The 144179-nt window shown below is 35.7% G+C and overlaps 2 protein-coding genes, 1 long non-coding RNA gene and 4 pseudogenes across 6 annotated transcripts; 1 reads left to right on the top strand and 6 right to left on the bottom strand.

Annotated features, from left to right (window-relative positions):
* Positions 1-21708: 21708 nt before the first annotated feature.
* Positions 21709-22479, bottom strand: LOC143552651 (secreted RxLR effector protein 161 pseudogene; annotated as a pseudogene).
* A 1624-nt stretch (positions 22480-24103) lies between these two features.
* LOC143552660 (7-deoxyloganetin glucosyltransferase-like) lies at positions 24104-27183 on the bottom strand (annotated as a pseudogene). Its single transcript, XR_013138690.1, has 2 exons — positions 26528-27183; positions 24104-25931 (listed from the first exon to the last, which is right to left on the bottom strand). The product of XR_013138690.1 is annotated as a 7-deoxyloganetin glucosyltransferase-like (transcript).
* A 35448-nt stretch (positions 27184-62631) lies between these two features.
* On the top strand, positions 62632-64742 carry LOC143552650 (L-type lectin-domain containing receptor kinase S.6 pseudogene; annotated as a pseudogene).
* Positions 64743-65879: 1137 nt separating this feature from the next.
* LOC143552642 (uncharacterized) lies at positions 65880-68838 on the bottom strand. The gene is made up of 2 exons (XM_077042806.1): positions 68513-68838; positions 65880-66562 (listed from the first exon to the last, which is right to left on the bottom strand). The coding sequence occupies exons 1-2, from the start codon at positions 68824-68826 to the stop codon at positions 65908-65910; spliced, it is 969 nt and encodes a 322-aa protein (XP_076898921.1). The 5' UTR covers positions 68827-68838; the 3' UTR covers positions 65880-65907.
* Positions 68839-78877: 10039 nt separating this feature from the next.
* On the bottom strand, positions 78878-80641 carry LOC143552641 (U-box domain-containing protein 28-like; annotated as a pseudogene). The gene is made up of 2 exons (XR_013138688.1): positions 80454-80641; positions 78878-80245 (listed from the first exon to the last, which is right to left on the bottom strand). The product of XR_013138688.1 is annotated as a U-box domain-containing protein 28-like (transcript).
* A 27250-nt stretch (positions 80642-107891) lies between these two features.
* Positions 107892-121136, bottom strand: LOC143552659 (PH, RCC1 and FYVE domains-containing protein 1-like). Its single transcript, XM_077042818.1, has 9 exons — positions 120807-121136; positions 119051-119137; positions 118749-118838; positions 118574-118660; positions 118361-118480; positions 116183-118288; positions 115487-115633; positions 108792-109282; positions 107892-108152 (listed from the first exon to the last, which is right to left on the bottom strand). The coding sequence occupies exons 1-9, from the start codon at positions 120852-120854 to the stop codon at positions 107993-107995; spliced, it is 3336 nt and encodes a 1111-aa protein (XP_076898933.1). The 5' UTR covers positions 120855-121136; the 3' UTR covers positions 107892-107992.
* A 17248-nt stretch (positions 121137-138384) lies between these two features.
* On the bottom strand, positions 138385-140646 carry LOC143552640 (uncharacterized). 2 transcript variants are annotated; one of them, XR_013138687.1, is made up of 5 exons: positions 140413-140646; positions 139491-139581; positions 139379-139419; positions 139150-139257; positions 138385-138664 (listed from the first exon to the last, which is right to left on the bottom strand). It is a non-coding gene; the product is annotated as an uncharacterized LOC143552640 (long non-coding RNA). The 2 variants fall into 2 exon arrangements; XR_013138686.1 differs by lacking the exon at positions 140413-140646 and having other exon boundaries at positions 139491-140076.
* Between the last annotated feature and the right edge of the window lie 3533 nt (positions 140647-144179).

The raw sequence follows: 144179 nt of genomic DNA, 5'->3' as shown, positions 1-144179 counted from the left end.
AACGTACCACCCCAACCCCCCTCCCCCCACCCATATCTTCTCTACTTGTCATACCCCATCCCTTTAACTTTCATTTCGTTTAAGAATTTTATTTGACATATTGCTCTCCTGTAACACTTTATTGCATTTTATGGTGTCCATTGAAAATAATAAATTAAAAGTCTATAAAGTTATTTTATTTTATTTTTTTATCTCATCTGCAACTTTTACTTCGTTTTAAGAATTTATTTTACATATTACTCCCCGGCCTATAACATTTTAGTGCATTTTATGGTATCCATTGAAAATAATAAATTAAAAATCTATAAATTTTTTTTATCTCCTCCGAAACATTCACTTCCTTTCAAGAATTTATTTTACATATTACTTTCATGTAACATAGTTTTGTATATTATCGTCTCTCTTTAAATATTAAATTAAAAACTGAAGTTTTTTTTATGTTTTTCTTCACTTTTTTTTGTTTATTGTCCTTGATCATAATAATAATATTTATAATTTTCATTATCGATGCATTATTATATTTATAAAATAACATACATACATACATACATACATACATAAATACATACATACATACATAGGGTGAGATTATAATAAAAAGTGGAGTGTGTCTAAGAAGTGTAAGAAGTAATTCGGTGTGTTATATATGTTGGAGACGGTGGATATGGAAAGTGTGTTTATTATGCGGTGTGTTTTATTTTAGTTGCGGTGTTAATTATGTGATGTGTTTTATTAGATCTAATGGTGAAAACACAATTCCTACACTTCTTAGGAAAAATATACTTCTTATTATAACTTTGCTATATATATAAATATATATATATATGGATGGTTCGATCATGAGAGAAATGATATTAATGTGAGAAGTGCGAGAAATGAATCCTAACCATTTATTGGGTCTAATTAATGGCTTACAATCATAGTGGCAATTTTGTAATAAAATGGAAAAAATATGAAATGTTTTAATGATAAAGGGTATGATGGTCATCACCTATTTAAATTAAGTTTCCAAAACTTAAATAACTTAATTATTTTCCTAATCTTAATTCACGTTAATAATTTTTCTACAATTTTATAGATTTATCAACTTTATTTTTGTTCAGTTGCATAAATAACAATAAAAAATTATAGTTTATATATAAAAAAAATGCACAACATATGTAGGATTAATTGTATTTGGGTTGATTGTAAGAGTGTGTATGTATATTCTTCATTCTTTTTACAATGATCGTGATTTGTGTATATGATGATAACCAAAAAGATTTTAATTGTGTAGGCTATTAAAAGTATGTGTATGTATATGTTAATATGGTTCACCAAATACATATTGACTATGTAGGCTGTTAAAAGTTTATGTATGGTGTATTGTTTGTTATATAACAATTTGTGTAGGATTCATAAATTGTTGTGTAGGAATGAAAGACAATTTTTGTTTGTGTAGTATACATAATTGGTGTGTGTAATAAATGATAATATTTTATTTATGATATATAGAGGTTGTGTAGGATGCCATGTACGTTGTTTGCGATATAACAATATATGTAGGATCCATGAACTTTTTTGTAGAAATAAAAGTGATTTGAATTTACGAACTAATAAAACAATCATAATGTTAGGATAAAATAAAAAGTAAATTAACTGATATATTGAAGAGTAACTTATTATTAATTAGAAATAGTTATCAAAATAAGAAAATCAATAATTTTACTAATATGTCCTTCTAATTAAATAATCACAAATTGAAAGGAAAATGATGTGATTGGTCAGAATTATTTCTCGTAATAACTTGACTTCTTTTCTGAACTTAACCATATATATATATATATATATAATACTATTAAACTTTAAAAAAAGATATAATATTTACAATATTAATACTAAAAGTGTAAATTAATCATAATAGCTTAATAGTTTTTAATTTGATATATGGCGTAGTTGAGACTATTACATGAAAAAAATGTTGTAAAGACTAATATGTATATAAATAATGTTAAGAACTAATAGTAATTGATCTAGTAAGTTCAAGGGGTGTACATTCAGTAAAAATAGTCTAGAGGGGTACGTTTATCAACACCTTTTTTTAATAGTTTAGTTAGATTAAATTAGTGATGTAATTCTTGTGTTAGACTTATGGCCACGTATGGGAGAAAAACAAATGTGAGTATTATTTTTATTCAATTCTTTGGGCAACGTGAAGGAGAAGTTATAATCAGGATTTATTTTATATTTTTTCTTTGATCATTCTTGGTTGTTTTGTTTTGGACAGGATTGTGATCAAGATAAGGTACCAATTAAAACTCGATAAAGCCATCGATTAGGTTTTGACTAAAAACGTTTGGATTTGTTAGATTAAAAGCAATGATGTAAAAGTATATTTACATGGCCGAGTACCCGCTACAAGATATGACGCTGAGACGAGTTTCTTTAACTCCGCCTAGTTACTAAGAATAAAGTGTGGTCAAACTCAGCCAGAATCACATATAGTCGCTCAACTTGGATTGATTTTGACTTAAAACTTAAAATATAATTCGTATATCTAATATTAAAGACGAATATCATTATTTTTTAGTTACAGATTTGCAATTTATAGAATAACTTAGTATTTAAATATGTGTTTCTTTTATTTATATTGATATTCACTAATTTTGTTATAAATATTATTAAACTTATTATATTTGACGTATATAAAATATCCAAAATATGTTATTCTTTATGATTACCATGTCTACTCTACGAGTACTCCCCAAGTACTCCGAGTACACCCAACTCCTCAGCTGGCCGCCTAAGGTCCGTCTAGCGAATTTTACAACATTGGTTAAAAGTTAATGCTGGTTTTTATGAGTTCGGGTTTTGACTATTATTTATCAATCGTGAGTAGGAATCGTGTTTTGTGAAGAACAACTGTTTTGAGTCAGATTTTCTTGTAGGAGATCAGTTAGAGTTAATTGTTTACGGTTTATTTACAGTTTATGAGTTATCGATTATTGTTAGGTTTGTGAAGGCTTAGATATCTTGGGTCTGGTTTTGGCCCATGTTAGGTTTCTTGGGGCCTAAGCTGAAAACCCTAATTTGTTCCCTTAGTGTCTGGCCTTTTAATTAAATAACTTAGTTGCAGCCCGTAGATGTAGGTCCTTCATTGAGGCCGAATCATGTTATAAATTCATATATCGTTTATTATTTTCAGTACCCCGTGTTTATATCGTTTGTGTGTTGACTCGCTTCTACAATGCTGCTTTGTTCCGAATGCAAATTTCTTTCGTACGAATGTTTTTCTAGATAATCAATTTCACCTATTACTTTTTGCATTTTATTTAAAAATTTTAATTTATAGTTTTTGTATTCATACCAACAACCATATTTTAATATTACTCTGAACATGAAATTGGGCGTTTCTAGAACTCTAGAATTACATCTGGATATGAGTATTCAAAACGATCTAAAAGGACATGAATATTCAAACACAAAAGCTGAGATGTTAAAGAAAAGCTATAAAAGTAGTTTTGGTTAAGATAGGATGAAATAAGCAAATTGTGAGATTTAGTTTTACATATTTAGGGGTTTTAATCAAAACGATGTAATTTTGAAGGGTTTTGCGTGTAAGCTTAGACGTGTGACAACATCATATTCACTTTCCCCTTTAGTAAAAGACGTTCTAGGCATTAGCTTTATGTTCTCATTGGTTGGGAACCAAAAGCCAACTATGCATGATTTGTAGCCTTATGATGTCCATATTTGACTTTCACGTGAAAAAAATCTAAGTCGTTTTTAATTGTATCAAACTATGTAACAAAACACGTCGTGGTTGTAGCAGTGTAGCGACGCGAATTAGGTAACAAAGCGCGTCGTATCGGTTAAGTTCGTAATGGTAATGACAATAAACCCAAAACGTAAACTCAAATAACAGTATTGGCACTCGTATAACTTATGATAAAAAAACATATTAAAACGACTTGTAGTCAGTTGGTAAAACCCCTAAGGTGCGGTTGCGAGTGGACGCAAATTCGCTCGTGGTATTAAGTTATGGCACCAACACTAAAGCAAAAAAGAAACTTCGTCAGTGTCAAATACAAATAAAATTAACATATTTAAAAAGAAAACAAAACACGCACATTTATGCTGCTAACCTGACGCGAATTAGGTCGGTATCATATTGCGGCACCAAAACTAAACCAAAAAATAAATTCGTTAACGCCCAAATACAACAAATTAACATATTTTTTTTTAAAAACATCAAAATCTGTGGCAAACCAAAAAAAATAAAAACCCGCACATTGCAACGACGAATCAACACGAATTCAATCAGTATCAATTTTGGTTACCGTTGTTTATTTTTAAAGATAGGATCAAAAGGTGAGGTCAAGGTTTAGTGGTCAGTTCCAAGGATTGGAATAAAAGAACCATTTCTCGCTTACCCACCTCTTTATTGTAATTGGATCATTTTGTTCAATATAAAATTAAGGGTTCTCCTTCATTAAAAAAAATGTTATTATTTTAATAAGACAAGAAGTTAACTATGGTGTTAGTCATCAATGTCCCACACAGCAAGGATCCCCATTGCGGGAAATTGGCCTCGATAAGAAGGTGGGCGAGGAGTGGTAGCTGTCGAATATTGGGCAAGGAGGATATGCACATGGCTAGTTCGGTGTGGGACATTGAGGACCTCGTGAGGTTAGGTGTAGGGAAGGATGAGGGGAGCGTAATGTAGCGGAAGAGTACTATTATGAATGGAAAGACGGATAATGTAGGCTTTGATACCATGAAAGTTGTCGAAACGTGCCTCTATGTTTAATACATGTAACCTAAACTATGTAGGTAAAAGATTGCAACAATAGATGATAATATTAGGTAAATAATTTGTTGTTAATGCATATCCTCTATTAGTCACGACAATCTTGGATCATGGCCCATAGTTTAATAAAAAAAAGGTGTGAAATCTAGGTTGGGATACTTAACAAGCGAGTCGTGCTGAACCAACTTTAGAATGAGAGTGAGTTTTGGAACAATTTTCTATATATCTCCCAACGAGAACACATAAACCACAGTGATGAACATGGAAACCTGGGCATCCCACAATCTCCTTTGTTTTAGCACAATCCTAACTTACTAAGAAAATGAGAAACAAAGTAAAATAATAAAATAATAAACATAACTTGCAGCCTACTTCTCGTTGGTTTACTCATGTACGGGCTGCATGGGCTTGAGTTCCTTCTCTTGCATGGGCTTGGTCACATAACATTCCACCCTACTTACACTCGGCTTATCCTCAAGACGAAAGTTAGGATATGATTGAGCAAACCGCCATTTCGTTTCCCAAGTGGCATCTTCACGCGGGCGTAGTGGCGGAGTCAGGAATTTTCTCTTATGGGTTCGGAATTTTTCGGTGTTCGATCGTTTTCCGGTGTCAAAGTTTCTAGACCCAGATGGGTAGGGTCGGTCACTGGGCCAAATAAGTAAAGCGCAATATCACTATCATAACAGATGTATATCATCGTTGTTTTCGGCCCGAGTTGGTGAAGGAGGCTATAGCCTAGACCTAGTTGATAGAAAAGAAATTGATCGGTCGTTGTCTTTGGCTATTTTTCTAATTTATTTTTATTTGGGTTATGTTTAATGTTAATTGGGTTAGACTTATTAACCCATATTATTAAGGAAAATTGGATTTAAATAATCTCACCTTTAATGGATTGGCCAATAATAATCCCACCTCCGGTATTTCCCGCTGGCAGTCCCACCTTTTCAATGTTTTTTGTTTTATAAACTAGCTTTAAAAAAACTTAACGGGGTTAAGTTTTTGATGATGTGGCAAGTGACTTGGCTTATTTAAATCCTACATGGCTTTTTCTTTTTTTTCCCTTTTTTTTTCATGAGGGCAAACTAGTCATTTTAATCTATTTAGTTAAAAACATTTAAATAATTAAATTAAATTTTCTTAAAAGAATAAAAACAAATACATTTGATTTTTAAATCAAATGTAATTAAAATATTTCTAGATATAACCCACCGTCTCCAACCTCCCGTCACCGTCTTCCCCACTCCATCGCTGCCACCGTCTCCCAGCTCCACCTACGCCACCATATCTCACCTCCACTGCAGCAAAAAACCCGTTAAAAACTCATCAAAACCCAAACTCATCTTCCTGCGTTCGTTCGTTAGGGTTTACTTTATTCGAATCTGCACTGCACCAACACCAATGAAGCTCGCATGGCTCTGATCTCTGGAAACCGCACACACCGGCTGCGTCTGGACCTGCACGTGGCTCCCGTCCACCAACCTCCTACTCACTGGATCTCTCGATGAGTCCGTTAAGCTCTAGAATTCGGACGACCTATCACTCGTCCGTACCACTGCATCTACCGTCTCCCACCACCACCGACGACCACAACGAACCCTTACGATGGCTATTAAGAAATCCATCTACTGATTCAGGCAAACACAAATCGTCAAACTCTCGCCTAATTCCTAAATTAGCCCTAATTAGGGATAAGCTTGATTCATGGATCGATCGATATTAAAAAAAAATTGAAGCAAAAAATTGAACCCTAGGCATAGTTCTGACTTAACCCCGTTAAAAAAAGGGAAAAGCCATGTAGGATTTAAATAAGCCAAGTCATCCGCCACATAAGCAAAAACTTAACCCTGTTAAGTTTTTTTTAACGTTGGTTTATAAAACAAAAAACATTGAAAAGGAGGGACTGCCAGCGGGAAATACCGAAGGTGAGATTATTATTGGCCAATTCATTAAAGGTGGGATTATTTAAATCCAATTTTCCTATTATTAATAACTTTGGGCTTTCAATAATATATATAACTAGTTTTTATCCCCCGTATTACGGGGGTTGTTTTATATTGTTTGTTCTAATATATATTTATTTTTTGAATTTATACTTTTTTTTATTGTATGAAAGTTAATAATATACTAATGGTTTGATGATAAATTGTTTCACAAATAAATGAGATGTTATAACTCGGTTTAAAAGCTATATGGTTTTGATGAGACCCAATACCCGTTTATTTTTTTTACTATAAAATTGATTTTTTTAATTATAAATAATATTTATGAAAGTTAATAATATACTTATGGTTTGATGAGACCCAAGACCCGTTTATTTTTTTACTATAAAATTGGTTTTTTAATTTAAATAATACATACATATATATATATATATTAAAATAAATAAGATATTAATTTTTAGTATATCCTATTTTATAGGATTTTTACATCAATAATTTGGTGATAATAATTTTTTATTTAATGAGATGTTATAACCCGTTTAAGGAATATCTGAGTTTGGTAAGACCCATACCCATGAATTCGGGTCAAATGCATGAGAAGCCTCCATTTAAAAATCAAGCAAATCTGGTGACTCCAAAAAAAGGGGGAGCGACCACATCGCGACACGTAGGATTTTTATGTTTTCGTTTATATATATTATAGATATATTGCCCCATTTATAATGTTTTTACTATTTTTATGTTTTTTTTAAGTTTATATATTTTATAGAAATATTACTAATTACTAAAAACTTTTTAACTAAATTTTTCATAATCAATGGTTTCGAATGTGTTTTTAAATGTTGTTGGGTTCGCCCGTCACACAAGAATGGGTTCGCTCGTTAAATCATACCTATAGGTTATATATGAAACCGAAAATTAACCGAGTTCGGCCGAACCCGGTGAAGTACATGTTGCTCTAGAGGTGGACAACAAAACCGGTTTCTGGAACCGGTTCGGTGGAACCGAACCGGAACCGAACCGGTTCCTACCCGTTTTTCGTAGGAACCGGTTCGGTTCCGTTTCAACCCGACGATCCGGGACCGGTTTGACATTTTTGGAGGTGGACCGGGTAGGAACCGGAACCGAACCGGAACCGGTTCTGGAACCGGTTCGACCGGAACCGGTTCTAGCCGTTGGAGTAGTTCTAGTCGTTGGGAAACGGTTTTATGGCCGTTTTTTGACCGTTGGGGTCAAAAATGGCCGTTTTTTGGCTCCCCAAACACCCCACTACTAGTATAAATAGGTATTTGGTGTAATGGGTTCATCACAACACTCAAAACGCAAACCCGAACGCAAAAAAATACAAAAAAACGCTATTACAACGTTCTGAGTTCTCTAATCTCTTGTTTTCTCTTCTTCTATATTCATATTTGTTGTTATGGCTGCCTCACAATCATCGGTTGGTCAAGGTTCCACCGCCGGACCAAGTTTCGTTCGTATTGTACCTCATAATCGTAATCAAGAGATTTGGTGCAATTGGGATTTGGTTGAATTGAGTGACCATTCATTGAAGGCTCGGTGCAAGTTTTGTAGGATTTATTTAAACCCACTTTCGAATTCAAATTTGAAGAAACACATCGAAAGACCGTATTGCAGGGCGTTGAAACAGAACGTCGAGTCGCAACAAACGCAAATGGATAGTGAAGGCCGAATATTTACATACCAAATTGATCGAGTTCAAGATCGTATGGCGAAGTTTGTGATTCAAGAAGCTTTGCCGTTTAGCCACTTCGACAATCCTCGCTTAACCGCCATGATTCGAGATACGCTTCAACCACAATACACTCACGTAAGTCGTCATACTCTTAAACGTTATTGTTTAAAATTGTGGAAGAAGGCCAAAGAGGTACTAATTGCATATTTTGAAAATATAAATACAGGAATAAACTTAACTAGTGATGTTTGGTCGGCTCCACATGGTCTACCCGAATCTTATCTTTGTGTCACCGCTCATTGGGTAGACCCGTCATCGTGGGAAATGATGAAACGCACCATTGCTTTCGAACTCTTTGAGTATCCACATACGGGAGATAATTTGTTTGAAATTTTAGATTATGTTATAAAAACTTATAAACTAGAAAATAAAATATTTTCAATTGCATTTGATAACGCGTCGAATAATACATCGGCGGTTGATAAATTAAAATTAAAATATACGCCGATTTGCAATGGTGTATTTTTTCACTCAAGGTGTGTTGCACATATCATTAATTTAATCGTGCAAGACGGACTTGCTTCGGATGAGGTTACATCGGTTATAAACGATTTTAGAGTAATGCTACATGAAGTTTTTAAGAAAAGTAAAAAAAGACAAATGGATTATAGAAAATTTTGTAAAGATACGGGAAGAAAAGCTTTGGGAGCTAATTGGGATATACCTCATCGATGGAATTCCACTTGTATAATGTTTCAAAGTGCTTTGAAACAAAGAGAAACTTTACAAATGTTTCATTCTAGTCTTGCCGAGAATGATTTGGCAATCCCCTTTTCAAATGAGAAATGGGAAATTATCAATGACTTATCGACTTTTCTTGAAGTTTTTAAAACATCAACTACGAAACTATCGGGAACGTATTATCCGACAAGTCCCTTGGTTCTTTCGGAGTTATTTTTAATCGTTAACAATCTTAAAGAATTTGAAAATAAAAGTCCAATGTTTTCAAACATCATATTACCAATGAAGTTTAAATTAAAAAAATACTTTCTTGAATTGCCACCGATTTTTACTTGCGCCGCCGCTTTAAACCCAATGTTAAATGTTACGGGGGTTGAATGTGTGATAGACGAAATTTTTTCAGCCTTAGATATGCATGAAGTTGACCCAAACTTTTCAACAGAGGCACAAAATGATTTTAACTTGAATTTTAAATTTATGTATGACTTTTATATAAATAAATATGGGTCAAACATACACATGCCTACGCCGGGGGGGTCTTCATCAAGTTCAAGTGCTACTAGAGTACGAGACCCCATGATTAGCCTTATGAACACCGGTCGCAACGTAACGGCTAAAAAACAAAGGGGTAACACCCCTTCAAGCGAACTAGGAAGGTATAGTGCATATGATTTCTCTACCGGTTTATCCGAAGAGGAATATGGCACTTTTGATGTTTTGGCTTGGTGGAAGGTAAAGGAAACCGAGTTTCCGATTCTTGCCACCATGGCCCGTGATTTACTAACCGCCCAAGCTTCTACGGTAGCTTCGGAATCTGCTTTTTCTCTTAGTGGCAGGGTAATATCGGTGAGAAGAACAAGACTGAATTCGGAGTCGGTGGAGATGTGCATTTGCTTGAAGGATCACTTGGACTCAATCGATCGTGTTCAACACGTAACCACTCTGGAAGACGAAACACCACTTGATGTTCGAGTGCACGACGAACAAGAAGGCGTTTCTACAAGTAATTCTGATGAATAAGTCGCCACTCAATAATTACGACGAACAAGAAGGCTTTTCTAGAAATAATATGTCACAACTTTATATTTATAAGTTTAATGTTTTGTTAGTTTGTTTTTGAATATTTTAAAACATGTAACCTTTTTTTTTGAACTTCTTAAAGTAAATAAAATGAATTTTATGTTAATTGTTTTTTTTATTTAACATGTTATACAAATACGAATCGTATAACACCGCTCTTGATTATAATTCAGCATTTGACTTGCGTAAGCCAAAAGACTATAATACATAGCAAACTCAACAAATGTAACACGATACAGATTTAAGTTCACCATTACACGATACACGATACAGACTAATCAATTCAAACACGCTGACACTCATAGCATTAAGTTCAATATGTTGTTTACCATTGCACTGTGGGTGAACAAAAAAAGTAGCATGAGCCTCTTCAGAAATCAGAAGAACACAAATCATCACCTACACAAGCAGCGGAAACGAAAAACGAAAAAAAAAATAATATTTTACACTGTAACCGGTTGGAACCGGTTACAGTGTAAGAACCGGTTTAGGAACCGGTCAGAACCGGTTCCACCGGTTCCGGGTCCGAGGGTTGGGGAACCGGTTCGGTTCCCTAACCGGTTCGACCATGGAACCGGTTTAAACAGTGATGTTGACTAATGGAACCGGTTCTGAACCGGTTCCGGTTCCTTTGACCAACCCGATTTGATCACCTATATGTTGCTCCGCCACTGCGCGGGCGTCCCATCCACTGGACAGTAGTTCTGTTTTAGGCAGATACTTCCCCTTTTGAACCACCCTTTCATCCAAAATACATTCTGGTTGAGGTTGAGCCACCGAGGGTAGAACCGAGTTATCCATGGTTACTGGTGTTGGTTCGGTAGGCTTCCCAACACATCTTCTTAGCAGACTAACATGAAACACATCATGTATATATGAGTGACCTGTGTGGCAACTTGACCCGATACGCCACCTGCCCCACCTTGTTCAGAATACGATAGGGTCCGAAAAATCGAGGGCTGAGCTTATTGGAACCCCGAGTCACCACACTTGATTGATGATAGGGTTGTAGCTTTACAAAGTTCAGGTCACCCTCTTCAAATTCCAATTCCCTCCTATGATGGTCTGCATGAATCTTCATTCGATGTTGGGCCGCCATTAAATTTATACGAAATTCCCGAATAAGTTCATCTCGATCACGAAGATACTCATCAACAACTTGCACATTTTTCGTGCCAGGAACATAAGGCACTAGTTTGGGCGTAGCTCGCCCATACACGACCTCAAAGGGCATCATTTTAGTGGAGGTATATGCAGGGGAGGCTCGGAGGGTGTGCGAGCCACACCATCGGCCGGGGCACAAATTTATATATATATATATTACATATATATGTTTTTTGGTGATAAAAATAAGGTTATTTGTTATGGTTTATGAGATAAATACATGCTCAGAATGGTTTCTGCTTATAATAAATCGGTCGATAAAAGTTTTATCCATGTACGTTGGGCGAATAAAAAAATTTCGTTAACGCATATGGGCCTTTTTATTTTTGCTCGGCCGAGGTATTTAAATTCTCGGAGACGGCCCTGGGTATATGCACCAGGTATTATAATTGTATTCCGCCCAAGGCAACCACTCGACCCATTTCTTTGGCTTATCCCCCACAAAGCACCGCAAGTACTGTTCCAGCGTGCGATTTACCACCTCTGTTTGGCCATCGGATTGAGGGTGATAACTAGAACTCATACATAAAACTGTTTCTTGCAACTTGAAAAGAGCCTCCAAAATGAACTAATAAAAACTTTGTCTCGATCACTCACCACTGTAGACGGAATACCATGGAGCTTAACGATATTGACAACAAATTCTTGAGCAACTTTTAGAGCTTGTCCACTACCACCATGACGGCAGTGAACCCATTCGAGTTAGGTAAAACTTCGACAAAATCCATGCTTACATTTTCCCAAACCCGCTCTAGAACGGGTAAGGGTTGCAACAAGCCAGCAAGTTTCATACTATCTGTTCTAAAACGCTGGCAAACCTGACATTCGTGGAGGTACCGTTTTAGCTTTTCTTTTAATCCTACCCACCAGAAATTGTGTTTCACCTTAGCCAATGTTTTGTGGAACCCAAAATGCCCTCCTTCAGGAGATGCATGACACACTTCTAGCACAGTTGATAATAGATGAGAAGTTGGACTTAGCAAAATGGCACCATCTTGAAACTATATTTCATCTCGAACAACCACCCCTTGCTGCAAATTATTAGGTAACGCTAATGGCAAATTAGAATAATAAGGATCGGTTCTAACCCCCTGTTACGTTTTAAACAAGTGAAATAGTAAACAAATCCAAGACCCAATACATGATCGAACAATATTTGCTCAAACACACGAGCGTTTTCTTATTATGTGAAAACAAGAAAAGAGATATAAGACAAACTTATATTTAATACAAGACTGATTAGAATTCTATTTTAAAAAAATAGATATTACATCAACATAGCAGGTAGGCGGGCAACAAGCTGCGCCGCCACCCCTTTCTGAATTGCAAACCCTAACCTGCTAAAGACATACCCCTGCCCCTTTGGAGTCGACACATTGCTATGCACAACCCGTTGGACCCTGGTTAGGAAACAGATAGATTCCGGTGCCAAGGAGCCAAAGGTATCAAAAGCCAGAGGGACAAAAACATGTTGGTTCTCTTCGCAGGCTTTAGCATGTTTCTCCACCTTCTTCGTTTCAGCCATTTTCATTGCTCGCCCAGCTACAAACCCATTATCCCTCAAACCAGCTAAAGGAGATACCCCTGTGAGGTCAACACAAGCGTGTTTTCCACCGGCCCAATCAAAGACGAGCAAATCTGCCGGTCGTAGAGTGGATCTCCCTTCCATGGTAAGGAAGTTTACGGGGGCTTCCTTTTTAGCTGATATCCCAGCTCGCCTTAAGATGTCCCAAAGAACGTCCCGCACCCAATCATGTCGGTATTTGAACCCAGGCATCTCCTTGCAATGAACCGCATGCTCTCCAAATTTATCCAGGCAAGCCTTACGGCAGATCGGACATGTTTTGTCTTCAGGATACATTGGGACCATCAAACGGTACTTAAGAATGGCCCTATACTCGACCGCAGGCATGCTTTGGCCCAAGCCATCAATCGAGATAACGGTCATGTCACACCCCGACCAAAGGCGGCGGAACATGCCAAGGTGTAGCGATTGCCCATAAGCGCATGACACTATTTAAAGCGATAATATTTAACAAACTCATTTCATTTCACAACATCGAAAATGTCACATAACCAAATATTCATAAGTCAAATACAACAAAATATAGCAAATCAAATATTGTTCATTTTTGCTAATATCCTAACGGTATTTGTGTCATTTTCTTCACCGAACTCCATAATCAACCTAGATGCAAACCTATGACATATCATAAAATAAAGTTGTCAACACAAAGGTTGGTGAGCAATTCATAAGTTTGAACAATAGATATATAGTAAGAAAAGCCACAAAACTAGTATACAAAACCATAAATAATAGCTATAAACTTGGATAAATTGACAATTGATAATAGAATTACGTTAGCGCCACCTAGCTACAAGGGATTGCCAAGTAGTATAGGATTTAATAGAATATCGTTAATTGCATTACGTTAACGACACCTTGCTACAAGGGGATGCCAAGTAGTCTAGGATTTATAGATTCCCCCAACCGAAAGCGATATACACATAGGCATATAAGCATAGAACACCAAATCGAGCAATTATTCAAGTAAAGTATACAACAACGTTTGTGGTTTAAGACTCAAGTATAAAGCATTTGATTTGAATAAGTATGAAATGTCACCCCAAAACAAAATATAGAAAACGGGGTATGGAGTTACTCACGTTCAAGTATAAAACTTGATCGGTAAAAGATGAATAACCGGATGGATGAAGTTTAACGAGCAAGGCCTAAATGGAAATAAAATCTTGGATTTAGAATGGTTGTCTTGAAGATCTTTAAATAAAATAATTGTTGCAAAAAGTAAACAATTAAAGTTCAAGGTTTAAAAGGTAACTATTCAAGAATTTATAATAACAATCCTTTAAAAATGTAAGTTTGCTCGAAACCGGGTTAAAGTATCTAAACTTAATATTTACTTAACCAATGTTAAGTAATAAGGTTGGAAAAATGCTAAAATGCAAGTTCCTTTGGGACAAAGATACTAAAACGGGTTTTTAACGAGTGTTCGGGTTGTCGATTCGGGTCTTGACAAATGGTCAAACCCAAAGTCAACTTTCCAACATATTAATTGTTATGAGATAACTCATTAAAATATACTAACACTTAACCAAGTATGTAGATCTATTGTTTAGAACTAACAACGCACATTAAGCGAGAGTTCGGTTTTGTCGGTCCAAACTATGTGATGAGATCAAGTTGGATCCAACAATTCCAAGTACTTAAGAAAATAATTAAAATCAATTTGTAAACTATTTTTAAAGAAATATACAAGTCTTAATAGCTAAAAATACACTTGTGTGTCTTAAGCGAGTAAAAGTCGGTATAGTTTCGGTTTGGTTCGGTCTCCATCTCACAAATAATTCATAGATGGTTTCTACATGCCCAAATATCATAGAACTTGTATATTGGTTTATAAAGGAAGAAAACTTAAATTTTACAACTAAAAAGTTAACTACAAGTCTTTTAAGCAAAAGTTTCGGTTTAGTTCGGTTTCTATCTCCCAACGAGTTCATAGATGGGTTCCATATGCTTAATATCCAAGAACTTGTAAAAATGATTTTTGAAACTCAAATCTAGCAATAAACATGTTTAAACAACTATTTTAACAAAACTAGTAAACAAAAGTTCGGTTTCCGGTTTGGACTAGTTTCGGTTAAACCGAGGTTATTCTTATACAAACCCACACCATGGAACTTGTAAATAAGATGAACAAACTAAAAGGGTTAGAAGTTAGTCACAAGTGATATGTATAATAATTTATGTGTGTGTATATATATATCAAGAACACGAAGTCCTCCGTGAAGCCTTGCCTTATGACATTCGAAACTTAACCAACCGGAGTCGGTGAAGTAACAAATAAAGGAAACAAGGGGTGTGTATTATATATATGTTGTAACACCATATTCAAGTGTTAGTAATATTAGATGAACAAGTTAAAATGAAAGACTATAGTTAGTTGACCTTAAGAAATCAAAATAACAAAATGTTTAAGATGAATACTTGGATTTGAGAGAGATTTCGGAGAAGATGAACAACCAAAATGGTGTATGGAGCCTTGATTTTATAACGGTAAGAGTATGGTTCATACAAATAGGGTAAAGATGCATGTGATGGTTGAAATGGTCAAACAAGTTTTTGGTAAATGGCAATAATAGTCCCCAAAGTTTGGTTTAAGTCATTTTAAGGACCAAAAAGAATGTTTTCAAGACCCAACAAGTGTAAAACAATATTGTAACATAAAATACATCATTTTGATTATATCATAAGCTTTGGTTTACAAAATGGGTCGGTTTACATGATAAAAAAATACAAAAACGAATACAAACGAGACCCGAAATTGACGAATGTCACATGTCAGAAAATCTTGGGCATGAGGACCTTGTAAGCATTCAATAACCGCATTTTGTCGGGGGGACAATCCAAAAACTTCTCCCAGGCTCTTAGCGATTTTGCCAAAAAGGATATTCGCCAAAGTTTTTTGAGGCTTTGGTGGGGCGGTGTCCTTATTAGAGAAACCGGCAATGTCAAAGTCTGGGAGAGCGCCATTTAGGCGTTCCAAGGCCTGCACGTAGTCTGAGTCCAGGTCGACAACGTCGCTATTCCTTAAGATGTGATTCTGTAGCTTCCAAGACTGAGCCCTCGACGCTACAAAAGCGTAAACCCCAACATCATGAGCCGAAAGAAGGCATAAACCCTCTAAGCGCATCGGTAAAGATGCAAGTCGCCACTGAAGATCACCAAAGAACGGGCCTCCACATACAACTATGTCTTTGATGGCTTCTCGAAGCCCCTTATCAAAACAGGATATCGCATCATCCATCATATGGGGGTGGCATGTTCGTAACCCAAAAAGAAACTTAGCAATCCCCATGCAAGACCTAAGCAGGAGGAGTTCGCTCTGGGGATCCCTAAGGCAAGGTAAGATTTTCATAAGATCAACCGCACGAGATGCTCTCCGCCTCGCCAACTCCTTAATAAAGTAGGGATCTCGACTAACAGTCCGTCCAAGGAGCTTTACCCCTCTCTCTGGTCTACCAATCCCACTAGGGAAAAGCTCATCTTTAACTTTCACTTCATTACACGTTGGCCAAAAAACATCGGTTTTCTTAATATTAAGTTGAAGCCCCAATGATGGCCCTTCCGAGCTGATAATGTCTAGGGCTTTAGCGACTTCGTTGGCACCACCAATAATAGTACCATCATCCAAGTACCAAGCATGAAATGGGAGGTTACAGCCATTTTGTACCCGGAGAACAAGAGGGTGTAAGTCTAAGGCAAAGAGGAGGGGCCCAAGGGGTATCCCTGCTGAACCCCAGTAGTAGCCCCTATACAGTCATCACCAACGTACAACCTAGCCAGTTGGGCATAAAGGAACTTGACTCATAGATAGATAGACGGGCAATGATGATGAACCTACCGGAGAAGGGCTGTGCGGTCGTGTGTGAAAGGAGGTAAGAAACCGGTTCGCGCTGTGAAGCACCGACTCTGCCCCATTAGGGGTCCCAACCCCAAACTAAAAGTCCCCTAAATACTGAGTCATTTCCTTCCCAACCATCTTCATAGCCACTTTAGAAACCAACCTACGCCAAATAGCCCCCACAGTCATCACCAACGTACAACCTAGCCAGTTGGGCATAAAGGAACTGGACCCATAGATAGATAGACGGGCAATGATGATGAACCTACCGGAGAAGGGCTGTGCGGTCGTGTGTGAAAGGAGGTAAGAAACCGGTTCGCGCTGTGAAGCACCGACTCTGCCCCATTAGGGGTCCCAACCCCAAACTAAAAGTCCCCTAAATAATAAGTCATTTCCTTCCCAACCATCTTCATAGCCATTTTAGAAACCAACCTACGCCAAATAGCCCCCACAGCAATGGGCCGAATTCCATTATCCGGCTTTAATAAAGGGGTAAGGGGGCGAAGCAATAAACTCAGCAAGAAACTTGGGGCACAGACCCCCTAGCCATAAGTTGACGACTTCAGTGATGGCTGAGAGCAGACCCATGGAAGTCACTGATCCCTCACCACTAAGAGCGTCCAACAAGTGTTGCGCCCGCATCCTGTCTCTCCCGCATGAGGTCCCTTTAGGAAATGATCGGATGCATCTAAGCACACAGTCCCCATCCACCGAGAGAGTAGGCAGGGCGACAGAGCTAGAAGGCAAGGACGGAGGCGGCACCACTGGGTGTTTATCAATGAGGGCTTTCATGGTTGAATCTCCGAGAGGGGCAGCCCCACTTGAGCATAATACCTTGACGGCAGCTGTGAAATGACCATCCCTGACTTTCCTGAGATATTGTTTAATATTGAGGCTTTTTTCAGAACCCTCCTCCCCTCCTACCTCTCTTTTAGAAAAAGTGCTTCCCCCCCCCCCCCCCGCGTTATCAAAGAGAGAAAGAACCAAGTCAGCAAAACCAGATCCATTTTTCCTCACCGCAAGTGCTTGCTGAATGCTACTACATTGCAAAGACTTTCGATTCCCTGACCTGCGTTCCTGCCTAGTGGAAGGTTTCACCACCCTTAAAGTACAACGCGGCAACAATAGTAATTTGACCCAATTCTCAATCGAGCCTAATGAATCCACTACTTTTCGTAAAGCACATGCCAAAGTCTGAGCAAACGCCAAACGACAAATTGGGGGGATGCTTTTAACCGTTTGAATGGGAAGGGAGAAAGCCCGTTCCAAAAGGGATACATCCCCAACCACTCCTACAGATGGACCTGGGTCCCTATCCACAGACACACGATTAGGTTTCTGGATCCCAACGATGAATTCTCCAACATCTCCAGAATCCATAGAAAAAGAATAGACACCACCAACATGCGTGCACCCCCTGCTAAGGGCATGCAACGTCATGCACCTCCCACATAACCATTTATCCCCCGCCCGAAGGGCTTCCCCAACATCTATAAAAAGGTCCAAATCCTTGGAGATAGCATCTTTTAAAAGGTTCTTCCGAGTATCCGTTTTGAAATGGGTACTTTGCATGTGCTCAAGTAGGCGGAAAAACCCCGAGGACCCAGGTCTACCATCCTTACACTCGTGGAAATGCTTAAAGGGGCATGGCCTTAAACAATTAGTGGAGCTAGGACCAAGCCCTCCTGTATTAACGTTTCAAATTCTTTTTATGGTAGCCATGTACACACGAGAACAGAAAACAAACAAATCACAAAAGACAACGGACCCATAATGACCCCGGCTCGAGATGAGTTAGAGCAAGAATCAAATACCAAACCCCTCACACTCGAAGGAGGGGAGCAACCACGGGTTGCTCACCCCCCATACAAGACACACTTGATATATTTCTACAACTAAACCATACAAGCCTTATATAGGCAATCAAAAACTTAAGGAATAAGGAAACACATCTAGTAGGACTTTGAAACTTACACAAATTCTTATCCTTATCATATTGAAATAAGAAAACTTATCCACTAGATAGACTTATCCATTAAAAGATTTATACATTCATTATGGATAATAGCAAGACTTATCCATACTAAAAAGTCTTATCCATTATGGATACTAAAAAAGACTTATTCATTAAAGAAACTTAGCCACCAAGTATGAGTTAGTTTTCTTTCAAGTCCTTTTAGTTATGATCTCTTCCAAACCACCCCTTTGAGATCAAACCGAACCACCCTTTAGCCCACAAGTGTTGCTCATTTAACACCTCCTTCTAAACTTTAGCCCAAATAAACGAACATGGGTGGGACACAGTTAAAGAAAAACACTCGGGCCGACGGGAAATCGCATCTGCTCCTTTGTTTGTAACCCCCTTTTTGTATTCAATCTTGTAATCATAACCCCAAAAGTTTTGTTAGCCATCTGGCTTGAGCCGGAGTTGTGAGACGTTGTTCCAAAAGATATTTTAAGCTTATATGATCCGTTTTAACCACGAAGGTTCGCCCCAATAAATAATGCATTCACTTACAAACTGCCTTAACCACCGCCAACATCTCCTTCTCATAAGTCAACCATGAAAACATGGTACCCTTTAACGGGGCACTAAATTAGTAAGCAATCGGTATCCCATTTTGGGTGAGATTGGCACCAATGCCCACCCCACTTGCGTCACACTCAAGGGTAAATGGAAGGGACCAGTTTGGTAACCCTAAGGTAGGGGCTGTCATGAGAGCCGTCTTCAAGTTTTGAAAGGCCTGATTGGCAGATGAAAGGGTGTCTTCCCAACTAACCGATGCAGGGGTGCTGCAATACCACCTAACCCCTTAATAAACATGTGATAATACCCGGACAGCCCTAAGAACCCCCGAACTCCCTTCGTGTTAGTAGGCGTCGGCAAAGATAACATGGATTGGATTTTATCCGACTCAACCGCCACTACGTCGGATGAGATTACATTACCCAAATAATTAAATTATTAACTTGGGTGACACCCAAACAACATTTGCTAGCCTTAGCATAAAGCTGGTTAGCTTCCAGAATCCCCAAAACAATTTGTAAATGATCCACATGCTCCCCAATAGACTTTGAATAAATTAAAATGTCGTCAAAAAAATACCAAGACGGACTTACGAAGGCACGGCCGGGACAAATCATTCATTAAGCACTGGAAGGTGGCGGGTGCATTACTGAGAGTCGGAGACCAAATGGCATCTCAACAAACTTGTAGTGTCCCTCATGAGTTTTAAATGCGGTCTTGTGAATATCTTCGTCAGCTCTCGTACCAGTCCAGCGCAAGAGACGTGTTCCCTGTTAGCTACTACCACCTTAAACGGAACATCAACTTCAACCACTAGGCCAAGTCGGTCGACTAAGGCCTGGTCAATGAAGTTATGGGTGCTCCCACCATCTACCAACACAACCACTTCTTTATTTTTTATCTTTCATGGTAACCGTAGAGACTGAGAGTTGACGGTGCCGAAGATTGCATGGAATGAAATCTCGGCGTGGGACTTACCGTTGGCCTGTTCTTGAGCTTCGACCTGGGTAAACCCTCCCTCAGCCTCTTGTATGTCACATATCATGAATAGCTGCGGTTTGCTACACTTATGACCCGGTGTATATTTTTCGTCACAGTAATAACAACCCTTGAGTTTAACCTCCAACCTGATTTCTTCTTTCAATCCCCCAACAAAACATCCTACTAGATATTTTTCTGGTAATCCATCCACTTGATGCGATATCTTTTCAAATGCTTCTTGATAAACGGCCACCGTACTTACCTGTTTGAGCCTAGATAAGGCTTCTGCCAGGTCTTCATACTCTGTTGGACCAAACCTTCCCAACACCGCATATGAGAATTCAGCCCACGTCATGGGACCACGGATCTTAGTGATCCAACGATGCTACCTCAAGGCAATTCCGTCGAGGTGAAAGGAAGCCAACTGAACTTGATCCTCTGATTCTACTCGTTGGAATTCGAAAAACGGCTCAGCCTGATAGAGACACCCCTAAGGATCCTCCCCACTGAACCGTGGGAAGTGCAACTTTAGGTAGGGTTTCGGGTTGTTGCTGCCGCTCGCTAACGATCCTCCAGAACATTGATCACTTCTTGCCAATAAACTTTGCAAATCAGTCATACTTCTTTCGAACATCGCATCATGCTTAGCGAAAGGTTCGCCGATCTTCATTTGAAAGTCAGGTTGAGATTTCTTATGAGTTTCCATAGATCAAGACCGCTCTGATACCACTGTTATGGTTCGATCGTGTAATAAATGGCTAGAAAGTAGAAAGGAATAGTTAGAATGACAAAACATCAAGTTAGAATGACAGTGAGAAATTTGGAACAATTTTCTATATATCTCCCAACATATAAGTCTCTTTTTAAAGAGAAACATGAACACAAAAACCACTATTTCCTAAACTGATGAATATGGAAACCTGGGCATCCCCACAATCTCCTTTATTTTAGCACAATCCTAACTTACTAAGAAAATGAGAAACAAAGTAAAACAATAAAATAAATAAATAACTCCAACATAACGTGCAGCCTACTTCTCGTTGGTTTACTCATGTATGGGTTGCATGGGCTTTGTTGGTATATGAGCAGATCAAAGTAAACAATGCAAAGAATTGCAGCAAAGGATTTCACGATTGATTGAATTGATAATTGTTTGTGCATACAACTTGAGAAGAAAAGGCCTCGTTAAATAGGGAAAATAGAATAACGGGTATAAGGGAGCAACGGCTCATTCCTTAAGACTCGGTTTACATAACAACCAGCCCGTTGGGCTGTATTCTAATATTAAATAACATAAAGTAATGTAAATACGACAGCTGCATGACATAGTCGTGAACCTTTATTCTGAACAAGATTTTGGATCATCATTTAACACCCTCACTTGATCCGAACTCCATATCTCTTAATAGGTGCCTGAAGTACACAATTTTTTTCCTTGATAGAGCTTTGGTTAGTATGTCTGCAAGCTTATGATTTGTGTTGCAATAGTCCAAAGCAACAACTTCATGTGCAACCATGTCTCTGATAAAGTGGTGTTTAAGCTTAATGTGTTTTGACCTATTGTACAAGATAGGATTTTTGCTTAGATTTATTGCTGACATATTGTCACAATAAATTGTTGTAGAACCTTCTTGAGGCAAACCCAAATCTTCAAGCATCCTGCGCAACCATATAGCTTGGCATGTAGCTGCAGTGGCTGAGATATACTCAGCTTTAGTGCTGGATAATGCTACAGTGGTTTGTTTCTTTGAGCACCAACTGATAACGCCACTCCCAACTGAAAAAGCATAAGCGGACACACTTTTTCTAAAATAAACACAACTTGCCCAATCACTATCAAAGAAGCCACGTAGCTGAACATTTTCTCCTTTATCATACCATATACCGAAGTGTGCAGTACCTAATATATACCTTAAAATTCTTTTGGCTTCTCCAAGGTGGAGTTTTGAGGGTACTTGCATGAATCTAGATACCAGCCACACTGCATGACTTAGATCTGGTCTGGTATGGGTCGGGTATATCAAACCACATACTAAGCTTCTATACATTATCTCGTTAGCCTTGTCTGCCTCATCATCTATCATGACCTTTTCACTAGCATTCATTGGAGTACTTTCTACATTACATTCTTCCATTCCGAATTTGCTCAAGAGATTTTTAGCATATCTTTCTTGTGAGATAAACACCCCTTGCTTGGTTTGTTTTACTTCCAAGCCTAAAAAATATTTGAGCAGCCCCAAGTCGGTCATCTCAAATGCTTGTTTCATACCTTTCTTAAATTCATATATAAGTTGTGGACACTGACTAGTGCATATGATGTCATCCACATACAGGCATACATACATCAGTCTGTTACCCTCATCATTTTTCACATAGAGAGTAGGCTCATTTTGGCTCCTAATATACCCAGTCTTGATGAAGTAGCTATCAATCTTTGAGTACCAAGCTCTAGGAGCCTGTTTTAAACCGTAAAGAGCCTTTTTTTTAACTTGTAAACTTTTCCCTCTTTCCAAGTGACTTCAAATCCAATGGGTTGCTGGACATATAGTTAAGTCTCCATTGAGAAATGCTGACTTAACATCAAACTGATGAATGAGCCATCCCATTTGAGCAGCAACGAATAGTACCACTCTGATTGTTTCAAACCTTGCAACTGGATCAAACGTCTCCTTATAATCTATCCCTTGCTGCTGAGAGTAACCCTTAGCTACCAACCGTGCTTTATGTTTTAATACTTCACCTTTTGGCCCTGTCTTTGTTTTGTATAACCACTTTAACCCTGCAAGATTCTTCTTTCCATGAGGTAGTTGAACAAGTTCCCATGTATGATTCCTTTCTATTGCATTAACTTCTTCCTTCATGGCAGTTTGCCACTCTTTTTTAGTGGTAGCTTCTTTATAGCATGATGGGTCTGTTATAGTGAGACCAAACTGACAACTTGAGAATTCATGAAGGTCATCATATACAGGGACTTCAACTTCAGGAGCTCGATTATAAACTTTGTTTAGGGAATGATTCTTAGGTCTTAGATGTTCTGATGATGTGATTGGAGAGTTTGAACCAGATGTTTGTGATTGAATGGTTGGTGTTGAGGCTTGCATGGTTGATGATGAGGGTAAAGGTGAGTTTTGGGCATTATTGAAGGTAGTTATTGGAGAAGGTGGAGGTGAGTTATGGTCATTGTTGGTTGATATTTGTTGAGTAGAGGGTTCATTTGTAACATCTGTTTTAGGTTCTAGTGGAAAAGGATCTATATAATTGACATCATATAGTTTGTTTGCTGAAGTTTTAGAGAATTCCCATCTAAAATTTTCATGGAACACAACATCACGGCTGGTTAGTGTAAGGCCAAAAAGTGTGACTTGCGATATCAAATTACGAAACCCGTTATATATTTAATGGTCAAGTTAATAATTAATGTCGACGAGAAATCCGGACACGAGACGAGAGCTTCGGTGCACGCATTTATCTTCAACGGGAAATCTTTTAGTTTATTTGTATTGTTTAGCTATAAATAGGAAAGTTGTTTTCTATCTTAGTGTGTGTTTCAAGTGTGTAAATCACCCACCCAAGGGGAGCTCACCTTGGGTGGGGTCGGTTCTTACTCAATATTTTCAATCTTTGGCCGACAACGAGATCGTTCCTTTATTTTATCTTTATATTATTTATGTTCGGTCGTTTTGATTTACCACACCCGTCTTGACACGTTTATCGAGATAAAAACCATTCGTCGTGGTCGTTTCGGGACCTACAGTTAGGAATTTCTTGGTTGCAGGATTGTATAGTCTATAACCATTTGACCGGGCTGAGTATCCAATGAAGATACACTTTTCAGATCTGTTGTCTAGCTTCTTTCTGTGTTGTGAGGGTATGAGGCAATGTGCAATACATCCAAAAATCCTTAAATGTCGAACTGAGGGTTTGGCATTAGTCTAAGCTCCCCATGGTGTTCGATCAGTTAAGGCTTTTGTAGGTGCTATGTTGATGAGGTAAACAGCAGCAGCAATACGAGAGAACAATTGCTCATGGACGGCTTGTTGAATAATAGCCATGGCATATGCATCTCTCTTCTGAGCATTCTTTTGGGTTTGTGCATCACCCTTTCCATCGATTCCGGATTCAACCAGATCCCATAAGTCTCTTGACCGTAATATAGTTTTGATTCTAATACTCCAGTGTTCACAGCCTTCACCTTTGAACACTGGAATTGGAATGGAAGAGTTAGGGTTAACATGGTAGGTCATAGCAGTTAGGGTTTCGATGTATTGTGATAGAATTCTGATAATGGGCACTTTAACCAGGCTCTAATACCAAATCTGTTGGTATATGAGCAGATCAAAGTAAACAAAGCAGAGAATTGCAGCAAAGGATTTCACGATTGATTGACTTGATAATTGTTTTTGCATACAACTTGAGAACCAAAGGCCTCATTAAATAGGGAAAATAGAAGAACGAGTATAAGGGAGCAACGGCTCATTCCTTAAGACTCGGTTTACATAACAACCAGCCCGTTGGGCATTATTCAAATATTAAATAACATAAAAATAATGTAAATAAGACAGCTGCATGACAACGTCGTGAATCTTTATTCTGAAAAAGATTTTGGATCATCATTTAACAGGCTTGAGTTCCTTCTCTTGCATGGGCTTGTTCACATAAGATGTTTGTAGTAGTTGAATCACTTTCTCCAAATTAACCACAGATGAACCAGAGGGAAAAGTGCACGCCTCCTCGGCCTTGTTCTTAAAATCAATGGCATTCTTTCTCATCTCTTTTCCCTTTTCTCCATTCATCAATTCAATCACTAGCTTCGAAACTTCATCCCTCTTAACATCGTTGTTGATCTCCATCGCAATCTTCCACTTATTGCAACTCCACCAGCAATTCGTTTGTTGATCAGCAAAAAACGGCCAAGAAATCATTGGGACTCCATAAGAAATACTTTCAATTGTCGAATTCCATCCGATATGCGTTAAAAACCCTCCTATTGACAGGTGACTTAAAACTTGCTCTTGTGGACACCAACTAGCCAACATTCCTCTATTGCTAGTATGTTCCAAAAACTCCGGAGGAAGAACAGCAGAGTCACCAATCACCAGGTCGGATCGTATTATCCACAAGAATGAATAATTGCTCTTAGCAAGTCCCCAACAAAATTCAACTAGTTGTTGAGGTGTCATTACAAGGACGCTACCAAAATTTACATAAATGACTGATAACGGCTCTTTGTCGTCTAACCATTTTAAACATTCAGGTTCTTCAACCCAAAGATTTGATTTGATGGAATCTAGTGACTTATCAGCAATTTTGCTCTGGAGGAGATGCAAGGGGCCTATACCATAGCCCGATGGGTAGATTTTAGATAGCGTGTCTAGAATTTCGCCTTCTAGCTCATCGAAAGTGTTAAAAATAATGGCTGATGCTTTCATCGCCCTCTGTGATGCCAAATCCGAATATCCAACCATAAACTCGTTACCAGGATGGACCATTCTAACAAAGGGTGGAAAATCTTTTAGACGTATACCGGGCATGATAGGGATAAAATCTACAACTTTATCCAAATACCCATTTACTAAATAACTCTTATCTGCATGCACAAAACAATTTGTTTTCAAGTTAGCCCCGTAATTAGTTATGGCCTTGTTTCCGGCCTTCGTAAGCTCCGCGAAGGACATTGGTGTAGTATTATTAATAGTAGATGAAATTGTTTTCTGTTTTTTTTTTCTTAGTCGCGCAACATCATTTTTCACATTAAATTCTCTAGTTATAAATTTGAACAAAAGCTTAAAGAAAAGAATTAAACAACTTGAAACTGGTATATCCAAGTGCAGCTCACATGCTTATTCTTTTCTTACGTGTTCATATATTTTTTTATCCCAAAACTTTTAAAAATCATTTGAATATATTATTTCTTGTTGAAATGACGGATCACACCAAAATGTACCAAATCCGCCATTGCAGATGACGAAACACAAGCTAGTTTGTCTAATTCACCCAACAGAAACTGACACGCCCTAGATATAATTATACATCCGCTGTTTCAAATGACGGATCAACTAGAAATCATTATCACTGTTTCTCTCTCCTAGAAATCATTTCTACCGCCTAAAATATCCTGTTTTGAAACAAAAATCGGGAAAAGATAATAGAGTTTTATGAGAAATAAAGTGGAAAATAATTTACCTTTAAGAGGCATCAAACCCTTTTGTATAAGATTGGGGTACTCCAAATAACATATGATGGAACCAGCCCCAGCGGTCCAGAAAAAAAATGCGGGAATACCTAATTCCTCGCCGCAGAAAGGGTGAAAGACATAAGGTAGTCGGTCAATATGCATGTCACTGGGGAATAAAGAGCACTCACTTTGGCGAGGACACTTTTAAATGGATCCAAACCATTTTCTTCGAGGGATTTGATTATAGTGGCAGTATGTTGTGAAGCATTAAGGTTTTCAGGTGGGGGAAGGCCGTCAGGGATAGTTTCGAAGTGGAAGGAAGGTAAGCTGTTAAGAGCGTCAGAGCCTAGAGATGTAAGAAGGCGTTGGTGGCTGAACTCAGTGTTGACAAAGGTGATAAAGCAGCCTTTGGAATGGAGGGTTTTAGCAAGGTTTATCATTGGGTTAATATGACCTTGTGCCGGGAGTGGTATGCATAACACATGTGGCTTGTACTCTTGTGTTGAATCCATGGAACCAGGACGCACACACAAAACCAAGGACACCAAATTTCAAAACACTGTATTAGTATTTTTATAAGCCTATAACTCAAGTATGAGTGAAGAGTGTAGCCTTCCAACATAAATATAATGAAGAGATAAAATATGTGAAAGTTTGAACGACTAAGATTCAACATTAATACTTTTGGAATTGTCCCGCCTATAGAAACCCCTTATAACTTTTAAAGTGAGCAAATTTATTACATATTATTCACTTATCTTTGATAACAACCTAATACTACTATTCATTTCAATTATGCTTTAAATTATTGTACTCTATGTTTTATTCATTAGCCTTTGTGTTGATAGTTCATATGCTTCCACGCAATCAGAGGCTTTCATATTTTTTTTTTTTTTTGGTTTCCTTATGTTCAATCTCTCTCTTTTCAACAATGAAAACCCAGGCCATTAGGGTAAAAAGATATAACATATTAGTATCAGAAAATATTTAAACCCCCTTGCAATTTTTTTTGTGTTTTCTCATGAACCTTTGAAATCCCATTTAAGATGAGCAAATTAGCAAAATTTAAGAACCTTGTAACTCTTATAAGAATTTATGGAATTCAAGGACATGTTAAGAGTGAGAGAGAGAAAAGTAGAGGTTAGTGAAAGCACTAAGGTGGGTTAAAGAAAATAGTAAATTCAAGACCAAGTTTGATATTAACACATTTGTGTTCAATAGAAATACAGAATTTACCTTTTAGTTATATTTGATTTTCAAACAACCCTTTATTTTAATATTTCATATTAAACATTAGCAAAATCTAACTAAACTTAATTGCCAAATAATAGGTTTTGTTGTCTAATTAGTCGATTTATCTATAAGGCAGTGTTTGTTATAACGGAATGGAGGTTGGAATGAAATGGATCATTCCAAATGAATAAAATTAAGCATGTTTGGTTATCATGTGTTAATGAAATGGATCATTCCAAATTAATGTAATTCCTTACATTAATAAATTTTTTCATTCCTTGAGAGAAAGTGTTTTTTTTTTTCATTCCTTCAAGGAATGAAATGAAAAAAAGTTTAGCTAACACACAACAACAACATCAATAATAATAATAATTAATTTTAATTTTATTATATTATTATATTATTGTTATGTTATTTCCTTTATTAATCGATGAAAATAGTATGTGTGCGTAGTTTACTATTTAAATAAAATAAATAAAGTGATGATTAATTTCATTTCTGTGTGGCTTTAAAATGATAATCAAACTAGACAATGGAATGGTAATGTTTCATTTTATTCATTTGTCTATTCCATTACTCTGTTATTGCATTCCCTTATTCATTTCATTACCTCTACTAAGCAGACCCTAAGTGTTTCGTTTGTTATTTGTTTATTTATTTTTAACAATATCCATTTGTTTTCTAATTTTGTTAGATATTGTGTTTATACGTCATTTTATTTATATAACTATATAAATTTCAAAAGCGTTATCTTTATATGTTTGAGTTGATCAAAGATATTAACTATATTATCATATCATAAATACTTAATAGGTAAATAAATATCGTTAAACAAATTCATGAGTAGAAAATATATTGACTCGGCCCGTTTAAACCGACTTATTTTAACCATACCTATTTTTCCCCACTCATAAAAAGTCCCGGATTTATCACTGTTGGGAAGCCATGGTTTCCTTTTTATTCCAGTCTTAATGGTACCAAAAGAACACTTTACCCTTAAATACTATTTATATGAAAACGCACACACAATTTACAGACTTGCAATTCTTTTAGTCTGGGCCATTAACTTATTTAATCCAATGGCTATAAAGTTTTCTAAGTCTTTTTGGACACAATCGCTTTTAACTTAACTCCACCATATGTATGTATGCATGCATGCATGTATGCGTGCGTGCGTGCGTGCATGCATGTATGTATGCATGTATATAAGAAAAATGTGTTTGTTGTAGGAATCAAGTAGTGTAATTATATATATAAGTGTTGTATCTATGTAATTACATTGAAGTGTAATTACACTATGTTTTAATTTACACTACACTATGTTGTATATATATTTGAGATGGTAAAGTAGAAAGATAATATCTATCATACACTTACCACTTAAGGTAAGTGTATTAACTAATCATAATGAGTATACACACAGCCCCGAAAACATAACAAGGATATGGGGCTAGAAACTCACATGTGTCATGTTCTTTCTGAGTTTATGGTCATACCTCTTCTCAGCTGGGCACAACTAACTGTGTAGCAATTAACAAGCATCACTTAACTATTTATAACTATATTATATTCCTAGGTTAATGAAACCCCTAGCTAACGGGGTCCGGGACAGGCCTGTAACCGAGGTTCTAGGGGCGGCAGCCCCTAGCAGGGTCCAAGGGGCAGATCCCCTGGCTGGGTTTAATCTATTTTATGTTTTCATTACATATACGTCGTATATGTCAAGTGACATATACGCCATATATGTCAAGCAACGCACACGCCGTAAATGTATACATATGCGTTGTATGTGTCAAGCAAATTATGCGTCGTATATGTCAAGCAACATATGTGCCGCATATGTACACTTATACATATACGCTGTATATTTATACTTGTACATGTACGCCCGTATATATATTTTAATGTAGTAAACAAAATTAAAATGTGTATGAAAAAATGAAGACATGTAAGAAAAAATTAAAGAGGTGTAAAAATAAACTGAACATGTATGGAAAGAAATTGAAAATATGTTGGAAAATTTGAAGAGGTGTAAGAAGTTGAAAAAAGAACAGTAATAATAAAATTGAAAGCTTAAAAAATAATATAATTTTCCATGCATGGGACAAATCCAAAACTCATATTGTTAGCATCTCTGCTATGAAAAAAGAACATGTAATGAATAACAAAAAAACATGTTATATCTTCTAGTCTTGGTCCTATTATCTTTTAGAGAGGACCATAATTCAAATCATGGTATAATGTAAACTAGATTAGTGACCCATGTGTTACACAGGCTGAAAAATGATATAATGTCAATATAAAATTATATATTCGATACAAGTTATATGTGAAATCTAACATGAAGTATATGGCATAGTATATGAAACAACTATAATTATTTATAAAATCCATAATGCTAAACAATTTATTATAAATGAAATTATATATTGCACTAAATATAATAATGATGAAGGATTAGATAATAAATTGTTCATAAAGGAAATAATTCAATGGAAAAATATTTCATCGGGTTTGAAAATACCAGTTGCTTTAACAAACTTGTTTTGAACCAAATATAAACCCTAAGCGCTCGTTCAAATTAATATAAAACTAAAAATACATGAATGTTTTCTTAACTTTGGTTGCTCTTGGATCATTGATTGGCATGGTGTAGAGAGTGTTTGGTTTAAGTGTGTGTTTTTGTTTGTGTAGGCTAAGTTGTAGAATGATGGAGATGGAAAGGATTTACGGTTTAAGGGGTATTTATACTTCCTTAAGCCCATGAACCTTAGGCCCATTTTTATCTTAAGTCCATGATTAATTCAATCTATTTTAGCCTACCATCGTTTTATCATTATTATTATTTTTCTACTAACTCAAATTTTTTGTTCCAACATACATAATATTTTAATATTATTCATAGAAATTTCAGGATGTTACAAAAATGATACAACTAGTTCAAAATATATTCGAAGGTTCAACTAGGTTGAATAATTTACTCTGTAATTCCATATAAATAAAACTTTAACTCAAAGAATAACCTAAAAGTATATTAATAAATAATCGAGTCAAATAGGAAGTTTGTACTTTTTATACAAAATTAATTAATTGCAAGACATGCAAAGAAACAAACCGTGGACTTTCATGATACAAAACTGGTTGATTAATGAATCGACGTTTACCGTGTTATTGGTTTCAATTTATCAGCTAGGTTAATAGTCATTTTGAAAAAAAAATAAGGGCGGCAAAAAAACTATCAAAAAATCGCTTGGCTATAAAACCAGTTTGCTAGTTTAAACATATATTTTTTTTAAATCGGCATAATAATGTTCTAGCAAACCATCCAAAAATATCATGCTCTAAATACCAGTTGTTTTACCAAAATCCGGTAAAACTGGTTCAACCAGCCGTATGCCCCGGATTTTAAAAAATTTACACTACTTAATTCGCAAAGTTAACACGTTAATTTACTTTGTATTTGATCCAAACAATATATATATATATATATATATATATATATATAGGATTAAGTTAATTTCAGAAATGATTCTTATAGCGAGAAGTGATGTCACCCATTAGATTATTAATCGATGGTTGAAAAAGTATTGCATTTATTGTAATTAATAAAATTTGAGAGAAATTAAAATAATTAATAAATGAGTAATCTAGGTAGATTACAATAATTCATCATTTAATTTTTTTTCATCTATTTTTAAATAAAAGTCCAAAGCATAAATATTCAGACTTTATGATATGTAAGTTATAAGTTATTTATTCTAGATGTCCTTTTCTTATTGTGAGATTCATTTTTGTTTCTTTTATCACCAATAAAAGGTTCTTAAATTTATAGTACTGCAAAAAAATAAATAGCATCTTCATTATCGATGTTATTTTCTTTCCCCAAAAAACCATATTTTAAATTTATGGTATTTTTGGGTTAGTATATAGCAATTTCATCACCAAAAATTTCTTTTGCGCATGGCTATTTCTTTTGTGTTGGCCATTTTCGTGTTGAGTCTTTCTTATTTGTAACTTGTTTAGTTAATGTTGTTAGTTTGTCTGATAAACTCTTGATGTAATGTTTGTGGCCTTTGAGCCCGTGTACAATGAGCCCATTGGGTCGTGTTTAATAGAAAGTGTGTATGAGAACTCACACTATATAATGTGTGAGTCTCTCATACATACACAACCTTTTGCAAAACATATTATCTTACACACCTACAAACTCTCTTCTCCCTCTCCATTCTCGACAGAAATAAGCATACAACAAGATTCGAGATCTCGGTCCTAGCTAGTTGTTTCCACCAACAAGTTGAGATGTTGATCCAAGACAACTAGTAATAGTTTGTTTGTTGTTAGATCCGGTCAAGAGACCTACATTTTTTTATGCGTAAGATGAATTAGAAGATGTGTAGTTAGAAGCTGAAGACGTCTAAGAAAAAACTGAAAATGTATAGGAAAAAAAATTAAAATTTGTATGAAAAGTTAAAGAAGTGAAGGAAGAAATGAAGATATGTTGGAAGAATTTGAAAGGGTGTAGGAAAATATTTTAATATGCATAGGACGAAATTGATGATGTGTACAAAGATACTCGAATGTGTAGGAAACAGAATTATGTGAATGGAAACTTAAAAACCGTGTAGAAAAATTTGAAGAAGTGTAGGAAGAAATTGAATTTGTATAGGAAGAAACTGAAGATAAGTTGAAATAATTTGAAGATGTGTACGAAAAAATCGAAGATGCGTATGAAGATAATGAAGTTATGTACTAAGTAACTAAAAATGTGTAGGAAACAAAACTCATATTGTTAGCATCTCTGCTATGAAAAAAGGACATGTTATGAATAACAAAAAAAACATGTTATATCTTCTAGTCTTGGTCCTATTATCTTTTATAGAGGACCATATTTCAAATCATGGTATAATGTATACTAATTACTAACCCATGTATTACACAGGCTGAAAAATGATATAATGTCAATAAAAAAATTATATATTCGATACAAGTTATGAAATCAAACATGAAGTATATGGCATAGCATATGGAACAGTTATAATTATTTACAAAATCCATAATGCTAAACATTTTAGTAAGGTATAACAATTTCTTATAAATGAAATTATATTTTGCACTAAATATAATAGTGATGAAGGATTAAAACATAAATTGTTCATAAAGAAAATAATTCAATGGTAAAATATTTCATCGGGTTTAAAAATAACGATTGTTTCAACAAATTTCTTTTGAACCAACTATGAACCCTAAGTGCTCGTTCAAATTAACATAAAACTAAAATACATGAATAACGAATTTGACTTTTAAGTTAAAAAATATATCCATTAATATAACCCGTTTCAACTCAAACACATGTTTCACCTGTTTTGACCCGAACTAATTTGATACTCTTTTAAAACAACTTGTTTTAATCCGAAGTTATTTTACTTAAAAGCACATTAACCTAAACTAGTTTTGAACCAAACACGAACATGACCCGCCTATTTAAATTACTATAAAACTAAGAACACATGAATAATGAATTTTATTTTTACGTTAGAAAATACTATGATCTAAAACAACACGATTCCTGAATTTATTCGAATCATAACCATTGTTGACACACATGTTTTGACCGACCCAATTTGATATTCTTTTAAAACAACTCGTTTCGACCCGAACACTTTACGTTCATAAGCTTTTTCAAGTCGAACTAATTTTTCTAAAATACTGTTGACCTGAACTTAATATGAGCCTGATCTGCACGTTAAAATTAACATTAAAACTAAGAATACATGAATAGTAAATTTATCTTTATTTCTATATATATATATATATGTGTGTGTGTGTGTGTGTGCGCGTAATTTAATGTAAAATTGTAGCTTATGTGTTTGTTTTTTAGAGTCATGCAAAGCAAGAGATTGAATCTTACACACACGCATATAAATGTAAAGCCCCGGTCCCGGTGTCCTACATTATCATTGGATTTACTCATAAACACAGCTCTAAATATCATAGTGAATTAAAACTTTCGCAGAAACATTAAATTCAACCATATATTACATAACCATTCAAATATGTTTGTATCAAACAAACTCTTGTCTTAAAACATAATATAAAAAGTCATTTCAAAACATCATTACATTCTTCTCAACATGCGAGCCTCTTCAGTCTAATGTCATGTGTCTTCACTCAAGCTAGCTGTCTTAGCCTAATCACCTGCGTGCATACTAAAAGTCAGCTACGCTGAGTGAGTTCTAGTTAATTAGGCAACATACTTTACATTTACATATATATACATGCCCGAAGGTATATATTACATACTTAACCTATTTATCATTCTTCCATACATAAATACATTCATTATTTCATACTTACTTGCTTTAACATACGTAGTACGTGCATAAATATCTTTACGTTATAAAGAGCATTTCACCCTACATACCTCGGATATTATTAGGGTCCGGTGCACATCATCTTCGGATATTATTAGGGCACGGTGGTGATGGTCGGTGATGTACATAGAAATATACATCTTTTCAGCATCAAATAATCCCTAAAAACTGCAATTTCTATCTAATAACATAGCATAAAAGGCTACTTATAATAATAAAACGTAATTTCAGGTGAAACCAAACCTCAAACGAAGAAACAAGCAAAAAGACGAAGAAAACACAAGAAAACAAAGAAACACGCCCCCATGTCTCAAGAAACACGCCCCCATGCTTATGGAACAAGAAAGACAAAATCTGAGAACAAAAGCACGGGGCCGTGCTCAGCATGCACGGGGCCGTGGACGGGAATGCAGAAAAGACAAAGAGGAATTGAGCACATGTCACTAAAAAGCACGGGACCGTGCTTGCTAACCACGGGGCCGTTGCCAGCTCACACAAAAGACAAAATAAATCTGGCACATGTTATAAAAATACACGGGGCCGTGCTCATCAAGCACGGGGCCGTGCCTCACCATCCAGATTGCCTATAAATAGTGGCTCATGTTGCATTCATCAAGTGTGCCTAGAAAAGATTTCTATCCGATTCTCTCTTATAAAAACACACACTAACACTCACCTTGAATATCTAGTGAAGAGTTTGAAGGTTTGGAGGTCATCACCACTAATCATCATCATCAACCATCATCCCCATAATTAAGAAGAAGGATTCATCTACATTTGGTTAGATTGTTCCAAGTTTAATCATGTATTTGTTATTATCAATCATCTTAATGTTCATCAAAATGCTCATTATGAGCTAAACTCCTTTTACCATCTAAAATCTATGAAGAAGCTTTGTTTTACTTGATAATTAATCAAGACATGTGATGTAGTCTAGTTAAGTACATGGTTATATTACAATTATCTTTTGATGAGAAATGTTTCACCATCTTAAATCACTAATTCAAAGTTGGTGGTTGTCAATCTCTTTGGCAATCGTTCATGATCGATTCATGTTCTTGAAAGATAGAAATACTTTGATACATTATCGAAACATGGATCCTTATATTGTACTTAGAAATGATGAGATATAAGTTATGGTGTATTTTTCTAAACCTTGGTAATCCGAAAATGGCTTTGCTTAGGATATCAAATTAGCTAAAGAAACCATATGTTAATGGAATGTGTAATAATAACCTACTTAAATCAACCAAGGGGAGGTTGTGTGATGAACTACAATCACTCGAAGTTGTTAGAATTGGTATTCGAGAAATTGAAGTCAATCCTAATCTTTCTACTTAACGAAACTACTTGCCAACTTAAATTGACATCATTGAGATGGTATGACATTAGGAAAGGGTGGACTTTAAAATGCGCATATCATCTCCTTAGTGTCAAAGATGCTCACTATGGGTTAAGGAGTTATCTATCATATATTGCTACGGTAAGTTTATCACATGTCTACATATTAATTATCAATGCTAAAATGGAGTGGATTCTTGATCATAGATGGTAACCTACGTATAATTGAACAACTCGTTTAAAATTTCTTATCTTGGTCACCTATATATTATATATATATAATTATTTATATTTTATAAAAAGTTCAAAAATTAACCTCAAGATGATTAAAACCTCCGATTGAAGTAAAACAACGATTTATTATTAGAAACCTTTGTGTCCACGGATCGATACTTGGTTCTTACCAATACTATTCTACATATACGATAGGTACACTTGCCTATTTTGTGTGTGTTTAGTCTTTGTAGAAATCACTTTTATAAATTTAAAACACGATCTTGTGCAAAAGCTAAATATCCAATCTATCATATTTTATACAAGCTACACAGCACGCATCAATTTTTTGGCGCCGTTGCCGGGGACACGGTACGTTTCTAAGAACGATCCAAGTTTTAATTTAATCATTGTTTATAGTTGTACAAATTTTTAACTTCTATTTCACTTTATTTTTAATTTTTACTAAATACTGAAATATAATTTTACGGCTAGCCTACTTTTTACCTTTATTTACCTTAACTTTACTCTAGCTTAATTAAGACCTTAGTTTAGTTTAGTTAAAAATAGCGTAGCATAACTCGTAGTTTAATACTAGACTAACCTTTTAGACTAACTTTAGCTAACTTTTGCTTTAGTGTTTAATTTTGATTTAGTCCCATGTATGTCCTCTACTTTTGAGCCTGAGCTTGTTTCTCCAATTTCTGAACCGGAACGACTCTTTCGTCGACGAACTCGTTAACGGACTACAGAAACCGCAGAAGCAATCAAAAACGAATCAGTAGACGCCACCACATCAGGAGAAAATCAAACCGAATAAATGATGGCGGCTCAGAACAATGAGCCGAACATGAGCCAGTATGCCAAGCCAACTCTTGAAGGCTACGACAATGGAGTGGCTCTACCCGAAATCACCGAAAATTTCGAAATCAAATCAAGCACCATTCATATGGTGGGAAATTCAGTTCAATTTCATGGTCTCCTCGACGAAGACCCCCTTTCTCACATATCTCGATTCTTACGAATCTGCGGAACCTTTAAAATCCAAAACTGTTCAGAAGATCAAATCAAGCTTAAACTCTTTCCGTTCTCTCTAAGGGGCCAAGCCCTAGAATGGATAGAATCTCTTTCCTCTGGTTCCATTACCACTTGGGACCAGATGATTGAACAGTTTCTCCTCAAATATTTTTCGCCCGACAAAACTGCCAAATACCGAGCCAGCATTACCGGATTCCGGACCGATGATGATGAATCGTTACACGCAGCATGGGAAAGATACAAAAGTATTTTAAGAAGATGCCCACATAATGGACTGAGCGTATGGTTACAAGTTCAAACTTTCTTTGATTCACAATCCAGTCAAAACAAACAGGCCATCGACCAGATCACTGGTGGAGACCTGGGATCCAAATCACCTAACGAAGCATTTGAAGTCCTGGAGAAGGCCGCAAAGAAGAGTTTCGCTTACAACCCACCAAGATCTACACCTACCCATAAAGGAATACACTACGTTGATTCCAACACCCTTGTCACAGCACAGCGTGAAGCTCTTTCTAAAAAATTCGAACAACTTCAAGCCGAGCTATCAAAAAACAGACTCACTTGTGACACTTGTGGAGGAAATCATAAGACGAGTGACTGTAAACAAGTCATTATTGCCATGGAAGAAGTCGATTTTATTGCTCTACAGAACAACGCTTTCAGGAATAACTACAACCCAGGTTGGAGAAACCATCCAAACTTCAGCTGGAAAGACGGAGGTAACACTCAACCCCTACCAGGATTCGAAAAGAGACCGATAAATCAATCCTTCCAACCTAAAACTCAATACCAAGACCAAAGCTCGAGTAACCATCAAAACCCGAGCTACTCAAAGATCGAAGAAATGTTAATCCAATTAATGACCAAAACAAATGAAGCAAAAAAGAAAGCCGACTCAAGAGCTGTTGATATCAGCGGAGTATTATTAAAACATGAAGCCGATCTCAAAAGTCAACAAGCATCACTTCAGAACTTAGAAACCCAAATCGGACAAATTGCCCGACAATTATCCGAAAGACCACCTGGCGCCCTTCCAAGCAACACAATCACCAACCCGAATGCAACAGCTAACGCCGTTACATTACGAAGCGGTACGACCACTGTTATCTCACCAACCTCAGATCCAGTTATGGAGAAGAAGTCTCCTGATGAAACGCAGGAAAGGCTGACCCCAATAAGCATAATCCAACCTAAGGAGCCAGTCCGAACTTATGTTCCACCTATTCCATACCCTGGAAGACTGAAGCAGGAGCGATTGGAAGCCCAGTATGAGAAGTTTCTATAACTCTTTAAACAACTCCATATCAACATCCCTTTTGTCGAAGCTATTGCTCAGATGCCAAAATATGCCAAGTTTCTCAAAGAAGTGCTGACAAACAAAAGAAAGCTGGAGGAACTCTCGCATGTCACCCTAAGTAAAGAATGTTCAGCTGTCCTCCAAAGCAAGCTACCAATAAAGATGACCGATCCAGGGAGCTTTACTATCCCTTGTTTCATAGGAAATTTATCTGTTAGCAATGCCCTGGCTGACTTAGGAGCTAGTATTAATTTAATGCCTTATGCGGTTTTTGCAAAACTAGGGATAGGAGAACCAAAGCCCACCCGCATGAGCATTCAGTTAGCTGACCGATCCGTTAAATATCCTAGGGGCATTGTTGAAAACATGCTTGTCAAAATTGACAAATTTGTTTTCCCAGTAGATTTTGTGATTCTAGACATGGAGGAAGACAAAAGTGTACCTCTAATTTTATGTAGACCCTTTTTAGCCACCGCAAAGGCTGTCATTGATGTTTGCACCGGTAAACTCACTCTCAGGGTCAATGACGAGGCAATCACTTTTGACATAGGAAAATCTATGCAATATCCGCAACAACACGATGACACTTTATATTGTGTTGACATCATAGACTCCATCGTAAGTTGCTATATGCAAGATTCCTCCATTAATACTCCCATAGAAACACAATTATTAGACAAAACACTCAACAAACCCATTTTAGAAAACGAAAATCTCAACAACAATTACCAAGAAGAATCAGAAATAATATGCGAAATCAGTGAAAATAATGAAAAATCAAAACCATCAGTTGAAGAACCACCAGCCTTAGAGTTAAAAGAACTACCAAACCATCTCGAATACACCTTTCTAGAAAAAGACTCTCAACTCCCAGTAATTATTTCATCTCACCTTTCCAAAGAAGAGAAAGACGAACTTCTTAAGGTTCTCAAAAACCATAAGAAGGCTATCGCATGGAAGATCATGGATATCAAGGGCATCAGTCCCTCCTTTTGTACTCACAAAATCCTCATGGAAGAAGAATAAAAACCCGTGGTCCAACATCAAAGACGTCTCAATCCTAACATGCAAGATATGGTGAAGAAGGAAGTAATCAAACTGCTTGATGCCGGATTAATCTACCCAATCTCAGACTCACCTTGGGTAAGTCCCGTTCAGGTAGTACCCAAGAAGGGAGGAATGACGGTCGTAATGAACGAGAAGGACGAACTAATACCCATGAAAACCATCACAGGCTGGCGAGTTTGCATTGATTACCGGAAGCTTAATGATGCCACAAGAAAAGATCATTTTCCACTTCCTTTCATAGACCAAATGCTCGAACGATTATCTGGAAAAATGTTCTACTGTTTTCTTGATGGATTTTCCGGATACTTTCAGATTCCCATTTCTCCTGAAGATCAGGATAAAACTACTTTTACATGTCCATACGGAACCTTCGCCTACCGAAGAATGCCATTTGGACTATGTAATGCTCTAGCCACCTTCCAGCGTTTCATGGTGGCCATCTTTCATGAAATGATCGAAAATTCTATGGAGGTTTTCTTGGACGACTTCTCAGTCTTTGGAGACTCTTTCGATCATTGCCTGAAAAACCTAGACAAAATGTTAGCTAGGTGTGAAGAAGTAAATCTAGTGCTCAACTGGGAAAAATGCCACTTTATGGTAAAGGAAGGCATCGTTTTAGGACACAGGATTTCTCAAAACGGACTAGAAGTTGATAGGGCCAAAATAGAAACCATATCCAAACTTCCGCCGCCAACTTCAGTCAAAGCCATTAGAAGTTTTCTAGGTCACACAGGTTTCTACCGCCGCTTCATAAAAGACTTCTCAAAAATCTCAAGACCTATGACCAAACTTCTAGAAAAAGATGCACCATTCGTCTTCTCTGAGGAATGTGTTGAGTCATTCAATACACTGAAGGACAAACTTGTCAACGCACCAATCATGACCACACCCGATTGGACCCTTCCATTCGAAATCATGTGCGATGCAAGCGACTTTGGATGCTGGAGCCGTACTCGGACAACGCAAAGAAAAACACTTTCACCCAATTTACTATGCCATTAAAACTCTTAACGATGCACAAGAAAATTATACCACAACAGAAAAAGAGTTACTAGCGGTAGTATTTGCCTTTGAAAAATTTAGATCATACCTAGTTCTTTCCAAAACCATAGTTTACACCGATCATGCCACAATACGATACCTATTCAACAAACAAGATGCCAAACCTAGACTCATCCGGTGGATCCTACTACTCCAAGAATTCGATATCGAAGTTAAAGATAAGAAAGGAGCAGAAAATGTAGCCGCAGACCATCTTTCACGTTTAGAATGTCCAACCCCCGAAGAACTTCACAAGGAAATTATCAATGATAATTTCCCACATGAAGTCCTCATGCACATTCAAGACGTAATAAAGGAAAAAAGACGAAAGTCCTTGGTATGCCGACTTCCCAAATTACTTAGCTTGTATGATTCTCAGAAAAGGACTTACTCATCAACAACGAAAGAAATTCTTCTCCGATCTTAAGTTTTACTTCTGGGAAGATCCATACGTATTTAGGATAGGTGCGGATCAAGTCATTCGTAGGTGCGTAGCAGGCAAGGAGGCCTTAGACATTCTCAAACACTATCATGAAGGACCAACAGGCGGACACCAAGGTACCGCCACCACGGTCAGAAAAGTGTTTGATGCAGGATTTTTCTGGCCCACTATATACAAAGATACACAAACTTTGATCCAAGCATGCGATGCTTGTCAAAGAGCCGGGAACATCTCATCGAAAAATGAGATGGCTTAAAAGGGCATTCAAATTTGTGAAATCTTTGATGTATGGGGAATAGATTTCATGGGGCCGTTTCCTAACTCATTCGGAAACAAATACATTCTTGTAGCAGTCGATTACGTATCTAAATGGGTAGAAGCACAAGCTCTTCCCACTAACGATGCTCGAGTAGTTGTACGATTTCTGAAAAAGTTGTTTCAAGATTCGGAACACCAAAAACCCTCATCAGCGACAGAGGTACTCACTTCTGTAACACCCTGATGGACAAGGTCTTAGCACGATATGGGGTTCACCACCGCCTGGCAACACCATATCAGCCGCAGACCAGTGGACAGGTGGAAGTCTCGAATCGAGGAATTAAGAGAATTCTGGAAAGAAGTGTGGGGATGAATCGCAAAAATTAGGCAGAAAAATTAGATGACGCATTGTGGGCCCTTAGGACGGCCTACAAAACTCCCATAGGAACGACACCCTTCAAGATCGTTTACGGGAAGGCATGTCATCTACCAGTAGAATTGAAACAAAAAGCCTACTGGTCCCTTAGAGTAGTGAACTTTGATCTAACGTCCGCCGGAGCAAACCAGGAAGATCAAATTCGTGAGCTCGAGGAACTAAGAACAATGGCCTATGAAAATTCCTGGTCCTACAAAGAAAAGACTAAACGCATACACGACACTCATTTAAAAGGAAATAAAATTTAAAATCGGCGATCGTGTACTGCTATACAACGCTCGTTTACGTCTTTTCCCAGGAAAACTGAAATCCCGATGGTCAGGTCCATACGTAGTGGAAACAATTTTTGACTATGGAACCATCGAAATTTCAAATTCAAATGGCCAGAAGTTCAAAGTAAATGGACATCGATTAAAACCATATATCGACGGTCCACTCGAAGAAGTGTTGGAGGTATTAACCCTCCAAACTTCTTGATTAAGAACGTGAGGAAATAAGGTCTGGCCAAGACCTTCTCAAAACTAGGCCTTGTAAATAACTAAAAAAATATTTATTTTTAGAAAACAAAAAATCCACGGGGGCGTGCTCTCAAAAGCACGGTCCCGTGCCGAAAAATACGGGCCGGCATCTACGCTGCAAAAATCTCAGTTAGACTGGTTTGTAACTGAATTGTCAGACTAAAAACACGGGGGCGTGCTTCCATAAGCACGGTGTCGTGCTTGGTTTCCTGTTTGGTTATAAAAGGCACATTGTGTCATTGCATTCCTTGCACAAACCAAAAACCTCTGAAAATTCAGCATACCAACTGAGATGAATGAAGCAATTCCCGTTTCCCGACATCCGAGAAATGATGCCCGCCATGTTTCCAAAACCGAGCTCCTTTTGAAACTTCAAGAACTCGTGAAAGAACTCACCGAAATGAATCTCCTTGCGGAGATGCGTCTCGTACAACTCACCGAATCTGTGGAAAACATGAAAATGGAACTCCGAGACATCAACGAGCAACTCCAGTTTCAAGTTCTCGGTTTCACGTATTTTCCACCACCAGGACCATTCGGAGGAGGAGAGCCTTTCGGGGAACTCTAGGAAACTTAATTTTATGCTTTTATGTGTAATCAAGTGCATTAAGCACAATGTGTTAGGACTTCGGGCTTAACCCGACTATTTTCTTAGGAAACCCGGGCTTATCCCAAAATTGTTCTACGATCTTTATTTAATGAAAAGTAATTTTTAGATGACCAAACTTCCAAATTACAATAAACGTCATTCTAAAAATTCCGGATAGTAAATCATGTTGAAAAATTAAAATGAAAAACACTAGGACAAAAAGCACGGGGCCGTGCTTTCCTAAACACGGCGTCGTGGTCACCCTAGAATCTTCAGCATGATACGCGCTGACTCCGTACAATTCTCTGACTCAGGAACATTTATTCTTCTAGCAGCACGGGGCCGTGTTTCCTAATGCACGGTGCCGTGTTTAACTTTCCAGTCTCTATATAATGCATGTATAATTTCACTATTCCATTCACACCAAACAAAAATTACCTAAATGGAAGGAAAACGGGTTGAATGGAAGCCAGTGAAAAAATGGAAACAACATGAATCTTCCTTCCTCGAGGAACAAGTCATGCGACTCCAATGCATCGTAAGAGATCAAGTTGAAATCAATATGCAAACCGAAGCTCGAGTAGTTGAGTTGATTAACAAAGTCGACCTGCTTAGGTTCGAAAACTTCCATGTTGTGGATGGCCACCACAAGGATGTGACTTCCAAACTTAACTTTCTCAACCGAGAAATCGTCACGCTCAACAAAAAGCTTGACGAACTTTTGGAAGCCAAACGAGCACCACCACACATCCAGGACTTATTCGGAAGTTGTGGCCGTTGAAGTTTCTGCCTTTGTTTCTCGTTTAAGTTGTTTCCGTTAGAACTATGTTTTAGGACCCGAGAATTGTTGTTGTACTTTTCATTTCATCTATCTTTAATTATGTCTTTACTTTTATGTTCTTAATGAAATTTAGGATGTTTTTACCAAGTTTAAAATAACCAGAAAATAAAAACCCAGTTAAAAACAAACCAGCTTGACAAATAAACAAAACAGTACGGTCTGCACTATGCAGCACCGTACCGTGCTTCCTAAAGCACGGGCCGTGTTTTTTGTGTCAGGGCAGTTAAGAGTTTTTAACTTAATAAAATAACTTTCTATCACTTCAAACCCTATTTTTCACTACGGGTTGGTAGTATTTCATGAACTTTTTATGTGTTTTAAACAATTTACTTTTCATCATACTTGTTTGTTTATTTTTATGTTGATTTGGATATTTTATGGCCGTTGGTGCCAAAGACATTATGATAGGTTCTAACTTAGCCCAATAGGGCTAGGGATGGATGATTGCATACCCAATTTTCAGCAGTTTATGCTTGGTTGTTTGTGGTTGTTTGCAGTTTTATATTATACAGGTACAAAAACAGGAAAACGGACGAAAAACAGGGGACGCTCTGTCGAAATTTTGTTAACCCGTAGGGAAGTAACTCTCCATTTTAACCCATAATACTCAACTAGAATTTTTATATTTTCATGAATCTTATCACATTGAGGACAATGTGAGATTCAAGTGTGGGGAGGGGAATTACTTGACCAAATTGTTTGTCCAACTAATTTTAAAAATCTCTAAAACAAATATATTTTGCAGCAAACAAGTATTATTCTAAACCTAAAAAGAAAACCAAGAAATATTTTTGCAAATAACCAATCATTACATAAAAGTGAAAAAGTAAGAAGAAGTTTTGTAATATTGAGAATAAGTTTATGCAAAATATGGCGTTAATACCCAATTCCTCCATTACTGTGAGATAAACCTCATGCCATATAAATATTTTCTCGGAAGCTTTGAGTGAGTCATATGTTTCGTGTGATTTAGAACTTGTCGCAATTATTCATTTCAAGACCGCACGAAGCGTTGTATAAAGAAGAAGGTAATATTTACACAAACCCATTACCAAAATTACAAAACCCAAAAATCCGATCACCTTATCCATTTTGAACCAGTAAAATACAACACTGGTCTTTTACCGGCAGACCCTAAAGAACTGGAAATGCATTCTTTCGATTTCAATTTCCTTTGCTGCATACACTTCACAAAACCTAGGTTGCCTCCAGAACTTAGGGAGAGAATCTTTCTCTTTAGCAATGAGGTGAGGAAAAAGTGGCGCCAAAACGAACAAAGGCCACCATTATGTGGAATTTCCAAAAACGCAATGAAGAGAAAAGCAAAAAGATATGAACGATGCTTAGGTTGCGGAAACTGGTCCCACGAAGAAAGATGTAGAAAAAGTCAAACTCAGTCTCAGCATGAATATACCGAACTAATGAGGATGGGGCTATTAGGCTCAAAGCCGAACGATCCATTAGAGTTGGAAGTTATATTCATAACAGGATTGAGGAAGAATTAATCCACATCCTTGATAAAACTGGTCTTGACGATCTGACCTTAAAAGAGTCATTAGGTATATAGTATTTACAAAAAAAAAATCGAAGAAAATGAGCTAACCATTGAAGACATCTCAAGACTCTCGACAAACAGCGGAAGTTGTATTTACCATTAAACCTTGAACCACCACAAAATACCAATCCCTACTCACACTAAACCGGAACCCCTTTTTACTTTCTGATCTATGAAACCCTTCAAAAGGTGGAGATTTGAATTTGTTACAAGCTTATTTATCACATGTTGCATTTTGGCTAAGAGTGTTCACATACCTACATCCCATACATGATCAGATATAAAAAACGAGTGTGAGTGAACATTGCGAGAACGTGACGTTTTGCATAAACAGAAGCTCATAAAAATAAAAGTTCTCTCTTATTTATCACTAACATAAAGATTGGTTATTTTGTTTCATCTTCTTGGAGCTCACTTAAGAAATAGCTATAATCTAAATTTGCTGTTTTTAGAGAACATTTATAAGACGATTGCTTGAGGACAAGAAATATTCAAGTGTGGGGATGTTTGATGTACATAGAAATATACATCTTTTCAGCATCAAATAATCTCTAAAAACTGCAATTTCCATCTAATAACATAGCATAAAAGGCTATTTATCATAATAAAATGTAATTTCAGGTGAAACCTCAAACGAAGAAACAAGCAAAAAGACGAAGAAAAACAGAAGAAAACACAAGAAAACAAAGAAACACGCCCCCATGTCTCAAGAAACACGCCCCCATGCTTATGGAACAAGAAAAGACAAAATCTGAGAACAAAAGCACGGGGTCGTGGTCATCATGCACGGGGCCGTGGACGAGAATGCAGAAAAGACAAAGAAGAATTGAGCACATGTCACTAAAAAGCACGGGACCGTGCCTGCTAACCACGGGGCCGTTGCCAGCTCACACAAAAGACAAAACAAATCTGGCACATGTCATAAAAATACACGGGGCCGTGCCTCACCATCCAGATTGCCTATAAATAGTGGCTCATGTTGCATTCATCAAGTGTGCCTAGAAAAGATTTTTATTCGATTTTCTCTTATAAAAACACACACTAACACTCACCTTGAAGATCTAGTGAAGAGTTTGAAGGTTTGGAGGTCATCACCACTAATCATCATCATCAACCATCATCCCCATCATTAAGAAGAAGGATTCATCTACATTTGGTTAGATTGTTCCAAGTTTAATCATGTATTTGTTATTATCAATCATCTTAATGTTCATCATAATGCTCATTATGAGCTAAACTCCTTTTACCATCTAAAATCTATGAAGAAGCTTTGTTTTACTTGATAATTAATCAAGACATGTGATGTAGTCTAGTTAAGTACATGGTTATATTACAATTATCTTTTGATGAGAAATGTTTCACCATCTTAAATCACTAATTCAAAGTTGGTGGTTGTCAATCTCTTTGGCAATCGTTCATGATCGATTCATGTTCTTGAAAGATAGAAATACTTTGATACATTATCGAAACATGGATCCTTATATTGTACTTAGAAATGATGAGATATAAGTTATGGTGTATTTTTCTAAACCTTGGTAATCCGAAAATGGCTTTGCTTAGGATATCAAATTAGCTAAAGAAACCATATGTTAATGGAATGTGTAATAATAACCTACTTAAATCAACCAAGGGGAGGTTGTGTGATGAACTACAATCACTCGAAGTTGTTAGAATTGGTATTCGAGAAATTGAAGTCAATCCTAATCTTTCTACTTAACGAAACTACTTGCCAACTTAAATTGACATCATTGAGATGGTATGACATTAGGAAAGGGTGGACTTTAAAATGCGCATATCATCTCCTTAGTGTCAAAGATGCTCACTATGGGTTAAGGAGTTATCTATCATATATTGCTATGGTAAGTTTATCACATGTCTACATATTAATTATCAATGCTAAAATGGAGTGGATTCTTGATCTTAGATGGTAACCTACGTATAATTGAACAACTCGTTTAAAATTTCTTATCTTGGTCACCTATATATTATATATATATATATAATTATTTATATTTTATAAAAAGTTCAAAAATTAACCTCAAGATGATTAAAACCTCCGATTGAAGTAAAACAACGATTTATTATTAGAAACCTTTGTGTCCACGGATCGATACTTGGTTCTTACCAATACTATTCTACATATACGATAGGTACACTTGCCTATTTTGTGTGTGTTTAGTCTTTGTAGAAATCACTTTTATAAATTTAAAACACGATCTTGTGCAAAAGCTAAATATCCAATCTATCATATTTTATACAAGCTACACAGCACGCATCAGTCGGTTAATTTGTATATGTTTTAGTTCGTTTATTATTTAGTTTTAACTGTTTATTCTAGAACTATCGATACTTCATACGTGTATTATTGGATTTCAGGTCATAGGCGTTAAAGTACTCATTATGGACCTGTTATGACACGGAATGAAGACCCGGGATGTCCAGCACGCGAAACGATAACATTTGTTGAAGATTGGCTGTAGCAGAACCCATCGCGTACTGCGATGGGTGTGTTGAGGGTCCCATCGCGTACCGCGATGGGACTTAAATGAAAACGTTGACTTATGGTCAATCGTGGTACGCGATGGGCCATAGAAGACCCCGTCGCGTACCGCGACGGGAGTGTAGACGGGATTTTGAGTTTATATCTTTATTTTCATCAACAAACCCTAACTTTGTTTTTGACGACCAAGAGGCGATTCTAGCAGTTCCTATAGACGATTTCCACTATCCTAGCTCGTGTCAAGATCCTACATATGATTCCTATCATCCGTATCGAAGATTCAATGATGTCTAGGCTCGGCTAATCTCCTAGAGTCGCACCCGGGATGTATAGTTTGTAACTCTTTACAGTTTTTCTCATGTGATTAAGAATACTTATGTTTTGATTATTGAAGATTGATATATGATTATTGATGTTTAGTATTTCTGTGTGTTCGGTCGGTTTAGGTTTACGTTGGTCTGAACGGTCTGTTACCAGTTGCTAGATAATTAGTTATATAACTGTTTGGTTAGATTGAATACGGTAAAACGTGCAATTACCCTTCACTGAGTCACACTGGCAAGGATTATTTGATAACCAGTGCCATGTGTAAATTAATTGTTGGCGTCTAAGGTTTTTTCTGGTTGATCAGTTTTCAGTTATTCGTTGATAATCAATCTGTTAAGTTGCATGAGATACTGTTTGGTTGCTTACTTGAATTCCCGGGTGTGATTTGCTTTGTTAATTGTTTACAACTTGCTTTTTCGTTCGTTGCTTAGTTCTTTTAATTCAAACTATTTCTTGTGTGATCAGTACTAAAACCAGTTACTTCATAATTATAAATCTGTTACACGAATTGCATTGACCACATACTCCTTGTGATACGATACCCTACTTGCTCTATCTATTTAAAATAATTAGGTTTTTGATTGACTCAAATGACGGTAATCAGGTGGCCGTCATCCTCGGATATTATTAAGGTCTGGTGTCCTTTATCCTCGGATATTATTAGGGTCTGGTTCCCTTCTCTCCACACAACCATACAATCATACATTCATTTCATTACTTTTAAATCTATATACTTTCATACATACTCTTAGCATTTTCTATATCATTCATCAAACATTCACATAATACACACTTACCACTTAAGGTAAGTGAATCAACTAATCACATAGAGTATGCACACAGCCCCGAAAACATGACAAGGAAATAGGGCTAACAACTTCATTTTCTCACTCTAACACGGTCCAAATGTCACTCGTTTGTCCGGCTTCATTCCAAACATCTTGTTTATGTTCAAGTTTACATTTTTCTTACATAATAAGGCCCGATTTGCCTTATTATCAAATCCTAGGGCAAACCGACGCCAAAAACCAAACCTTCACATCTAAAACGTATCTTTTAGGGTTTCGGTTTGGTTCGTATATGGACCAACACGTGATCCTAGACGGATTTATTGTTGTTAGATGATGCTCGAACATGAAATCGCACCTTTTCCTCAGCTCAGATCTAGGTTCGAAATGATTAAAGTGTTTGTGTGTGTTTTTGAGTTTGTGGAGGAAGTTGGATGAATGAAATGAGGGTTTTAGGGTTTTAAGGAGGTTTATATACCCTTAAGCCCATGGACCTAACCATCCCTTATTCCATCTTTTATTGTCCGAGCTCACACTCTATTATTTTTATTTAACTTAACTAAATAATAACACTTCATTAAGTAAATGAAATTCTTTTATTTATTATTATTAAAAGCAATGTTGGAAAAGTCGCCAGGCGGGTACCTAGGCAGCCGACCCCCTTGGAGGGAGTACTCGGAGTCTCGGGGAGTACTCGGAGAGTACTCGGACATGATAAATATAAAGAAAATTAGATTTTGGTAATATATATATTTCAAATATCATAAGTTTACTAATATTTATAATAAAATAAATGAATATCAATATAAATAAGAGAAATACATTTTTAAACTAAATTATTCTAAAACATGTTAATCATTAATTAAAAATAATGATATTAGTTCTTTAATATTATAGAAATATGAATTATGTTGTATTTTTTAAGTCAAAATAGACCCAAGTTAACCGACTAGATGTGGCTAATGTTGACCACCTTTGACCAATTTTTAGTAACTAGGCAGAGTTAAAGAAACTCCCCTCGGCACCATACCTTGTAGCGAGTACTCGGAGAGTACTCGGCCTTGTAGACCTACTTTTACAACATTGATTAAAAGTAGGATGCTACAATAAAATAACTATGACCGTATTTTAGTTAAAATTGGTCAAGCTTACTCACTCACATATAGAGAAACGACCTTAGTCACAACACCATTGGTTATGTTGTTTACCGGCTATGAGCGGATTGATTTTGTCCATTACGGGATATTACAACTGTATCAAACAAGTCAATAAGAATTTTGAGATAAACATAAAAAATAGTATAAGAGCAAATTATTTGTGAAATATTATGAAATGTTTGATAACAAAACGTATCCTTTAACCTAAAATATATGAAACCGTTATAATTCTTTTCAACTATGCTCTAATTTTTATGCCCAAATGTAGTAAGCTTGTCTCAGACACTTTTAACACGTAATCCATAATACATTTGTTAAAAAAATCAGCCAATTGATCAAGCTATTGAAACCATTTATTTTTTCTTAGGTAATAACTTAATTGAGGTAATTAAAAACTATCAATAATATTATTTTTAGAAGCTCATAATTGGTTTAATTGAGGTCATTAATAAATATTAAGTAGTAATAAATGCATTAAATATTATATCATTTAACATTAAAAATATATTAAATTAAAGGAATAAATTAATCCAGGTAATTAAAAACTTTCAATAATATAATTTTAAGAAACTCATAACTTGTTTAATTAAGATCATTAATATATATTAAGTAGTAATAAATACATTAACTATTATATCATTTAACATAAAATTTTACTATATTAAAGGAATGGTAATTAAAAATTTTAGTTAATTATATAGAATATGTATAAATGAAAATTGATTAGTTAGCATCCCATATGAATAGCATATTTGAGGCAATGTGAAAAACATGTTTTACTTTAATATATTAGTTAGATTAAATTACTAATGTAATTCTTGTGTTAGACTCTTGGCCACATAAAGGAGAAAAAAATGTGAGTTATTTTATTTCTTTGGGCAACGTGAAGGACAAATTATAATCAGCTTTTTTTTCTTTGATCTTTTTTGATTATTTTGTTTTGGACGGGGTTGTGATCAAGAAAAGGTACCAATTAAAACTCGATAAAGCCATCGATTAGGTTTTGGTTAAAAACTTTTGCATTCGTTGGGTTAAAAGCAATGCTGTAAAAGTAGATTTACATAGTCGAGTACTTGCTATAATGTATGGCGTCGAGACGAGTATTTTTAACTCCGCCTAGTTACTAAAAATTAAATGTGGTCAACTTCAACCAGAATTACATCTATTCGTACAACTTGGATCGATTTTGACTTAAAAATTGAAATATAATTCTTATATCTATAATATTAAAGAAAGAATATCATTTTTTTTAAATACTGATTTGCAATTTATAGAATAACTTAGTATTTAAATATGTATTTCTTTTCTTTATATTAATATTCACCTATTTTGTTATAAATATTAGTAAACTTATGATATCTGACATATATAAAATATCCAAAAATTGTTATTCTTTATGATTACCATGTCCAAATACTCTACGAGTACTCCGCAAATACTCCGAGTACACCCAACTCTTCAGTTGGCCGCCTAGAGTCCGTCTAGCGAATTTTACAGCCTTAGTTAAAAGTTGGTGTTGGTTTTCGGAGTTCGGGTTTTGACTATTATTTATCAACCATGAGCAGGAATCGTGTTTTGTGAAGAACAACTATTTTGAGTCAATTTGTCAGCAGGAGATCAGTTAGAGGTAATTGTTTACAGTTTATGAGTTATCTATTATTGTTAGGTTTGTGAAGTGTAAGGCCCATGTCCCAGTGCCCAACATTGGCGTTGGATTTACTTATAAACACAGTTTGAAATATTAGAGTTAATTAAAACTTCCGCGGAATACTTAAAACATCTAACATTCATACATAAAAACTCAAACATGTCTTTAAAGTTCAAACACCATAAAACATATAACTTCAAATCCTCATATGCCAGCTGCTTTATTCCTCAACCATGTGTGCTCCTCAAGCCAGTGTCTCATCCTATTAGCATATGTGGATACTAAAAGTCAGCTACGCTGAGTGAGTTCTAGTTAATCAGGCAACATACAATTCATTCCCATACTTACATATACATACGTATCCGAACATATTACATACTTAACATATTTATCTTTCTTTCATGCATTCATCCATACATCATTCTTTATTTCATACTTTCTTGCTTTAACGTAGGTAGTACATTCAAAACTATCCTTACATTATAAAAGCATCGTGCGCTACTTGCCTCGGATATTATTAGGGTTTGGTGCCCATCATCCTCGGATACTATTAGGGTCCGATGCCCTTCATCCTTGGATACTATTAGGGTCCGGTGCCCTTCATCCTCGGATATTATTAGGGTCTGATGCCCTTCTTCCCATACAAATCATGCATTCAATTCAGTACTTTTATATTTATATATATGCTTTCATACCTACTCTTAACATTTTCTATATTATGCATAAATCATTCATATATTATTCATAACACGTTCGCATAACTTACCACTTAAGGTAAGTGTATTAACTACACATCGAGTATGCACACAGCCCCGAAAACATAACAAGGAAATGGGGCTAGAAACTCACTTGCGTCCTGTTCCTTTATGAGTTTATGGTCACAACTCTTCTAAGTTGGGCACGACTAACTGTGTAGCAATTAATAAGCATCACTTAACTATTCCTAATTATATCATATTTCTAGGTTAATAAGACACCTCGCTAACGGGGATCCGAGTGCAGCGCCCCTGGCAGAGGGGTCTAGGGGCGGCAGCCCCTAGCATATTCCAAGGGGCAGAGCCTCTAGCTGGGGTTAAGCTAAAGTTCAATCCCCCGTATATGTTTCCATTAGATATACATTGTGTATGTCAAGCAACATATGCGTTGTATATGTACACTTGTACATATATGCCCATAATTATACGATGGGCACATAGGTCAGCTCATCTTTAACGCGTTTTTAGGGTTTTTCAGCTATTCCGACATCGCCAGCCGTCGTTAACCACCACGTTTGGCCAGATTTTGATTGTTTATGATCCACGTAGCTTTAGGTGATCCAGATCAGCTAAGGTGACCCTTAAGCTTGTTTTTTTTTATTAAACACCCGATAAAAGATAGATCTAGATACAAGCGGCTCATTCGGCATCTCGGGGTTGCGGTGTCGGGTTCTATAATATTGGGCCAGCTGTGATAAATTATTTCTAACCTTTGGTTGCTCTTGGATCGTTAATTAGAATGGTGTAAAGAGTGTTTGGCTTAAGTATGTGTTTTTGATGGTGTAGCCTAAGGTGTAGAATGATGGAGATGGAAAGGATTTAGGGTTTAAGGAGTATTTATACTTTCTTAAGCCCTTGGACCTTAAGCACGTCTTCATCTTAAGTCCATGATTTATTCCATCTATTTTAGCCTAACATCCTTTTATCATTATTATTATTATATTATTTTTTTTCTACTAACTCAAATTAATTCTTCCAACGTAAATAATATTTTAATATTATTTATAGAAATTTCAAGATGTTACATGAAGGCTTAGAGATCTTGGGTCCGGTTTTGGCCCATGCTAGGTTTCTTGGGGCCAAGCTGAAAACCTAAGTTGTTCCCTATATATATATATACCATTGTCATGTAATTGTTATCTCTTTGTATGAGCTTTTAATAAAATAACTTAGTTGCAACCCGTGGATGTAGGTCCTCCACTGAGGCCGAATCACGTTATAAATTCTTATATCGTTTATTATTTTCGATACCATTGTTTATATCATTTGTGTACAAACTCGCTTCTACAACGCTGCTTTGTTCCTAACGCCAATTTCTTTCGTATGAATGTTTTCTAGATAATCAATTTCACCTTTTACCTTTTGCATGCTATTTAAAAATTTTAATGTATAGTTTTTGAATTCATACCTACAACCATATCTTAATATACTCTGAACATGAACCTTGACGTTTCTAGAATTCTAGAATTACATCTGGATATGAGTACTCAAAACACTCTAGAAGGACTTGAATATTTAAACACAAAAGCAAAGATGTTAAAGAAAAGCCATAAAACTAGTATTTGGCTAAGATCAGATGAAAGAAACAAATTGTGAGATTTAGTTTTACTTTTCCAGGGTTTTAATCAAAACGACGTAGTTTTGAAGGGTTTTGCGTGTAAGCTTAAAGCGTGATAGTAAGGCTGGCAATTTATACACGATACATGAATACATGACACGTACCTACACTAGTTTAACAGGTAACAGGTAAGGCCTTAATAGGTTTTGTGTACTAAACAGGTGGATCTCTTATCGTGTTTTATCGTGTATACCAGGTAGTAACAGGTTCGTGTTCTTGTTTGAGATACAGATACACGATAAGTTTTCGTGTTGTGTACAAGTATACACATTTCGTGTTTGTGTCTTATCTTGTTCGTGTCTTATCGTGTACGGGTATACACGATATGCCAGCCCTACGTGACAACACATATTCACTTTTCCCGTGAGTAAAAGACGTTTTAGGATTTAGCTTTATGTTCCTTCATTTTCACTATGCATGATTTGTAGCCATGATTTGTAGCCTTATGATGTCCATATTTGACTTTCACGTGAAAAAAAATCTAAGACGTTTTCAATTGTATCAAACTCTGTAACAAAACACATCATGGTTGCGGGCAGTGTAGCGACGCGAATTAGGTAACAAAACGCGTCGTATCGGTTAAGTTCGTAATGGTAACGACAATAAACCAAAAATTTAAACTCAAATAATAGTATTGGCGCTCGTATAACTTATGATATAAAAAAACATATTAAAACAACTTGTAGTAAGTTGGTTAAACCCGCAAGGTGCGGTTGCGAGTCAAAGCAAATTCGCTCGTGGTATTAAGTTATGGCACCAAAACTAAAGCAAAAAAAGAAAGTTCATCAATGCCAAATACAAATAAAATTAACATATTTAAAAAGAAAACAAAACACACACATTTATGCAGCTAACCTAACGCAAATTAGGCAGGTATCATATTACGGCACCGAAACTAAACCAAAAACTAAATTCGTTAACGCCCAAATACAAAAAATTAACATATTTTTTTAGAAAACATCAAAATCCGTGGCAAACCAAAAAAAATCAAAACCCGCACATTGCAACGACGAACCAACACGAATTCAGTCAATATCGATTTTGGTTGCCATTGCTTAGTTTTAAAGGTAGGATCAAAGGGTGTGGTTAAGGTTTAGTGGTCAGTTCCAAGGATTGAAATAAAAGAACTATTTCCCACTTACTCACTTCTCTATTATAGTTAGATCTTTTTGTTCAGTATATGATTAAGGGTTCGCCTTCATTAAAAAAATAATGTTATTATTTTAATGAGGCAAGAAGTTAACTATAGTGTTAGTCCTCAATGTCTCACACAGCAAGGATCCCCATTGTGGGAAATTGGCCTCGATAAGCAGGTGAGCGAGGAGTGGTAGTTGTCGAATATGGGCAAGGAGGATATGCATATGGCTAGTTCGGTGTGGGACATTGAGGACGTTGTAATCGAGGTTAGGTGTAGGGAGGGATGAAGGGAGCATAATGTAGCGGAAGAGTACTATTATGAATGGAAAGACGGATACTGTGGGCTTTGATACCAAGAAAGTTGTCGAAGCGTGCATCTATGTATAATACATGTAACCCTAAACTATGTAGGTAAAAGATTGCAACAATAAATGATAATATTAGGTAAACAATCTGCTGTTAATGCATATCCTCTATTAGTCACGACAATCTTGGATCATGGCCCATAGTTTAATAAAAAAAAGTGTGAAATCTAGGTTAATATACTTAACAAGAGTCGTGCCAAACCAATTTTAACTCGATTGAAGTTAATTGATCGATTTCGGCTAGTTTAATTTAAAACAAATATTTGATATTTAAGTTAATACAAGATTTATACCCCGCGCGTTGCAACGTGCGGGTTTGTTTTTGTTTTTATAACCGATATACATTAGAGAAATGACAAAAGATATATATACTCTAATTAATATTGAAGTGAAATTATAATTTATGTCGGAGAGATGTTATAAATATACTCTAGATATAATATTGAACTGAAATAATAATCACTTCACTTAAATGAGTAGGGGCAACAAGTGATATACAAATTAAAGTTCACTTAAATGTTTATATCAATTGAAAGAAATGTGGGTTTAATAATACATTATCCAAATTTCACCATTTGATAAAATATAGTAAATTTAGTGTCCATTTGATGAATAATAGATTTCGTATGAGAAGCAAAAACATGTATTTTGATATATATAATATGGACCATCACAATATCTTTATCATTTGAATGAAAAGAAAGTCAATAAATATTGTTGGTGAAGTGGTTAGGTACGATGAATAGCTATAGTTAACTCACGAGTTCAACACACACAACTGCCCTTCTGTTCACCACCACACACAATCTTGTTTTGGCTATCCGCTATAGGGCGCGGATGGTGGGTTTTTTGGGGCGTGGTGGGCGGCAAACACCACAGAGGGGCGCCGTTGAAGGCTGGGCGGCGAGGGTGGGTTCGTTTGAACGGCCGGCGTGGTTGAAGCCCCACTCTCACACACACACATACATACATATGCATATATATATATATATATGGGCGTCTTTGGGCATTGAACCATAGTGGGGCGCCTTTGGTTGGGGCTTCGATGCCCCCCGGTGCTTACGTGGCGCTGATATGTCACGGTGGAGGGGCTTTGAAGCCCCTCACCATAGAGGATAGCCTTATAGCTTTGTTTTTTTTATTTATTTATTAAGGAAAGCTAAAGTTTTATTAAAAACTATTGCACGGGTTTATATTATGATTTGTTTCAACTACCAAAAAAAACTTTTTCATGATTTTTAATATACATTCACCACGTTATTTTTAATCGTGCCAATACAAAACTTTAAAGTTATTATTCCGGTAGTCCATTATGGTCTCATACTCTCATGATCCATATTATGTGTTATTATTATTATTATTATTATTATTATTATTATTACTGCTACTACTGTTATTGTTGAACCTTACAAATGACTGATGGCTCAAACATCAATTGTTTTCCACTATGATAAAAAATAAATTATTACTTTTAAGTTGCTGAAGACTCTCATCAATTGTTACAGATCAGTTAATTAACTTATGATTCTTTTTGTATCAATTGTTTAATTTAGTTCATCAGAATTTGTTAATGTTATTTTCACCTCTAGCTCATCAACACTTTCACACTCGTATAAAATGAAGAGAGTCTCTTCTTCATTAACATTTTTTCACGATACTCACTTGATTACAATACCTTATGTACTAAGAAATTATATGAGACTTTTGGTTATAAGCTAATTTCCGCTGCATTGCTTTTATGATGCTAGTTGATTCATAATTCAAATATAAATTGAATAATGTGCTTCTAATCTACTCAATGAATTATTAGATTAGTTTGTATTCAAACTAGATCCCAACAACTATATAGAGTAAAAGTGGCATGTCGCATCTAGGCTCCATTTAGCGAACACCAACTTAGAGAGAGAGAGATGCATTTTTGATTATTTTATTGTTTTTTTATCTTTAAAATATGTTTGTTTTTTAGATTTTATTTATACGATAACGAACATAAACGATATTGACCGAATTCGACTATGTCGGCTTGCCTTTGTGACGCTCGGAATTGGTTAGTGTAGCAAGAATAAACCGAAACTATTATTTTCAAAATTTATAAAACTAGATTTTCATCCCGGCGCGTTTTGCCGGGGCAGTTGGCAAAACCCGACAGTTGATACCCGGCGTTGGTAAAACCCGAACATTACGACGATGAGTCGACACGAATTCGGTCAGTACCGGCTGCGTTCATAACAATTTAGACACCATTGGTAAAATTTGAGGGTTAAAACCCAAAATATTAATTCGTCAAATTAACATATAAAAACATTAACATATAAAAAAACAAAAATTAAAGACGATATTTAGTTGGTTGGCAAACCCAGGCGGTGGTAAAACCAAAGCATTGTCGGTCCCGAGCATTGATGCGGTAACTTGACACGAATTTGGTCGGGTTTGATTACGTACCTTACGGTAACGGAATTAAAAAACGAAAAAAGTAAAAAACTTGAGGTGGACCAACGGCCAATTTGGGGAGGGGGGTCGGTCGGTAGCGTTGTCGGTCATGGGCTTTAAATAAAGTCGCGAGTTTGCGCGAACTCGACTGGTTTCTTTCAAATTTGTTATGGTACCAGAACTAAAAATAATTGAAGTTTGATCAGTTTCCATTACGTTTATTGTGGTAACCAAACTAAAAAAAATACAAAATTCGCCGACTAATCCGGTGCCGCCAAGTGGCCCAATAAACCACTTGCGGCACCAAACTTGTAAATTATATATAGTTATAATTATTTTACTTTATGTTATTTATTTATCTATCTATCATTTTCATATTAATATATGTTTTAAAATAGGTATATTGGTTTAATAATTCCAACTATCATCTTTTGGTCGTTATCGGTCCTAACTAACAAATTACGGTCTCATCTTCTAACATAATTGTTCCCAATTGTTCGCGACTAACGGAATCCAAACGTTATTAGTTACATGTAGCCAGGAAAACGTTTTTGACCCGGAAAAGTCACATTTTTTTGCCGGAAAACTCAACATAAACACCACCGCCGCCGCCACCAACTGATTCGCCACCAACCAACCAACCACCACCACTTGAGCACCACTAACCAATTCCGAGATTGTTCTAGGGTTCCAACGATGTCACTAATTAGGGCTTTTACTATAAAAAGTTCCTAAAGGTCTGATCCTATGCTACAAAAATGTCTGGGACGAAAATATTGAGTTTTCCAGGAAAATAAAAATGTGAGTTTCCGGGCAAAAACGTTTTTCCAGCGACCTGCAACTAACGACGTTAGAATTTTGTTAGTCGCGGAACGTTGAGAACAAATATGATAAAAGGCGAGATTGTTATCAGCAAATTCATTAGTTGAGACCAAGAGTGACCAAAAGATGATAGGTAAGATTAATTAAAACCAATACACCTCTAAAATAAATGAACTTTATTAACTTGCGCTACGCCAGAGGTCTAGCATAATAAAGAAAAGTTACCACACAACATTAAAAAGTAAAAACCACACCTATCATGCCAAGCTAAAGAACTAAAATTAGCTTAATTATTTACCCAAGTAAAAGAGTTGGCTTTGATATCTCCTAAGATTATTATCATGTTTAAATAGTGTAACCATTAACACATTTCTTAAACTGCCAACCTATATGAGACCAAATCACCAATTGTCATGTTTATATTGCACACCATAATGTCACTGAGTTCCAAACCTTCATAGCAAGTTTAAACGAAATTAAAAGATGATCCACCGATTCAAGGGCCTCACAACAAGAATAACAATCCGTAGATAAAATTGCAACATTTCTTTTTAGCAGTTCCACCTTGATCAGGATTCTATCAAAACCCGCCCTTCAAGCAAAGAAGTTTAATTTTTTTGAACCCATTTCACCCATTCAAATAACAAATTATCGGTGGGAAATAAGGCTAATTCAACCATCCGTTTAACTAAGCCGACTGAGAAAGAACCCATGGAGTCACTAGACATGTACAGTTTAAATTAGCCTTGTATATTAATTCATTAACACAGTTTAACTTATAACTTAAAAAGAAAATTGGATTTTAATAATCCAAATTATCACTTATTTATTCACTCATTAAAGGCCCAACATTGATTATTGGGCTGATAGTGTGCATAGGTTAGTTGTGGTTTTGTTTTTGGCTAAAACTTAAATATCGAATTTTGAGTTTTTGAAAATCATTCGGTTTTGATTCTTACGTATTTTGGTTTTGGTTCAGTTTCGGTCTTTTCAGTTTTCCTATCTAGGCTTGAAAATTTTGAATGAAAAGAACTGTTTGTCCGAATTCGGGCCTAATTTTTTTGTTAGTTAACAAGTAATTGAGTGTTATACATTTAGCTAAATTATTCGGACTAAAGTATTCATGAAACTATTATAAATTTGTCAAACTTAAATTCAAAAAAAAAATCTATACTTTTAGTTTGGTTTTTTAGGTTTTAGTTACACGCAAAACCAAAATCGAGCCAAAAGTTCAATTTTTATGAAAACATATACCAACCCATCATTTTTCTTTTCGGCTTGGTTTTTTCTGATCGGGTTTTCCCGAGTTGGGGCCATCGCCTAACGAGCTCGTACAACATTTGGCCAAGTTATAGATGAAGAATGTTACTGGTTACCCAAAAGTAGGGTTGTAAATGAACCAAACGTCCGAAAAGCCATTCGTGAATCGTTTGGCGGAAAGCTTGTTTACTTTCGTCCACTTAAGAAATGAACGAACATGAACAAAAAAATTTTTTCTGTAAGTTTAACGAACGAACACGAAAAAAGGTCGCGTTCATTCAATTGTGTTCGTTTAGGTTCGTTCGTTAACGCTCGTTAATGTATGTTACATTCGTTCATATGCATACATATGTCCAATTATTATAATTTTATAATATTAATATTTTTTTTATCTATTTATCTTTTATTATTTCGGTACATTTATGTTTATGATTATTAGACTATGTTAGAACTTTTTGTGCATTACGTACTTCTTGATTTTTAGGTAAATTTATGTTACTTTAGTGATTATTTATTATTTATTATTCTCAGATTAATATATATTTATTTATGTTTATTTGTGTCATTTAGTGCCCGTTACTTTCCGATTTGAGTCCATTCACAAAGTTAACAAACGGACTTGAACAAACACAAACCAACTCAATTCCTTAACGAACAAACATGAACTCGAAGTTTCGTTCGGTAAACACGTTTAATTTGAAAACAAATTCCCAAAATAACCAATTTCGACCAACATTTTCCAATTTTATCCATGGTTTTGGAAAAAAAAACACCCAAAACAGCCAGTTTTTCACGGAAAAATCCAACGAAATTTCAACATCTTCCGACAGATGTCGTTAACCTGTAAAATCACGCCACACGTGTCAACCTTAGATCCGACGTTACTCGTTAAACCAACGTCGGACATAAATACTTATTATTACCTCAGCTACCTCACGAATCCGCCGGAACCCTTCATAATCAGTCGCATCTACCCAAAATATCAATATGTGTCAACATCTCCTACTTAATGATGGTAAAAAACAAACCATTAACTAACAAAACAAATCTTAGGTTACATTCGTCCGTTCACAAAATTAACAAACTGATACGGACAAACACAAACCAGAACCAGCTTAATTCCTTAACGAACAAACACGAACACGTTTCTAACGTAACTCGTTGAACCACCACCAGACACAACTGTTTATTATTACATCACCCACCTCACGAATCCATCAATAACCTTCATAATCAGTCACATCCTCTCAAAAATTTCAATCCGTGTCAACATCTAATAAGCAAGGGCGGAGCTACTGTGGTTGCACGGGGTCGGGCGTCCCCTGTGAGAAAATTTTTTTTAGTGTTATATATTGGTTAAAACCTTGACCGACCCTTGTGAAATTTTGACACCGACCCCTGTGAAACTATTGAGAATGTAAGATGAAAGAAAAGATTGAACTTGGATGCCGGAGATTTCTGATGATGGTGTAGGTTAAGAGAAAGAAGAAGACCACTAAAGATGGGAAATATATGTATTTGACCTATAAAAAAGTATGGATAGTCTAGTGTAAAAGTAATTATTTACTTGTTTTATTAACTAAATAGACACCCATGCATATTGATTCATAACAAACTTTTCCATTTTTCTTTGTGAGTTTAATTTATTAGCATATGCTTTTTAATCTTTAGTTTAATATATATATATATATATATATATATATATATATATATATATATATATATATAACGTATGCCCTGCTGGCGGTGCACGCATATAATGTATATATGTGTGAACTCTCGGGTGGGCAAAATTAAAATTGCACTAATTTTGACGTTATTTTACTAATCTCGTGAAAATAACGTTAAAAGTGGGGGAAGGTTAATCAGGCATCATGTGGTGGCGTTGATAGCCGAAAGACAAGGGCACATGCACCAATCAGCCGGTGTCCCGATGATTGAGTGCTATGTGCCTTATGTCCAAGGCTTGATGCAAAACTACTATCGAGCCGGGGGTCTCATCGGAAGCAGCCTCTCTATCCCTATGGGGTAGAGGTAAGGTTGTCTACATCTTACCCTCCTCAGACCCTACCATAGCATTGCTATTGGTGGGATATACTGAGTACGATGATGATGATGATGATGATGATGATGATGATATATATAACGTGTTTTTTTTCTATAAAACAAAACGCTAGATGATAGATAAGTATGTGACCAGCCATGAATCGAATATCTTATTGAACATCAATGGCGGTAAAAATTTTAACATAATGAGAAAGGAATTTAGGCCATAAAATTTAAGAAAATAAAGGAAAAAAGATAGTCGCATTTGTCTAATATTTAGCCATAGACATCTAACTCTAATATTATTTGGGGGATGAAGTACGTGAGATCTAATTTACGTAATTAGATAGGTGATGAGAATTTACACGATAGTTGTATTGTTTAATAGAGAAAAACTTATTTATAAATGCCAAACTAAATGATTTTATGGTTAGAGATTTCAAAAAAAAAAATTCGTAGACAACTTTATATACATATTGTATTTTAGTTATGCGTTTTCAATGGCGTTTCACGTACTTTTTTTTTCTTGGTTATATGATTATTGTTTTCTTTGATAACCGAACCCGATTTAACTCGAGCGGAATGACCGAATCGGACTGGAAAAATTTTTATATACCGATTTAACCTGACCCGAACGACCGAACCGGACCGAAAATTTTTTTGAATACCAATAGTTGACTGAGTTCCGACACAAAAAATTCTGACCCCTGTGAGAAAAGTTTCTAGATCTGCCACTGCTAATAAGCCATACTAATCTGTTTAATTTCATCATCTCCTACTTAATGACGGTGAACTAACTTACATTACAACTCCGTCCTTTAGTGTCAGGTTACATTCGTCTGTGTCGACTATGCCCGTTTAAGTCCATTCACAAAATTAACAAACGGACATAAACAAACACAGACCAAACCAGAACCAGCTTAATTCCTTAACAAACAAACACAAACACGTTTCATTTCATAATAATAATCCATCTTCAACAATACATTTCCTGCAACAACTCTCTTATCTCTCCATGGATACCAACATAATAATAATCTTGATCTTCTTCATCTTCACATTAACATCTTCATCAAACTTCACTTTATATGGCTCATCACACATTAACCAAACCACCATAACTCTCACTCAACCCCTCACAAACTGCACTTCAAACACTGGCAGAATCTTCCACAAAACCCCAATTCAGTTCCAAGAATTCGACTCGTTCGCAACCCGGTTCACCTTCTTAATCACCCCCCCCCCACCCCCCAATTGCCTCTCAGGTGAAGGCATTACATTCTTGATCACACCCCACATTAATTCTTTACCTTCATCATCACCCGGGTCCATCGGGTTACCAATTACCCGATCACCCGGGTCAAACCCAAACCCGTTCTTGGCCGTCGAATTTGATTCGAGTTTGGATCAGTCGTTTAACGATATAAACGATAACCATGTCGGGGTGGACGCGGGTTCACTCGTGTCGGTTGCTTCGGTGGATTTGAATACCGTTGGGGTTGTTTTAAAGAGCGGGAAACCGATAAGTTTGTGGATAGAATATAATAATTCGAATAAAGTTATCGGGGTTTGGGTCGGGTATGAAAAAGTCAAATCGGGTGGCGGGCCCGTTCTGACGGCACCCGTAGATCTTGGGGCCCACCGGTTTTTTTATGTTGGGTTTACCGGTTCGAACGGGAAAGGGTCGGCGTCGGTTTATTCGGTTACAAGTTGGGAGTTTAAGACTTTCGGGTCGGGTCCCGGGTTGGGTTACCCGGGTGTCGATGTCGAGGAAATCGGGTCGGAAAACTGCTTGATTTGTTTTCCGGAGATTTTGGGTAACGATCGTCCGGGTCGGGTCGGGCCCGGGTCGGAAACCGAAGCGGGTTTGGTGAAAAATCGAAAAACGGGTCGAACCGGGCTCAAATTAGCTATCTGGCTATTAGCTGTTAATTTGATTTTGGTTGTTTTGACAGTGTGTTGTGTAGTGTTGTATGTGTGTTTTTACAAAAAAAGTCAAAGTCAAGGTCAAAGTCAAGGTCAAGGTCAAACCCGGACGTGTAAGTTTGAACTTACGAACACGTTACCTAGGCGAATGAAACTGTCGGAAATTCGATCGGCGACGAAAGGGTTTAACCGGAACATGGTAATCGGGGACGGGGTGTCGTCGGTTGTGTACAAAACCGATCGAAATATGGCGGTGAAGAGGTTCAAAACCGCGTTGTTTGGTAGTCAAGTCGCTACGGAGTTTGTAACGACGGTGGGTTCGTTACAACACAAGAATTTAATGAAGATTCGGGGGTGGTGTTGCGAGCGGAGCGAGCTGATAATCGTTTGCGATTACATGCCAAACGGATCACTCGATAAAGCGGTTCATGGTTTAAGCTTCGAGACGAGATTAAACGTTTTGATTGGTGTTTCGTCGGCTTTGGTTTACTTACACGAAGAATGTGACCGGTTGATTATTCATAGGAATGTTAAAAGTAGTAATGTAATGTTGGATTCGGATTTTACCGCGAAATTGGGAGATTTCGAAATGGGGGAGTTTTACGTGCGTGGCGATTTGACACGTGACGTGACAATGCCCGCACGAGCGATGGGGTATTTGGCACCCGAATATGTGTATTCTCGGGTTCCCACAATAAAAACCGACGTTTATAGCTTTGGGGTTGTGGTTTTAGAAGTGGCTTCGGGTCGGCCTGCGGTGGATGATAATGGGGTGGTGGTTACCGACTGGGTGTGGGATTTATGGGAAGAGAAAAATTTAGTGGATGCTGGTGACGGGAATTTGTTCGGTAAGTTTGATCGGGTCGAAATGGAGTTGATGTTAATGGTGGGGTTGGTATGTGTTCATCCGAATTATCGAATGAGGCCGACAATGAAGGAGGTTTTGCGGATGTTGAAAGGCGAGATGGTTCCGGATTTGCCGGATGTGAAGCCGACGGTGATGATTCAGTCGGTTTCGTCGGAGCGGTTGGCGGAAGTGGTGGTGAAGTGTGGTGGTGATGAGGTTGGGACATCATGGGGCACCCCAACTTCTCATTTTGACTAGATGTTTTGTACTCAGTTTGTTCATCATATGTAATAGTCAAACATAGAAACTAGAAGTGATTGATTTTATCTTCTGTTTTGTGCTGTGTGTGTTAATTGTTTCTTAATCTGATCTGCAGGTTAGTTTGACTTTAGTTTGATCTTTTACCGACCACGCGTTTTTCATAAATACGATACCCTACTTACAAAACTACACGAGGTTATTAAGAAACGTTTTGCATGACTCGACGACGTTAACAAGCGACATAGGTTCAAATCTTTAAATCAAATGTGCAACTTCAAATAGTTTATGAGAAACTGTGGTTTTCGTTGTGGTTTGACCAAATTTGTAGTTTTTGTTCAAAAGTTTTGTTTTCACTTGTAATTAAATCCAAACCTACTAACCCCATTAACTCTAGTCGTTAAACCCATCAGTGTGCCCCTCACATGAGGGGCAATTTTGTCGTCAATTGGTTGTTTAATCATATAGCCCGCTTGTCTACCAAATGTGTCATAGTCGAAGTTAGAGGTGTAAAATCGGTTAACCATTAACCGGTTAATATGCTAACCGTTTTTTTTTTTTTTTGCGGGAATTAACCGGTTAGGCCGGTTTTTCGGGTAGGGTAGTAACCGGTTTTGACCGGTTAGACCGGACCGGTTAATAACCGGAAAAAACCCGATTTTTAGTAAAATAATAATTAAAAAATCGGTAGACCAGCTTGATTAAACGATTAATAACCGGTTTTGAAATCAATAATATAAACCGGTTACTAACCGGCGATTAGGATCAGTTAGTAACCGGTTATGAAATCGAGTACAAACAGGTTAGAAATCAGTTTCTGGGTGCTCCTCTAGTCGAAGCCACCATAGATTAATCGTAATCCCCGTTTGTTCATGTAGGGTTTGTGGAAGATGAATGAAGAACAACGAAGATGAAAACGGGAATTGGGAATTAGGGCTCGGATTTATCATTTGGGAAGAAAAAGAACAAAATTACCCTTCACAAATAGTTTAAAGACCATAGTTAATGGGTTTAGTTGGGCTTGGATTTAGCTGCAAATGAAAACAAAACTATTTGACAAAAACCGTAAATCTGAAACTATTGGATTAAAACCGCAGATTTGATCAAACCACAAAAACAAAAAACCGCAATTCTCCCAATATTTTATAGACAAAATTCAGATAAATAATTAGTAAGTAATACAATAAGTATACATCATTACATGAAGAATCTCCCAATGTCTACAAAAAAAAACTACATTTTAACAAAAGAAGTTACACTTTATTTAAACCTTCTAAACTCAAACCATATCTCATAATGATTAAAAAGCAAACTATCATGTGTATGATTTCCAATATATTCAAGTCCTAAGCTTTTAAGCCTCTTACTACACTCATCACCACCTAATCTTGAACAAAACTTAACATTATGTGACACAAATATTCTTCCATTTACCGGTTTCAATCTACCGACCAATCGTTCTAACCCGACCCACACGAGTTTATCCGGCATATGAAGAAACACGGCACTCGCATATATCAAATCATACTCAAAACCCGACCCGAACCTCTCAAAATCCATATCTTCGCCTTTTACGATCAACGGGCGTTTTTGAAGTAACCCGTGTGACGGGAGTTCGTACCTAAATGCAGCCATGAGAGAAAGCTCGTCTCGTTCAAGACAGTGAAAGTGTTCGGGGGTTAAGTAGTTGATGAAATGTAGACCGACTCGAAGGGTGCCACAACCGATCTCGAGTACGCGGGATTCAGGGGTGATTTGGGAAGATTCTGCGAGAAATTCGAAGACGTCTCGGCCGCCGGCCCAGGGCTCACCGTAGTTGCTGTGGTGATCTTCTACTAGGAGCTCATTAGGGCATGGTAAAGATGTGTGGTTCTTTGCGGATTCTTCGTCTTCGTAGTGTGATATTCCTTTGTACCTGTTGATAACAGTTTTTAGTTTCCGAATACAATTGATTATGGTTCTGATCATTTAGGGTTATAATAATCAGATTTATCAGCTGTTAGATTATTGTCAAAAATCAATTATCAAGACAAACAGCAGATTTATTTAATTCTCAGATTCTTATTATTTATGTTGCAATAATTACTTAACAGAAATCTGAAATGACTTTATTGCCTAGGGCTATATACAAACCGAAGCGAACAAGGCCTTGTTCATGTTCGTTTGTCAAGCTTGTATCGGACAAACGAACAGTTCATGAACAGCTAACCGAACAAACTTTCTTGTTCAAGTTTGTTCATTTTAAGGAAATAAAGTTCACAAAAACTTGGCCGAATTAAATCCTAATTCAATGAAATGTTAAACATCAGTTTTTTTACTAGCGATTTGATGTCTATAACACAGCTCAATCGTAAAGCTCATTTCACAAAACTGCAGTCCAGGAAGACAATAATGTCCGATCGATCAGAACACCAATTTCAACAGATCACGACATCACATTGTAATTCATAGCTCTAAAAAATATCAACTTGAAATCAATTTATAAAAACGAAATTAAACATATGAGAATTCAGGAATTTTACTCGATCAAATCCTAAAAGCTCAAATATAAACCCTAGTTCATTATAATTACAAATCTATGCAATAGAATAACAATAATGTACTATCAGAACACAAATTTAAACAGATCAGGCTGCAATTCATAGCACCATACGCATCAATTTGAAACGAAACCAAATAGATGAGGATTTAGGAATTTTACTGGATCATAAATATTATGGGTGCAAACGAGCAAAGCCCGGGCTCGGCTTGTTTGATACTTAGTAATTATTTATATACATTATTAATTATTTTTATATATTTTGCGGAAACCTTAAACAAGCCTCAGCTCGGATCGAGCTCGTGTGCAGTACCTTAGACGATCCAAAGCTCAGCTCAAGCTCAAGTTTAGCTATGCAGCGTGAAATTAATGATTCAATTCATAAAAGTCCAAAAAAGTTTACTTAAAGATACACAAGGCTCGCTAAGGCTCGACAAGCTAAGCGATCTTCCCATACAAGGCTCAAGCTTTTTATCGATCCGATCTCGAGTAGGTCAGCTCGTTTGAAACCCTAACTATAATGCCAAACATCAATTTGTTACGAGCTCAATTCTAAACCCTAATTCACTATAAGCACAAATCTACAGATCACGTTGCAATTCATAGCTCTATAAGCATCAATTCAAAATCAATTTACACAAACTCAAAAAAATGTGTACTTATAAACCGTACTGAATCAAATCCTGCAACTGCTGCTGACGAGTGTGAGGATTAATGCTCTCACAAGCTCGTGTGCAATTTTAGTGTGCAGTACCCTAAACGAGCCAAAGCTCGGCTGTGCAGTGTGAAATTAATACATAAAAGTCCAAAAGAGTTGAAACTTAGACATAACAGAAGGCTCGAGCTCAAGCTCAATAACTAAAGGAGCCTTACTTAAGAAGCTCGAGCTTTTTATCGATTTGATCTCGAGTAGTAGCTCAGCTTGTTTGCACCCCAAACTATAATGTTAATCATCAATTAAACGAGCAAAAGCTCGGCTCATGCTCCACTGTCCAGGTTGAAATTAATACTTACGGCTCGACGAGTTAAAACTTACAAATACAGAAGGCTAGATAACTAAACGAGCTTTACTTAAGAAGCTCGAGCTTTTTATCGATCCGATCTCGAACAGCTCAGCTCATTTGCATCCCTAACTACAATTCCAAACATCAGTCTGTTACTAATTTACTATCTTAATTTTAAACCCTAATTAACAATAATCACAACTCTACACAATACAATAACTCAAAAACTAATGTATTAAAGTAGTAGTAGTAATAATAATAATAATAATAATAATAATAATAATAATAATAATAATAATAATAATAAGGTATCAAATATTACTGTATTAAATCCTGTAACTGCTGCTGACGTGTACGCGGATTAATGCCTTTACGCAGCACATTCTCGTGCATACTCAGTCCGTTGACTTCGATCTGAGTTTTAATCCACTGTATATCTTCAGGTGTAGCTGAGATCTGTTGTTGCGGTTGGCTGTTAGTTTGTACGGTGGATGTGTATATAGGACAGTTACAGGTTAAAGGTGTGTATGGATAATAATTGTAATAATAAGAGGATATGAGGAAGAATGTGAATATTATGGCGCCGGTGACGGAGATTAAGAGTGTCGGAACGGTGACGGTTACGGTGGTAGCCATGGTGGTAGTGAGAGTGGAATAATAATATTATTGTGTAGAGGGATTGTTTTGAGTTTTGAATCAGTCAGACTCGAGTTCGGCTCGTTTATAAGATCGAGCTAGGCTTGTTAGGAATAATAATATTTTTAAGCATGAGTTTGGTTCGGGTTCGACTTATTTATTGTTTATTAAGGATGTGGGTCGAGTTGACTGATGTAAAACTTATCTTGAAACGGTGATCCAGACGATGAAATAGTGTTTTGATTGGGGTGTTTGAATTTCCGGTTAATAAAAATTAAGTCATTTGAATCGTTGTTTCGAGATAAGTTTTAGTTTAGTCGACTCGTATGTTTCTTCTGATCAGAAGCCCTAAAACATCGATTTGAAATTCGGGAATACATTTAACGACGTTAAGTATTTTTACGGAGGTCCGTTGAGAAAAAAAAGCGAAAGGGTGGACCGTTGGCAGGGATTTTTAAATGTGGGATTGTTATCGGCTAATACACAAATGAGGGGTTATTTATTTCTAATTTGCCTTTTTTTTAAACGGCGACTTCCTTGTGTTAGGTCACCGTACAATTTGGAGAGCGTGTTTGCCTACTCTGGCCAGACTATGTTGTATTAACCGGGTCCTACTGGTTTCAGAGTTTGGCTTGGGTGTTCCCCAAAAACCATACCGTCGGTCGTCACTTGATAGTCGTTGTGACACCATAAGAGCAGAACTTTCTAGCGTAACAAACGGTGGGACGAAAACCCAAGTGAACTCGAGATTATAGTTGACTACCTCTCAAAGAGTTGTTCAAATCATTCATTGTCATAATCCACCAAAATATCGAATTTGGGTTAGTCATTAGATACCACTAGGCCATAATTGGTAAATTGGCTAGTTTATTACTCGGTATATAGTTATTAAACAATAAGGTATATGTTAAATAAAAGTTATACGAATAAAAAGCTCGTTTAGGATCACGGGTTGAATCGAGATCAATCTTATTAATTTTTCATATTAAGTTTTAAGTAATTTATAATAGTTTTAATATATGTAGTTTAACACATATTTTAGCTCAAATATACAATAATCAGGACTCATGGGTTGAATCAATATCGATATATGAAGCTCAAGCTTGATCATGTTTATTAGATGAATCTCAATAAAAGCTCGATCTCTAGCTTATGTAGGTTTGGCTTAGCTTGATTTGAGTTTTTTAATGAGTCGATCTTAAATTACTCACGACCGAGGGCGGCTCAACCCATTTACGGCTCTAGTTTTACCATTGACCAAGAAAATAACATCCTCAACTGAAAGGTGAGAATGAAAAATAGTTGTCATAAATCTGATTTACAATTTATGAATAAAAATGGTATCTTTATAATTATTGGTTAAAAGTAAGTAACAATAGGTTTTGATTTTAAATAGAGGTCTGCAAAAAATCAAAAATCAGGAACTAAAAAGGAACAAAAAAATCGAAACAAATCGGTGCTTGGGTTTTAAGTTTTCGTAAAAACCAAACCGAAAACTTTCCAAACCGAAAACTTTCGGTTCAGTTTTGCATGTAATCGAAAAAAAAACTTACCCGAATCAAACTTATTTATTTTTCATAATAAGTTTTAAGTAATCTATAATAGTTTAATATGTGTAGTTTAACACAATCAATTAATTATTACCAAACAAAAACATTTAGATCCAAATTCATTATATTTAGTAAACTTTTTCCTCACTCCAAAATTTTAAATCCCGAACATCAAAAACCGAGAAAGTATATCAAACCCAAACCAAAAACCGACATTTCGGTTTCTTGTTCAATTTTAACCCAAAACCAAACCGAATACCAATACGAGATTCCAAATACAAGCATATAGTATATATTGGGTATTAAACAATAAATATAAACTATTCTACTTAAAAATCACATTAAAATTGTTACCGATTCGAACACAACAATACTACACAACACATGATGAAAATAAAATAAACCAGCCAAATAACTAAAAATATGAGTCTTGTTCTATTAACATGACCATCTGTTTCGGTTTCGGTTTTTTCGGTTTCAGCTTCTTTACCCGAACTATCCGGAAAACAAATCATGCAATTTCCCAACCAGACTTCACCCGACTCGAACGTTTTAAATTCCCAATGACTAATCGAATTCGAACCTGAAAACCCAACATACACAAACCCATGAAACCGCTTTGAAAGATCCACACTGGCGGTTAGAACCAAACTAACCGGTTCGGTTCCTTTTTCCTACCCGACCCAAACCCTAATAGCTTTTTTCGAGTTGTTATATTCTATCCACGAACTTATCGGTTTCCCGCTCTTTAAATCTATACCAACGGTATCTAAATTCGCGGTCACAATCGTCACATTGTCGTTGGTTTCGTTAAACGATAGATTTATATTTGTATCGAATTCGACTGCCAAATACGAAGAACCGAGTTGGGGTAACCCGAGGGGAGTGATCAAGAAAGTAATGCCTTCACTTGGGAGGCAATTAGGGGGTGAAAGGGTGATGGTGAAGGTGAAACGGGTTGCGAAAGAATCGGAGAACCGAATTGGGGTATTGGAAAAGATTGTGCCAATGTTTGGGAATGGGGGGTTGAGGTGCAATTGGTGAGGGGTTGAGTGAGGGTTATGGCGGTGTCGTTAACGCGCACGGTGCCGGAAAGTGTGAAGTTTGTTGATGATGATGTTAAGGTGAAGATGGATGTGAAGATGAAGAAGAAATATTTGAGGTTTATGGTTATGATTGTGGTATGCATGGAATGCATGGTACAATGAAAAAGAAAAATAAAATACTATGAAATAATAAGCATTATAATTTATAAGCTTTATTATATAAGCAATGTTAAACTTATGAAACAAGAAAACTATAATTAGGAAACATGAACATTTTATTCCAAACAAAATAAACTCCATAAACAATATAGCTTAGGCATCTTAGGCATCAAGAAATCATATTTGGTCTTTGAACTTAAGATTTGCATATAATCTTTATAATTTTTTTTGCATTAACTATTCGGGTCTTTTAATCAGAGGCATGCAAAACCGGCTTTTTTCTATACCAACTTGACTCCCACCTTTTTGGATTGGTATTCAATATCAGTATATTTGGTTGTTTTACCTTCAAATACCGTACCATAGCGAACACTTTCTGTACCGATGCCTATTTTTTACGATTTTCGAGATCGGTACTTTTAATAACTCGATTTGTTGTAGCCGAAAAGGTAAAGAAGTAGAAACTGAATACATAAAAACAATTCAAGTTTGGTAATGTCATATAAGGTGCAAAATTCTAAATTGGTCACAATAACTCTTTTAGGACCAATTCTATATGTGGTAGCTTAAAGGACAAGCCAAATTTATTTTTATATAAGAGTTTTATTTACATTTAAAACCCGAACCGTTCATTTATTTGGAATACAAACTTTTTCTTTACTTGATATCATTGTTCACATTTAGAACAAGAAAAGACAACCAATTATTAGGCTGAGGGGTGTTGGGCTTCAACGGGGGCGCTAGAGCCCCTCCGCTCGCGCCCCCATGCGCTAACACCACACCACCGGGGCGCTAGCGGGGCGCTAACAGGGCGCTAGCGCGAAAAAACATGCAGGCGTGAGCTGGTTAGCGGGAGAAGAGAGAGAGGAGCACACCTTTTGAGGTATTTTGGACCGTTGGGAGCCGAAAAAAACCAAAAAAAATATATTTTCTATATAGGTTTACGGAAAAGAGCCGTTGAGCTCATATTAAATTAAAAAAAATATATTTTCTTAAACTATAAATATATACCTTTATAAAATATACTTCATTTCACAATTATACACCTTTCCTCCTAAAATCCTCTCAAAACTAACACAAAAAAATGACGTTGTTTGAATATATTTATAAAAAAATAAAAAAATAATTTTCGCTGGAGCCCCTCCACACCAGGGGCCAGGGCTCCAACGGGGGCTCCAACAACCCCCTTATCCAGTTTCTCTCTCTGCCACACGTCATAATATTATTGGTTGGAGCCCCCACTAAAGCCCCCATTAAAGCCCCCCACACCCCTCAGCCTTATACGATAAATTAATGTCAAAATAGCAAGTAGTCCATTTAATTCAATAGCTAATTAATTAGTTCTGCCATGTTAATTATTAAAATCCATTTAGTTTTAATAATTAAATTAGCTATTATTACGAGTATAAACAAGTTGAGCCGTAGTCCATTTAATTCAATAGCTAATTAATTAGTTCTGCCATGTTAATTATTAAAATCCATTTAGTTTTAATAATTAAATTAGCTATTATTACGAGTATAAACAAGTTGAGCCGTTATTGAGCTGCTCAAGAACCAATATTTAAAAGCTTAAATAGGGTCGAGCTTAAACAAACTTAGGCTTACATTTAAGTTTCTTTAATGATGGAGCTTGAGTTACACATATTAGGGATGAGCAAATGGGTGCGGGTTTGGTACTGTCGGTACCACTTCGGTACCCACTTTTTGATGTTTCGGGACCAGTATGATACCGGTACCCGTACGGTTCGGTTCGGTACCGAGTTCATTCCTAACATATATTGACTTTGAATATGTTTGTGAGTTTAAACGAGTTTATTATTTATATGCTTTGATTTAATATATTAAATACAAATTTTCATAATAATTAATATTATATATAAAATTCATGCTAAAATAGTTAAATAATACATATGAAAATTTATAATTATATATAGTTATTATAAATACATTAATAAATAGTTTAAGAGTCAAGCCCAATCCAAGTTTGAACTTTTAAAATTACTTACGATTCAAACTTTAAGAAAACATTATGGAAAAACCGAGCTCAAGCTCTCGTAATTTACAGAGTTAAACTTAAGCTCTTTTAAGTTAAACAAGCCAAGCTAGAGCTTATTAGAACTCGAGCTCAGCTTGATTTTTTTACACCCCGAGTCCATTAATTTACTAAATTTTTATAGCAATACACAAACTGTTTAATATTCTAAATTTGTTTAACACATAAGTCGTTTCTTTGATTAAGTTTATTTCTTTTTTTTTTTGTAGATTTAAGTACAACGCATGGAAACAATTTTCAACTTTGACTATATCGGTTAAAATGTCACATCAATATTTTTTTTTTAATTCAGTCATACACTTATAAAATAAAAATCAAACTCCATTCAAATAAAATAAAACCAAAACAAACATTTTACACAATAACATTGAATATTGAATACAAATAATAAATTGAATTCAATACAATACATACAACCACTATTCATGTGTAGTTGATTGTCATCATGTGTCTTGATCCCTAACAATTATGAAGTGTTTATAGTCTTATAGAGAGGGGGGGGGGGGGGTAGGGTGGGGGTAGTGTAGGGTTTCCTGTGAATTCAGTTTATATCTCTTTAATGTTATGGTTTGAATCATAAATTGGGTGTATGAACCACATGTTTCATCATGGGAACAATCAATGAGTTTGTGTTAGCCATCTACTACATAAGTGGTGATTTTGAGCTCATACCGATAGTGAAAAACAGTTTTGTTGCATAATGTTAATGTGTAAATACGAATATAGATGCTTAAAATTATTAAAAGAAACCAAAACTTGAAGGTTTAATAAAATCATTGGTTTTTATATATTCTATGAAGCCTATATTATGGGCTTTAAAAGGTTGGAAAAATGAAAAATATTGATGGATGGATAATACAATAAAACTTTATTAATTCAAAAACACAAAAAGTTAATTTAACTTTAAAAAATATAGCTGTAGATGAATCACGAGTGCCGGATAATACAATAAAAAAAGTTATTAATTCAAAAATACAAAAAAGTTGTATTTAACTTTAAAAAATTTAGTTTTGATCTTCGTTAAAAGGTTTTTACATGTTTTATAAAATAAAATGAAACAGTTTTGAAAATCTAACTTATAAAGTCTTGTTTTTCGAGTATTGTCGCCGTACTTTTTTCATTTAAACTTTTCCTATTATACTCTTATTCTTTGAACTTTTGTCATCATATATTTGTCATTTAAACCTTTACCACCAAACTTTCACACATTTACCCTTATTACAACTTTGGTCCAAAACAACTACCGAGAGAGTTTGGATCATTTCGGTTTTCCGACAAGGTATAACCAATGTAGGCCTTAGGGTTCCTTCAAGAAACAAGTTCGAATCACTGCAGCAGCGTAGAGGATCTCCAACTTGTTAAGTTTAAATTGCAATATTCTTTCATCAGAACACCAAGACTTGCAAAAATAAATAATTAGAAAACATGAAGGCAAATAAATCAAAAATCTTTTTAATTTTGTTATAAATCAAATTATTTCATCTCTTCATTATATTTGATCAATCAAATTAAAATAATCAAAAGTGTTTTATAAAAAATCCATCTACTACCTATCCAAACACAAATAAATTTACACAATAAATTTGTAGATAAAAACCAAAATGTTAGTTAACAAAAGGTTATAGTAAACAAGTTGTCTACATCATATAATGCCATAATACCCACTCGATAATATTATCGACAAAGTGTCTACATCATTGCATGCCTTCATCGTCATCATCATCAATTTCTTAAGACTTCATCATCATCAACTTCTTCTTTCTGTTGGTGTACATTATTGTATTTATCAATGGTTCATGATTCATCATCATTATAATACATCTTTTTTACAATCTACATTCGTGCACAATTAGTAAGTATTTAAAGTATTTAGACTTACAATATCATTCATTAAGTGACTGCGATTGAACGGATTTTGGTCATCGTAATTTCATGACATGTTGTAATGTTGTGTCACATACTTGATCAGTTGATCAAATACCGTCGTATATTGTGTACTTGTTACTTTGTTTATGATTACGTGTTGGGATTTCCAAATAAACTTATTGTCACCTACATTTTTATTAGATTTATTAACTAAAGAAATTTCAATATAAAAAACTAAAGTTAAGTAAATTAGTGCATTATCATTTTACTTAATGACAAATTAAAAAAGCAAGTGTTAACAATTTTATGTGTTTGGGTAATCGGACTTGGTATTACCTAATCATATGTTCGAGAGAATTTCTAAAAATATCTATCTGATCTCATACTCGAATATCTGTTTCATTAAATGTGTGGATGGCGTTACTAACAGAAGAATTTGAGAGCAATAGCTCCGCAAAAAGTGAATAAACTAGAACAAAGCATCAACTAAGGATGATAATGGCTTGAGACTGGGATGCATTTTCTTATCTCCACTCTCATATCGGACTGTAGAGTTGTGGTTCAGTGGTTCCTATGCGGTCTCACATTCGATGGACGTTTGATTCCTCATTACCTATAGGGCTCACAGGTTTTCTCGCATGTATTCGGGATCATTGTGTTATTTCTTATGTGGTTTCATCTACCCATGTAAATTCCCATCACCTGAAACACAATCTCATTCTCTTTTTAAAAACCGACATGGTATTTCAACTTTTCAAGTACTTAATATATAGTTCTAAACTTTAAAACAGCTTCAGTTTTTCTAACATCATCAACTAATAACGCATATTACATATTATACATTTTTTAACATTACATAATGTTTTATACAAGGTTAGTATGGCTTGAGTAACGGGATGGTTATCACCTGATATCATACAAATAAAAAAGCGTAAGAAAACTTATAAAACGTTTTAAATAAAAAAGCATACCTGCTATGTTGATGTAATATCTATGTTTCTATATAATGAGAAAATAAATAACTCAAAATATAAAAAAAAAATCTCAACTTGAAACAAAGCACATAAAAAGCAAAAAAAAAAAAAGCTCATAAAACATTTTAATTAAATCTCAACTTGAAACAAAACGTAGAATATAAGATGCTAAACTTTTGGAACATATTTTGTGACAATATTCTTGAAACCAATAATAGAAATCATGCCTTTACCCAAACGTCATATATTCTTGAATATTAAAAGCACGTTCGGTTGAAATTATGCCTACAACTTTAAATCATGTCCAAGAGAGTCAAAAGCGTTAACCTAAATATATCAATTAAATAAGTCAAAATCAAAATTCATTAAGTCAAACTTAAAGTCAACATTAGCCGTCCGTCCGTTTAATACCAATTGTTAAACTTAATTTTTTATATGATTTTAGATTTTTAGTAATATTGAGTAACGAAATATCAACATAATATTTATTAATTCTTAAATAATATTTTGGTAAAAAGAAAAGATATAATTCATCATACTTAGTACTACTACTACAACAACAACAACTACTACTATTGTTATTGTTATTGTTATTATTCATAATATCATTAGTTTTCTAGCCCTTGGCATGCATAAAATACAATTTTTTGTTTGTTAAATAAAGTATTATTTATTTATTCTTTAAAAACTTGCCCCTATGAGCATATTTTCTGCCTTGTTTTCATATGACTTTGCCTCATTTAAGGGAATCCTTTTGACTAGTTATCTTTATGTGACTTCACATGATTTGTCTTTTTAGAAAACTCATATTCTTGGTTTTTCTCTCATATAATTATAACAATTAAAAATGTAACATATATTTTCTTCAAAGTTTAATATGGTATCCAATACTTTTAAAAACCTGTTTCTTGGATATTTTATATGTATTACATTATTTAAAAAATATATGATTTATACACCACAATAATTATCATTTACATATTACAAACACTACATACGATTTATAAATCGTTTCATTATAAGCGGCTCTGGGTCTTGTAAGATATGAGAAAGACGTGTTTTCTTCTTAATCTCACTGGATACTATTTTAATGTGAGATTCTACTGAACATGTGTGGTTGTTTGTTTATGTATATATGATTTATGTTGTATACACGATTCGTGTGCTAACGCTAATGGTGTGCATACATCATAGATCTTGAGATGGATACTCGTGATCATCTTCTCGGGGACGTCGTTATAATTTGTATAGTGTCTTAGACTATCCACAACGCTAAACACCACAAACATTAACAAACTACATCAAGTATTGAATCCTTACATTTCATGCTATCTTGTTTTTTTTTTTTTAATTTTTATATCAATCAAACTAAGTCTATAGTTTATGCTGTTTGAGTTATAGATATTCAAACAGTATACTGTAAATTATATAAAAAAAAATTACAAGATGGAAACACGCAAACTTTCTTCAATACATAAGCATCACATAAACACCATAGAGGCCTCACGTTACACCTATTTTTTCCAACCAAAAGTCTGAAACATCGGACGAATTCAAGAATGAACGCTCACAAACATTTCCTCAAACGCGTACTAAACATCAAGCCCTCTTCACTATGCCTTACGGATAAAGCATAAAAAATGCTCTTACTTCATTACAGAGTTGTCAAGCGAGAAATTTAAGTTGAGTCTACGTTCACTGGAATTCAACCCAATAACAGCACTAGACAAGTTAACTCGAGAAAATATGTACCTTATCGTGAAGTCCAACATAAATCGATCCCTGACTTAATACGTTGTACTTGCGTTTCTTTTTATCATACTTAACGATTCTTCAACTTTATGTTATCAGTAATTTACTAACGACAATGTTACGTACAACATAAAACTAACATTGTATCAAACTATCAATGCATCACTCGAACGATGTACTTAGCTCATACGCGCTCACCATATACGCGATTTTTACCATGCCTTGTTATAACCGATTTCATTGTAACATTCTTTTAAACTTTACGAAAATGCACAAAACATAGTTTGTTGTTGAATATTTCATCTTTTTAGCACAACATGTGAACCAATTTCTCTTTACTATTTTTTTATAATCAAATTTGATTTACATCTTTGGATCTAATCATAAGTCAGTCAAATTCTAAACCTCTAAAGCCAAAACCGAGTCAATAACCAGAGTTGGTTGACCGAGTCAACTCAATTCCGCGTTTCATAGCTCGCCAAACACGACTTCGAGTTAACTCAGTACCCCTTCACCAACTCACCACACATTTGCCTCACCGTACCCGAAAAATTACTCTGCATCACCAACATCAAAACCCGAGTTAACTCAACCGAGTCAACTCGATACGGCTTAATATAGTCTTCCGCGTCACATAGCTCGCCAAACACGAGTTTGAGTTAACTCGGAACACCATCACCAAATGCCTCAACGACTCACCGTACCTGAACAATTACTCTGCATCACCAACAACACAACCCAAGTTAACTCGACAAGACCCGACCGAGTCAACTCTATACATCGTAATATGAGTCGTCCGCGTTTCATAGCTCGCCAAACACGACTTTGAGTTAACTCAGAACACAATCACCAAATGCCTCACCACCACCACAACCCGAGTTAACTCGAACGAGTTGACTCAACCGAGCCAACTCAATACGGCGTAATATGAGTCGTCCGCGTCTCATAGCTCGCCGAACACGACTTCGAGTTAACCCTCAACACCTTAACCAACTCGCGACACATTTGCCTCACCGAACCCGAACAATTACTCTGCATAACCAACAACACCTTGGTCAATCCATTACACCTAATCGCCGCCTCCAGAGCCACCCGATCCCTCGCCATATAACAAACACTCCATATCACACCAATCGCACACTCCGTCGCCACAGGCGACACTTTCAACAACCGCTTAACCACCTCGGGCACACACTGCTCATTTTCACATATTCCAGTCCGTCCTTCCGTACACGTGGACACCATCTCCAACAACTTCAATACTTTCTCAACAACCGCAACAGAATAATATTCCTCCTGCTGCCAGGATAATATCCTGCATTTGGTTGTTATAATTCCGAGACGTATTATTTCCTTCTTCGATTGCCGTGACGTGGCGATTGCGGTTAGCGCGGATACTCCGGCCTCCGTACACGTCACGTCATCGGAGTTTGTTAGCCGGAGTAACTGCTTTAATATCACGCTGTCTTCAGATATTATCCGGCGAGTTTCTATGTTGAAAGCAAGTGATTCCAGAACTCTAGCGGCGGTTATTCTTCCGGTTACCGTACCGCGGTGTAAAACGATACTAAACGACGTCGTTAATGAAGCTGAAGCTGAAGGTGAGTCTGAGTCTGTTATTAATTTAACTAATTGTTGTTTAACTGCGTTCTCTGAAGATAATAAATCCAGAATGATAATAACAAGCTCGACTGGATGAGTGCATTCGTTTGATATCAATTCAATCTCATAATTAATACTAAGCATCCTCGATAGCAACGGAACGAATCCGTCGAGTTTCGCTAAGGATTCGCGGTTTTCGGGTGACAGTTTCGCGAAACTGATGATGTTTGAGAGCGTAGACGCGCTTAACGAGACGTTTTCCTTCGGTTCGGTGCTAATCGATTTTTTTAACTACTCGAACTCTTGATGATTGTTGAATGACGAGTGAGATTCCGGATGGAGGAGGTAGGAGTCGGACCACACGCGAATTAGGCGGCGGAGTGTCAGGTTCGGAACTACGTCCGTTGATTGTAAAACCTGCAAATAAAATAACATTTTTTTAACTAAATATAACAACATATATTACATATGTTTTAAAAAAAATTATTATACAGGAAAATATCAAGCTAAAAATTTTTAATTGTACACATATTTTTATAAGTACTATAATATTTTTTATTGTACTCAGAACTTTTTTCCGTATGAAATATGAATAAAGAGCGTGGTTGATCGTTTTCTTATATACCTGCATGGTGGCAAGGCAAGTGTTATGGCCCGAATCGAGCCATTTTTGGATGCTGGCACGGTCGTAAGTGACGCCGGTGCAGAGACTAACAGGTGATTTCATTACGTCCATTGATATAGGGCATTTGAAGAAGCTTGGGACACTCAGGTACAACCCATTGCTATTTTCTCTAGCCATTGTTGTTATTATTATTATTATTGTTGTGTGTGCGTTTGAGGGAGGGAGGGAGAGAGAGAGAGTAAAGGGTATAAGAGAGAGATGGGTGGGGGTGTTTGAGAGTCAAAGGGGGTGGGAGGTGACGTCATTTGGTCAACGATTCATTGGTTCGGTGGTGGGTGGGGGTATATATTATTTTGAAGTATTCTTTGTTGGACTTTTTCTTTATTTGTTTATTCCGGATTTGATAATAAAAATAATGTGAGGATGAAGTTTTTTTTGACAATGAATATCATTTGTTTATAAGAGTTGGGGTGTAAACTATTGAAATATTTGCTAAAAGAATAGGGATCAATTTCTACATCATTTCTCTGAATAGATTTATTGACTTTTCTACAATTAAGCTCGGTCAAGACTCATTTCAAGGATCACTGATTGAGTGGCTAATTGACAGCCTTTCTCCTTTATTGTATTTTCTTTCATAGAAAATGTATAGAGTATAAATCCTGTTCGAGTCTCATTGTAAAAATATACAGAAATATACAAATGCAATTCCAATCCCTTCATCATTTCTCTGATTATCATTAACAATATGGTATCAGAGCTGAAGAAACACTAATCGACCCCGGCAGATTACGGACAATCTTAGGGTCAAGTAGATGTTTCCCACGAGGGTTAGGTCCGGCAAAGATGGTTATTCTTCTGATGACCTGCAAAACAGACACCGTGAGCTCGTCACTGAGAAGGGGGGGGGGGGTACCTCCTTGTGACCACCCTCCGGCGTGAGAATCAGACTAGATTGCTCTGAATATAAGTGTATATTAAGAGAAATAGCTAGAGAGAAGATGATGATACCGTTCCAAGGTGTTGGAGTATTTATAGCCGAAGGTAGGTTTCCAAGCAGGTACAGCCAGCTGTATAATATTCATGTTCTACCAACTGTGGGCTACGCACGTGCCATGCTGGTGGTTGGTGGGTAGGCAGCGGCTGATAGTGACATGGCCGGCTGTGTACTATTCCTTTTCCACCAACTGCAGGCTATGTACGTGCCACGACAAGGGTTGGTGAGTAGGCAGCGGCTGATAGTGACATTAAGTACTAGAGCGTGCTCCTCGTCGTACTGTTGTCAGTGAGCTGTCGCTGCTTTGGTCAGATCTTGTCTATTTTGTCCATACCTTGGCAGGTATAGTACAAAAGATCCTCCAGAAGCGTACGGACTGGCTCATTTGGGCGGGAGTATTCCCGCCTTGCTCATTCCTTCTTCAGGTGACATTACTGAATTATTGAGAGTTAGTGCCTTGTGCGTGTAGCCTTGCTATTAGTGCGGGTAGCCTTCCCTGATGGCTTGTATCCGCAGCTGCGGGAACGGCGGGCTACTTCACCATTGGGAGGCTTTTCCTGCGGGAACAGCTGGCGTACTGCGCGTAAGGTCTTCATCTCTCTGAGCATGGTGGGTCCTGCGGATCCAGTTGGTCTCTGCGCAGACGTCCCTCTTCAAGGTGAGTCTTGCGGGTCCAACTGGGCTCTGCTGGGACATACCTCTTCAAGAGCAGTGTTCGTGATCCAAAACCTTTCTGTGCTCATCATTTACCAGACCCAGAAATCATGTCTGAAGACGACACCAACAGTCTAGCCATCCAGATTGCCAACCTTCTTAAAAATGGCATTCAGACTCAAACCCAAAAACAAACTTCCAAACCAAATCCTTCAGATCGCCTGAAAATCAGTTTAAATCTCACAAGCCAAAACTACCCTCTATGGGCTCGGATGATACGAGTCGCCATAGGGGGGAAATCGAAAGCCTTTCTAAATCATCTTACCCAAGACCCTCCAGAGCCAAACGATGAAAAATATGATCAATGGGAGCAGGATGACCTGGTCATATTTTCGTGGCTTATTCAGAACATAGAGCCGGCCCTTGCTAGTAACCTAACAGAGTTCCCAACAGCGAAAACGCTATGGGATGCTCTTGCGGTTACGTATAGCAGCGGCAAAGACAAACTCCAAACTTTCGATCTCCACGTCAAAGCAAATGAATTTAAACAGAATGGCGTACCGTTAGAAGATTTTTGGATCGTAATGCAAGGTATCTGGGGAGAAATTGAACGGCGTGACCCAAACCCCATGACGTGTTCAACCGATATCGCTACATACAATAAACTCAGGTCCGAAACCAAACTGTTTCAGTTTTTTAACGCAATCTATCGGAAATATGACTCTCTTAAAAGAGAGATACTCTAATGGGATCCCCTGCCGACAGCCGAAGCCGCCTATGCAGCGGTCCGAAAGGAAACCGTTCATCAGAGCATATTTGGGGCTGTTCAACAAGGTCTCGCGTCTGGGTTGAGTCCGACTAGCGAAACCGATGGTCTAGGGCTCGTTTCAAAAGGTCGGCGGTCAAACCAGAAGTCATCATCCCGGATCGATAATGTGACCATTGCGATATGACAAAGCATACGAAGGAGCAGTGCTTCAAAATCGTAGGTTACCCAGAATGGTGGGCTGATGGCCACAAGAAGGGAAAGGACGGCAAAGCCGCGGCCACCGTGGGTGAACGGGAGCCGAATATGTAAGGCCCCGTTACCGGTAGCCCTACTTTCGTGTTGGATTTACTCATAAACGCAGTTCTAAATATCAGAGTTAATTAAAACATTCGCGGAACATTAAAAACATTCAAACCATTACATTCCATAACCATAATTCTTGTCTTATCGAGCATTCATAGTCATTTAAAAACAAATCATAGTCTTGTAAAATAAAACATCATAGCAAAATCTTCAGATGCCAGCTTCGTCCAACTCTGCCATGTGTCCTCCTCAAGCTACCTGCCTCATTCTACTCACCTGCGTGCATACTAAAAGTCAGCTACGCTGAGTGAGTTCTAGTTAATCACATAATCATACAATACCTTCTTACATTTCATACTTAACCTCTTAACTTTCTTTCATACACACATAAGTGCATATACTTTCATTCTTACCTTCATACTTTCTTTACATACATAATCATACGTTTTAAAGAGCCTTTCGCCCTATAACCTCACAGATATTATAAGGGTCTGGTCCCTAACATCACAGATATTATAAGGGTCTGGTCCCTAACATCACAGATATTATAGGGGTCTGGTCCCTAACATCACAGATATTATTAGGGTCTGGTCCCTTTGTTTCGTGTAACTGTACCATACCTGTTCATACATACTTTCCTTGACAATACGTGCAATCTCCGAAGAGCGTTTACGTACCATCATCATAACATACATACATTATGCATACATCATATATTCATACATACATCATATCTCTCATCATACTTATCAATCATATCTTAACTACCACCTGACGGTTCATGCAATATCCGAAGATCGTTCACGCACCGTCAAGCAATCATCATACATAAATCATACAAGGCATACACTTATCACTTAAGATAAGTGTATTAACTATCACATCGAGTATGCACACAGCCCCGAAAACATAACAAGGAAGTGGGGCTAGAAACTCACCTGAATCCTGTTACGCTCTTCGTTAATCGTTATTCCCTTCTTGAGTTGTGCACGGCTAACTGTATAATATTTACACGTATCAATTAACTACTACTACTCATGTTGTATTTCTATCTTTATATAACCCACAACGAACGGGGGTCCGGGGGCAGCGCCCCTGGCAGCGGGGTCTAGGGGCGGTAGCCCCTAGCAGGGTCCAAGGGGCAGAGCCCCTGGCGAGCTGCCAGGTCAGCTTGGAAAAATTTTATTTCCATTAACTGTCTTAACACATTTTTCATTAGGTTTTTAATTTATTTTCCAATTTGCTAACTCCAGCGAACTTATCATTAAGCGAACTTAACAATAAGCGAACTTAACATTAAGCGAACTTAAGCATAGGCGAAATTAGTGTTCGGCGAAGTTAACCCTAGGCGAACATATGCCAGGCGAAGTTATCAGATAGGCGAACTTGGCCTTAGGCGAAGTTACCAGTTAGGCGAACTTGTCACCAGGCGAAGTTATCAGTTAGGCGAACTTGGCCTTAGGCGAAGTTACCAGCTAGGCGAACTTGTCACCAGGCGAAGTTATCAGTTAGGCGAACTTGGCCTTAGGCGAAGTTACCAGTTAGGCGAACTTGTCTCCAGGCGAAGTTATCAGTTAGGCGAACTTGGCCTTAGGCGAAGTTACCAGTTTGGCGAACTTGGCCTTAGGCGAAGTTACCAGTTAGGCGAACTTGTCACCAGGCGAAGTTACCAGTTAGGCGAACTTAGCTGCAGCGAAGTTGTCCAGCTGCAGCTACTGTTCGTTCTTAAATCCCTTAATCATCTTCGTTTCTTAACCAAATAACTCGATTTAGGTATCAACGGAATCGTCTGACCAGCGCCTACAAACCCCAACCATCAAATCGGCCTAACATCGATGTTTAAGGGGTGCGATTTAGGCATATAGGTTATGGGTTCTTTTATCAATCGATTAACCCATCAAATCTTAACCATTTTCAGTAAGTTTAGCTTTGTTGGATTCGTTTTTACCATACAAACACAGATCTATCATTTCTATACTAATCCAAACCTAAACGAACAAGTTCTCGATATAAACGTACCGTAAACGAGTCGAACTACGAACACGAGCTGGTCTTTGATGTTGCTTTGGTCCGTCACGACGATCTAGCACCAACAAGCTCGGGTTCTCGTCTCCGGATCTTGGTTCGGGTTGTGTGTGTTTTGGGTGTGTGTAGGGATTTGGATGGATATAAATGAGGGTTTAGGGTTTTAGGTTGGTTTAAGAGGGTATTTATACCCCTTGAAGCCCATGGACCTAAAGCCCATTACCACTTAGTCCACCTTAATTAATCTAAGTCCATGATCCGTTCTTAACTCGATATTAATTAATTAATAACGCGAAATCACTAAACGTAACTTTCTTTATTCAATATTATAAAATTTAGGATGTTACAGAATAACGGCGGCGGCGGCGGCAGTGACAACCGTTCGAAATCTGCCGGAAAAGAGGAAGGAGGCTTTGGCTTCATGGCGGCGACAAATGAAGGAGGAAAGGAAGAAACAACAGGTATAGGGTTTGGGATTTACCCCCTAAACCCTCCATGTTCTAAAAATGTGCCTTTTAACCCTCCGTGTTCTAAAAATATGTTTTTTAACTCACAACAAGGTTCAAAAATTACCAACAGTCCCCCTTATGTTTCTGATGGAAAAGTTAATTCCGTAAAGAACTCCGAAAAAGGTGGCTCTTGGATATTTGATTGCGGGGCAACTGACACTATGACCTTTGAAATTTCTGATATGTGTTCTAGGTCAAAACCTCAAAAATCTCGAATTCACACGGCGAATGGAGAAATTCTCCAAGTGAAAGGAGGAGGAACTATTCAAATCTCACAAAATATGAAATTACCAAACTGCCTCTATGTTCCGTCCTTATCTCATAAACTGTTATCAATTAGTCACGTTACAAAGGAACTAAATTGTACAGTTCTAATGCACCCAACTTTCTGTATTTTACAGGACATCAGGACGGGAATGATCATTGGGCATGGTACTGAACGACAAGGGTTATACTACGTGGTTGAAGTGACTCAAAACGGTACTGTGATGTTGGCTCATGGATCTACGGATAGAAGAGCTTGGTTATGGCATCGGAGATTGGGGCACCCTTCCATCAGTTATTTACATCGTTTGTTTCCAAATTTATTTCCTTCAAATAAAGTGTTAGACTGTGAAACTTGTGTTTTAGCCAAGAGTCATAGACATTCCTACAAATCCAATGATACTAAGGTTGAGTTTTCTTTCTCATTAATTCATTCAGACGTTTGGGGACCGTCAAAAGTTGAGGGGGGGGGGGGGGAAATTCCGTTATTTCTTATTATTTATTGATGATTGCACACGAATGACTTGGACTTATTTATTGAAAAATAAATCTGAAGTGTTTACTAAATTCAAAATCTTTTGTTCCATGGTTAAAAATCAATTCAAACGGGATATACAAATTCTCAGATCCGACAATGGAGGAGAATTTGTGAACAATCCCATGAAACAATTTTGCCAAGACAAGGGAATAATTCATCAAACCTCGTGTGCTCATACACCTGAACAAAATGGAGTCTCTGAATGAAAGAATCGTTTTCTTTTAGAAATAACTCGTGCCCTTATGATCGAATCACAAGTTCCTAAAAATTTCTGGCCCGAAGCTCTTACCACAGCAACTTACCTCGTTAATCGTCTTCCAACCAGAGCTCTTGATCTTAAAACCCCACTCCAAGAGTTATCCAAATTCCATAAACCCCCGTCCACCCTTGTCCTTGAACCTCGTGTTTTTGGATGCTCTGTTTTTGTTCACATACCAAAAACAAAACGATCCAAACTTGATCCGTGTGCCGAAAAATGTGTCTTCGTGGGTTACGGAGTTAATCAACAAGGTTATCGGTGTTATAGTCTAAAAAACGTCATATGTTCACCACGATGAACTGTGACTTCCTCGAAACCGAATACTTCTATAACACCCAACACACTGGTCAGGGGGGAAGAGAGTATAATGACGCAGTGAGCTAGTTGAAGTGGATGCCATCATCAGAAATACCTAATCACGGTATCGAGTCACCATTACAGCCCACTATGACCCCCAACAAACAGTACTGCGGACAACGATCTTCCCGACCTGACATCAAGGGTAAGTAATTCTCAAACTCAAGATATTGATTCTCCAACTAACCCATCAGTTGATGTTGAAGCTACTGAACAAACTGAGAATATTGAGGTGGAACAACAATTACCACCAAATGAACAAGTAGATGGTGAGCCAGCTGGATATGTCCTACCCCCAAGAATCAATAGAGGGATCCCTCCAAAAAGATACAGTCCTGAAAAAGAAGCTCGGAGTTCAAGATACCCAATGGCAAACATAGCCAATGGGAATTTAGCAACAGAAGCTCAGGCATTTAACAGATCTTTATACTCTGAAGAGATTCCAACTTCCATAGAGCAAGCTCTTGCTACCAGAGAATGGAGAGAGGCAATGCAACTTGAAATGGAGGCACTAAGTAAAAACAATACATGGGAAAAATGTAATCTTCCTGCCGGTAAAAAACCTGTGGGATGTCGGTGGGTGTTTACAATAAAACGTAAGCCTGACGGAACCATTGAAAGATACAAAGCTAGATTGGTGGCAAAAGGGTATACTCAAACATATGGAATTGACTATTCAGAAACCTTCTCTCCTATGGCAAAAATTGACACAATCAGGGTATTGTTTTCTATAGCTGCAAATGAAGAATGGCCTCTCCATCAATTCGATGTAAAGAATGCATTCCTGCATGGTGAACTTAAAGAAGAAGTGTATATGGAAGCTCCTCCTGGATTCACAGAAAAACCTAGTTCTAGAGAGGTGTGTCGTCTAAAGAAGTCCTTATATGGACTAAAACAGTCTCCACGTGCCTGGTTTGGAAGGTTTACTCTGGCTATGACGAAATATGGGTTCAAACAGAGTAATTCGGATCATACTCTGTTCCTGAAACACAGGGATGGATTTGTTACTTGCCTTATTTTCTATGTCGATGATATGATAATCACAGGTAATGATGAAGAAGAAATTGAACGGTTGAAAACAAACTTGTTTAACGAGTTTGAAATGAAGGACCTCGGAAGGCTTAAGTATTTCCTTGGGATTGAAGTATTAAGATCCAACCAAGGGATCTTCATCTGTCAAAAGAAGTATGTTCTTGATCTATTGGCAAAAACAGGAATGATTGATTGTAAACCGGTAGACACTCCCATGATGACAAAACAAAAACTATATATGGAAGAAAAGGGTGAGTTGGCAAACAAGGAAAAGTATCAACGGACAGTAGGGAAACTAATTTATTTGGCCCATACTCGTCCTGACATAGCGTACGCTGTAGGGGTTGTAAGTCAATTCATACATTAGCCTCAGGTTAATCACATGGAAGCTGTATGGAGGATCATTAGTTACCTCAAGGGAACACCTGGATACAAAGTCTTGTTCAAGAAAAACGGACATTTAGACACCCAGATATATACTGACGCTGATTGAGCGGGAGATAAAGGAAATAGGAGATCAACATCAGGTTACTTCACACTTGTAGGAGGGAACCTAGTCACTTGGAGAAACAAGAAACAGAAAGTGGTAGCCCTTTCAAGTGCCGAAGCAGAATTTCGTGGAATAGCACGAGGTCTAGCAGAAATTCTTTGGATACGAAAGCTCTTGACTGAAATTGGGTATTCTCCAACCCAGACCAGCAAAATTATGTGTGACAACAAAGCAGCCATACAAATTTCAGAGAATCCAGTCCAGCATGATCGTACAAAACATGTTGAAGTAGACAGGCACTTTATCAAAGAGAAACTCGAGACCAAGATCATTGAGCTTCCATTTGTACGGTCAGAAGATCAACTTGCAGATATACTAACGAAAGCAGTCAATGGAAAGATATTTAATCATTGTCTTGACAAGTTGAATATTGGAGATCCCACTAATCAACTTGAGGGGGAATGTTGAAATATTTGCTAAAAGAATAGGGATCAGTTTCTACATCATTTCCCTGAATAGATTTATTGACTTTCCTACAATCAAGCTCGGTCAAGACTCATTTCAAGGATCACTGATTGAGTGGCTAATTGACAGCCTTTCTCCTTTATTGTATTTCCTTTCATAGAAAATGTATAGAGTATAAATCCTGTTCGAGTCTCATTGTAAAAATATACAGAAATATACAAATGCAATTCCAATCCCTTCATCATTTCTCTGATTATCATTAACAATATAAACGAGCTGAATTATTTTTGAGATATTTGAGATTGGCTTGTGTAAAAGTTTGATTGAGTTGAGTTTAAACGAGTCTGAGTTTTACTTTTTCAAGTTCAAGCTTGAGCAGGCTCGGGAGTCTAAACGAGCTTGTCATTTATATACTTTTTATAATTGTTAATTAATATATGTAATGTTATGTAAAAAATAACTACATAATACATATTATGTTATATACTTAATTATATCTGAAAAAATATAAAATTAAAAACTAATCATGAGCTGAGCTCAAGCTTGAAAAACTACTCACAGGTCGAGCTCGAGTTTTAAAAATAGAGATCGAAAAGAGCCGAGCTCGAGCACGATCCATGTATAAGTTAAGCGAGCCGAGCTCGAGCCTAGTCAAGCTTGGGCTTGGCTCGTTTGCACCTCTACATAAGAGCACACATAGTGGAGTCGTGAAGTGGGGGGGCATTGAAAGTTGGGAACACGAGACGGGGGTACGTGAAGTACTGATGGTTTCCATGAAAAATTGAATAAAATCGTAAAGAAAGTCGGGGAAGGGACGACTCCGTATGCTCTATCTAATTTAAATGTGTGCATATATCTCAAAGATAGTGATCCAAACGTTTCATAAGTAACTAGAATCACAACATCATTTATTGTTTAAGACTAGTTTGTAATGTATGGATCAACTACTCATACAAGTTGTATTGTAAAACGTTTTTGACTTATCAAAAGATGTGAGTGGATCGGATCGGTGTTATGCCTTAGGTGCAAATGCCCATGACACTTGTAGGGGTGAGGCATACAACCGATTTGGTGCTTATATTCGGCGTGTTGTTAGAGTGTGAGAAATCAAATTGGCAGGGAGTAACTAGTAATGTGCCAATCCGGACGGGTTTTATGTTGGTATTGACAGATGATTAAATCCGGTTCTATACCCAAAAGGATATGTATTTTGATGGTAAGATGTTTTCCTTCTAAGTTCTATCCCAGATGTTAGAGAGTTTAATTCCGACATAATACAGATATACATTGTTAATAAAAATACAGTAGGAGGAGTTAAGAAAAAAAAAAGGCTAACATTTAAGAAAACAAAAAGTGTTTTATTTGTTTTACATTTTGACTTACCAACTTTCTGAAATGTTTTAAAAAAGTAGTTATGTTTCTGTAACATGATTCATCTTTTAGTTAAAGTTGTCCTTTTTCTTATAAAAAACAACAAATTGCACCCATGTCAGTACCAACTTATTAGGCTGGGGGGCGCGAGAGGGGGCGCGAGAGGGGGCGTGAGTGGGGGCGCCATCCAATAATATTGTGACGTGTGGCAGAGAGAGAAACTTGATAAGATGGGTATTGGTAGTGGTGATAGCGCCCCGGGGCATGGTGTGGAGGGGCGCGAGAGGGGGCGCGAGCGGTTTATTTTTTTATTTTTTTATAAATGTATTAAAAAAACGTATTATTAAAAAAACAAGTAATTATTTAAACAAACACACATTAATTAAAAAAACACATTAATATATAAAAAAAATTAAAGTACTAAAAAATTAAAAAAACACATTAATTAAAAAAAATTAAAAAAACACATTAACATTATTCTTATTCTTCGGCTTCGTCTTCTTCGATCAACCTCTTCCGGATACGTTCCTTTTGTTTTTCCATCAGCATTTGGTCGACCGGATTTAGGTGGCTGAAGTCTCTTGCAAGGAAGTCCAAATCTCTCATTCTTTTTTTTTCCTTTTTGTCAACAGAGACCACCTCCAGGGTTTTGTTGAATTTATTGAGGGATTCAACAAGATCGTTGATGTTTACGGCTTCCCCCTCAGCCGGTTTTTTCCCCCTGGCGTCCCTTCCCAATGGCCGCCTCCTCGGCGGTGAAGACGTTTCCTCCCCCGCAACGTTTAGGTCGAATCCAACCCGGCAATCCGACCCGTCCGTTGTGCTGTACGCTCCAGACGAACTAGTTTTAGTCCGTTTCGGCCCTACTTCCGCATCAAGGTCCGGCGCCACCAGCTCAACCCACTTGGCACACCTTCTCAACCTCTCCCACAACTTTACACCGTCCCACGTCTTCACCGCCCCATACCTCCGCAGGCACTCCTGCTTCCACTCTTCGACAGTGAAATTATAGACCGCCAAATCGTCACTGCCACTTGGTCTCATACGACCGGCGTTCCTGTTGAACAGATTAGTAAACAAGCCGACAAATTTTCTAATTTCGGTCCACCGACCCGAAATCATATCGGGATTCCGCTCTGTACTCCCAACGAGCGAATAGAACGTCTCCCTAACCTTTGTCCAAAAGACCTTGCTCTTTTGGTAGTCGGCTGCAAAATTATGTAAATAAATTTGTAAGCCATTTAACTTTTTTATTTAACTTTTTATTTACAATCATTTTTAAAAACGTTAAAACAATTACCGCAACGCCGATCCTCAGAAATGGCTATCCAAGCCCGACACAGGGCTTCCTTCTCATCCGATGACCACGGAGTGATTTTCCGTTTCGCCCTTCCGGTCGAAGCCGAACCCGACCCGTCCGTTGCAAGTTGTTTTTTTCCGGTGGACGCGTCTTCTTTGTCCCGCAGCTTCACCTTCTGGTTCCGGTTCTTGTGTCTCCGGAACTACAAAGTTAGGAGACGGTTGCATGTTGGATGGTTGAAAGCCGGATGATTGTTGCGACCCCGAATAAAACATCGGTTGTTCCGGTGCCGACCATAAATCGTCGTAAGGGTAATCTGAATCTAGGTTTGGGTACCAATTTCCAGACATGTTTTTAAAAAAAGGTTTCGAAGATAGGGTGATTTTGGGTTTTGGGTGTGGTGTGTGATATTCGTTTTGGTTGTAGTATGTGAGAATGGTTGTGTTTGATATGTATTGTGATATATGTATTGTGATATATATAGATGATTTTGTTAAAAAAAAAAAAATATTTTTATTCATTATTAAAGCCTTCCAACGGCTCTTTCCCATTTCCCACAGCCACTCACACGCGCGCGAGCCTCCTGGCGCCTGCCTCGTTTTCCGCTCTCGCGCCCCTCTCGCGCCCCTCTCGCGCCCCGGTGGTGTGGCTCTCGCGCCCCGGGGCGCTATCGAAGTCCCTCACGCGCCCTGACTAGCGCTCCGCACCCCTCAGCCTTACATGATTAATCTTTAAGCCTTTCAAACTTTAACCACTTTCTAATTATGGATGAGGTCTTAAATTGGTAAAAGTAAAAAAAGATGTGTTAAAAATGTAATATTATTCAAAAACATAAACCTACAAATATAAAATGGGGGAATTATATAAAAAACTAGCAAGAAGCTAGACTAGAAAAACAACAAACAATTACAAAAGCTTACAAAAATAATTATTTCGGAGAACAACACAAATCCGACCATGGCACAAAGCTTGGATCTACTCCTAATCCAGTTGAATGAAACAAACAAGATTTCTTATGTCGTTTTCATATACGAGCGAGTCTCTTTATGAATAACAAAGAATATATTGGTTTTCAAAAAAAGTGGTGTAAAAAGACGCTCAGATCAAACTCATAAGATTCTCCCGACTTCTCCATTTTTCTTATTCCATTTCCACACAAACCCGAAAAAACCAGCTGCTACACTCCAATGAAAAAAAACCCGAGGGTGGTGTTCAAGATCGATGTCAGGTATTCCCGACTCCCACTCGGTATCCTTTATTTAAGTTTTACTACACTAATGTTAGCTCAAGATATTATTAGAAACTTAATATACATATTATTTTTATAGAACCAAACCTATTAAAATATCAAAGATGACATTTTTAAACTCAATATCATTATTAAAGCTTTACGTGAACTTTAATTGTATGCTTACACAATGATTGTTGTTAAACCACAATTAACAATGAATAAAAATATTTTTTTTTTTTTAACAAAATCACACACCAATGTTAGCTCAAGATAACATTGGTAAAAGTTATCGAAGTCCCTCACGCGCCCTGACTAGCGCTCCGCACCCCTCAGCCTTACATGATTAATCTTTAAGCCTTTCAAACTTTAACCACTTTCTAATTATGGATGAGGTCTTAAATTGGTAAAAGTAAAAAAAGATGTGTTAAAAATGTAATATTATTCAAAAACATAAACCTACAAATATAAAATGGGGGAATTATATAAAAAACTAGCAAGAAGCTAGACTAGAAAAACAACAAACAATTACAAAAGCTTACAAAAATAATTATTTCGGAGAACAACACAAATCCGACCATGGCACAAAGCTTGGATCTACTCCTAATCCAGTTGAATGAAACAAACAAGATTTCTTATGTCGTTTTCATATACGAGCGAGTCTCTTTATGAATAACAAAGAATATATTGGTTTTCAAAAAAAGTGGTGTAAAAAGACGCTCAGATCAAACTCATAAGATTCTCCCGACTTCTCCATTTTTCTTATTCCATTTCCACACAAACCCGAAAAAACCAGCTGCTACACTCCAATGAAAAAAAACCCGAGGGTGGTGTTCAAGATCGATGTCAGGTATTCCCGACTCCCACTCGGTATCCTTTATTTAAGTTTTACTACACTAATGTTAGCTCAAGATATTATTAGAAACTTAATATACATATTATTTTTATAGAACCAAACCTATTAAAATATCAAAGATGACATTTTTAAACTCAATATCATTATTAAAGCTTTACGTGAACTTTAATTGTATGCTTACACAATGATTGTTGTTAAACCACAATTAACAATGAATAAGTTTTACTACACTAATGTTAGCTCAAGATATTGTTAAAAAAAATATTGTTGTTAAACCCGGGGCGCGAGAGCCACACCACCGGGGCGCGAGAGGGGCGCGAGAGGGGCGCGAGAGCGGAAAACGAGGCAGGCGCCAGGAGGCTCGCGCGCGTGAGTGGCTGTGGGAAATGGGAAAGAGCCGTTGGAAGGCTTTAATAATGAATAAAAATATTTTTTTTTTTTTAACAAAATCATCTATATATATCACAATACATATATCACAATACATATCAAACACAACCATTCTCACATACTACAACCAAAACGAATATCACACACCACACCCAAAACCCAAAATCACCCTATCTTCGAAACCTTTTTTTAAAAACATGTCTGGAAATTGGTACCCAAACCTAGATTCAGATTACCCTTACGACGATTTATGGTCGGCACCGGAACAACCGATGTTTTATTCGGGGTCGCAACAATCATCCGGCTTTCAACCATCCAACATGCAACCGTCTCCTAACTTTGTAGTTCCGGAGACACAAGAACCGGAACCAGAAGGTGAAGCTGCGGGACAAAGAAGACGCGTCCACCGGAAAAAACAACTTGCAACGGACGGGTCGGGTTCAATAAATTCAACAAAACCCTGGAGGTGGTCTCTGTTGACAAAAAGGAAAAAAAAAGAATGAGAGATTTGGACTTCCTTGCAAGAGACTTCAGCCACCTAAATCCGGTCGACCAAATGCTGATGGAAAAACAAAAGGAACGTATCCGGAAGAGGTTGATCGAAGAAGACGAAGCCGAAGAATAAGAATAATGTTAATGTGTTTTTTTAATTTTTTTTAATTAATGTGTTTTTTTAATTTTTTAGTACTTTAATTTTTTTTATATATTAATGTGTTTTTTTAATTAATGTGTGTTTGTTTAAATAATTACTTGTTTTTTTAATAATACGTTTTTTTAATACATTTATAAAAAAATAAAAAAATAAACCGCTCGCGCCCCCTCTCGCGCCCCTCCACACCATGCCCCGGGGCGCTATCACCACTACCAATACCCATCTTATCAAGTTTCTCTCTCTGCCACACGTCACAATATTATTGGATGGCGCCCCCACTCACGCCCCCTCTCGCGCCCCCCCACACCCCTCAGCCTTAGGGTGGAATCTTTAAATCAAAAATTTGTGTGGGCCCAGTTTGATAAGGTGAATGTGGGGGCCACATGTTGAAGATGCCCATGCAACAAAAGTCAAACCCCACAATCCCTCTTTTACTCGGAATTTTTAGCAAAATGCTAATAAAAAATTAAAAAATCTTGTGAACACACGAAATTTATAATTGAAATTACTAACATAGTTTTATATGTTTAATTTCTAAAAGTTTTCTAATATAATATATCCTCAAACTTAGTCGAATCAACATGTTTTTATAGTTATTTTAAAATGAGTGAAACATGAGGAAATACTAAAATAGTAAAATGTCTCTTAATTTTCGAAATTTGTATGTTACGTATACTATCCGAATTTGATTGACTTCGGGCTTTTTTGGATAATGACACGTATAAATAATTGATTTGAACAACGGTTATACTTAATGTTACATTTTATTTTGTGTTTATTTCAGCAAACGGACAATATATTGTCGCATGAATCCTTTAAACTATAACCAAAACTTGAAAACATATAACTGATAGAATTTACAAATGGGGAAAGTGAATACGGTGCTGTCACCCGTATAAAGCTTAAACGGAAAACCCCTCAAAACTACGTAGTTTTGATTAAAACATTCCAAAAATCCTAAAGTAATTTATTCCTTGATTTCTGCCATTGATAACGTCAATCTTCAAAGAGTTTGCTAAAGATTTTTATTATCCTTAACATAATGCAAATATTCTTTTAAAGTACCATTTTAAAACAGTAGCAGCTTAATATTTATTAATTATTTGTTAACTAGCTTTTCACTTTGGCCTTTTCATCTCAACAAGGTCATGCTAATCAAAGTTACATCTGTATAGTTGATAGTTTTGGGGAAATGAATTACGCAACATCGAAAAATATGGTCTAATAATTCTTCTGTTTTCTTTTATCTTAAACAGTCATCGCACAACACTTCGGTGTCGGTTACGCGCGTTTCAGTGCCTGTTATGTGCGTTTAGGCGTTATTTACGCGCTTTTCGACATCGGTTATGCTTTCCATCGTGTACCAATAAAAAGTGTCACTTGAAGTTAATATTACAATGAAACAAGTCTAAAGAGAAAAAAGAACAATCTTTTGTCTTGACGATTTTAGAGCTAAACTAATGTGCTATGTTTCAAACAATGAGTTGCTGCAACTCAAAAATTAGGATGACATTTTAAACATAATTGATTCAAGCAACGAGAACAGTGGACAATATGTTTCTTATTAACCTTGTGCTCAAAAGGATTAAGGATTGAATTGAATATAGTTTACTAATGCTATTTAAGATCACATATAGAAATGAATAAAATAATCTTTGCAGCGTAGTTGAAGACACGTGATTTTAATTGATTGCTATAAATCGACGACATGAAGAACTGCTGTAGAGGGTAGGGGCCTAGCATGATCGATGGGAGAAATTAAGGAATAAATTAGTTTAGGATTTTTAGATTTTTTTTAAATCAAAACTATATAGTTTTAAGAGGTTTTCCGTCTAAGCTTATACGCGTGACAACACCGTATTCACTTTGGATACCATTAATACTTAAACTAACAGTACTCAATAATAATTTTGTCAAGTCAATGATGACAGATATGGATGAAATAAACTAAAGTAATTTGCTATCATAGAAAATTAAAGGGTTCGTGTCACACTAAATCAATCAATTAATTTTTAATTTTATTTTATTACTTTATTATCTTAATTACTATTATTAACTTATTTAAGGATAAAAGTTAATTATTGTTCCTATTATGTGTTTAATTCAAACTATCAAATTAAAAACTATTAATTTATTTTTTAGTACTAATATTTATCTTTTTTTATTTTAATAGTATTTTTTTTGAACGACCAACTAAGTAACGCCATATATATGTTGTTTTATAAATATGATAATACATTGATAACGATAATAATAAATATTATTAGTGTTATGATCAAGGACAATAAACACAAAAAAGTGAGAAAAAAAACTTTACATATTTTAATATTATATTTTAAAAAATACCATAAAATACAAAAAAAAATGTTATATGAAATTAATATGTAAAATAAAAGTCTTAAAAGGAAATGAAAGTTACGAGGAAAAAAAAACTTTATAGTTTTTTATTTAATATTTTCAATGAATACCATAAAATGTAATAAAATATTACAGGAGAGTAATATGTTAAATAAAATTCTTAAAGGAAATTAAAGTTAAAAGAAGATAAAAAAGTAAAATAATAAAACTTTATAGTTTTTAATTTAATATTTTCAAATGACACCATAAAACATAAAATGTTCAGACTTCAGAAGAAGGGTACGACAAGCAGAGAAACATGATAAGTTTAGCCTAATCTAAAAAGAAGCTACTCCATATTATTTGCATATAGCTCTTTTAAATAAAGCATTTAGTAACCGTTTTGTACCGAACATACTTTTTAAAGTAATTTAAGGTGAAACTTAGCATCAACCCAATAGTTTGGTTGGATATGTGACAATAGGCTTATATATTTGACTTTTGACCAAACCCATTCAAACCAAGCAAACCTAATCGGATACACCCGATTTTTTTGAATAATTGCCTAATTTGAATTCATAGCTACCATAATTTCTTCAACCTTTTTACAGTTTTCACAATAACAATCTTTTTCATAGAATAATAATTCTACATGAACAAGTAATTGATGAAAATATTCCTTTTACAAGTAATTTCTTAATTTGATCATGATAAATCCTAAATTTTGAAATCAGACGCCACACGTTATAAAATTCGATTCGTTTGGTTCAGTTACATCATATTGAATTTAATTACAACACGCTTGAAAACTTGGGTGAGTTTGCAAGCAACTATTTATAGTTACGATCTATCCAATATTCTTTCCATCTTAAATCAGTTACAGTTCGCATAGACGAAATTATCTTTTTGTATGGTGATAACAATAGAGCTTTGTTCACTTTCCTTTATAGCTTTATACCGACAACAATCTAGAAAGTCAAATTAAAAGAATTGGAATATGTCGGACACCCATGTTATTAGAAAAGCTAATCATATTAATGGTTAACACATAGGAGCTCGAGCCTTACATGGGAAGCTCGTTTAGGCTCGTCAAGTCTTTAACGAGCCTTGTATATTTTTAAGTTTTGCATATTTCGTACTTCTGTGTATTAATTCACACTCTACAACCGAGCTTGAGCCGAGCTTAGACTCGTTTATGATTTTCTCAAAATATATAAAAAATTCTTAAAAATATATAGGTAACTTAGTTAATAAATAATAAACACACCGAGCCTGAGCTTCAAAAAACAACTCACGTGCCAAGCTCAAGTTGTTTAAAAATTGCTCGAAGCTAAACTCGAGCTTAGTTCCACTCATGTATATTCTTTCATAACCGGAAGCAAACATATCATTCAACTTTCAAAACTCGAAAATAATTTCTTACATATAATTTAGGTTTGAAATGTATATGGTATATGCCTATTAATATACCATCAATTCATCATAGCATTTATTATTTTATCTGTTATAATATTAGCCCTAACTATAACAAGCTTATAAGAGTAATATATGAGACTTGGAGTTAACAAGAAAACAATGAAATAAGGAAAATATAAGAATATGAACTTTTTACCGATGCCTTAAATCTATCAAGATACATGGTATTTATAATATCAAAAGAACTGTTCTATATACTATTGGGAGGAGGGGACAAGAGTTAATAATTTGGTGACAATAATGAAAATGTGTCATACACACAAAAGTGTCGGTGTTCATAAACAATAATGAAAATGTGTCATACACACAAAAGTGTCGGTGTTCATAACACTCCCCCTTGGATGACACCTTTTCAAAACTTCGGGGTCTTGAAGTACTGCCTCATTAAAAACCTTGCTAAAGAAAAACCCAATGGGAAAAAAACTTTAGCTAAGGGAAAAAGAGTGCAGTATATGGCTCCCCCTCAAATTGCAGGTCGTTACATTGTCCGTACATGGCGCATGCCAATATCATGAACATGTTTCCTGAATGTTGCTGTGGGAAGTGCTTTTGTGAAAAGATCAGCTGAGTTGTTGCTGGACTGGACATATCTCATCTCAACCTGATTGTCTTTAATAAGGTCCCGAGTATACTCAAAGCATCTTGGTGGTATATGCTTTGTTCTGTCACTTTTGATATATCCTTCCTTCATTTGCGAGACACAAGCTGCATTATCTTCATAGATAGGAGTTGGAATTCGATCTTTCTCTAGTCCACAAGAAATCAATATGTGTCGTGACATAGATCTTAACCATACACATTCTCTTGAAGCTTCATGCAATGCAATGACTTCAGCATGATTTGAAGATGTTGCAATGAGTGTTTGTTTCTGAGAACGCCATGAAATCGCAGCTCCTCCATTCTTAAATACATATCCAGTTTGAGATTTTGCTTTATGGGGATCAGATAAATAACCTGCATCTGTATAACCAACTAACCCTTCTTTTGAATCGTTAGGATAAAATAAACCTAAATCAACAGTTCCTTTTAAATACCGAAAAATATGTTTAATGTCATTCCAATGTCTTTTAGTAGGAGATGAACTGAATTTTGCCAATAAATTAACTGCAAAAGAAATGTCAGGTCTTGTACAGTTAGTAAGATACATAAGTGCTCCAATTGCACTGAGGTATGGTACTTCGGGACCAAGAATCTCTTCATTATCTTCGCAAGGACGAAATGGATCATTGTTAACATTTAGTGATCTAACAACCATCGGTGTGCTTAAAGGATTTGCTTTGTCCATATTGAAACGTTTTAAGAGTTTCTCAGTATAAGTTGACTGATGCACAAGTATCCCATTATGCATATGCTCAATTTGTAAACCAAGACAATATTTGGTTTTTCCAAGATCTTTCATTTCGAATTCTTTCTTTAAAAGAGCAATTGTTTCATTAATTTCCTTTTGTGTCCCAATTAAATTTAGATCGTCAACATACACAGCTATGATCACATATCCTGATGTTGTCTGCTTGATGAAGACACATGGACAAATAAGATTATTTGTGTATCCTTTGCTTATCAAATAATCACTCAAACGATTGTACCACATCCTTCCAGATTGTTTCAGTCCATACAAGGATCTTTGTAATTTGATGGAATACATTTCCTTAGGCTTTGAGCTTATTGCATCGGGGAGTTTAAATCCTTCGGGAATTTTCATATAGATGTCACTATCTAGTGATCCATACAAGTAAGCTGTGACAATATCCATAAGGCGCATCTCTAAATTTTTAGAGACTGCCAAGCTGATTAAATATCTAAACGTAATAGCATCCATGACAGGAGAATACGTTTCTTCATAGTCAATTCCTGGCCTCTGAGAAAAACCTTGAGCTACAAGTCTTGCTTTATATCTTGTAACTTCATTTTTCTCATTTCGTTTTCTCACAAAAACCCATTTATATCCTACAGGTTTCATTGACTTTGGTGTAATGACAATAGGTCCAAAAACCTTTCGATTGTTTAGTGAGTTTAATTCAGCTTGCATAGCATCTTTCCATTTGTTCCAATCTTGTCGATTTTTACAATCATCTACAGATTTTGGTTCAGGGTCATTATTTTCTTCCATGATATCGCTTGCCACAGAATAAGAAAATATATCATCAATATTTTCCATTTCATCTCGATCCCACATTATATGTGATTTACCATAGTTTATTGACAATTCTTTATTGGAATCATTTATTTCTTCCTGAGGAAATGTTATATCATTTATTCTTTCCTGAGGGAAGGTTTTGTCAATCATTCCTTCCTTAGGGTCAGTATCCTTCTCAGAACCCTTTCTTTTTCGAGGATTTTTATCCTTTGAACCGATTGGCCTTCTACGTTTTAAACGATTTTGAGATTCATGAGGTGCATTATTATGGTTTTGCTTGCTTGGAATCTCAACTCGAGCTGGAGCATTAGCAGCTGGTATATGAGATTTAGTGACCCTGTTTATATCAGTAAATGCATCAGGTAACTGATTTGCAATTTCTTGTAGATGTATTATTTTTTGAACCTCTGTCTCACTTTGTTTTGATCTTGGGTCTAGGTGTAACAATGATGGCACACACCATGATATATCTCTTTCTTGCCTTTTCATTTCCCCCCTAATGTCGGGAACATTGTCTCGTTAAAATGACAATCAGCAAAACGTGCTGTAAATACATCACCTGTTAAAGGTTCAAGGTATCTTATGATGGAAGATGTTTCATATCCAACATATATTCCCAACCTTCTTTGGGGACCCATTTTTGTGCGTTGTGGTGGTGCAATAGGAACATACACGGCACAACCAAAAATTCTAAGATGAGAGATATTTGGCTCATTTCCAGAAACAAGTTGTGTGGGAGAGTATTTATGATTTGCACTTGGTCTCACGCGGATTAATGATCCAGCATGCATAATTGCATGACCCCAAATAGAAACAGGGAGTTTTGTCCTCATTATTAATGGTCTAGCTATTAGCTGTAGGCGTTTGATCAACGACTCGGCTAAGCCATTTTGTGTGTGTACATGAGCAACAGGGTGTTCTACAACAATCCCCACAGACATGCAATAATCATCAAAAGCATGTGATGTAAATTCTCCCGCATTATCAAGCCTTACTCTTTTAATGGTATAATCCGGAAAATGTGCACGTAATTTGATAATTTGAGCAAGAAATTTTGCAAAAGCAACATTACGAGTCGATAATAAAGAGATATTAGACCATCTGCTGGATGTGTCTATTAAGACCATGAAGTATCTAAATGGTCCACATGGTGGATGAATTGGTCCACATATGTCACCTTGAATTCTTTCAAGAAACATTGGTGTTTCTTTATCGACTTTTAATGGCGAATGCCTTGTAATTAATTTTCCAAGAGAACAAGATGTACATTGAGGCATTTTATCTATTTTATGGATCTTTTGACCTTTCAGTGGATGCCCATGTGTATTTTCAATGATCCTTTTCATCATTGTGGATCCTGGATGGCCTAATCTGTCATGCCATAAGTTTATGATACCAGAATCGCAACAATTTTCTTTGACTGCCATATGTGCTTGAGGCACATTTATATATGTATAATGCAAACTAGAATGGAGCATTGGCAATTTTTCCAATATTTGATCTTTGCTTATGATATGCATATATTTTTCATTACTAACAGTCCTTGACTGAGTATCATATCCATTATGATATATGTTTCTGAAACTCAATAAATTTCTTGTTGATTTTGGGGAAAATAAAGCATTTTCTATTTTGAGCTGTGTACCATTTGGTAATGCTAAATTAGCTTTTCCCACTCCTTCTATCAAGTTTGTAGGACCTGATATTGTATTGATGATCCCTTTTGTTGGTTTCAGTTTATAAAAATATTTTTTAGATCTAAGTATAGTATGCGTGGCTCCACTATCCGCTATACATATATCTTCTTCATTTGTTTGATCTTGTGCTCCGGTGATTTTCATTTTAAATCTTGAAAAATATTAAGAAAAAAATAAGTGTATAACGAAGACATATGATATTTTAATAAGAACTTTATTTAATTGAAACACAAGTAGTACATAAAAGAGAAACTACATAATTAAAGATAATGAGAACACACTTAATAATTGCATCTAATTATAGTAGTCAAGCAACTTTGTTTCAAAGTTCCACCCCAAAGTCTTCAACGCTCAGCTCAGCATTGATATTATTAAAGTTATCAACATGGTTCACTTCTTTCTCTTTTCCTTTTAGAGAGGCTTGGTACAGTTCACACAGATGTGGAGCTGTGCGACAAGCCTTTGCCCAGTGGTTTGTACTTCCACATCTAAAACATGAAGTGCCATTGTTTTCGGACCTACCAGCTTCATTCCATTTATTTTGGTGGTTGGAATTGGTATTGTGTGGGACATGATAATTATTGGCTCTCTGGTTACGACCACGGCCACGACCACGACCGTAAGAGTTATTGTTCCATTTGATTGGATGCTTACGATCATTAAAATGCCTTTTGTCAAAATGACCACGTCCACGTCCACGGCTTCGTCCTCGACTTTGTTCTCATTTATGATCAAAATTTTTATGAGAACTTTTGTGAGCAACATGTGCTTCTAGTATTGCTAATGAACCCGTGGGACGAGATTGATGATATAATCAATAATTCATTATTTTTTTCTGCTACAAGGAGTAATGCATTTAGATCAGAGTATCTCTTAAAATTCTGCAAACGATAATGTGTTTGCAAGTTTATATTTGATGCATGAAACGTGGAGAAAGTTTTCTCTAACTTTTCTTCCTCTGTTACGGGATACACACAAAATTCTAGCTTTGAACAAATTCGGTATAAAGCAGAGGTGTAATCATTTACCCTCTTAAAATATTGGAACCTAAGACTGTTCCATTCATCTCTAGAAGTAGGAAGTAAAACTTCCTTTAGATGACCGAATCTGCTTTTCAAATCTTTCCATATCATATATGGGTTATCATAATTAAAATACTCATGCTGTAGTAATTCATCAATATGTTTATGGATGAAAACATCAGCTCTTGCTTTATCCTGGTCAGAGCAATCATTGTATTCTTGGATTGCGTCTAACACATCCATAGATTTTAAATGTCTTTTGACATTTGCTGTCCAAGACATATAATTTTCTCCAGAAATGTTGAGTGCAGGGAATTCGAGTTTTGCTATATTTGACATTTTGTTGCTAAACATAATAGAGCAAATAATAAGATAAATATTAGAATCCATATATATCAATCAACAATGAGATACAATACATTGGTAGAGCTATAAACATATAAAAGAAAAAGAAAATGCCGAAATCTTCAGATGGGAGATTAAAAATTAGAATGAGAAGTAGTATAAGCATTATAGTGACCAACATCAAAACCGGGTGAATCATTTTGAGAATTTTATCTTGGATAAATTTAATAAGAAGAATGTTTGTTGTAAATGAAATAGGGTTAATGATTGGTTATTTATAGTGAAAATTTATAACCCTTTTATAATGGTTATATTACCGTTTATAACGGTAACATTACCGTTTGTGTGTGTGTATATATATAATATATAATATTAATTATTTTAATGTAAGATAATAAATAAGATATTAAATACAGTTTATTTTATAAAATATATATAATTAGTATGCACAATAATAATAATAGAATTGTTAGTGTAAATAATTCTAACTTCTAAATGAGATATTAGTGTGCATATATAAATAAAAGTTAGAATAGTTATCAAATTTTAATAACAATGTTTATACACATTATTGCTATTACTCAGTATATTAGTTAGTATATGTATATGCATAGATATATAACTAATGTACATAATTAAAGAAGTGTTTATGATGCTTATGTAGATACCTTTGTGTCTATTACCTTTCTTGGTTAGGATATAAGCGGCTCGTGCTGATAACGTGTTATAATATTAGCCCTAACTATAACAAGCTTATAAGAGTAATATATGAGACTTGGAGTTAACAAGAAAACAATGGAATAAGGAAAATATAAGAATATGAACTTTTTACTGATGCCTTAAATCTATCAAGATACATGGTATTTATAATATCAAAAGAACTGTTCTATATACTATTGGGAGGAGGGGACAAGAGTTAATAATTTGGTGACAATAATGAAAATGTGTCATACACACAAAAGTGTCGGTGTTCATAAACAATAATGAAAATGTGTCATACACACAAAAGTGTCGGTGTTCATAACATTATCATATTATTTTGAATTTTTCATTTAGAATGAGCACGGTTAGATATTTGACCATCATAGTCGACTCATTAAATTTGAAAATAGTGATGGGCCAAAATTGTCCTTGGACCTTAACTAGGGTCTAGTATTTAATTTGTCATGTAATATTCTGGTCCATTTTCTGTTTCTTTGGAATTGAATAATCTATAAGATGACCAGGACTTTATAAATTGTAATGATATCATCTTTTTTGAACGTCGACTTTTTTGTGTGTTAAGTCATCGTACTTTTTAATTTGAAGAGCACCGTTGTCCCGTTCTGGCCAGACTATATTGTGTTAATCGGGTCCACGCTGTCTTCAGAGTTTGGCTTAAGCGTTCCCTCGGGAAACTATATCACCGGCTACCACTTGACAGCCGTGCCGTCACAAGAGCAGAACTCTATGGCGTAACAAACTATGGGACGAAAACATAGGTGGGCTCGGGATCCGAACTGACAGCCTCGCAAAGCCTAACACGAACTATTCATTGTCAATATCCATACAAAGTGACACAAATGGGAATCAAACTTGAGTCTTCACTGAAAGACACAAGTCTTCTACCACTAAGCCATAAGTGAAAGATGTGTTAACTATTAGTTTTAAAATGATTTATATTGGTTCAAAATATCTACATTGGTTTTATACAGATGAGTCTCGTTGGTTAAAATCTCACAAGCAAAACGTTAAAATTTCCATGCCCGGTCAAATTTCTCACAACCAAATCTTAGAATTTCGTTTCATTAGCTTTAAAATTCAATTTTTAAAAATTAAATCACAAATTCTATAATTATAGTCACAAAATAAAATATATTAAAAAAACTGGTTAATTCATGACTTCAAGAACTAGACAAGGGATTTACCACTAGTACACTCTTATTCAGTATTATAAAAATCGCTAGTCAGATGGTGGGGCAGGGACTAGCGATTAATCGGAATTCATCAGGACTAATCATGATTAACCAGGATTAATTGGCAATTAATCTGGATTTTTACAACACCGCTCTTATCGTTGTTACTACGGGTTTACTCTTACGAGTTCGCTCAATAAATCGATTAATCGCCTCTACTAAAATATTTTAAATCAGTAGGTTTCCCTAAACCCGAGTACCTGACCCATACAAGATGCTTCAAATCCCTGGGGTTTTCCTAGTTGTAGGTTTCCAACTAGTAGGTAGGCAAGGTCACCACGTTTTGTTCTTTAGACGGAAATGTTTTTCATACTTTGCATAGTTTGAACTTTGACCAATCCGATCAATTCATCAACCCTAATATTCAGTTCATGGTTTTCCAAAGCAATCCATAGCTGTGTGTAGCCCTTAAATTCCAGTCAAAAGGATAATGCAATTATGCAAACTATATAGAAAAAAATATTGAATTTTGGCCAACAGTTTTTCTTATTTTCCAGCAGTCTCTTTCGTTTGCTAGTCAATGTGCATCTAGTAGTAGTAGTACTAGTAGTTGGTGTACGTGCATTGCTAGAGTTAAGACTCATCTAGAAGTCTAGAACTATTATATATGATGATTTGAATGTGACATTTTTTTATTTTTTAATCTCTTTTAAAAATATTCACATCGTTTAAAACATTACCACTGTGTTTGATTTTTTAATTATCTTTAGAACCCGTGGCATTTTTTTAAAACAAGATATAAATTTATGGTTCTTTGTATACTCATTATTTGTTAACAATAATAACTGGATAGTCATTCTAATCCACCTAAGTTATTTTTATTGTGGACAACCTTTCATCCAATTTCTATACAAGAAACATACTTTTTAAAATCAAGGTTTACATTTCGAACTTTATGTTGTTATTGATGAGATACTTGTCGGGTCACAACTAAATTACCCCCCAGAAAGAAACAAAGAACAAAATGGAGAGAAGCATGAGCAAATCGAGAATAATGGTAGTGAGCAGTGGCTAAATTTACACCATGTATAAAAAATTTCAGTCGAAAACGGGTAAATTTACATTACTGCGCAAAAAAACAGAGGGCCCGGGCCCCATCGTGCCCCTAAGTAAGCTTCGTCAATGTGAGGCGGAAACACCATCTCCGCCAAATTCGGCACCTAGTGGGAAGAGTCAGGAATCGGCGACCACTTCATCCACCCTTAGAGAAAGGCTTAGAGAAAGGCTTTGTTAAGCATTGAATGCTCAAAATTATGCCAAAAGATATACTGATATGCTGTAGTCATTAGACGGTGAAGCATTTAGTCCGGTAGAGTATGTTATTGCACATAGGATAATATTGGGTATATCCAACGCAATACTTGTAACGTATATATACAATGTAAACAAGATATTACATTTGTCTTAGCATGTCCAGACATTACTCGTATTCTTTCGCATGTGCCTTACAAGTGTGGGTTTAATCAGTTGCTATAATGACTCGGGTCGCTAAACTCAGATGTCATCAGCAGTGCCAGGAGGGCAAAATCAAGTGGTAAATAATATGAATAATCCGTAAGGTCTTAAGGCCGAAGCTCATAGACGCTTCAACAATCAAGCCAGTATACGTATAATTAAAGTGAGTGGCGACAAAACCACTTCAAAAGAAGGGAGAAGTTTTCTTTATAGGCCTACACCCGGAGTGCAGACGATATACGCTTATCCTCTTTACGAAAATTATTCGAAATTTATCGACAACATACATCTTTTGAAGCAGTTAAAACTAAACACAAACATCATATAGCTTGGCAAGCGTTTTCAAAAACCATTTTTCATACACTTTAAAAGCGTTAATTAAAAAAAAAACTAAAAACTAAAAAAGTATACAGAAACTAGCGGGTCAACTCGTTTGACACATTCGATTAGCCACTTCTCAAACATTTCACATTAACAGAAAACATATCTAACAGTCGACGAAATATAATCATATAAATAATAAAGAACTTATGTACACTACATGACTACATCACAATGCATGTAGAAACACCAATAAACCTTCTAATATATATCCATAAATCACAAATTAATAATAAAAATTGAAAAAGTAAAATAAGGGAGAGAGAGAGAGAGTTTTAATACTGGGCAGATGGTGGTAGAGATTCAGCCGACTGTCGGGCGGTTTGAGCAGACACCGATGATTTATCTGATCCGCAAACATTATATCTTTCATAAACTTTTTCACGGTTTTCCGACCACCATGTTTCAGCTTGGTGTTCACCGAATCTCCTTCGGCTGCAAATATAAGTAAAGAAGTATTATTCTTATTATTAAAAGTAAAGAAGTATTAAAAGTAAAGAAGTATATTGTTATTATTATTGAAATAACTAGCTTTTATCCCCGTATTACGGGGGTTGTTTTACATTATTCGTTTATAATATTTATATATTTTTTGGAATTTAATTTTATTTATTGTACAGATGTTAATAATATACTTAGTATTTGATGATGAAATGTGTTCACGTATAAATGAGATGTTATAACCCGGTTTAAAATCTATTTGGGTTTGGTGAGACCCATGACTCGCTTATAAAATTGTTTTTTTTTAACTTGTTTTTTAATTATAAATAATATATCTATTTTTTTAAAGAAATCAAATATTAATTTTTAGCATATCCATATTTTATAGGATTTTCATATCAAATATTTGGTAAGATAAATTTTTAATTTAATAGGATGTTATAACCCGTTTAAGGAATATCTGAGTTTGGTAAGACTCATACCCGTGAATTCGGGTCAAATGCATGAGAAACCTCCATTTACAAATAAAACAATCTGGTGGCTTGAGAAAATTTAGGGAGCAACCAGAGAGCTTTTACATGTTTTGTTTATATATATTTAAGATTATTATTGAAATAATAATAACAATAATACCTGAAGCGAACTCTTTTGAGATCTCGGGTTCCATCACGTAAAGCCACAAGTGTTATATAAACACCAGGCTCATATTGTTCAATCCATTCAGCCTCGACTTGATCAGGGGCATTATAGGTATTATTATTACCACTATTCAGTGCTGGACTTCTAGTTTTAAACCCATTATTATCCCCTTCTTGTGAACCCAACAAATACTTATTTCCCATATCTACCCCCGCACTTCCGTTAAGAGATCTAGCATCTGAATAGTTATCGTTTTCGTTTGAAACGCGTGTTGATTCGTTGGGTTCTGTGAATCCAGCGAATGTTTCAGTGGGGTCCAGCGTTGATGATGTGTCGAGTGGAGAGATCGGAAGGTTTGGTTTTGAAAGATTGTCTCCGTTTGTATCGGGATTTTGAATAATGGAAATGGAGTCGAGACCGTTTGGTATCTTGATGCTGTCGAGATCATAGGATCCAGGTGGCAATCTTTCTGCTATATCCTTAAGCTGCAATTTATATTAAAAGACGTTAATAAGAATACCATTAAAAAATGGGGAAAGTTAACGTACAAATATAATTAACGTGCTAAACGTGAGAATCAAGTAGAGTAATTATATATACATAAATTGCCATAATATTATTTACAAATATAAACTTTGTCAATTTAAGAATGAAATATATGTGTTATAGCGTACAAGTTACATTCTAATTTGAACTTTAATGAGCTGTGATCCCTGCCAATGAATTTTAGGTTTGAATAGTTTCTAAAATTTGATATCGAAATTTATTGTAGGTTTGTTATAAAGTTTTTCATGATTGATGTTATTTATATTCCAAATGTATATTCCAAATATATCAAGGATTACATGTTTAATAACCGAATATAATCAACCATTAAATCTTTTCAAAGTTTTTTTATTTTTCCTGTTATATGATCACCATCATTGTAGCTTTTTTTTTTCTTATGCCTATCAATATTGATTTCAACGGTTTGTAAATATATAAACTACGTTTAGAGCCGTGTAATACACGGGATTTGTCAACATTTAAAAAAATATAATGAATTGTTTGAAAAAGAAAATTAAAGGTAAAAAATAAGAACACAAATACAAATATACTCAAATATATATTGAGATATTTTACTCTTTGACGTGGGATGCATATTTGCATGAAAACCAAATTAATTATTAATTTTTTTTTTTACTAATTTTTAATTTTTTATTAAATAGAAACATAGATATTACATCAACATAGCAGGTAGGCGGGCAACAAGCTGCGCCGCCACCCCTTGTTGAATTGCAAACCCTAACCTGCTAAAGACATACCCCTGCCCCTTTTGAGTCGACACATTGCTATGCATAACCCGTTGGACCCTGGTTAGGAAACAGATAGCTTCCGGTGCCAAGGAGCCAAAGGTATCAAAAGCCAGAGGGATAAAAACATGTTGGTTCTCTTCGCAGGCTTTAGCATGTTTCTCCACCTTCTTCGTTTCAGCCCTTTTCATTGTTTGCCCAGCTACAAACCCATTATCCCTCAAACCAGCTAAGGGAGAGACCCCTTTTATTAATTTTCAAATATTATTTATAGTTTCCTTTTTTTAAATATAGAAAGTTTGTTATTTTCTCCTCAATCCGCGGATTATGATAATAACTAATAATAAATAAAATCCTAGAATCAAATATCCGGTTAGTTTTAATGGGTCAGACTAACTACACCATGACCCATGGATACCATGGATTAATGAGAATGGAGATTAGATATCAATATATCAATCAATCATGCCCAGTAAAATCCCACCGACAGCAAAGCTATAAGTAGGGTCTGGGGAGGGTGGGATGTAGGCACACCGTACCTCTATCCAAAGGAATAAAGAGGTGGCTTCCAGAGAGACCCTCGGCTCTAAGTACATGTGTATGAAGCAAAATAAAGGAAATCAAAGTTTAACAGTTATATAAAAACTACTACTAATTATAATAATATTAATAATAAGATCACAGTTTAACAGCTATATAAAAGCTAATAATAATTATAATAATAATAATAATATATGTAAGGGAAATACCATTATGGTATGTGACCTAAATAAGTTAAGTCTAAGCCCTAAGGTATTCAATTCTCTCTAAAAATCCTTAACTTTAATTCTACTTCTCCACGAATTCCTATCCTCAACCATGTCCTCGGAGAGGTTTAGGTCTATCAAATCATGCCTAATCCTCTCATCCCAAGTCAATTTCGGTCGTCCTCTACCCCTCCTCCCCTCTATAGTAATGTTTTCTACGGATCTAACAGGATTCGTCGTCTGTCTTCTCTTTACATGTCTAAACCATCTCAATCTCCCCTCTCTTATCTTTTCTGCTATGTTCGTCACCCCTAATCTCTCGCGAAACACAACGTTTCTTATTCGGTCTAGCCTTGTGTGCCCACACACCCAACGTAGCATTCTCATTTCTGCTACCTCCATCTTCCGCACTTGTGCCTTCTTGATGGCCCAACAATCTGTTCCATATAGCATTGCAGGTCTAACTGCCACCCTATAGAATTTTCCCTTTAGTTTAGTCGGGAAACTCTTGTCGCACAATATACCTGTGGCTGCTTTCCATCTACACCATCCTACCTGAACTCGGTGGGTCACATCACTGTCTAATTCCCCATCGCTCTGTACAAATGATCCTAAATACTTGAACTTCGTTACCTGCGGGACCACCTGCCCTTCAATTGTGATCTGTGCGTCTTCATTGTCGTTTATCCCACCAAAATCACAGTGGAGGTACTCCGTCTTAGATCGGCTAATCTTTAAACCTTTTGTCTCTAAGGTTGTTCGCCACTCCTCAAGCCTCATGTTTAGATCTTGTTTTTTCTCAGCAAGTAACACAATATCGTCTGCGAACATCATGCACCACGGGAGAGTCCCCTGAATCGACTTTGACAACTCATCCAAGACTACTGCAAAAAGAAACGGGCTCAACGCTGACCCCTGGTGAAGACCTACCTCTACAGGAAAGAAATCAATATCCCCCACTGGCGCACGGACACTTGTTTCACTCCTGGTATACATATCTATAATTATCTCTATGTATTTCCTGGGCACTCTTCTACCCTCCAAGCACTCCCAGAGCACCTGTCGTGGCACACTGTCGTAGGCCTTTTCTAGGTCAATAAACACCATATGTAGATCACGCTTCTTCTCCCTATACTTTTCCATTAATCTTCTTATAAGGTGTATTGCCTCTGTGGTGGAACGCCCCGGCATGAAGCCAAATTGGTTGACCGTAACCTGAGTTTCTCGTCTAAGTCTACCCTCAATCACTCTTTCCCATAGCTTCATAGTATGACTTAGTAGTTTGATTCCTCGGTAGTTACCACAACATTGGGCGTCTCCTTTGTTCTTATAGATAGGAACTACAACGCTGCTCCTCCACTGGTCTGGCATCTTACCTGATTTGAGAATACTATTGAACAGAGTAGTTAACCACATGACTCCCTCCCCCAGACACTTCCACACCTCGATGGGTATGTTGTCTGGGCCAACCGCCTTAGACCTTCCCATCCTCCTAAGTGCATCCTTCACCTCTTCTCGTGTGATCCGTCGGCAGTAGCAGTTATTCGATTGTTGTCGTTGAAAGTTTGTGTTGTCATGTTCTTCTTGGTAAGCTCTCCCATTGTTAAAAAGATTGTGGAAGTAGGTTTGCCATCTTAGCTTGATGTCCTGCTCCTTGACCAGTACATGCCCATCTGTATCCTTTATGAACTTCACCGGTCCTAGATCTTGCCTTCTACGCTCCCTGGCTTTGGCAATCTTAAACATAGCATGTTCCCCCTCTTTTGTTTCTAGACTTTCATACATCCGTTTTAAGGCCGCCTTCTTTGCTTCCGCCACTGCCTTCTTCGCCTCTATCTTGGCCGTTTTGTAGTTGTCCCTCAATTCCACTCGCTCCTCATTCGTGCACCTCATTAGCTCCCTAAAACATCCTTGTTTGTCCCTTATCTTGTCTTGCACTGCGTCATTCCACCACCAAGACTCCTTATGCCCACTTGTCTTTCTTGTTGTGACCCCGAGAGTCTCCTTTGCTACTTGGATGATCTTTGTCTCCATAGCTTCCCATATATGAGTTGAGTCCCCATTTAGTCGAGCCCGCGTATGCAGTATGAGTTTATCCTTAAACAGTAGGAGATTTTCGTCCTTCAAATTTCCCCATCGAATTCTCGGTGTACCTTTCTTCTCTCGAACAGTCAGCTTATTTTTGAAGGCTATATCTGTCACTAGTAGTCGATGTTGAGTCACAACTGCCTCCCCAGGTATGACTTTGCAGTCCTTCCACCAACGTCGGTCTCCTTGCCTCATCAAAAGGTAGTCAATTTGCGTGTCACGTCCGCCACTGCTAAAAGTGATTAAATGAGAATCTTGTTTCCTAAAATAAGAATTTATAATACCTAGGTCATGTGCCACCGCAAACTCTAGAAGATCTGTTTCGGTCTCATTCCTATCACCAAAACCGAAACCCCCATGTACGGCTTGAAAACCATCGTTAGCCTTACCAATGTGTCCATTAAAATCACCTCCTATGCAAATCCTCTCCCCCCTAGGTATGCCCCCTACCACTGCGTCTAGGCAATCCCAAAATTCTCTCTTTTCCTGATCCCCTAGGCCTACATGAGGCGCGTAGGCGGAGACTACTGCCACTACTTCCTCTCCTAGTACTAATTTCAACACCATAATCATGTCATTATGTCTTATCACCTCCACCACACTAGTGTGTATTTCCTTAGCCACTAGAAACCCCACTCCATTCCTAGCTCCATCAGACCCCGAGTACCACAACTTATACCCATTACACTCAGCCCCTCTATGTCCTTTCCACTTAGTCTCCTGGAGGCATGCTATCTGAACCCTACGTCTTTTAAGCACATCTACCAATTCTAGCAACTTACCATTTAATGTTCCTACATTCCAAGAAGCCAAACGCAATATACGCTCCCTATCTTTACTCTTTCCTACACCCCTCGTTTCAGGGGTTAGATTTCCTCATTCATAACCATTTGTACCTATCTTTAGTATTTTTGACACATCATCTCTAGTATTTTTGTTTATTAGTTAAGTATAATGGAGATTAGATATAAGAATGAAAATGGTTATTGACACATCATCTCTAGTATTTTTGTTTATTAGTTAAGTAAGAAGTAAGATTTCCTCATTCATAACCATTTGTACCTATCTTTTATATATCTTGTGATTCTGCATAAACAAGGTAAATAATTATTTTTTATAATGAAGTTCTAGATTTTAATTTTGCTTTTGTGTTTCCTTCTGAAATTGATGTTTGTGAAGTTATCTAATTTATGAATAAAATATGTATGTTTCCTACATCTTTCATACACATGTATTTAAAGATCACATATTACTTGGGTTTCTTTTTCTTGTTGCTCGATTTATACAAAAAAAATTTATATTTTTGTGTACATTTTAAGCGGGTTTTTGAATTAAAATAAAAATATAACCTTTTTTTAATTTGACACTTGTTTTTGGGCGAGTCCAATATAAGGAGAAAGCCAACTTATATATTCTTTAGGATACCAAAACAATATTATTTCCAGAAAATTTTTAGTTTTATAAATATTTTTTAATTTAATTGATTTTACACTAAATCAAATGAATAACACCAAATTCATAACTAGGTGGCGTGAAACGTGACATTTTATAATTGTATTTTGAATTTTAAAGATATAGGGTGCAAATATGTCTGCACCATCAAAGAAGCGAAAGTCGGAAGGATCTACATCTTCTCATATCTTTTATAATTGTTCAGGTCTTATACTCCACCTATGTTGAAGTATTCCTTCTAGACTGCGACTTTTTATCAAGTATTTACTTTTTATATGATAGAAAAAGTTTATATTCTCTTGTAATATTTTTTATGCCGTGAATGTTGAATTTTGTATTTGAATTAAAATAACTATGTAATGCGTTGTTTTTTAATCAGGTATTTACTTTTTATGTTATAGAAAAGAATTAAATTATTTTGTAATATTTTTCTGTCTTGAATGTTGAATCTTTTATTTGAATTACAATAACTATGTAATGTGTTAAAAGTTCAAGTAAATTATCCTTTTTTTTAAATAAATATGAGATTTTCAATTTTTTTTCCTAGTATATAATAATATTAAGCAAAGCGATAAATTCTTTTGTAATATTTTTCTCTGTCTTGAATGTTGAATTTTGTATTTGAATTACAATAACTATGTAATGTGTTAAAGTTCAAATAAATTATCCTTTTTTTTAATAAATATGGCATTTTCATTTTTTTCCTAGTATATAATAACATTAAGCAACACGATAAAACTTGAAACTTATTAAGAGACATCTTAACATTAAACAAGTATATATTGTGATAGTTGAAAAAAATAAAGCCTTTCGATTTGTCACTAAACAACAAAGTCATTTTGGGGATCCGATTCCAATAAAACACTATTTTGCAAAAAATTACTCGAAAAACTTAATAATAATTTAACTGCATCCCAAGATCAAACATGAAAAGATAAATACGCAACATAAACAACCGAATTTAAAATTTTACGAGGTATAAACTAACTCCAAGAAACCCTTTGTTTCCAAAAACCAAGAAATCAATTTCCAAGAAATCCTAAATTTCAGAAACCAGTAGGTCAAAACTGTAAATTTTGACCGTGAAGAATGATCGTTAACGAGAAACTACCTGTGAAGTAAGAGATTTGATGAAATCTTTTGCAGCTGCAAATTTTGCAGACTCCTCAGCAGCCAAATCCATTGCTTCCTGAGCTTGTTTTCGTGATTTAAAAAGTTCCGCTTCTTGAATTTCATATTTATTTCTCAAACTGTCAACCTGAAATATAGATCCACATAACTTAATAACTTCCCAAAACAAAACATCACAGCTATATGTAGAGATGCACAAATCAGGTTTTTGGCCCAAAGCAGTTCAGGTTGAAACCAGGTCGGTTGGGTCAAAGAAGGTCAAAGCCAGTTTTTGGTAAAACCGGTTCGGTCAGGCCTGTAAAGGAACATAACATAGCATTCGGTGAACAATTCGCCAAGACGTTCGTTTATTAAATAAACAAACAAACAAACATTAAAACAGGTCTCCCGGTTACAGGTTCAAAACCGAGTTCAGATCCCAACCCCGATATATTGTTCACCTATAGTTATACGTGGCAATTACGATCCATTTAAATATTGGTTCGATTATAATTTTTAAAAAAAGTTAAAAACAAAACGTGTCAAAAGTCATATAAAGTGTATTTTTAAATCATATCAATTCTGTAATCAAATGCAAGCAAGTTATTCTTGAAAAGTCAAAATAACTGGACAAAAACTGTTCAGGGTCAACCCGACCCGTTTATGTTTTCCACGTCTAAAAGACTTTGAGATTTACCTGCCCACGTAATTTATAAACTTCTTGATTCAACAGATCATTCGTTTTCTTCAAACTATCAGCAACATTTTTGGAGAAAGAAAGCCCGGATGTTGTAGGAATGGGTGTAGCAGAACGTGGCGGGCTCGATCTTCTAGAATAAGGTGAAACTGGTCGGGACCCAGCAACAGACTGAGTTACAATCGGTCTCGGGACCATATAACGAAAATCACCACCAGTAGCCATTGCAATATCTTTAAGCTGCAGTAAAGTATTCGTTTGCGAAGAACGAGTTACAGGAAACACATCGGCCTTTTTCCCTTGTCGGGCCGCTTTATTATCCAACAGCTTAATTAAATCTTGATTTGATGGTAATCCAGATTTTGCTAATCTAATTTCCATTTTATCTAATCTATCTTTGTTTTCGCCTGAAAGCCGAGGCAAAGCGTTTCGCCTGTTGATAACAGTTTCAGCCAATTTGTTTAATTTAACGAAACATGAATCGCACACATGGTGCGGTTTGTTTGGATTAGGGGCTAAAGCTGCTCTTAATGCTTTTCTTGAACTACAAGAATGACAATGAACAAGCCCGCAGTTATAACAGTTGTGTCGTTTCCTAGTGAACCCAAAAGCTTGTCTGCACGATGCACATTGAGATTGTTCGGTTCCCGAAACCCATTTGTGTAGACATATTGCTGACGTGTAGTTTGACCCGCAAGCGATGAATTTCACATGTCGGTCTTTTAACGATTCCACTAAAGTTGGTGTTTTTCGGTCTTCGATGTCCCCATGCCCTAATCGACCGTTAGCACCTTTTCCCCACGTGTAAACCTCGTTTCGTGATGTTAAAACCGCCACGTGGTAGTCCCCGCAAGTGATTTCTTCAACAGGCTCGTTGGATAATCTGTCTTCTACTAAACATGGTAATTTCCCGTCACATTGCGGATTTCCGAGTTGACCATAGACTGTACTTCCCATGGTGAAAACGTGTCGTGATGTGGTCAACCCTACAGTCAAACTATGCCCGCAAGCAACTTTGTGGAAATTGTACTCAATTAATGACGGGACGCATGTCGGTTTGAGCCGCGGCTCGCGGTCTCCATGACCTAAACGGTTTTTATCACCATCACCCCACGTGAATAGCTTTCCAGACGAAACACCCGAACTCGACCGCGTTACGATTACTTCCACTACAGCCGCGGTGTGCCATACCCCACACGCAACCGCATACGTTCTTAATCCTGATAAAGATTCCACTTCTCTTGGAAAGGCGGCGCTTTCCCGGTCACCATGACCTAAAACACCAAACGTCCCATCACCAAACGTAAAAAGCTGCCCGGTCGATGTTATTAACGCCGTATGCCATGGCCCGCAACTGACCGAAGCGACTTTAAGCCCCTCGAGCTGTTTCGTAATCCGTTTCGGGACCCAGTGACTCACATTTTTACCATTCCCGAGAAGCCCGGCGTTGTGGGTCCCGTCACCCCACGTGTAAAGCTCACCCGCCATCGTGACCGCACACGTGTGAAACTCGCCACACGCAACGAAATCCACGTTGCATGCAGATAATGACTCGACTAGACAAGGAGTAATTACATCCTTTTCAAAACCGTGACCAAGCCGACAGCCCAATTCTTCACCCCATGTGAATACTTCACCTTGCCTGGTCACTAATGCTGTGTGTCGCACGCCGCATGATATGTAATTCACATCCAAAACGATGTTTGTTTCGATCGGTTTTGGTAGAAGCACATCTGTTCTTGTGGTTAAAGTATTAGTGGTTCTATCAGGACCCACTTTGATAATACTATCGGATATTACTTCACCCCATATATACACGTCTCCTAATGCATCATAATCATCTTGGGCTGACCCGTGACTAGATGTACTTGGTTGACTAGAAACACTAACCCTAGAAACATCTGGACCGAACCCTTTGGCTTGCATAGTTGTTAGATCAAAAGGTGTATTTGACTTTTCAATATTGGAAGGGTTTTCTAGACGGTAATTCATCGGGGATGTGTTTGAGCTTGAGCTAACAGATGCGTCTGGTGAACTTAAATCTCGTGATGCAGAAATCGAACCGTCACTTGCGCTGTTTGGTGTTATATCTTTATTGTTATTATCCTGGTATTAATTGGTCGCGTTAAAAATGAGAACAAAAAACAGATAAAAGTTTATTAATTTATGAAAACTTACATCAAAATAGAGGCCACCTTCACTCCATCCATCAATTTTGGCACGACCTCCTTGCTTAGATGAAATTAGTGCTTTGAGGCCTGCAATCCACACTTCAGCCTCAACTTTGTCCTTGCAAATCTAGAAAATAATAAAACGTTTAAAAGAACGAAATTTATAAAAAGTTAAATCTGCTGTATTTTAGGAAAAATGATATTAAAAGCATTTACTTACCAAGTCAAGAGATCGTTTCCCGTTGTTATATATGAGAGAAAATGAAAGATAGTCCTTGTCGGGACGTAAATAACGCCTAAAGACAGCCTGGTAACACGTTTAAAAATGAAATATTAAGTGAGATATTTATTTATAAAAGCAGGCACTCATGTGACGCGCGGTTATAGTTACGTACAGTTCTTTGTCCAGGAATAATTCTAGAGACGAGGGCTAACTTAATGCTCTTTTCACCACTGCTAGAAATCCAAATTAAAGATGATTCATCCTGTGTATAATATACTCAGATTAAAAATCATTAGCCAGAATCAAATGACACTAGACAAATCATTATGGGGTAGAGGTAAGAAGGCTATATTTTGCAGAAATTAGTACTCGCGTCATATATACATATTGGCAGTGTGGTTGTTTGATGTAACTTATATATAGATACAAAAGAGGAAACTTTATGCAAGATTCAGTTTGATAACTATAACTCACATGAGAGAGTCTAAACGGGCAAAATTTGGGCTTCCCTTTGCGACCGTATTTAAGTAAATGTGTGCCCTTCTTCAGAGCAATTAATGCCTGCAAAATATAAGAAAGTACTTATGAACAACAGAATTGTGCTAATCGTCTAAATAGAAGCGTGCACCAAACTACAACACCATTTTAATTCTAGTGAAATTTTGACAATACATATAATGTTTTGATGTACCGCATATGTGCATGACAAATTTTAGTATAGAGTTCGTATGCAACATAGTTGTCAACAACAATAAAGTTGTAGAATTTTTAGAATTGACAAAAATGCTATTTAGCAATTATAATCAACAAACTAAGCAGTTAATGCGGAAAAATATTGGATATCAGTCAAGGACCGATACCTGAGATATCAGTTATCGCGGTGGGATATCAGTAATTTTTAATTTCATGTGAAATTCATATATGTAGCAATTTAACACTAATATTTCAGTATACTCTTCTACCATTAACAAATTAACCTTTTGCAACTTGCAAAACACTAGCAATCATAGCAATTAGGAACCGATTAAGACCTAAAACACTAACATTGACCACTAAACATTGATATTTAAGACTTAAAACACTGATATCAGGAATATTGGTCAAATACCGGTCAATATCGCTGATATTATCGGTACCGATATTCTGACCACTATTTTACCAATGGACCGATACATCGGCGATATCGACTGCATAGTCAACAAAAAAACATTCCCACCACCAAAATAGCTAAAATACAGCATCACTAATCACCAACATAGAGGGGTTTCACTACATAGTGCGTTATAGCGGTCGCTACAGCTGCTATCGACAACTATAGTATGCAAGCATCTGTGTGCACACATCATGAAGTAAAAATAAGTATTTGTCCTGAAGAACTGCCCTAATATAATTTGCACTAGTTCTTGTGTTGCATTCAAACATGTAACTTTTCGACTAAATAACCACATCATCAATACATACGTATATGTTAAACGGTAACTACTTATTAATGATATAAAACACAACTCATACGACAAACATATTAGGTATACAAGCAACTTCATGATCAACCACTAGCATATTCAATTTATAACCTAATATAACATCCACACATATTCTATTAACTATATTACAAAAATAAAATCCCCAAATTGTTTGCCCTAATTTGCCAGTACAACAAACAACATACTACAAATTTAATCAATTTCAAACCTAATAAGATCTCATCATACTTTCACATCATATAGTAATCATAATAATTAATAATAATAATAATATACCTTCATTTCATGTATTCGTAAGCAAAAAATTCAACCCAACTTCACTGAACCGAACCGAAAACCAACAAACTAACCGAATAAACCGAACCGATTAGCTGAAACCGATTGGTTAATAAAATAGATTAACCACTGACTTCGGTTTCAGTTTAGGATAAATGGATAATAACCGAACCGACATGAACTGTGCACATCCCTAGTATACGTTATATGGTAACATTTTAATGATATAAAACCTAACTCATACGCCATATAAATTATGTCCATAATCTACTACATGATCAACTACTAGCTTATATTCAATTTTAGGCCAACTACTGTATCAGAAAGTATACTATTAATATCCAATTGATTATCTGCCCTAATTTGCTAGTATTACAAATAACATACAACAAATTTAATAAATTCAAACCTAATAAGTTCTCATCATATTATCATAAGTACAAAATAATAATAATAATAATAATATATACCTGATCAGTGTCACTTACGGCGTTACCGTAACTAACAAGATCTGCCATTCATGACAGATTCACCGGACCACCACCACCACCGCCAGACGCCGCCGCCGTTGTAATCTCCGGTCATCATCAATCACAAGCATCACATCTAACAACTTCAAACCCTAGAAACCCTAGAGAACTAATATACTCTTCACAATTGAAATACTGTAACTGAAACTAATTAATTGAATGACTCCGTTAGTTAGTTAGTTAGATCTGTGTAAGTAAGTTGACGGATAAGTTGACGGTGACGGAATCGGAGATAATAAGAAGAATGTGGTGTTGCCGGAGTAAGCAGAGAGTCAAGTCAAATATTATTATTATGGCAGCACAAATGGAATTTTGATATTCATGTTATGTTATTAGTATTATGCTAGTTTTATTTTAACATACAATAAATATTAAGGAGAGAACATGGGTAGTTCAATGAAGAAAGATCGGGATATTTATGATATTTGGTTTGATCCTGATGACGTCCGGGTTTTATCACCAGAGGGCCTTCGGGCGAGTGGATTTTCCTCTGAACCGGAGACAACTTGGAGACCCTTAAGGGCTTCGTACGACTGGGTTGTGTCCAGCTGACGGTGGTCTTTTGTCATTGGGTCATCTCGTACGAAGTACCTAGGCATTTCTATGTTTGTTGGCCGAACGGCCAACAAACATAGAATTGTACAGGGACTCTGTATCCAATGGCAAAAGGTCATCGTCAGCTTGTCCAACCCAGTCGTACGGAGCTCTTAAAAGTCTCCAAGTTGTCTCCAGTTCACGGGAAAATCCACCCACCCGAAGACCCCTGGTAGTAAAACCCGGACGCCCTCATGATCGAACCAAATATCACAAAGATCTCGGCATTCTTTCATTAAATCATTCATGCCATCCCAAAGCGTTATATGTATGGATTGAACATGAGTCTCAATTAATATTATGCTATTAATAATATTATAATTTAAGTTACGACTTAATTAAAATAGTTTAGCTGTAATTATATTCTTTGACTTGTATTATTGATTCAAGTTCTGAATTTGTGGTGTATTATGTGAATACGTTTGATTATAGGCGTGCAAATGTGGAGATGGGTAAATTTAATAAGAATAAATTGTTTATGATATTATAAACATGTTTTAGTTGGTATTTATTTAGAGCGTGTATAACGAGCAACACAACACAGGCCCGAATCTACATGTTGGATGAACTTACAAGGTGCTAGCGGACTTTATTGTCGTGGAGCAAGTTTGTGGTTACAAACTTGCATTCGGACAAGTTGTGAGGCTCCTCTCTAAAATTCATGTAAATGTATTATATATACACAAATTTAATATTTTTAATAGGGTTTGTGAAGTTTAGTTATGAAAAAAAACCCTAAAGTTTTTGAGAAACGTTTGGAGTATGTTGTAAGGGTTTGTGAATGTTTGTTGTTGTGAGTGCTCATTATACGTAATTTGGATCGGCACGTATCTGATTAGCCCAATAACAATGATGATATGTTGTTTAAAGTATTGGAGTTTATGTTTGATCGAATGTCTGTTTTGATTTATTTGTTTGGTATTGGATTCTTTTTAAAGCACTAAACTAAATTAGACTCGTATTTGTAATATATGGAGTTGTTCTTCTTAGCTTTGTTTTGACTTCTACATGTGTTGTCTTGCCTTCATAAGTTTAATGTTTATGTCGACATCACGTGTATAAAAGGTGATAATTAATGCCGATATGGACATCGCATATACATTATTTTATTGTGTCGATGATACATAAATCAAGTTGGTTTTTCATAATTATATTACTCATTATTATCATCGAATACTTAAGTTTAGTAAACCCAAAGTACAACACAAGCACTTTAAACATTAAAACGAATGGCTCTACAAAGTACAAACTAAAGGAAGTTCTCAACACTATGTATGTTAGTCCGACTTCACATGGTTAATCACAAAGTTATTAATGTGTGTGGGTGGGGGGATTAGACGAGTATGATGCGCATACATTCACGTCTAATAACCAAAAATTAGAAAAGTTAAAGGAAAAATAACGTATAGGGATGACAAACTAACCAATGCTTGACCAGTAAACCTAAAACGTTTGGAACAGGTATTCATGTAGTATCATTACTACGTATCATATTATTTTCTAAAATTTTTCAAAGTTATAAAACATGTATGGTATTCAAGTAGTATTTTTATCTTTTTTTTTTTTTTGGTTATCATTGTACGATAGATATATTAATTATGTTTTTAAGAATAACGTCACAATCAAGTTAACAAAAAAACATTAAATAATGAAACGAGGATCTTTCATGGATTTTGATGTAGTTTACCTCGAAGCACACGTCACTATAAAGAAAACAAAAGTTGTCTCCTCGTTATCGGTAATACCTCAGAATTTTGGGACATTGAGCTTTAGATCTTGTAGGTGAGCGACCATGGTATGAATGGTGAACCTTCAGGGACCCATTTGTAATTAACCAAACTAAACGAACAAGCTCACCAAACACTATTCAATGCATCCTGCCTTGTTTATTATTATTATTATTTACTTAATAAATAAAAAGTAATGATAAGTGCAAATTTAGGTCATGTTTTAATAAAAATTGTACCTCAAAATGTATTATAAGTTTCTAACCACTTTATATTATTATCAGGTATATTGGTTTTTATTAATTTCAACTATCGTTTTTTGGTTGTTATCGGTCCCAACTAACGGATTGGTTTAGCGGTCCCAACTTTTAACATATTTGTTACCAGCGGTCTGCGACTAACAGAATCCTAACGTCATTAGTTGCAGGTCGCCGGAAAAACGTTTTTTTACCAGAAAACTCACATTTTTCCCAGAAAACTCAACAGTTTCGTTCCAAACATATTTGTAACTTTGTATCGGACCTTTAGGAACTTTTTTCTTAGTAATAGCCACAATTATTTAGATTGACGGTACCCTAGAACCATCGTCGGAATTGGTTGGTGGTGGTTGGTTGGTGGTTGATATGGTCTAAAATATATACATTATTATATAAATATTTCCTCCACTTATAAATAGTCTTGAGCAAGGTTTTTATTGAATAATATTATTAATTGGTTTATATGTGAGTTTTAAGGTTTTAAGAGACAATGAGCTAAATTAAATATTTTAACTAAACTTGAGATCAACGGGTAAATATTTAAAAACATTTATAATTTTATCATTGTTATTATTTTTATTCGTTGGTTTTAATTGACCATACTACTAGACAAAGAGTTTGGTGTTTTATATTATTATTAAAAGTCATGTTCCTTATATAATAGAAATGCAAACCAGGGATGTTTTGTGTGTTGAAAAATGGATTGCATGAGAATGATAAATGGGCTACATCACATGAAATCATATGGGCTGGTCTTGGATCTGTATGAACACGTACACAAAACACGGGCCATGTTTAAAAGGAAAAAAAAAGAAATAAGTTTCTTTCCACAGTTGATGGACTTGGCAGCCCAAACTTGGCCCGCAAGATTTAATGGTCGGCTATAGCAAATAATAAAAGGGGTCATCATTATTATTATAAAAAAAAGAAAAAGAACCCTACGAAAGTTTGAAAAGAGGCAGCCGTGAACAGGAGTTGAACGAACCACGGAAGCAAGAAGAAAAAGAAAATAAAGAGAAAGAAAGCCGTTAGTTTGAGTGAAGATTACGCGTTTTATCATCTTTGATGCTAGGCTAAATTCCATAGACTGCCTAGGTTGTGATGAACCTTAGTTCGGTTTGATTTTATTTGGATTTCATTTCGTTATGGATTTTATGTTCTAAGTAAACGGTTGAGTTTGATTTAATTGATGCGTTTGATTGATTGGTTTTGTTTACTTGAATTTATTGTTTCACATTACCCTTGTTGATTGTTTCATAGGATAGGGTTTTGTTAGGTCATTTACTGTGTGTTCTTGACTAGTTTGTGATTAATATGCATTAAAATCATAGAAACAATAAAATCAATTAAACAGATAAAAGTGAACTGCCAGCCTAGAAAGCTGTAAGGTGATAGGTTGTTGATAGATCTTTGTTGGTCAGGATTGCTAGATTTAGTTCTTCGTAAGGAGTCCGTCTAGATTTGATTGTCAGCTTGGTCTATTAAATTAATTGGGTTTGCTTTGCTATCTTTTGAATTCCGCGCTGTAAGGTAGGTTTTCGTCATAAAAGATACTTAGACATAAGCGATTAAATAACCGTATGGAAGTTTAATATAAAACTGGTGAGTCTTAAAACTTGTTAGAAATCCATAGGCGTCTTCTTGAAGTTCAAGGGTCCTGTTCGGGTTTTCTGTCAATGGTCTATTTTATGATCTCAGTTCCATAACGTGAGTTTTTCATTTAATTAATAACCGTAACTTTGGGGATTCTAGCCTAGGTAGTTATCTTTGTCATCTGAATTAATCTAAGTGTTTAATTGTTTATTAGTTAAATTAATTAGGTCTAAGTTTTATTATTAATTAATTAATTAAGTTTAAGGTAATGATTATGTTTTATTATTATTATATTAATTAGGTTTAGGGTTTTAATTAGTTTAATAGTTAAGTAATTTTTAGTTAATTATTAGTTTGAATTAATTATTAGTATTAAATTCCCCCTCAAATATTATTAATAAATAGTCGTGTCTTGTAGTTGAGTCTTGTTTGCTAGTTTCATAATTTAAAGAGTCTGTGGGTTCGATATCCAGACTTACTAAACTATACTAGATTCGACCGGTACACTTGCCGGTTAGTAATTTTAGTTAAGTTTACGAATCTAGAATTTATTACTTAGTGTCTAGATTAGTGTAATTTTAGTTATTTATTTTATAACTACTTTTAGCACATTAAGTTTTTTGCGCTGTTGTCGGGGACTCTTGGCAATTGCGTTGTTAGCTTTAATTGGACTTACTTGATATATACGTGCTATTGTGTTTTTGCTTTTGAGTTTTTAGGGTTTTAGTTAAATTTATTTTTACGTGTTTATTTATTTATTTTGCTTTGGTCGTAGGTGTCTAATTGTCCGTGTCTTTTTCTTGTTCTTGTAATTATGTGTGAAATTTATAATGGACATCACTTTACCATTAAATGTCCATACTATAGTAACCTTAATTGTGATACGTGTGGTGACCCTCATTTACCCTATGATTGTCCATACAAGGGTTCTAGATTTACTTGTTATAGATGCGTTGGTTGTCATATGACTCGTGCATGTCCATATAATCGTACTAACCTTTCTGTGCAGCCGGTGCAAAATTTTTCACAGGGACCTTTTCCGTATTATTTTGATAATTCGTATCAGCAACCTCAGCAAAACCAAAAGCAGTGTTATGATCAATTTTCTAAAAGCCTTTCTGATGAGGATGTAGCTGCTATGGGTAGGATAGAAAAGATGTTGGTCCAATACATGGCTACAGATGCCCAAAAGATGTTCGTTGAGCATGATACCATCTTCAAAAATTACCAGGATATTATTACAGATCTCCAACGTCATGTAGAAGAAATTTCTAGGAGACTGGATGAAGAAGATGAAATGGAGAGGTTGAGATCCTTGGAATATGTTGAGCAGTCAGATGAGGAGATCATTCAAGTAACAGAGACAAAAATGGATGTTGAAGTCCCACCTCCGGTTTCACATGCTATTATTGATTTTTGGAGTGACTCTGATGATGAGATAAATGAAGAAGAGTGGGCTGCTTATCAGAGGTCGTTAGTGAAGAAAGAAGAGATAGAGGATGACGTGGATTTGGAAGATTCACTTGAGTTGATGTTTGGCGTTGAGGAAGAGGTTGTGAATGAATTGAGTGAGGAAGATGAATTCCTTGATCTGGAGTTGGATGGATTGTCAGAGTATGACGAGAGAGACACATTGGACATTAATGAGGATGTTGCGTTTTTCGAGGCCCTACTTGTAGAGGATAGTGTAGGTGAGGATGTAGTGTTAGAGGAAGAACACCATTGTCGACTCGTGGACTGTGTTTTGAATGATGATCAGGAATCAAAACCCCGGGATAAGGTCGAGGATGATAGGTTACCCGAAAACCGAAGTTGCGTATACTTTAGAAGATGGTCTACGGGAGTGAAAAAGCCATTAAATGTCAAACATAATCGTTCTTGTCGATACTTAAAACGCATCCGGCTTTTTCCAGGTAAGTTTAAATATACGTGGTCTGACCCGTTACTGATTTTTAATTCTAATTTAATATTTTGCGGTTCCATCATTGATATATTACTGTTTGATAAGTACCGGGTGGAACTGAACGGGTTTGATAGGGTCCAGATCAAGGAGAAACCTCCTGATTAAGTTCGAGTGTGGGGAGGTTTCGCAAAGTTTGTATATTTAATCGTGTCACTAACGTAGTTTTTTGTAGTTCGTCTTTGTTTTTGTGTTTTTAAGTTTTGCTGTTTTGAAGAAAGATTGAGCTAGAGACGATCCCCAAGAAAAGAATTTAATGAAAAAAACAAGTGTGGGGATGATGGAGCAGTGGAGCCGTATACTTCATGTTTTCGTTATTTGCTCCGAATTATTCATGTTTTATATATTTGTTGGTTGGTGAAATAGTTTAAATGTTTTAATATCTATCAATTTGATAAGATATATTTTTAGATATTGTTTGTTGACTTTTTGCTGCTTACGTTCGTGGATGAGAGAAGGAGGTACTATTTGCTGAACACGTTCGTAGTTGGATGGCATTAATGGAAGAAGACTTAGGCATCATATTTCATGCTCATATTACCAGCTAAGTCTTTTCCATTATCTAGCTTGTTAACTTTTTATTTTCTATATTTTTTTTTAATTTTTAGCTTTTAGAGTTTTTGTAGTCCGGCTTTATTTTAGTTTTATTTTTATTTTAAGTCGTCCTTATCCATCCTTGCATTGAGGACAATGCAAAATTTAAGTGTGGGGATAGGATATTTGAGTCGTAATTTAAATTGAGTTTTATAAAAATAAAAATAAAAAAAATTGAAAAAAAAAGTTCGTAAAAAAATGTCCCTTGAATCTAGTTTTTTGCGCTAAAGTGGGAGATGATGATGCTTATCGGAAATTGGTTTTTCAAACTACTAATAATATGAGATAAATAAAAGAAAGCACACTTAACTTGGGATATGTCGGTAGGCTCAGCCTTGAAAATGAAAGGGCAATTTGATAAAATGGGTCGGAAATCTCTTGTGGGTAAAGCGTTTTGTCCGTATAAAATAAGTAATGAAATGTCAGCCATACTCAAGCCTCAATTCTTGGTATGAAAAAGTGGAAAATATTATAAAGTTTGAAAAGTTTAAAAAAAAATTGAATATGTTATCATATGATGCTTGGGTAGGTTTAACGTTAGAGTATGCCGTGTAGCCTGTGATATAAATCTTAAACTGCTAGTTTTAGTGTTTTACACATCATTGGCGTACGGTTTTATAACCTTAAATCTTGTATTGATGGGATGCCTCGGGTCCGGAGACCATGGGTCTGTATGCCAACTTTTCATCTGGGTATTCACAATTCCAATTGGGGTTGTGAATATTTAAAATAAAAGCTAAAAAAAAAGAAAGAGCAAACCCGCAGTTTTCTGCCACAAAAGTCTTTAAACATGATCACGAAAAGTACAAAAGTACAAATGCATTACAGACTTGATCATCCACGCTGTTAGCCATGTGGGATCCCCTTGCTCGCCTCTCATTACCATTAAGAAACGGACCACAAGGGACACGTCACATGTAAGCCCTACATATGAAATTTTGCATACTCACCTATGGTAATGGTTCGGTGTATTGCTTGATAACGAGGGTATGTCATGTTGTGGGGAACACTAGCTATTAATTCATTGAACCTTAATCATATCTAATGGCTGCTTGGTAGACTTTGATGCTTAAGCTTAGGTTGATAGACAATACCCTTGATCGTCTTAACTATTCAAGAAAAAAAAATAGAGTAACAAAAGTTTTAAATTTGCTAATTTTGAGGTTTAAGTCAAGTTGGGGTGGTCTGGTCTGGTAAAAGCTGAAAATAAGCGGGTCTTAATTGTGTAAACCACTGAGTAAAAAAATTGTCGGATCTACTTTGTCCCGGCAAAGACTAAGGCATGGGTTTAAGGGGACAACAATATCGGTGATCGCGGTTTTTGCGTTTTTCTAAACTTTAAATTAACCTATATGTTTTTAAGTATGACAAACCGAAAATTTTTCTTACTTTTTCAGACACTCATCACGACTTGACTCAAATTTTCGGGACGAAAATTCTTTAACATGGGAATGATGTGACAATCGTCAATTTCAGGTTAACTCCGTTAACTCAACTTCGTCAATTCAAACTTAAGATCATTGAATCTATAACGCACACTTCATTACATTTAAACTAGGGTTTAAATGACGCTTAACACTTACTACATGTGTAGTCTTTCGGGAATTGCACCGAAACGCAAACGAGTTGACGCAAACGATTGATGAATAAACGAAAAACGTCAAAACAGTAATTATGTGATAATTATGTGTTAGACTTATGTGTTGTGTGATAACATGGATATAAACGTTAACTCAAGATGTAAACAAGTTAGTTTAAGCTAGGAAAAGTAAAACTTAAAAGTGGAGGGGCTAAAGTGTAACATAGTATTCTATAAATACTACGTTATAATAAACCCTAACTCTTATTTTTCTTTCTCCCAAAACCGATCAGCCACCCCCTCCATCCCTCTTGGCTGCCGTCACCTTCACACACACATACAACCACCAAATCAAGCCCTTGATTGAAGAACTAGGTGCTAGGAAGGTATAATTGATTATCCTATACATTCTTATTACTTGATTTTGATGTTTGTTGGGTTAATTGTAAACCCTAAGCTGCCGATTTCATATATACATGTAATCAATATGATTGTTGTTGATTGAGTAATGATTTGATAAGTAGAATTGATATTGTAACATGTTGATTGTTGTGTCTTTGATTTGATTTCAAACAAAAACCCTAATCTTGTGTGTAATGTGTAATTGATGTGCATGGATGGTGTTTATGGAGTCTAGAGGGTTATATGAATGCATGATAGTTCATAGATTGTTATTATGTTGAGTTTGGATGCAAACAGTTTCTGGACAGAATGTGTATTTGATGTTTAAGTGACTGTAACGAAGTGTAAACATGAAAATTGGTTGAGATTATTAATACTACAGTAAACTAGGTTGAGTCTAGTTTCTAAAGAATATAAACTTGTAATTTTTGGACAAGTAGAAGTTAACTTTTATGATTTTACAAAAACGTTGTGCAAAGCTGAGCTGTTAGACCTCCTGTTAGGTTGTTTTGTAAATGTTATATCTCATGAATTACGAGACCAATTGGGTTGGTTCCACTTCTGGAAGTTGACTCATTGAGTTAGGAACCTAACCCAAGTGGTCTTGCATTTATTGGATTTTTCGTTTAACGGGAATTGAAAATAACATTCTGTTGCGCATGAATTTGACTGTTATGAGTTTGCTGTAATGATTTGATGATTGTGAGAAAACTATGTGGAATAAAAATATAATAAAATATGTTCTGGAAACCTAAGACATACATGCTTCTGTGATGATTTTTGGTAAATTAATTGAGATGATATGATCGGTGGAATAGTACAATCTTTTAAGTAGAATTTCTGTCTCGGTGAAACTAGCTGCTGAGTTTTGTGAAAATGCATGAAATATGATACTTGCTAATTTATTATCGTGTTTTGACCAAATTGCCCTTGAGGGGAATGATTGCAAGATAATTGTCGTGTTTTGACTAAAATGCCCTTGCGGGGAATAACTGCTAATTGATTGTCATAATTTGACCAAAATGCCCTTATGGGGAATGATGGCTAGTTAATTGTCATGATTTGACCAAAATGCCCTTATGGGGAAAAATTGCTAGTGATGTACTTTATGAATACATGACACGTATATGATTGCTTACACATGTAATGTGTCACAAATACACTTGTTAAAGTCACACACGATTCACAAACGAAACACGAAACATGTTATGTGCATAGGTATTATGTGCCGGGTCTAGAGACTCGATAATATTCCGACACTTAGAAAAATCTCTTTGTTGTTTTAGAACGCTAGAGAGAGTTTTTCTGTGACGCGCATCTTGGTGATTTAATTTGGGAAATTCTTCGCAAACAGTGAGTTTCACTTTCCCCTCTTTAAACTGTTTTCAAACGCTTTTCACTTGGGGGAGATAACATACTCCACAACGCATTTAAGATTTTGTTATAAATTATATATCACTTGTAAAGGCTAAGTGGCAAACGAAACATTTGAAGTCCTACACATCGAACCGGTTAATATTTTGAATAGCGAGTCACTGTTGAGTAGTACTACTGGGTTTGACAAACCCCACCCAACGCTAAACTCGACTGGAGGTCGAGCGGGTGTAATTTTGGCTAACACGTACCATGGTCTGGAGGACCTGGTGACAAGGCACTTAATAAACGAGTCAGCTTCGGTGTCGAACACTTAGTAATACTTGTTGTATAGACTAGCTACCTATCGATATATAATTGACATAACACTATCTGGTAACGCAAAACGCTGTAACGCAAAACGCTGTAACGCTGTAATGCAAAACGCTGAACGCAAACGCTAAACGATTTATTTTTATATAACTTGTGAACTCACCAACCTTGTGTTGACACTTTTAGTATGTTATTCTCAGGTAGCCGAGGCGGGCGCGCGGTTTAGGAACATGCATTGCTTGAAAAACTTTTAACTATGCAAACTTACTTTTAACTGTTATCATTGGTTTTAAATTGTCCTGCGTGACGTAACATTGTTTCTATGGTTTTACGCTTCCGCACTTATTTTCATTTAAACGTTTTTATGGTTTGATTATAACTGATGATTCCGATCCTGTTAGTTCACACCCTCTGACGGTAAAACTCCGTTAGTGGATTTTGAGGGTGTGACATTAAGACTATATTTTCCGATTCTGATTCCATTGCATTAGACTTTTTCAGGGACGAAAAAATAGTAAGTGTGTGGATATTTGATATGGTCTAAAATATATACGTTATTATATAAATATTTCCTCCACTTATAAGTAGTTTTGAGCAAGGTTTTTATTGAATAATATTATTAATTGGTTCATATGTGAGTTTTAAGGTTTTTATTGAATAAACTTTTTCACGGTTTTCCGACCACCATGTTTCAGCTTGGTGTTCACCGAATCTCCTTCGACTGCAAATATAAGCACAATTTTACCATTTTAGCATTATTCTTATTATTAAAAGTAAAGAAGTATATTGTTATTATTATTGAAATAACTAGTTTTTATCCCCCGTATTACGGGGGTTGTTTTACATTATTCGTTTATAATATTTATATATTTTTTGGAATTTAATTTTATTTATCGTACAGATATTAATAATATACTTAGTATTTGATGATGAAATGTGTTCACGTATAAATGAGATGTTATAACCCGGTTTAAAATCTATTTGGGTTTGGTGAGGCCCATGACTCGCTTATAAAATTGTTTTTTTTAACTTGTTTTTTAATTATAAATAATATATCTATTTTTTTTAAAGAAATCAAATATTAATTTTTAGCATATCCATATTTTATAGGATTTTCATATCAAATATTTGGTAAGATTAATTTTTAATTTAATGGGATGTTATAACCCGTTTAAGGAATATCTGAGTTTGGTAAGACTTATACCCATGAATTCGGGTCAAATGCATGAGAAACCTCCATTTACAAATAAAACAATCTGGTGGCTTGAGAAAATTTAGGGAGCAATTAGAGAGTTTTTATATGTTTCGTTTATATATATTTAAGATTATTATTGAAATAATGATAACAATAATACCTGAAGCGAACTCTTTTGAGATCTCGGGTTCCATCACGTAAAGCTACAAGTGTTATATAAACACCGGGCTCATATTGTTCAATCCATTCAGCCTCGACTTGATCAGGGGCATTATAGGTATTATTATTATTATCACTATTCAGTGCTGGACTTCTAGTTTTAAACCCATTAATATCCCCTTCTTGTGAACCCGACAAATACTTATTTCCCATATCTACCCCCGCACTTCCGTTAAGAGATCTAGCATCTGAATAGTTATCGTTTTCGTTTGAAACGCGTGTTGATTCGTTGGGTTCAGTGAATCCAGCGAATGTTTCAGTGGGGCCCAGCGTTGATGACGTGTCGAGTGGAGAGATCGAAGGTTTGGTTTTGAAAGATTGTCTCGGTTTGTATCGGGATTTTGAATAATGGAAATGGAGTCGAGACCGTTTGGTATCTTGATGCTGTCGAGATCATAGGATCCAGGTGGCAATCTTTCTGCTATATCCTTAAGCTGCAATTTATATTAAAAGACGTTAATAAGAATACCATTAAAAAATGGGGAAAGTTAACGTACAAATATAATTAACGTGCTAAACGTGAGAATCAAGTAGAGTAATTATATACACATAAATTGCCATAATATTATTTACAAATATAAACTTTGTCAATTTAAGAATGAAATAAATGTCTTATAGCGTATAAGTTACATTCTAATTTGAACTTTAATGAGCTGTGATCCCTGCCAATGAATTTTAGGTTTGAATAGTTTTTAAAATTATATCGAAATTTATTATATGATGCTTAGGTAGGTTTAACGTTAGAGTATGCCGTGTAGCCTGTGATATAAATCTTAAACTGCTAGTTTTAGTGTTTTACACATCATTGGCGTATGGTTTTATAACCTTAAATCTTGTATTGATGGGATGCCTCGGGTCCGGAGACCATGGGTCTGTATGCCGACTTTTCATCTGGGTATTCACAATTCCAAATAGGGTTGTCAATATATAAAATAAAAGCTAAAAAAAAAGAAAGAGCAAACCCGCAGTTTTCTGCCACATAAGTCTTTAAACATGATCACAAAAAGTACAAAAGTACAAATGCATTACATACTTGATCAGCCACGCTGTTAGCCACGTGGGATCCCCTTGCTCGCGTCTCATTACCATTAAGAAACGAACCACAAGGGACACGCCACATGTAAGCCCTACAGATGAAATTTTGCATACTCGCCTATGGTAATGGTTCGGTGTATTGCTTGATAACGGGGGTATGTCATGTTGTGGGGAACACTAGCTATTAATTAATTGAACCTTAATCATATCTAATGGCTGCTTGGTAGACTTTGATGCTTAAGCTTAGGTTGATAGACAATACCCTTGATCGTCTTAACTATTCAAGAAAAAAAAAATAGAGTAACAAAAGTTTTAAATTTGCTAATTTTGAGGTTTAAGTCAAGTTGGGGTGGTCTGGTCCGGTAAAAGCTGAAAATAAGCGGGTCTTAATTGTGTAAACCACTGAGTAAAAAAATTGTCGGATCTACTATGTCCCGGCAAAGACTAAGGCATGGGTTTAAGTGGACAACAATATCGGTGATCGCGGTTTTTGCGTTTTTCTAAACTTTAAATTAACATATATGTTTTTAAGACTATATTTTCCGATTCTGATTCCATTGCATTAGACTTTTTAAGGGATGAAAAAAGAGTAAGTATGGGGATATTTGATATGGTCTAAAATATATATGTTATTATATAAATATTTCCTCCACTTATAAATAGTTTTGAGCAAGGTTTTTATTGAATAATATTATTAATTGGTTCATATGTGAGTTTTAAGGTTTTAAGAGACAATGAGCTAAATTGAATATTTTAACTAAAGTTGAGATCAACGAGTAAATATTTAAAAACATTTATAATTTTATCATTGTTATTCGTTGGTTTTAATTGACCATACAACTAGACAAAGAGTTTGGTGTTTTATATTATTATTAAAAGTCATGTTCCTTATCTTTACTATATATAATGTAGCAAACAAGGGTAAATAAGACGGATTCTTTAAGTAAATTACAAGTTTTAATGCATGTTGTACAACCTATATCAAGGGTAAAAGGGTTATTAACACACTAAATATCACGTGTTATTCAATATTTCTTAATATATTTATAATTTTTACCCTTTAACTTTAACTATCATATGAAAATTTTAAAAATTTATACAAAATTTTTACCCTTTAACTTTAACTAAATTCCATAGACTGCCTAGGTCGTGATGAACCTTAGTTCGGTTTGATTTTATTTGGATTTCGTTTCGTTATGGATTTTATGTTCTAAGTAAACGGTTAAGTTTGATTTAATTGATGCGTTTGATTGCTTGGTTTTGTTTACTTGAATTTATTGTTTCACATTACCCTTGTTGATTGTTTCATAGGATAGAGTTTTGTTAGGTCATTTACTGTGTGTTCTTGACTAGTTTGTGATTAATATACATTAAAATCATAGAAACAATAAAATCAATTAAACAGATAAAAGTGAACTGCCAGCCTAGAAAGCTGTAAGGTGATAGGTTGTTGATAGATCTTTGTTGGTCAGGATTGCTAGATTTAGTTCTTCGTAAGGAGTCCGTCTAGATTTGATTGTCAGCTTAGTTTATTAAATTAATTGGGTTTGCTTTGCCATCTTTTGAATTCCGCGCTGTAAGGTAGGTTTTCGTCATAAAAGATACTTAGACATAAGCGATTAAATAATCGTATGGAAGTTTAATATAAAACTGGTGAGTCTTAAAACTTGTTAGAAATCCATAGGCGTCTTCTTGAAGTTCAAGGGTCCTGTTCGGGTTTTCTGTCAAGAGTCTATTTTATGATCCCAGTTCCATAACGTGAGTTTTCCATTTAATTAATAACCGTAACTTTGGGGATTCTAGCCTAGGTAGTTATCTTTGTCATCTGAATTAATCTAAGTGTTTAATTGTTTATTAGTTAAATTAATTAGGTCTAAGTTTTATTATTAATTAATTAATTAAGTTTAAGGTAATGATTATGTTTTATTATTATTATATTAATTAGGTTTAGGGTTTTAATTAGTTTAATAGTTAAGTAATTTTTAGTTAATTATTAGTTTTAATTAATTATTAGTATTAAATTCCCCCTCAAATATTATTAATAAATAGTCGTGTCTTGTAGTTGAGTCTTGTTTGCTAGTTTCATAATTTAAAGAGTCTGTGGGTTCGATATCCAGACTTACTAAACTATACTAGATTCGACCGGTACACTTGCCGGTTAGTAATTTTAGTTAAGTTTACGAGTCTAGAATTTATTACTTAGTGTCTAGATTAGTGTAATTTTAGTTATTTATTTTATAACTACTTTTAGCACATCAGTGGTGAGTCAATTAGTGGTGGTGGTAGTGGTCATGTGGTGTTTTCCGGAAAAAAATGTGACTTTTTCGGTTGAAAACGTTTTTCCAACGACCTGCAACTAATGTCGTTAGGATTCTTTTAGTCGTGGACCGTTGGTAACAAATACGTTAAAAGTTGGGACCATCATAAGCCAATTCATTAGTTGGGACCGACAACGACCAAAAGACGATAGTTATGTTAAATAAAAACCAATATACGTTATTATTATTAATATTAATTTTGTTATAGTGAATGTTAATAGTTATGCTAATTGTTTTGAGGTTGTCTTATGTCTTATGATAAGAAATATATCATAAATGAAAAAACTATTTAAGTAGTCAGTTTTACAAATGAAATATTAAAACAAAATACTATTTATAATCTGATAGTTAACTCGATTAGTTCATTTGATGATCTAATGTTCAATAGTCAAAATGGTCTTTGAGTGTTGTGTAACTAGTTAGCCTTATATAAAACAATAAAACAAATGTTAGTATAGGATGTTCGGTTCGGTTAATGTCTATAAGCGAATCATAATTGAATACGCCAGTTATCAAAAAACTATCACCGATTAGTTTATGTTAAATCAGGTTTATTATCAATTATTTGATGTGGGTTGGTTTTGCGGTTTAGTTAATTTGGTTAACTGAATCAGTAAACATACAACCAAACTCTTCTTCTTCTTCTTCTTCTTCTTCTTCTTCTTCTTCTTCTCAACCCAAAAATCATTCGCTTCTATCTAATTTTTTCTTAATACGGGCTTTACATAATTTAGAAAATCTAATATCAGTTACCCCGAGCATGACATCTTTTTTTTCTTATTTTTTTATAAACATTGAAACTTTTATATTTCAAGTGATAAACGTGAGACCTTTAAAATGTTACTTTAGACTAATTATTAGGTTTAATGTAGTCATACCCTAAATATATAATTAATAAATGTTTATATTCTACAGTTTTGTGCTTGGCATGAGATACTTCACTAATAAGAGAAAATAATTAGAAACACAAAATTTAGGTGAAATAAACAATAATTGATTCATGAGAAGTGATTAGATACTTGGTATGTTATGGACTTATGGTACTAATGATTGCATGGGTTCTCTTGCACTCATTACATGTGTGATTGATTAGTGGGATTCCATCACATATACAATAGGGTTTACATTCTAGTCTTTTTATATTTATAGAGGCCAAGGTCTACATAGTTATCAACTGTCTTTATACATCCATGGATTACTCACAGTTGCTTTGATATTCTCGTGACAAGTGGCATCATGATCCCTCATGGTCATTTATCGACTATGACCATGAGGACGTTGTTGTAGCCTGATTACTTACCCATAAAGTTGTAAAAGCCTGAGGACGTTATGATAGCCTGATTACCTACCCATAAAGTTGTAAAAGCCGAATCAATCTAAAGTTTTTTAATCCATCTATGTGATGTAACTTCTTATATGTCCTGAAAATTTATAAATAATACAATGAAATGACTCTTATTATAAACACATATTTAAAACATGATGCCTCATAGTTTGGGCTTCTTTAAAAGTTGGACCACCGTTTGGAAGTAAGTTTTACATCAATCGACTCGTATTCTCATTCCGATCAAAAACCCTAAAATATCAATTTGAAATTTGGAAAAAAAACATAACGTCGTTAAGTTTTTTTTTAACGGAGGTCCAATGAAAATAAATAGTGTGAAAGTTGGGACCAGTGACAGCTACTTTTAAAGTTGGGATTATTATCAGCCAACTGCATTAAGTTGGGATTATTAAAATCCAATTTTCCTTTAATTTATAAATTAAGTGAACTTGGATTCAACACTCAAGTATGTTAAAATTCATATTAAACATTATCGCTTTTTAATAATCTAGACCATGAGAATAGTTATTTAAGATGCTTACATCTAGCTATAGTCACGCTACTAGAAAAATAGACATTTTTCTACAACTGATTTCGTAAGAAATTTGTTGAAGAACCAACTTTCAAACAATTTTCTAACAAAAAAGTTGTGTTGGAAAAACACATGCTTTAAAATTGTTTTCAACCATTTTCCAACAATTTTTCTTACAAAATTGCTACAAAAGTATATCATTGCAAACTTCCTACAACTTTCCTACAAAAACTATTTTCTGATTTACAACAACATTCCAACAAATTTGCAACCAATGTTTATATATTTTCAACAAACTTCCAACAAATTACATGTTACGATTACAACGAAATTCCAACAAAAAACAATTTATAACAAAAATAATTCAAAAAATATTTTAAAAATCTGAAATATATTAAATATGTACAAAATATATGAAAAAAAAATTAACAATATGTACAAAAACTAAAAAAAAAACTGTGAAATTAGAAAACTTAAAAAAAAATATTAAATATGTAGAAAAAAATCTAATATAAACCTGTTTTACAAACCAAACACACTAACTCAAGTTTTAATATGTATTAAACACAAATACGATAACTAAACTACAATTAAGTACCGGGACTATCTAGTTTTCATAATGCCTTATAACTGTTTTTGCATTCAATGCTCCATTTCTTCACGCACGAGCCGCTCACGTTGCTCCCTTTCTTCACGATCGACACATGCACGCTCCAATTGTAGCAATCGATTTTCCAACTAGTCGGGACACCCGTTCATTTTCCAATTGGGTTAATCTTGGACCTAAAAATCAAATAGTCATCTATCAATCATGTTAGCTAAATGACACGAATCTTATATATAAAACAAAAATCAACCCATTAACATAAACGTACGCGAGAATCTATGTCACAAGGACCCACAATTATAGATTTGATGCGATATTCATGAATCTTTTGAAGAAGTTCTGAGTTGGCAGCCTCCACAACAGCACATTGTTTGTGATATCTATTAATCTTTTCAAGAAGTTCTGAATTTATAACGCAAAAATAATAATGGGCGGTTGTTCATTAATCTTTTGTCTATTTTTCTCTTAAGATCCTACAAGAAAGTAGCACAAAACCATATGCATCTGACCATAATCCTCTCTAGTTCTCAATAGCAAGATCATTTGCACACCAAAAACACTTTTTTAATACATTTGTCATTTTGTCCTCAACAAGAAAAGACAAAAGATTGTTGTGCAAATCACCTTACAAAATATTTATTAAGAAAACATGATAGAATACCTGCAGTTCAGCAGGTTCAGATTCCTTTTTGTAAGCAAATTTTGCTGGCAACAATCTAAACTATTGCCTCAGTTTGTATGTGTCAGTAGTAAATACTTCTTTTTGAATCTGCCAAACATAAAAAATCAAAGGTATGCATGTCTAACCCAATGTTGAAAGGCAAATTAAGTGAAGGAAAAAAGATGCTAAATAAACATATGGTGATCATTATGATTGTGATTTATATTACCTCATCTTTTGACTTAGGATCATCAGGTATTTTGCCAGATGCTATGACAACATTTATTAGTTTTGTAAGTTAGTAGAAGTTTAAAATCATAGTATGAGAATGTTTAATGTACCGTATGTTATTATATGGTCAGTTTCTTTCGTCTACATAAGCTTCATTATCCTGGTGAGAATTTCAAACCCTTCAGCCTCCTCACCAGACACCTATAGTAGTTGAATAGCATATATCAACATAAGGTAAGACTAAAAAATTATGTGATACCTTATATATAAAAAAAATAAAAATGTAACAGTGAGTATGCAATTTATAACATATTACACTAAATATCATTTTCACTCATTACAAAGATACAACCTATCCGTTTGATAAGCTCAATTTACGTATATCTCCTTGAAACGAGACACGTATATACTTCGCCTTGAAACTCAATCATGTATACACATTCCTAAAAGTCACCCAAGTACACATAGAACTATAACTCTTTCCTAATACTTTTAAATAATGGTTTTTCACATTAACTAGCCTCATAAGGCACAAATGCCACATAAAGTATGCCTATAATTATTCAACTTTAAAGCATATACAAAGGTTATGCCTTTGGATATTAGTAATGTTGCTATAGCTTAAGACTGTTCACGAACTGAGCCAAACCGAAGGAGGCTTTGATCAAACTTGGTTTAGTTTGAAAACGAGCCGAAACGAGCGACATCTTTATGCTTGAACTTGGATAGGTTTGGAATCAAGCAGCATGGTTTGGCTTTGTTTCATACAAAGTTTTAATGTTTAAATTTCTAAAACTTAAAAATACCATTAATTAAGACTTTGAACTCCAAAATTCTAGAACTCCAACTCTAAAATTTCTAAAACGCAAATTTAACAAGAAAACTTATGCATAGTGAGCGGTTAGAGGTTAAATTGAACTTTCAAGAGAAAAAAATTAACAGCCTACAAAAAGTAGTATACATATGTACATATATACATTATACGTATATATATCTATCAAATAAAAAATAATTAGAGAAAACGAACCGCACCGAACTGAAAGAGGCTTTGCTTGTGCTTGGCTTTCTTTCAAACCGAACAGCTCATTTCCAAAAAAAGCTGAAATTGAACGAGCATTTTCCGAGTAAACGGCGAGCGCTACTATAGCTATGAAACTGTCAACACATAATTTGATATTCATCAATCATCATCATCATAAAACTATTTCACCAATGGAAATTTTCATAGGCATTTTATTAAACAGGTGGAGTGCATCACATATACCTATCTTAGATATAATCAAAGAGCAATCAGCAACCTAATACCATACGCACAGATTACTCCGGCGAATGGTGATGTAATTTGGACTCATGATTCCAGAACTGAAGATGATGAAACCTAGGGTTTTATAGAAGACGGAGAGCGTTCATTCTGACGGACCGATCGATTACTCCGACGAAAACTGATTCTGCGACTCTCGATTTAGCGGTAGACGAAAAAACATATTGTCACTATTTTGTTGCAAAATTAGAGCTAGTTAACAACATATGAATTAAGTAGTAAGTAAAAAGTTAGACACCAAGCAAAAATTTCATGTATACATATAACAAGTAAAGATCGGGTGGTGTTTTTATTTTCAACACTAAATATAAAAGACATGTTACCAAGTTAAAGGACATGTGTATTATATATTTATATGGGTTAAATAGATTAAATATTAGTATTGAAAATCAAAATATTATAAAATGATATTTTGAAATAAGGTATGATTGAAAGGAGGCAGTCGGTGAGATGGAAAATTTTTTTGAACGACGAAGTTTTATTAAGCATCGACCAGCCGGAAGCTAGACGAGCAAGAAAAGAAAAAACTTTCCTCAATCTTACAGGCCCAATTTGTTTCAAAGTGAAATTAACTTTCCTCAATCTTACAAGGGATAAATTTATAATTTTATAATATCTAAGTGGACTTAGAGGAGAAACAAGAAAAAAAGAGAGAGATATCACTACATGTTCATAAAACCCAAAACTATAAATTAAAATGGAATGTTAGACAAAACATTATGTAATTGTAAGTGTACATCCAAACTTAATAACAATAACAATGAATCAATACTTTAAAACTAAAAGAGTGAACTATGGTTTTCGTTCATTTGGTTTGTTTAAATCTTCGGTTTTAGTCAACTAGTTTCAAATTGCGATTTTCATCTCTGTGGTTTCATTTCACTTTCAATTAAACCCGAATTCGCTAATCCTATTAAGTCTAGTCATTAAACCCATCAGTGTGCACTTCACGTGAGGGACAATCTTGTCCTTTTTTTTCCCAGATACACACCAGCCCCTCACGTGTGGGGGCTTGCGAATTAGAACTGGGGTTTATTTGGGGAGAAAGGACAAAATTGCCCCTACGTGAGGAGCAAGCTGATAGGTTTAACAACTGACTTAACGGGATTAATGAATTCGAGTTTAATTGCAAGTGAAATGAAACCTCAGAGACGGAAATCGTAAATTTAAAACTGCTGGACTAAAAGGGCTGATTTGGAAAACCACATAGACGAAAACCGCAGTTTCAAACTAAAATGATACTAATTCTTCAAAAATCTCATATTAAATATAATCCATGCTTCATAATTCTAGTGCATTAAATGGGCAACGATATTATTACTATATTTAGTCTTTAAATTTGAAAATATTATCCTCAAGTAGAAATTTGATTTTCAAGCTAGCCTTGTTTGTCTCCTTTTCACATTATAAATTTTTCTTGAAATCGATTCCTTAATGTCAATATTTTCTGGTTTCATATTGACATCATGTCTTCTTTAACAAGAGAAAACAAAACAAGATAAAGCATTTGTATTGTAGCCTAATTTCTGTGAAGCTTTAACTTATATTGTTTTTATTAATTTGTTTGTATTCGATTTGTCAAAGTTCGTTATAATACCTTAATACTATCAAATTTCACATTATTTTTATTTTCACTATTATTTTGGTTCCTTATTGATAGTACTATAATTCATCACCTCATATGATACATTGCTACTAGACCTTCTCAATAGGGGTGTGTAACAAAACAAGAAAACTGATCTGAAACCAGATAAAACGAACCGAAATAAAAACCGACGGTTTGGTTTTATGCTTTTGTAAAAACCGAACTAACAGTTCGGTTTTGGTATTAGATGTAATAAAACTGAAAAAATCGAACCGAACCGAATTTTTAGATTTTTATTTAATTATTTTTTATTTTAAGTAATTCATAGAGAATTTAATAAATATGCAACTCAAATACTTTTGGCCAAATGTATTATAGTCTCTTAGTTAATTAACAAAATTATTTATACCTAAATTCATTATTTTCAGCATAATAGTTTCAAGCTCAAATGGTAAAAAACGAAAGAACCAAAAACGAACTAAAACGGAAACGAAAACCGATAAGCCGAAACCGAACGGTTTCAAAAATCAAAAAACCAAAGTTTTGGTTTTCGATTTCCGCACCGAACAACACCACACACCCTTACAATTTAAATCTTTTTCCATTGTTAGAATATTTTTTTTAGTGTTTTTTTTTAGTTATGCATTTGACACAATGACAAAGTTACTGACTTTGTGACAACTAAAAATTATACGTCGAAAATGGACGATACCTTTAGCAACACTTAAAATAACGTCCGCAGAAATTTAATTAGCATCACCAACGTTACATACCGTAACATTTACAACCTGTTTTCTAATGGACTATTTGACATATCACCAACAAATTTATCCGCCAGTAAAAATCAGTTGTTTTATAGCGTTTCTTAGTGACGGCACATATTAGATAAAATAACGTTTATTTTATATCAATTTTGTATCATCAATATTATCTTATGTTTAAAGTTTATTTTATATCAATTTTGTATCATCAATATTATCTTATGGACTATTTGATATTAGTGGTATTTAAATTCTGGAAGATAGAATTATTCGGAGTTTTTTGTGAAGACTACTGTACTTGTTGTACTTAACAATTACTTACTTTTAAAAGCAAAATATCGTGTCTAGAGTTTGACCTTAACGTATTATGGTTAGGCATGTCGGTGAATAAAATATTAGAATTGTGCATGAACGTACGATACTTTTTAATCACACGTGTACATAGTTTAAAATTCAAATTACTTTTTTGACTTATGATACACAACTAACTACTCGTATATATTAAAGAATATAGTTTAAAATTCAAATTACTTTTTTGACTTATGAGTTATGATACACAACTAACTACTCGTATATATTAAAGAATATAGTTTTAAATTTATTTTAATCACCGTGGTGAGATCTTAATAGTTAGTAATAAAGTTATTAGTATATTAAAAGATTACTTACCGTTATTAAATACGTATAAACATAGAATAGAAAATAAGAAGGAAAAACCCATAAATTAAATGTATTTGTTTAATACTCTACTTTAAATCCATATAACCATTCTAGTATGGGTTTAAATGTTCAACCTCTAAGAGACCCCGTAGTGGGGCGCTTTAGAGGGAAAAAAGGCTCATAGCGCCGAGCACCCAACCCCCTCCCCGGGAACTATTAGGGCGTTTTTAGGAAAAATGGATTGGGCGTTTTATGGAAAGCACTGATGTGAGGTTGACTTGGGTCAAAAAAAAGTTATAGCTAATGAAGAAAGTGGTGGAGGGCGTTTTCTCCCTCCATCACTTTCTTGTGTTTTTTAACCAAGGAAAGAAAAGGAAATGAGAGGGAAGGATAAGAAAGGAAAGGGAATGGAATTAAATTTTTTTTAATTATGTGTGTTCTTGAGTTGGAAGGAAATTAGAGGAAAAGAAAG

The sequence above is a fragment of the Bidens hawaiensis genome, unplaced genomic scaffold, assembly GCF_021521415.1.
Source record: "Bidens hawaiensis isolate Kalapana, Puna unplaced genomic scaffold, B.hawaiensis_p1.1 tig00016968_1, whole genome shotgun sequence".
Taxonomy (NCBI): domain Eukaryota; kingdom Viridiplantae; phylum Streptophyta; class Magnoliopsida; order Asterales; family Asteraceae; genus Bidens; species Bidens hawaiensis.
This window is presented reverse-complemented; position numbering and strand designations above follow the sequence as displayed.

Excerpts from the sequence above, each read along its gene's own strand:
- LOC143552642 (XM_077042806.1), bottom strand. The coding sequence starts at position 68,826 with ATGGCTACCACCGTAACCGTCACCGTTCCGACACTCTTAATCTCCGTC. Across the intron at positions 66,563-68,512 it reads CAGTTACAGGATTTAATACA|GTACAAAGGAATATCACACT; the intron begins GTAATATTTGAT and ends TGTTATCAACAG.
- LOC143552659 (XM_077042818.1), bottom strand. The coding sequence starts at position 120,854 with ATGGCAGATCTTGTTAGTTACGGTAACGCCGTAAGTGACACTGATCAG. Across the intron at positions 109,283-115,486 it reads TCAAATCTCTTACTTCACAG|CTTAAGGATATAGCAGAAAG; the intron begins GTAGTTTCTCGT and ends TATAAATTGCAG. Across the intron at positions 108,153-108,791 it reads CTCAAAAGAGTTCGCTTCAG|CCGAAGGAGATTCGGTGAAC; the intron begins GTATTATTGTTA and ends TTATATTTGCAG.